At 32.8% G+C, this 125,563-nt stretch overlaps 1 protein-coding gene across 11 annotated transcripts; it reads left to right on the top strand.

Moving 5' to 3' along the window:
- Positions 1 to 35,785: 35,785 nt before the first annotated feature.
- On the top strand, positions 35,786 to 118,633 carry LOC143239697 (protein Gawky-like). 11 transcript variants are annotated; one of them, XR_013021317.1, is made up of 19 exons: positions 35,808 to 35,936; positions 36,107 to 36,264; positions 38,482 to 38,551; positions 53,138 to 54,390; positions 66,683 to 66,894; positions 69,832 to 70,171; positions 75,136 to 75,800; positions 76,561 to 76,716; positions 83,572 to 83,646; positions 85,824 to 85,881; positions 87,281 to 87,516; positions 88,083 to 88,238; positions 88,798 to 88,929; positions 92,117 to 92,341; positions 92,669 to 93,534; positions 105,828 to 106,024; positions 108,410 to 108,459; positions 110,075 to 111,306; positions 111,829 to 118,633. XR_013021317.1 is itself a non-coding variant. In XM_076481076.1 (19 exons), exons 4-18 carry the CDS (start codon positions 53,442 to 53,444, stop codon positions 110,576 to 110,578), a joined length of 4,821 nt encoding a protein of 1,606 aa, XP_076337191.1. In that variant the 5' UTR covers positions 35,808 to 35,936; positions 36,107 to 36,264; positions 38,482 to 38,551; positions 53,138 to 53,441; the 3' UTR covers positions 110,579 to 110,581; positions 111,044 to 118,633. The 11 variants fall into 11 exon arrangements, 9 of the variants coding, with proteins under 9 accessions (XP_076337187.1, XP_076337192.1, XP_076337194.1 ...); XR_013021318.1 differs by having other exon boundaries at positions 110,075 to 111,980; positions 113,008 to 118,633; XM_076481076.1 differs by having other exon boundaries at positions 110,075 to 110,581; positions 111,044 to 118,633.
- Positions 118,634 to 125,563: the final 6,930 nt, after the last annotated feature.

Here is a 125,563-nt window from a genome sequence, read left to right as displayed (position 1 = left end):
CTTTTTGACTGAATAATCGATGTGAAGTTTACGTTTACTAGGTTTATGCATTCTTTTATTGAAAATCTATGTGAAGTTTCTTCGATACTTTTGTATTGTTATATTCACTGACTGAATCAGAAATGTATTTAATTAGACTGGAAACTATTCCAATGCATTTCATTTACTAAAGTGTTGTTTTGTAGACTCTAGTTCTACCCTGTCGAAGACAAAAAAAAGTTATATTCATAACTGCATTTAACGTCTGTGATAATGGAATTAGAGAGATATTGTTGCAGGTGTAAAATAGAGTAAAATGTATAAAACCATATGTTAGTCCTATGGTGATGACTCCTTAATGCAAATACTGGACAACAAAGAAAGAAATACATTCAGTTCTAGTACTTGTAAGATATGAACAACATTACTTTTATTGTAGAAAGCTCTTCATTTCCATTAATCATAAATAAGTGAAATGTTTTCTATGAAGAGTGATGGCTATTTGAATGACACAATTGGTAGAATACAATTTGTTGTACATCTCCAACATCTGAAATACATTTTATATTGTATCTCAAGTAAGCTTGGTTAATTTTAGCTGAAGATTGCCATTACACCTCAGAATACCACAACCATGTCACAATTCGAGATTCTTTTTCCTCCCACAGGATAAACTTTGATGAAATCAAAAAATACTTTTGACCTTTCCGCTCCCATGTTTTAAAACATCAAGTACATTTGTTTCCTTTTCTCATTTTCAACAACCTGTGTAGGAATCACCTCACATGTCCTAAATATATTAAGCTCTTTAGCTTTATTTACGCTTTCTGCGAGTTGCATGTATGACATATTTTTCTGAAATACAGTTTCTATACAACAGGAAAAGAATATAATTAAGGCCATAAAATAAAACCAAATATTTAAGTTCTATAAAATTAAAAGCTTCCTACTCTTTTACGCCATCAATGACCAGTTGTATACAGAATTTGCTTTAATAGTACTTTAGAAGTTACTATTAAAATGTTTAATTAAGTCGTTTAATTATTAATAAAGAAGTAAAATATTGTGTTAGATTTGCGTTCAAAACTGGTTGGATGTTTTAATAGCGACTATTGTGAATGATTCCAGACGCTGTGCCCACAGTGAATATTCTTACAAGTCAGCAAATATTTAAAAAATAACATAGGTTTAGTCTAATTGTACATTATAGTCAAACTCAAAAAAATTATTTTGGTGCAGGCAATGTTTTCTAAACAATCTATTTTGAATCACGAAACACTTCACATACAGTGTCTTGCAAAAGTGTCCCTCCTACCAATAATGTCACATTTTGATGAAATATAAATAACATAAATGTTTTTAATGAACTTATTTTTATTCAAAACTCAAATGATCAGTCTTAACCGTTATTTGTGAAGGAGCTTGAATGCCAGCAAAACCTGCAAAGAAAATATATAAATTGAAATTTGCTGACTGCGTAAGTATTCAGCTCATTAACATTGTATTTGATAGAAATACCTTTGGCAGCAGTTACTGTTGCGAGTTTTAGGATGGGTCTTTACCAGTTTTGCACAATGAGATGGTGTAATTATTGCACATTTTTCTGGAATAATTGCCTTAATTCTGACAATTTTTCAAGATCGTTGATGGACTGCAATCTTCAAGTCTCACCATAAATGTTCTATTGGATTCAAGTCAGGACTTAGACTGGCCCACTCCAGACATTCACATAAGAGATTTAAGATGATTCTTTTTCAGTAATGGCTTCCTTCTTGCCACTCACCTTCTTGCTTTGTGTAAGAACTGGGATATTATTGATGTATAAATACTGATTTTTATTTAAAATATAAAATTGTTGCAAATATTTTAAAATCGCTATTGGCTTCACAATGACATCCCTAACCAGGTTTCTGTTTATCCAGCTGCTTAGTTTGACGACCTGACCTGGATAGTGAATGAATGGTTTGAAACACGTTCTACTTCTTAATGATATATTTCATCGCACTCAAAAGGATAATCGGTGACTCTGAAATTTTCTTGTAATCTTCTTCTGCTCTCTGCTTCTTTACTATTTTATCCTTGACTTATTTGGAAAGCTCCTTGGTTTTTCATAGGTGGTTTGTCGTATCACTATGTGAAATTGTGTCTTGAACAGATACGTTTATGTTGAAGTCAAGTTAAACCATTTTGATTACACACAGACAGAGGTCATTAGCTAGTTTTATGACCTTTCAAACTAATCTTTTGTACTTGAACTGATTTAGGATGGCCGTAGCAAAGAAAATTGAATATTTATGCAACTTAGAATATTCTATTTTTCTTTAAATATCTAACTTACACAATATCAGTGTATTTTTTCATTTTCTGTTTTGGCTTTCTCAGTTTGGAGTAGATTGGGTATATTCTTAAATAAAGTTTCATTTCAAAGTTTCATGATTACAATATCAATTGTCAATGAAACATGAAAACTTTGCACGGATGAATGCTTTTGCAAGCTACTTTATATTTATTTATGCATTTCTTTATAAGTGATTCACCTGCTCTCTTAAAAGTTGCGGGAACGTAACTATCGAGTTTATACCCACACACACTTGTACATATAAATATATCTTAAAGTTAAAATAATTTATTTTTGTATATGCTTCAATGTATTCAGTTCGTATGAGCATTGCATTTCTTTTTCTGTATGTATATTTTTGAAAATATTATATAATTTCTGTGATTTATTTAAAAATAAGTTCTGTGTAAAATTACACCCTGAATCACTAAATTGGTTGGATGTAAACCAGCTAATGTCTAATATCACCTCAGTATACAATATTGACCATTCAAAACTACCGTCCAACTATAGGCCAATTTTAATATTTACAAATCTTACTACAGATTTGGAGAAGATTATTGTAAAAAAAACTTAGTAGAATTATTGGAAGATACTTGAAAATTATTAAGTAATCAACTGCCCATTTCTATTTATCCGCCTCTTGCTTTAAATTCAAATCAATAAAATAATTTTACATTGTTTTTAATCGTTTTGGTTAATTAATTATACGAATTTGTTCCAGAAGTGTATTAAAAAGGCTCATACCTACAAAATGCCAACGTCTGAGCCATACTATTTTTCTTCTCCTAGGTAACTCACACAGACTCTTAAGTACTCTCGTGTGATCTAGAATGATCTAACCGCCTTACTGGGTGTCTCCCACAATTCAATCTAATCGAAGCACTTTTAAAAACACATTTTAATATTTAATATAGTCAGCTTTCTCAGCAGAGACCGAAACAGTTCTACTGAATTTTTCTAAGCATAACCCTTGTTAAATTTTTCTGCGGTATGGTTAACTGCATTTGTATAGAGTCAAGGCCGCTTCCTAAGCTATTTCATATTGGAAAATAGAATAAACTAATCCGTAGTATGACATCTGGTAAGGCATGGCCAGGCGTTCCACTCGTATTTCGAGGGTCGCGAGTTCGAATCCCGGTCGCACAAAACATGCCCGCCCTTTCAACCGTGGGTGCGTATAATGTGACGGCCAATCCCACTATTCGTTGGTAAAAAAGTAGCCCAAGAATTGGCGGTTGGTAATGATGACTAGCTGTCTTCCCTCTAGTCTTACACTGCTAAATTATGGACGGCTAGCGCAGATAACCCTCGTGTAACTTTGCGCGAAAATTAAAACAAACCAAACCAATCAATTCCTACGTTGTGAGGAATATTTTATCTTGTGTTGGGTGTAACTGCTGTTTGTATTTGAAATACTGTGAAAGAAATACAGTATCATGGCAAATATCAGTTAATTACTAACCACAAAATTTTATTTGCTACATTCATCTTGAAAATAAAATGTCCCTTCTTCTGTAAGCTTATTTTCTTAGAAATCTTTGCTACCTCTTTTTATAAAGGAGTGGGTGTGGCTTAGCAGTTAGCATGCCCGGACTGTATATCCAAAGATTCATGGCTTGAATCCAATAGTCACAAAAACTTGCTTTGTGCTTTGGGACTGTAAGTGCGTTATAAGTGTAATGGTGTAATCGCATTCTTTAATTAAGCAAATACAGTCCAAAAGTTGGCAGTGGGTGCTGCTGCTAAGTTTCCTTTCATCTAGTCTATTAGTTCAGATTTAGAGTCATCAAAGTGCAGATAACCCTTACGTTGTTCCGCGTGTAAATTTTAAATTAAATAAACAAATGTGTTGTTTTTTTTTCAAAAGGTTTTTACTTACAAGGCTGTGCCCATTAAATTATAATGAAAAGATGTAGATATATTTTATACAAGCTAAATTTCGCCCCGCATGATTACTGCAGCAGTACATAACCAATGTGATATCATAAACTGCAATATACTGGTACACTGTGTTTAATATTATAGAATTACTATGAGATAAAATAATACATATAAAATTTCTGTTTATTTTGAAGATTTCAAACATCATCTTCCTTAGTTTTTGTGTGTGTGTTTGTTTTTTATGTTTACAAGATTGTTCACCTTACCAACGTTGCATTGTGAATATGAACGGCTTCGCTCTCGTGTATGAAATATCTTTATTTTACTGGATAGAGCAGAAAAGACGATCATTATTCAATGTAGCGTGAAGGGTTCAGAGAAGTGTTACTAGAATGGTGCCTGGAATGGAGGGATTGTCACACAAGGAGAGGCTGAAATATCGCAGATTGTTTTGTTTTTTTCAAAAAGAAGAATTATGGGATCTGATTGAGGTGTTTAAGCTTATAAAGGGAATTGATAATGTTGTTGTTGTTTTTTAAAATATTTAACAGTGAAAATTGTAAAACTAGGAGATACAAATATAAACTTTGGCAGGGTAGGAGTAATCTTCAGGTAGGACAGTTTCATTTTTCTAACAAGGTGGTTGGCCTTTAGAATGAGTTGCCTTTCAGATGTTTTTGGAGCAGTACATTTAAGTGAGTTTAAAACAAAGCTTTATAAACATATGAATGATAAGATCTGTCTTTAAGATTTTTTAAAAAAATTATTGCAATTTATTTTACAAGATAAAACAGCTGAGATGGACCAGCACGTTCTATTTATTCCTAAAATGTTATGTTATGTTAAAACGCATTTCCGTTTCATATCAAACTTGCAAGTATGTTGCTGGTGAAAGATAGTTTAAACATGATCCGAAACAGAGGTTAGATGATACCTTCTTGTAACTCATCGCTTCTATGTTGTTATAAGTGTATATAAACTAGTGTTTTGCTGTTTGAGGCACTCTGAGAGAAATAAGGAAGGACGTAGAGGCTTGTTCATGCTTAGCTCTTATCTTGTTTGTTGCTCTAACAGTCTCAGACCTGTTTTACAGATTGAATCACAACTGACAATGTTATTGCAGAATGGTGGTAAAACAATTAAAAGATCTTAGGGTCGCAGGTTCGAACACCAACTATGCTCGCCCTTTCAGCCATGGAGATAGTTATGATGTGACGTTTGTGAAAGAGTAACTTAAGAGTTGGCGATGGGTAGTGACAACTAGCTGCCTTTACTCTAATCTTCCACTATTAAATTAGAAACGGCTAGTGCAGGTAGCTCTGGTGTAACTTTTCGCGAAATTCAAACCAAACCATTTGTTACCCATAAACAAATACAAAACACTGAATATTAAAAGTTAGGAAGATTACATCACGTTTTCATTTTGACAACTACGTATGACAAAGTATAGAGATTTTATCACATCTCTGAGACCCAAGTTCTCACCGTGATCCAGGTTTGTATGTAGTTGACATCGAAATTTCCTCGAGGACAATTTATTAGGATAATTATAGTCAATCAATTATCAAGCTGTTTCTTTCTTTTGGCTTGTTAGTCATTAATCAGATTTTTGAAATTGTTGGCTATAATTTCATTTTTGACTTTAGAATAATTTGTCTTTTATTTTTATCACTCATTTCTGGTAAGAAGAAGATATTAAATGACTTGATTTATTTTCCATTAGCTCAATTTTGGGGTTCAACCAACTTCATGAAATAAAACTAATCACCAAAATATTAAAAAAGCAAAGAATAAATGGCGTGAAATATTTTTTATGAAATAAGTAAACGGGCTAAAATATGAAGCTAAATAGATAAAACCAGCTGGAGTATAAACTTAAATAAGTAAATGTGAGTTTAAATAAGTATAAAACTCCTACAGACTCTGTTAGAACTTTGTAAGATTTTACTCTCACACCTGTATTGCTTTGCTAATGCATAATAATCACTGAAACACACCTTGAATTTTTATTTTACAAACTACAATTATGTGTTAATTACTTGTGGAATTAACTTTCAAAATTATATTATAGTTAAATTATTACAGTTGATAAAGTCAATTAAAGATATAAATATTTTGAGCTCTTCTGCCTTTCAGTAGCTTGTTTGTTCATGTGTATTAATTGGATCCAATAACATTTAAAACTCTTAAGGAAAGCTGTTAATGCTAATTTTATTCTCTAATAGTTTTCAATTAAAACGATTTTACCAAAACTCCGTCCACGTTTTTCTTATTTCTTACTACATTATTTCAGTAGCTTCAGAATTTGATAATGCTTTAAACTTTTGTTTTTTGAAGCAAATGATGAGAGTAATATCATAAAATTAAAACCAAGATTATAAATTATCAAATATAACAATTAATACTTAAATAAATACATATTTGTGCAGGTATGATCTTAACAGCATTTTAGCAATAATAAAAATCTCAGGGATCTTTCTATGGTATGTAAAGGACGAGAGGTTATCTCAGGTTAACAATTACACTTTGGAAATAATGCTTAGTGTTTTTTCAACGAAAAACATTGTTTACCTCAAACGTAGTTGTTAGGCTTAACAGCTGTCTCTCATTTAAATTAGAAAGAGCAATCAGAAGTGTATATCAAACAGGCAGTAGCACTGCCTCTGTTGAGATGGTTCGAATTGTTCATCGAAATGATGTTTTAAATATATCTTCAAGAAATTATCAGAGGCTTACGATGCCAAATAGTGTTTCCCTTTATAACAATACTTATGTAATCACTGAGTCACAAGTTCTGGGAATGTTTGTAAATATCATAGCAAAAAAATTGTACTTACTGTTATTGTTTCTTATTCTTATTTTCATTTTATGACAACTCAAAAACTGATTCAATGGTGTCAACCAGTTTTACTGATGTGACAATTTCATACGGAATGGCCATGTTTATAAGTATTATTAACTAGTTGTAATTTTTAAAAATAATAATATTGGTATAAAGAGTGTTATTATCACTCCTTAAAGTATGCTTTCTTACAAAAATTCGGTGTTCTTTTAAAAACCTTGAGTACAGGGTTAAACAGAAACTACCAACCAGTAATAGATAACAATAAATATTACAGTTAGAACGTCATTGTATTTAGAACTTGATTATCAGGTAGACGGTAGAACTACTTATGGATGGATGGTTCACACTGTTAAGTACAACCTTCTTATGTCTATTGAAAGACTGCATTATAAAAACAAGCAAATAAGTAAAAATAACTTCAAAAAGGTAAGTAAATGTAAGTGAAAATGGCTAATATCAACCCTTCAACAACAATGCAAACAATAATTAGCGTATAACAATATATATATAACTATCCAACCACAAATGAGTTTACTTTATCTTATTTTTATCTGTTAACATCTACTACATTGTATACCTGTGTTATTACGTAGGTATGATGCAATTACCATTCTTACTATCTTGTTTGTATTGTTTTTGAAAGATTGATATTAACCATTCATACATTTTCTTCCGTTTTTAAAAATATTTTTTCCTTAGTTATAATTCTTCAAAGTGATACACAAAAGTATTCTATTAGGAAACACAATTGTTTTCCTCACTTTTTCAAACATATAATAAAATTTATAGAGACAAAGCATCAAGACTTTAATTATTACTACCAACACTGGTTTCCTACGGTTGAACAATAAATATAAATTAACTCCCATCTTTCTTGTAGGAGGTAAAGTTTAATTGTATTCATTTTATGAAAACAACGTTAAGCCACATCTGGAAATATTTGCTGTTCACAACTTAGAAATGGGTGTTTACTTCAGTTTCGTTTCTTAGATTTTCTGTGGTAACCTTAAGGAAAGTTAACAATTGCCCTAAATGAATTTTGTGTATATTTAGCAAAATTAGAACAAAAGTTTATTTTGCTGTAGCTTATTGCTATTGGTTGTTTCTAAGGTAAATTGCAATATAAGTTAGTGCTATATATATATATATATTAGAAAATCTTTTTATTAAAACAAAATAAAAAAGACAGAGCTTTAAATTTCTTTAATTTGTGTATATCTGTATATTGCACACAGTACAACAGTTTATGATAAAACCAACAAATTTGTAAGCTTTTGTTATATATAACAATAAATTGTTTGTTTGTTTTAAATTTCGCACAAAGCTACTCGAGGGCTATCTGTGCTAGCCGTCCCTAATTTAGCAGTGTAAGACTAGAGGGAAGGTAGCTAGTCATCACCACCCACCGCCAACTCTTGGGATACTCTTTTACCAACAAATAACAATAAATACATATACATATATATATGAAACTATTCAACCACAACCGAGTTTACTTTATTCTATTTAAACATCTTTAGATTTCTTTAATCTGTATTTACATATTGAATACAATACAATAGTTTATGATAAAACCAACTAAGTTTATAAACGTTTAATATAGAAATTGAAATAAGCTATTTAATTCGAAACGAACATAAATCAGTAGCCTGATTCTAGTGTGTAAACATAAAATTTCGTTTTACTTCATTTCCCATAATTAATAACTATAAATTGTACAACTGTCACATCGCGTTTTGTAATTAACCTAGTTTTAGTAACTGTATTTCCCATTCATGCCCAATTGGCGTGGTAAAGCAATATCTCTTTCAGATCCGAAAATATTAATGTTTGGGGATGTTTTATTTTAATTATTACCAGTATATTTTTATTAACATGACTGTGACTAGATGCATGCAAGAACATTTAAACTGAAGAAGATAGTAATGGTACACGCTCAGAACAAAATAATAATGATCAAAACATAGTACTGTTTCGGAAATCAAGTTGCTGTAAGTAGAGGGGCTCAACTGGCTGACATTACCTGCTCGAGGCTACACTTGGATGGCTGCCATTAAATTAACGTTATCCAAACAATTTATATTTAGTTTGCACATTGTTCAGCCAGGAGTGAGATTCTTCATGCAGAAACCTAACATTTTCTTTGCAATAATTTCAGTCTAAGCCTTTCTATTTACTGCCGAATTATTTAGAACATAGTACGTGAAAACATTGCAATTTTATACAGTAATAGTATTTAAATAGGAAATATATCAGATTTTCCTTGGAGGGTTACAAAAGGGAGGAGTTTTGTATTCAGGCTCTTTCTGTTTTAGTGCAAAGATAAGTAGAAAATTATATTTCAGACTTTTAAACTTTCTAAGTGTAGAATGGTGATAATTACAAGTTTCCAGAAACAAACAAAAAAGTTACATTAAAACTACATTTAACATTAGAAATATGGCTAATTTTACTTTAATAAAAAATGTTTTATTTTAAAAGATGGAGCACTTATTGAAAATATGTTTAGAATCTGTAATTAAGACAAAGTCACCAAAGATATATGCTACCGTCCCTAATTCTGAGCCACTGATCAAATTGAAGACAAACTGTCAGCAACTTCATACCACTCACAATGAAAGATTAACTGCCATTCATCTAAAGCACTAAAGTTTTGAACTGAAGAAAATATTTGTGGTATCGTACGAATGAGAGCCAGATGTACCAGCTACGAAAGAACCAACCCACCTCTTTGACTCACGTTCAATGTATATTGCTAAAGTCTCGCCTGTTCTCTAAATTTATAGAAAATTCTCGAACGTAAGAATCAACAACTTACGACTGTGTGTATTTAAAATACCAGTATTTTGGGCTTAGCTGATATTTCTAGAAAATCTCCTCTAAAGTTTATAAATCGACGCGTCAAGAAACAGTTTTAGAATGTTGTTGTTTGCTACAGTCTGTATACTACAATCCTCGGAAGCTATAATTGTGATAAATGTTTATTAATAGAAAAACTACAGATATTTGACCACGAATGTTTATAGATTTCTTCCTCGGTAAAAGGTGAGTTCGTAAACCGAGTGAAGCCAACCACAATGAGAGCTAGCTAGCTTTTCGTTAAGTGAAGTGTACCTGTATATCAAGATAGCATTAATTTGCCTTCCGTAAATCGTTAATAAAAAATTCGGTTCCAGACCAAATGTAAGATTCGGTATTGTCTGTAAATTTGTAAGACTCCTGTATGTAAACCATTATTTATAAAAACCGTTATTGTAAATTGTATTGTTGTTTGTATATTAAAATATACCAGTTTTAAGAAATAAAATTGTGTTTATCAATCTTCTTAAAAAATATCATAAATTTGATACATACTGATATTCAGTTAACCTCCAAATTTAAATTTAAAATTACCAGCTATTGAAATCATAATACGTGGCATAATAAATCGCAAACTCGTTCGAGATAAATTATAACACGTAACAATTATAATTCACATTTTTTACTAAAGGCGTTTGAGGAAAGCAGTTAGCAATAATATTCATATCAACATGTCACAGTAGAAAACATGTAACTGTAAGAACATACATCTTTTCAAGGTAATTCAACTTACTGAATTAAACTGATGTTTTAGGAACGTAGAAAAATATGACAAAATACCATTGTATTTGGCATCTACATTTATCAAGCACAAATGTCATGACCATTGTCTGAGCTGTGGCAAAAAATTACCAAACACCACTGACAAAAAACAATTAGAACTTCTTTAGATACTATTCAAATATAAATCGGCGAACACCTCTGGATTCCTTATAAAATAATGCATATTCCTTTGGATTTTCTTGGGGAAAAACTTAAATTATGGATGTGATTTCTACAAAATAGCCTACCATTTCTTCTGCTGTTGCTTCAAAAATTAAAGTTAGATTTTAAAAACATTTTTAATTACGTGCTTACCTAATTTTTGCAAATGATCTTTATAAACAGATTTCACTTCAGAATACCTTAAGTTGTGGGGACATTAAATAACAGGGATTGTGCTTGTATTAAGGATTAAACCAGTGTAAATCGATAAGATGAAAAATTGTAATTCAGATTTATAAAAACGTCATACACAAATACATATAAAAACATTATTTTTTTGTGTTTTTCCACGTATGTGCTGCTTTTTTCTATCTATCTCAATACAAACATACATAATTTTGTTGGATCACAACAAGGAATATAATTTATTTTTCATATTTATATGAAATACTGTTTATAAACATATGAATGGTTTATGGTTAGAGATCGAAATTCGTTAAAGTGCTGAGAATAATATAACAACTAATATCATTTAGTTTAAATCCACAGACGAGTAAGTAGTTAAGTACAGTATGACTAAACTGTGAAATCTATTACTTAGTTATGTCGGATGAATTTTGTTGCACTGTTTTTCTGATGAGTTTTTTTTTTCTTATTTGAGTGGTATAAATAAATATAGATAAATAAACAAAAACAAGCCCAAACGAAAATAAAAAACACAATGCCAACTGAAAAGATTCCCAGGGTACAGGCTATAATGTGGGATATGCCCTTTTCAATTAGTTTATAACAAATTATCATTAATCAGAGATTTGAATTTGATGTTTTTAACGCAGTTCTTCCTTTTTTATTTTACTTGACTGTTCGGCCCAGCCTGGCCAGGTGGGTTAAGGCACTCGACTCGTAATTCGTGGGTCAAGGGTTCGAATCCCCGTCACACCAAACATGCTCGCCCTTTCAGCCGTGGGAGCATTATAATGTTACGGGCAATCCCACTCTTCGTTGGTAAAAGAGTAGCCCAAGAGTTGGCGGTGGGTGGTGATGACTAGCTGCCTTCCCTCTAGTCTTACACTGCTAAATTAGGGACGGCTAGCGCAGATAGCCCTCAAGTAGCTTTGCGCGAAATTCAAAACAAACTTAACTGTTTAGTATTAATATTCTATATATATATATGGTTTTAAAATTGTTTTATTACAATAAGAAATATAAATAGTGTTTAATTACATTTAGAATACTGTTATAGCTCAGACTTCTTATTCCATAATTGCTCACATATTATCTGATAAGTGGATAATTTCGGTTTTGGATATCACTGTAGTATTTCAAGGTTCGGAAAGAAAGGAGCAGGAAGTCACTTGTTGTTCCCGGTAACTCATTTATAAGTTCTCAATACCTTGAGGGTTCGGTAATCGTGGTGGGAACAGCACAAATAGCTTATTGTGTAGCTTTGCGCTTAGCGATAAAAAGAAAGTCACCTGCTTACCACAAGTAGAAGCGTGTAAACTTACCATGTGAAGGAATAAGTGTAGTGACTTCTTGCCCAAATGAATGACAGAGAAAAAATTCAATGTGAAGACATTATTAGTTAAAGCAGAACGGCACCAAAAAGACCTTAGGCACTTAAATTCGGTTTTTAATTTTGAGCAAAGCTACACGAGGGCTATCTGCGCTATCCGTCACTAATTTAGCAGTGTAAAACTGGACAGAATGCAGCTAGTCATCACCACCCACCACCAACTCTTGGGCTACTTCTTTTACCAACGAATAGTGGGATTGACCGTCATATTATAACGCCCCACGGCTGAAAGAGCGAGTATGTTTGGTGTGACGGAGATTCGAACCCGTGATCCTCGAATTACGAGTCGAGTGCCTTAATCACATAGCCATGCCTGGCCCAGGCACTTAGGAAGAACTGTGATGATTGAGGTTGAGTAAGTAAATTTTATTGATGATAAAACAAAATACTGTGCCTAATAAAAACAAGTTTTGCTTTAAACATTAAATAAGAACCTTTTTGAATTACTTTCAAGTCACGCGATTAGTTATAGAATAATGTAATGATAATGACAAAGAAGTAAAGCAAGGGATATATATTTTATAGCACTTCCTGTTTGTTTGATTTGTTTTGAGTTTCTCGAAAATCTACCCGAGTGCTATCTACGCTAACAAGCAGTTATAGACCAAAGAGAATGTAGTTAATCAAAATCACCCACCGCCAACTCTTGGGCTACTCTTTTACCAACGAATAGTGAGTGGATTGATATCACATTATTATGCCTTCGCGAGTGAAATGGTGAGCGCCTTCGGTGACATGTCCTGTTTCTTATAGAGCTAAACAAAATCGGTCAAAATCGCATACACGGTTTAGATTCCAGTTGTAGTTGACCGGGGTCTCATAACAGCGTCTTTAGAATTTGATAATATTTCCCCTCTTAAAATGCAGCTACCTAATGATATTGTGCAAACTGCCTTTGACTATATCTTGTCTTTGAGAGATCCCCGTCGCACCAAACATGCTTGCTCTTTCAGTCGTGGGGGCATTATAATGTTACGGTCAATCCCACTATTCGTTGGTAAAAGAGTAGTCCAAGAGTTGGCGGTGGGTGGTGATGACTAGCTGCCTTCTCTCTAGTCTTACACTCCTAAATTAGGGACGGCTAGCGCAGATAGCCCTCGAGTAGCTTTGTGCGAAATTCAAAAAACAAAAAAAACATGTCTTTGAGAGTGACATCTATCGGTCTAAGTTCACATTTGGCTTCTGACAGGATTCAGATTCTAAACTGGAATTCCATAAAATTTAAATTTCATACTTTTGCTAAGTATAAATAAAAATGTTCATATAATAGAACATAAGTTATTTGCATATTATTATTTATTTTCGTTTTTGTATAATACAATACCAACTTGAGAATTTTTCAATTTTCGTCTGTAGTTCTGATTCTCTGAGCCTTATGTATGAAAACTTACATGTTTGAATTGTTTTTACAAAATAAAAATTTCAATCACCAAGCTAACTTGCCAGATTGTAAATTGAAAGTTCGATATTTTTAGAACTACACTACTAATATCTATGCGTATAAATCAAAATTGATCTCTTTGCGATTTTCTGTTGTAACTTATATGACTAATAAAAATTATAAAAAAATGTTCACCCCAATTTTCAAGCGAAAACTACATGCACACATTATTAAACATTGTAAATTTTATCAAAGAAGCTTATGATAACTTTGTAGTACACCCACACTACCGAATTAACATCAGGTATTTAAATATAATAATAAGCAAAAATACTAGAATTAACCGTTCACGTCTTCGGATTTACAACGCTACAATCAGGGGTTCGATTCCCCTCGGTAGACTCAGCAGATAGCCCTGTGTGGCTTTGTCATGAGAAAACACACACGCTAACCTTTTCACACCCTGAAGTCGTTAATTTTTTTTGTATTTTTACTATCTGTCTTTCAGCTATGGCTTGGCATTATCTGGTGGTTACGGCACAATCTTAGGGTTACAGGCTCAAATTCCCGTCACCAAAATTGCTCGATCTTTCAGCCGTCGAAGCATTATAAAATTATGGCCAATCCCCCTATTCGTTGATAAAAGAGTCGCCCAAACCTTCGCCGTGGATGGCTTTGACTAGGTTGTCTTTTCTCAAAATTATAGACGATTAGCTCAAGCAGCTCTTTTGTAGTTTTATGTGAAATTCAAAACGAACCAAATAAACCAAAAACCACCAACTTTGAAGTAATGTAGAAGCATAAATAAAAGCCAAGTAACGAATAGATAAAAATATGAATTAAATAGCTTATGTTAAGGTTAAGATTATGGACTCGATTCTTGTGGCTAGTACGCCCGGTTAGTCTGTTGTACAGCTTTAAACTTAAAACAAACAATCTTTAACTGAATCAGGAATGTTAAGCGAATCACATTCTGCTCATTTTTGGTAAAATAAAATTCAAAGGTTTGCAAAATGTCTTATATTATATGCTCAGCGTACTTAACCGTACAGAAAATCAAAGTGTTATTACATACTTTATTTTTCGAGTCAAAATGAAACATTTTTTTGACTCACACGAACTGGATAGCCACTGTAATTGTACTGGATTATTGAAAAATTGTTTTATGTCACATGATGTAGGTAGCTGTATTACATATTACTTTGTTTTGAACTACTAACAAAAGGTATGGAGTCAGTTAGCAGCAACATTCTACCACTCAGCATCCGCTCTTATAATGCACGCATAGTTGTTTAAAGGGTGGGGATTATTTTGTAGTATCGGATGGATTTGAAAGTGGAGTTCGTCAGCTACGATTGTTTGTTTGTTTTTGAATTTCGCACAAAGCTACTCGAGGGCTATCTGTGCTAGCCGTCCCTAATTTAGCAGTGTAAGACTAGAGGGAAGGCAGCTAATCATCACCACCCACCGCCAACTCTTGGGCTACTCTTTTACCAACGAATAGTGGGATTAACCGTCACATTATAACGCCTTCACGGCTGAAAGGGCGAGCATGTTTGGCGCGATGGGGGTGCGAACCCGCGACCCTCAGATTACGAGTCGCACGCCTTAACACGCTTGGCCATGCCAGGCCCCGTCAGCTACGAATTCTAGAGCTTTAGCTACTATAGTGCCAACTCGCACCCCATGAAGTAAATACACTTTACGTAGTATTACAGACAAACCATATCACAGTTAGTTATATTTAGTGCGTTTCATTTTGTTATAAGGACATTTTTTTATGTTCTTGCATGATGTGCATAATATTTACTTTATATGCAGATTATCTCGTGTATATATGTGTGTGTGTATTTGTTCAGTCATTTAAACATTTACCACAGTTGTAATGAATTAAGTTTGCAGTCAAAACACGGAAAACATGATGAGTAAATATTCAACTCAAACAAGAAAGTTTCCTTGTTCCTTGTTTTAATTAACGGCTTTGTCGGTTAAGTCGATTCTAGGCTCGGTTGGTATACTTATGTTGGTGTTTGAAGGTGATACTTTTTTGACTTGCAACAAAAGCACTGTTATTTGACAGGACTGAGAACTCTCCAGGTAACTTTTTCTTGTTTTTATTAAGCACACAGCTACTCAGTAGACTACCTGTACTGTGCTCACCATGGATATTAAGAACAGTTGTTTTTTCAGCGTTAAGGGAATCGATTGAATCTATAAAATTCGACGACGCTCTGACTGGAAAGCCTACGCACTGCTGCTGAATTAATGTGTCTTTGTTTTACAAATATCTGAATTATAGAAGAAATAAAAAGACATTATTCTGAAACATTAATCTAAGGAAGATGTTTCCTTATTCTTAATTTGTAAAAGAATAAAAATAATACAAAATTGCTTTTTAATGACTCAACTATGACTCAATGACTAATTTTTAGTGACTCAACGATGAACAAGAACTTACAATACCAAAATACGAGGTTCGATTCCGTCGGGAAGCACAGAATAGATAGTCCATTAAGCAGTTTTTGGCATAATAAGTGTTCAATTGCTTTTCCCTTTTATAAAAACAGTTTTCAAATTTATTATTTGAATAGGTTAAAAGCATTTATGTTCAAAATGTTAATGTTGATCTTATAGCAGAGTTTACAATAGTACAGAAAAGTCTGTAATGTGGTTCTCAGCTGGTGTATTAAAAAAAAGCAACATGTTTTATTCAATTATACTATTGTTGTTTAGCGAACAATGAATTATTATTATGTGTCACGTTGTATTTGATTATACGTTAATGCTCAGGAAACAATACATTATTATGTATATATATATGTGTGTGTGTCAGACTTCACGTGCAACCGAAATAACTACTTCATTGTAACTGTAACGTTAAATATCTTGAAAATAAGTTTTCTTAGAACTACATAATAAAAGTTTTTAATAAGATAATTTCATAACTACGTCCCGTTTTACCAAATTATTTATGTTTTACTGTCATTCGCTCTCACAAAAATAATTGTTCTGCTTGAATCTGGCACAACTCTACACGAGGGCTATTCGCGCTAGCCATTCATAATTTAGCCCTGAAAGACTAGAGGGAAAGCAGCTAGTCATCACCACCCACCACAAACTCTTGAGCTACTCGTTTACCAATGAATAGAAGAATTGATAGTAATACTATAACGCCCCCACTGCTGAAAGGGCGAGCATGTTTTTTTGTGGGACGGAAATATTTAACTCGCGCTCCTCATATTACGAGTCAAGCGTCCTAACCACCAGGCCATACAATAAACACTAACATCCAATGAACTTTCGAAATTATGATTATATCAAGTTCAGGCAGCGTGTTACCAAACAGTATTACACTCAAGCACTGATAACATATCAGTATATGAATATAAGGTTATGCTGCTTGCATGGTTATTTCGAATATTTCTGTAAAATTTCACAAGGATTGGATATTTTCGCTAGTCATCCCTAATTTTGAATTCATGGAATAGATAGAGGGCAGCTAGCTAACCAAGATCACCAACCACCGACTATTATGCGACTCTAATTTAACAGTGGAATGCACCTCTCGCTATTATAACGCTCTAACGGCCAAGAGTGCAGAGCGCGATTATACGGCAATGAGACGCGAGCCATTGACATCCAGGTTCACAGTCCGGCACTTTAATCTCCACATAATATCCAACCCACGCTCACACATAATATCAACATAAACAAAAATATGCATTGTCTATAATATAAAAATATTGTTTATAAAAATATTATAGACAATGCATATTTTTGTTAAAAATATAAATTTTGTACAACGCTACTCAACGGTTACCTGCGCCAGTTGTCCCTAATATAAATTAGAATTTATAGATTAGAGAAAGGCTGCTAATAAACACTGCCCACCGCCAATTCTTGGGATACTCTTTTACCAACAAATAGTAAGATTCACCATTACATTATAACGCCTGCCCCATGGCTAAAAATTCGAACACTTAAGTGACGAGACTCGAGCTTAAAATTACAGCAATGCCAGGCCTACAACGCATATGAATTAACTAATTAACTATTTTCTGGAATTATTTCGTTTATGATAAGAAAAAGTAAAACGTTTTTAACTGAACAAATAAAAATACTTTTAGTATATTTTCAAAACTTTTGCTTTTTATTTCTTGTTATCATAAAACGTTTTGAAAACACATTTAAGTCACTCATTATAAGAGCTATGACTGCTGTTGGAAAACTAGTGCATGACTTCAAAAACTAAAAATATGTATATATAAATACGTTATCTAGTTCACACCCGAAATTAAGTGTATTTCATAACCAGCCTCTCAAAGTGACAAAGAATACTCTAGCTATGTGTGGTACCTCGTGTTAACTGGTAGATCTGTTCAGATCGCCCATTATACAATCTGTCACTCTTCCTCAGGCGCTGGCGCTGGCACAATGTGGTCGCTTCTACTCAATATTGTTAGTGAAACAAACGAATAAGATGTTAAAACACTTAATAAATTGCATTTTACAGTCATACTATGTGTTTCAAACACACACATTTTTAAACTCCACATTATTTATATAATATGCAAGGAAGATCTCTCTCTTTGGTATTCATGCTAGAAGGACAGAAAATGCGCAAAACATTACAAAATTCAAAGTTGTAGTAATTTACTATAGTTAGAATATAGTAAATTAATAAGATATGCTTTTTATAACTTGTTTTAATGTTAGTGCTTTTCATACAGTACCTAGTTTTGTTTTGGTTTGTTTTTTGCTTGTTTGTTTGTTTTTGGAATTTCGCACAAAGCTACTCGAGGGCTATCTGTGCAAGCCGTCCCTAATTTAGTAGTGTAAGACTAGAGGGAAGGCAGCTAGTCATCACCACCCACCGCCAACTCTTGGGCTACTCTTTTACCAATGAATAGTGGGATTGACCGTAACATTATAACGCCCCCACGGCTGAAAGGGCGAGCATGTTTGGCGCGATGGGGGTGCGAACCCGCGACCCTCAGATTACGAAGCGCACGCCTTAACGCGCTAGGCCATGCCAGGCCCTTGTTTTTTGCTAAGTCGAGTTTTCTCACAATAACATAAGCGTAGTAATGTAAGTAATTAAATAATTAGTGTTGTGTACAATTCATTATCTAAAACAAACTCACAAAACTTTAAATTATGTTTTCAATATTAGTTCTTTACCCTACTACCGTGTTTCTCCGAATATAAGACAGTGCTTATATTAATTTTCACTCCAAAATATGACACTAGGGCTTATTTTCGGGGGATGTCTTATTTTGATATATTAAAAAAATGAAGTTACAAAGTAAAACTATTAAACTAACCATTTAAAATAAACTATTATTAAACTATTAAACAAACTGATTAATACTTAAACAAACTAATTAACTAACTATTAAACTAATTAATAAATTTTTTTTTTTTATTTCTTTCCTCTTCCTGCCACTCTTAACTAGGGCTTATTTTAAGGGTAGGGCTTATATTAAAACTATCCCCAAAAATCACACTAGGTCTTATTTTATGGGTAGGTCTTATTATCGGAGAAACACGGTAGTAACGATACATGCTTAACAAATTTTAATACGGCTCGTGCACTGTAAAATTTAACAGTATACCACTGAGTCTTCGTACGTGATTCGCGACCTAATAATGTACAGTTATAAGTAGTTTTATCCTAAGCAGCACTCTGACGCTCGTATGACACCGTTTTATTTCTTAAAACACAGTTAATTAAAACGAGATAAACGTGTTGCATAAATGATCGAACTTCAGTAGCATGCTTATTGTATCCAAGTGCATTTCCTCAAATGAGAATCAGATTCAGAGTGAATGACCAAGACCTGAAAGCGTATTACACCGATTTTGGTGTAAGGACATTTCGTGTTTGAACCTTGTAAATGACTTTATTAAATTATTTCAATATTCAATACCCCAGTATAAAATCAGCTTTTCAAATGTCATGTATATATATATGTATAAATGAATAAAATCAATACAGGTTTATTAGAAAAATAAATAATTATCCTAAAATAGTCTGAAAATGAAATCTTAAAATTAATGGATGAAACAGATGCGAGTCATAATACAGTTTTATCACGTAGTAATGACTTGTTATTGTTTGAGATGTATCTGTATAAATAATGACGTCATAAAATAATAGTTTGGTTTTTTTCGCACAAAGTTACTCGAGGGCTATCTGTGCTAGCCGTCCCTAATTTAGCAGTGTAAGACTAGAGGGAAGGCAGCTAGTCATCACCACCCACCACCAACTCTTGGGCTACTCTTTTACCAACGAATAGTGGGATTGACCGTAACATTATAACGCCCCCACGGCTGGGAGGGCGAGCATGTTTGGCGCGACTCGGGCGCGAACCCGCGACCCTCAGATCATGAAGCGCACGCCTTAACGCGCTAGGCCATTCCAGGCCCTATATAAAATATTATAACGAAAAATTAAATTGTCGAATTAATCTTGAAATATTGTTTTCTAAATTAATTTTATTGTAAAATAGTTGTCGATAACCACTGATGAATTGTGAAGTCATATATCATTAAAAATATATTTGAGTTTATTTGAAAAATATTTGTAAGTTATCAACGGTATAGCAATTGCTCTTTATGTTTATTCGATGTCTTAACCGAAAACGCTCCTCGTTACACAGCGACATGCCTTTAGACTTAAAGCACTAGAAACTAGGCTTAATTTTGCTTTTTATCTCACATTTTTCATTCTTTTTTCTATATTTTCTTGAAGCATAGCTGAAAAAGGATGAATAAATGCACGAAACAGTTTTTGTAGCCGCCATATTTATGGTGTTCTCAATTCATTCCTGATGAGCGTGCAACCAGACTGTGCACAATATTACTGGTTATCATGCAACCCTTATAATAATTACTGTAAGAATAACCTGTATTTATACCTTAATAACTACTAGACTGAGAGACACAGTTCAGAAGTCTTTTGTGTAACTGTTCTTTCTTCATGCCTCGTACACATACATCGTAGCTACAATGATTACGAAAACAAACTTGAACTGGTTTTAATTTATTATAAGTAACTGACGACGTTATATTCTATTTAATATAAGTTATTTGTATGAAATTTGTGTTTCACAACATAATAATAGTGGTGTATCCAGATTTCCCACTCAGAGGGGCACAAAATTTTGAGGGGAAGACAATAAATTAAAAAGCTGAAATGGATATGCATTTTTAATAAAATGATCATTAAACCAAATCAAATCAAAGGTAAGCGTTTATAGAAATTTTATTTTCTTATTAAATGATACAAAATGAGTTTCCCCGTCGCACCAAACATGCTCGCCCTTTCAGCGGTGGTGGTGTTATTATGTGACGGTCAATCCCACTATTCGCTGGTAGAAGAGTAGTCCAAGAGTTGGTGGTGAGCGGTGATGACTAACTGCCTTCCCTCTAGTCTTACACTGCTAAATTAGGGACGGCTAGTGCAGATAGTCCTCGTGTAGGTTTGCATGAAATTAAAAAAAACAAACAAACAAACAAAACGAGTTTCTTATATATGGAAGCTGAAAAATAATATGTGATCAATGTGCCTAGTTTTTTTTAGAAGGTTGGGTTCCCTACTTTTCCTGGTTATGTCCCTGTATCATAATAATATTTGTTTCGATTCCTGTAGTAATAATATGAAGTGACGGGTGAATGGATGTTAGAGCCTCCAGACAAATCGAGTTTGGAGTGTATGTTTACCTGAAACTATAGTTTTAAGTGTCGGTTCTACAAACGAACTTTTTAAGACCAAATAATATCTTTAGTATACCATGTTTCTATTTATTACGTTTTCAAGCAAGCAAATATTATATATTTTAAATTGTCACGAGACCTTATATTAATTTCCAATGTGTTTGTCTTTAAAAGCAAAGTTACACAACAGGTTCTCTGTGCTCTGCCAACTGGAGATATCGAAACCCGATTTTAGTTGTAGACTATAAAACGCCCCCCTCCTTAGTGTCACAGCGGCATGTCTGCGAATCTACAACAAAGACCGCCTAATACCTGCGTATACGGGCTCGGTGATATTGGTAGGTATAATGCAGTTTATTTCTATGCGTATGATGTATGTATTGATTTAGTTTGTATATATCTGTGTTTGTATAATTAAATGTAATTTTCTAGAAAGAAAAAAACAACCATAAAACACACATCCAGGATCTGAGCAAAATTACCTTGTACCCTGTAATGTACCCTGTTTTTGTTTTTTAGGTACAGACAGAAGTGAGGCCTAAATTGTGTTGGAGGTACACGGTTTATCCGGTTTAACCTCAACTTCGCCAACCTCACATGCTTAGAAGACAGAAGAGAAAAAACAAAAAAATAGCCGTCAGTGTTCTAGCTCACAATAATCCAAGTCGTTACCACCTTTCTCCGTATGCAGCCAAATATGGGAAGGTGGTTGGTCACAAAAAAATAAATAAATAAAGCTAAAACAACTGCAAAAGAGCAATTATGAGAATAGAAGACATCAATTGGGGAACAGCAAAACTGTCCTTGAAGTTAGACAAAGAAAGATGGTAAACATGTGAGATGATGTGTGGGGTACAAAACCCTCATCTTCACTTTTCTCTCTCTTCTTATCATGTAAGTTCGGCGAAGTTGAAGTTAGATTGGATGGACGATGTACCCCAACGCAACTTGGGTTTTATTTCAGCCGGCACGCCAATAAACTCGGCCAGATTACATAATGACCCACCTAATGATTTGTGCCCCGCTGTTGGATGTTTGTTTAGTTGCTGCAGTTTTTGTTTGTTTGTTCCCTACAGAAAATTACATTTAATTATGCACGCATAATTACACACACACATACATAAACTATATTAACACATACATCATATGCACAGAAATAAACTACATTACATTCACACTCACCTATATGACCGAACCCGTATACACAGTTATTAGACGGTCCTCTCGGGCCTTCTACTTGCTTTCCTTGTGCACGCTCTTGAACAGAGAAAAATAAAAAAGTTGCCAAAAACCTAAACTGCAGACTAATTTAGTTTCTTTGCAACTTTGGTAATATTCAGTTTGAATCTACAAACGTTGATAAAAAATGAAAGTAGATAATTGTGCTGGTAATAGCAACTAATGACATGAAAGTGTAAAAAGAGGGAGTTCTTGAAAACATTACCAAATAATAGAATAAGGATATTGTTCTGTTTATTTATTCTTATATTTTCAAACGTATCGGGGCAACAAACATCAACTGATAACGAGCCTGTCTACACTAACGCTGTACTTCAATCCTATAACCCACAGCTACGTAGGGTTTACAAGGGTTAGCAGCTTTCATAATCACTCAGCAACAGTCAATATGCTACGAAAAAAATGTATTTACAATTTCAAAAAGGAATGGAAACTTAGCTTACCACGAATGGTAAGGATGCCTGAGAAATTTCAACGTGTATGCTCATACCCAGATCTGTGGGTATGAGTAAAGTACTGAAAAATATGAGATCACTGGAAACCCAAATGTTTAATATGAACCTACTCGACCAAAGTTAATCATATCTCCGTCAGCGTAAAGCTTGAAATTTTGAACTTTTAAGCAATCGTCCTGAATTTTAATGAGATTTCAGGACAGGAGGTTAACACACATGCACTGTGTGCAGTTTTCCATGAGTAGGCAGTAGCTTTTATGTCACTCTTCATGGATATAAGTAACAAGTATCTGCTCTCATTGTGCGTTAAACATTGAAATCTGGGGTGAAACTCATTAGAAAGAAATATCATGATGGCGAAGGATCGGCATGGCATGGCAAGGAGGATAAGGCGCTTGACTCGTAGTCTGAGGGTCGCGGGTTCGAATTCCAGTCACACCAAACATGCTCGCCCTTTCAGCCATGGGAGCTTTATAATGTTACGGCCAATCCTACCCACTGGTCAATCCCATCATTCGTTGGTAGAAAAGTAGCCCAGGAGTTAGCAATGGGTGGGATTGACCGTCACATTATAAAGCCCCCATGGCTGAACGGGTATGTTCGGTGTGAGGGGAAATCGAACCAGCGATCCTCAGATTATGAGTCGAGCGTCTTAACCACCTGGCCATGCTGGGCTGATTCTTCGCCATCATGATTTTTTTTTCTAATGACTAGCTACCTTCCATCTAGTGTTAAACTATTAACTTAGGGACAGATAGCGCAGATAGCCCTCATGTAGCTATGCGCAAATTTCTAAACAAACAAACGAATAAAATATCATGATGGCAAAGAATATTGTCTCTTTGTTCGTGACATTGGTTTAGTCTCATAATTAGTACACCGGATTGATAGCTGGAAGACCAGCGGTTTAAGATGCGCCATGTTGCTAAACATGCTTTGCAGTTTCAGTTCTGGTATATTATAACTGTGATAGCCAATCCCACTATTCATAATAGGCGGCAGGTGTCGGTGACTAGTTGCCTTCTCTCATGGACAGAGAATAACATATAAACTATTTATCATAAACGTGAATGCAAAGCACTGACTCTCATAGTGCTTTAAACCCATCGTACATAGTGAAGGTGAAATAAAAAAGAGATCACATGATAGATGAACCCCGCTTTTCTTTGTTCACGAGTGGATTTTTTGGTTACGCATCACAAAATTGAGATGTAATATGCTGCTGAACATGCTTTGAGCATTTACGTATAGAGGCATTATACTAATAATAGTTCATTAAAGAATAAAATAAACTGTCATTTAAAACTTAAAGTGAATTTGTAAATAGCATAAACAGAAATAGAGTGCAAGAGAGTAGTAAGTTAACCTCATGTAATTTGAATATCGACACACAAAACAATTAACAGTGAACCTCTTTTCTATTTAGCACTCTCTCTACAAATTGTAACAGATGTTAAATCACACGTTACCACATCTATGATGCTAATTACTCCCCTCACATTAGCACAAACTGATATAGTAGTAAACTACAAGAAACATAACACCACAACTAGCCCTGACCATTTCAGACGAATAGTAATCAACACAGTCAGATTTCATGTTGACAATCATTTAATAATCACTGTATACACTTTCAACTGATAATTTGTCAAGGGTATATTCACCGTTTAAAATGCCACTTATTTTTCGCCACATACCTAAACAGTAATTACTACCATATTTCGATTTCACGTATATTACTTGTTCATCTACTTCAGGAACATTCAACAATGCGCTACATCAGATGGTTCTCAATACGCCCCTCTACAATCTTATCGCTTTTGAACGTACAGATTATCTTGAAAATCTGATATTAAACGCCATTTGAAATGTGCCCTATTGTCGCGTGCCTGTTTAATCACACTTACGTATCCCTATTCCTTGCATTTTAAATACCACAAAAGAACTTAAATCGATAACTAACTGTAAAATTATGCAAGCCCTGGCATGACTAGCATTCGACTCATAATCTGAGGGTTGCGGGCTCGAATCCCCATCACACCAACCATGCTCGCCCTTTCAACCCCTGGAGGCGTTATAATATTACAATCAATCTCACTTTTCATTTGTAAAATAGTAGTCCAAGAGTTGGCGGTGGGTAACGATGACTAGCTGTTTATCTTCTAGTTTTACACCGCTAAATTAAGGACGGCAGCGCAGATAACCCTCGTGTAGCTTTGCGCGAAATTCAAAAACAAATAAACAAAATTTTACATCATTAAAACATTGATTATAAAACTATATTTAACCTAATTTCCATAAAATTTGCATTATTTTAACATCTTCTCACCATGAAAAACAAAAACAAGCAGCTAGTTAATATGCAACTTTCTTGACAGAGTTACGCACCTCGATCACTACCATATTTAAAAAACAAAACAAAAAACATTTTCTATTTATAGTTTTTGTTGACCCTCGTACCGAAATACCCTCACACTTTACAAATTGTTTCCACAACAGAGTTATTTATGTTTCAATTCAATAAAAAAGTTTTAGATACATTAAAAACTTTAAATCTTTACCAATCATGTAATATTTTAATACGGTTAACTATAACAAATTATTACCTCAAGACTTCCTATTTAACTATTCAGTTATGATATTATCTGACCATTTTATTGCCCTGTTTTTAAACATATAACCACAATCCAATTTGTCAACCTTTCACTATTATAACAAACAAATATACTAAAGGTTGATGGTCATTTTCCTAAAGAAATTCGCTCCAATAGAGTAATGTGAAAAAGTGTTAGGACAAAGACAAAAATTAGATATCAGGCTAATTTCAATGAACAACTGAAGATAATTCATAAGTTAAACATCAAGATTTTATTAACCTCTATATTTAGTACAACAGAAACTCAGTGGAAGTGCTTGAATTCAGAAAACAGTTAACATTTTGTGTGTCTCCCTTTTGTTTTAATAACTGCAAAGAGTCTTTCATGCATTGTTGCAACATACTTAATCAAAGTGTCGTTTGGGAGTTTACTCCAAATGCCTTTAATATATTCTCATAACGTTTTTTTGGACGTAACTTTTAATTTGTCAAGTTTCTAATCTATCAAATTCTAGATGTGCACAATTGGATCGAGATTGGGTCTCTGTGAGGGTCATGGCATCATTTGAATGACTCCAGCAGCTTCCTTCTTAGCTAAGTAATTTTTGTATAGGTTGGATGAGTGTTTGGGGTCATTATCTTCTTGGTAGTAGAATCTTTTATCAATAATATGTAAACCATACGGTATACCATGACGGATCGGTATGGTATTTGCACTAATCCATTATTCCATCTATTGTGCAAATATTTCGTATCACCTCAGCAGAAGAATAACTCTAAATCATCACACTGCTTCCCCAATGTGTCATGGTAGGTGCAATGCATTGAAATACATGTAGCTCATTACTAGCTTCTTTCGATATAGTTAGGCACTGCATGTAGTGTCACGATAGTTATTTAAGACCCTACATTTGATTAGTATGTTCATTCAAGCAGAACTATTATGACATACTCTTGGTACATGTATATGGGAATTCTAAACAATAAGTATCCTCAGCCTGGCTCACTCAACTGCCAATAGGGATCTGTGAAGCATTACCATAGTGTCGAAATTTATATTCTGTAATGGCATGGAAGAATTAACCCCTTAAAACGGAAAGAATGACAAAGTATACACTCGCCATAACACTTTTACACATTACTGTATGTGTAACACCAAAGCCATGCACTGTTTTTCGATCATTACATACATTTCTCTCAGCAATAAATTCTTGCTAGTACTTGCATTGGAAAGTCTTTCTCTTTATATTCTTACAGTCATTCTATTAATCCCAACTTCTGATGAATCTGTTTGTAAAATAAACTTCTTGAAGCCTGCCAATTTCAGTATGGAGACATGTTCCACATTTTACATGTATCTTTAGCACTTTAAAGATTATTAGTGTAATGTTTCGTGACGAAATCTTGAAACTAAAATTTACGTTTGTTAAAGTCCTGTTTTAGTTTCACTTCTGGCGTTGATATTGTAATATTACTGTTTTGTTGGGAGACTTCTTTTAAATTGATTGGTAAAAATTATGCAGTCAATTCACGTGACGATAAGAAATTATCATAGCTTGTCTCTTTCTTGTTGCTTCCCATTATATATATCACTTGTGCACAGTTGTACTTGCAGGCTTAAGATCATAGATAACATTTTCGCTTTGACCAAAGATTTACTCACTAATGGTACCACTATGGTTCAAATAAACTTACTTATACAGTTTCAGTATTAATCCTTAAAATAACTGTATATATGTGATAACTAACACCAATACTCCACTAAATGAATGGCAGTGAAAACTAACACTCGATCAACAATTCAGCATTCATACGATCAAAAAATCACTTTGACATTTCACTACTATTTTACTCTACTAACTCGTTTTTGTAACTAATGTCTCAGTTACTAGATTTTTATGACATCATTTAGTATATTCTAGGCCTACTTTAACGTCACACACCTTCTAGATAACATCTAAATTGAAACGTTAACGATTTAGCTACATTTTGTTCATAAAGATACTTTGTTTGGGGTACCTTTTCTTTTCTCGAACAGTACATGGGACACCAATGGTATAAAAATAATGTACCTATTTTTTATAGCATCCAGGTTAGTCGAACAATAGATGCTACCCTCAGTGATAAAATAACTTTTCATTTTGGTTTCTTCAATAGATGTTTGCCAATAACCCTATCGCATATTCAAATTACTCAAATATTTGTTCTGCACAGTGTAAGTTTGTATATATCTTCTCTGCAGTCATTATTGATTCAGCGTCAAAGGTTGTTATAGCATAAACCTACGAAAATATACGTACACTTTACCTAACACCATGTTTTTTCTTTAAAACTAACACCTTCGTGAATACATAGAGAATTACATTTTTTGAATAAGTGCCCATTTCTCTATTTATTGTATTTCCTTTTGGATAGCCTTTTTTAAGCTGTGAAATACTTCACATGGCTTACTTCTTACAGATGTTTCATTCTAATTTTTTACCTCGTGGATACATAAATCCATAGTATCTAATTTGTCAGATAATACCTCCTTAAATTCTACAAGAAAGTTTATAACGTTTAACTTTTGTACCTTTTTATATGCTTCTTCTTTAACTATCACATGACAAATCTAATATACTTTCACTATCCACTGTCTCTTCTTCTGTTTTAGGCCCAATTATACCCAGCTGCTACCACTTCCCATATCGTGCCACCCTTTTGCTCTTCTTCTGATCTACCAACTAATTTTTGGTTTCTTTCTTATATAATGTTTTTGCAATCTGATATGGCACATTTTATCACAGTGTCCTATTTTAAGCTTAGTGTTGTTAAAACCCATATTCGACACTTTCAGTGCCACAATTTTTTTTTTCTATTAGTAACAATACTAAAGCTTTATTCGCCTGCTCTCAATTCTCGCTTTCTTGTTTTTCTGCTACATCAACTTTTACTTTTTCTTAAATTTTATCAACTTCTTGATAACTTACAGTCTTTTCAAGCCTGCTTTTAAGGTCTTTGCATACTCATAATTCGTTTTATGTCGTCAACTGTCTTTTCCGATTACAACTCTCTCAATATTGTCACTGACTTACTATATAACAATTTCAAATATTGAAAAGCCAATTGCAATTTAGAGTGACTCCCTATGTTAGAAGAGAACAGTAAAACATTTCAAAGAAGATGATAACACGTTGCTAGTGGACTAGTTACTTAAGAAAAACCTACTTACATCAATCATCACTGCTGATATAAATTGTACCACGTGATTAGATAAAGTTTTCTTAATATCCCCACTCAACCATGAATATTGTTGTGATCAATTAAAATAACGTCTTGTTTTAACACATAGCCGAATTACATTATTATTTATTGAAAAATATTGTGCTGCAGTTATCTTTCTTATTATTTTGGAGAGAAAGCACTGATTGCGTTCGGTGTTAGTTGATAAAATACTTTGCTGTAAAATTTATATATTAGCGTTGTTGAAATCGTGTTATAATGTTTTCAGTTTTGGAATCAGTTTGATTAAGATTTTATATATATAGCACAATAAATGTTATTCTTAGGAGTTTCATTGTCTCTTCAATGAATCAACCAACGTCTATTATCAGAGAAACAACTTAATTGTGTTGCCCAAAAACTGCGTAATTAGAGCTGAATCCATTATCAGAGAAGTAACTGATGTAGCCTAAAAATGGCGTAGTCTGGTAATAAACCAGTTTCTCAAATCAATACAACCGTTGTTTTAAATGGATCAGCATAACAATATATGGCCACCAAACTTTCAGCTACCTACTCAGTGTCAACGCTAAACAAAGTTTTGGCCACTATAAAGGTGGTAACTAATAGTAAACCACCGCAGTAATATGAGTGAAGATGTATCTATTCTTTCCCGCATCGTGGATTTTATTGGGTCTGCTTAACCCACCTCATCTTACCAAATATGATATCAGTCAATGGCACTGACTGCAATAATACTATCGGCACTCGACCTTTAACACATTTACTCTGATATATATATATATATCATAAGACTGACAATATTTTGTCACTTCAGTGTGAATTCCTAGCCAAAAATTATAGTGTCATTATCAAGGATTTTCTTTCTCTCAAGGCATCCTCCAAGTAACACTTCCTTATCAACACTCATAACCTTATTATTATTCTCCTTTGATACCACCAACTGATTTTTTATTTTATTGTTCGATATTGTCATCACATTCGCCTCAAAAGCTTCCACTTGTATCATTTTTTTAATCCATAGAATTAATTCAGGTAGTGACTCCAGCCACTGTATTTTAAAAAGTTCTATATATAAATAATTGCTCCTTAAATATAATGTGTGTTTATATATATATTTCCAAAAACAGAATTAAATTAAGTTACATGGGAAATATAATTACTGTTTAATTGAGCGCATCATCATCAAATACAAAAAAAAAAAAACTTTTCTTTCTTGGCTTGTTTTTTTCATTAATCATCTTATAAAATAATTATGTAATCTACATGTGTTATACTATGTCTAAATTGTCCAGACGATCGATCGTTCGTTTGTGCCAGGTTGATGTTTTGCATATGTGGGCCCTTGAATCTCTCTATATACGCGCGACTTTCATCTAAAATCATAGATTAAAAAACATACTAGAGAAGTTGAACGTTGAGTGTAGTGGTAGGTATTTGACAATCAGCTGGTTCGTTGTGTTTGCGACATTTACAAGATGAAAAGCATATATATATATAACTGGCAGTACTCTGATATTGTCGTATTAATGTTGTTTTAAGTAAGTCGAAAGGCATACACACACAAAAGACTATTGTGGTTTGTAAGTAGACTTCTAATAAGTAGGAAAGAACGAAAGCAACTATTAGTTCAAACATTATAACTTACCTGAAGTAATATAACTAATTTATGTAATTCGTCTCTTATGATGTTGTTCCAGCAGGAAGTAAAATCTAAGTGACAGTATTTTTATATTAATTTTAAATACAATCGTGTATTAATCTAATGCAAAATAAGTGTGTACGTTTTAGATTGATAATTTAGGTTGCGTACGCCGATCGCATACCTGTTTAACGTAACCCTAAAACTAGTAAAAGTAGAGAACTGAGTACAGTTATTTTAAAATTAAAGTGGAGAGGAGGCGTAGTTCGTGTATAGTGACTTTCTGATCGCTTGAAATTTTCTGTTTGACCACGTGAATCAATTCTGGCTCCAGTTTTTTTTTTTTAGGACTGGGTGGGATGAGCCACTCTATGATCTAATGGGGACAAATCTTAAGTGAGATGGAAGTTATTGGATTGGGGATATGCTGTCCCTTCAGTAGCTCTAACCCTGGTTTGAAAATGCATGATAAGAATATTATATATTTTTTTATTGTTTCAGTTTGTTGTACTTTGGAGAATGTGTATTATGGTTTTTCACAGGGTTAGTAGATTTGCCACCATTTTACAGAGAAGGAAAACTTTCCTGAAGGGTGGGCTAAGTTTGTTAATTTTTCTAAGGACACCTGTGAAGACTCAAATTATCACTTGTTGTCGATAGGGTATGGTTCAGTTCCTCTTGGTGGATTCAAAAGATACCCCAATGTGGCTTTACTATTAAAAAAAACACATATAGCATAGGTTATATTATTATTTGTTAGTACAGAGAAAAAACAAATACCATTATTTTTGCTTGTTTTATAATACTTTTTGAAAATATGAATTTATGTGATTTCGTAGTTTGTGATAATATTCAAGAGTGTTTGGGCTCAGGGTCTAAAAAGTAGGGGAGAAGAGATGGTCAGTACCGTCTTCCATATCAGATTGTAATACTGATAAAAATAAGTGATGGTAGATTTGTTATTAAAGCAATAATGTTATTATTATGTGAACCTTCAGCAGTTGGTTAGGTTAATTTTTATTGATTGCATGAAGCTGAAGATTTTCAAGATGCTGTGAAGGATTTTTTCTTTTGAACTTTTCTGATGGGCTATGACTACTGATTTACAAAAAAAAAGTGAAACATTTAGCAAGTTGGTTGAGTGAAGATAGGTAGCCTTTAGTTATAATAAACTAAAATAATGCATGTGGTTTAAGTTTTAAGTATATTTTTGATGAAAATAACCTTGCATGTTTAATGGAAAAAAAAAATTATTGGTTTCGTTAACCAGTCTTTCAAGTCCCACTGCTGGGATGGCAGTAAGTCTACGGATTTACAACACTAAAATCGGGGGTTTGATTCTCCTTGGTGAGCACATCAAACAGCCCGATGTGTGGCTTTGCTATAAGTAAATGCAGTCCTTCAAGCCATCCAAACAGTGTTATTTCTAGTGGTTATGCAAATAGAATGTTAATTTATATATACATAAATATTGAATGTAATTGTTAAAGAGGTTTAATTTCTTCATATGTTATTTGTCAGAGTTCATTTGAATTATTTTGTTTAGTCTTGAGCTTTCCTTCCTTAAGGTAGGTGTATTGAATTATTGGAAATGGCTCGGAGGAGGGCTACAAGTACCTGGAATGGGAATGTTTTCACATGATGATTTAAGATCTGTGGATTTGTTTTCTCCTGAAAACAACTTGAAGGAGATCTGATTGAGGAATTTAAAATTGTTCTGGTTATTGATAGTGTTGATTTACTACATCTTTTTTTTTTTTTGTATTTAATAATGAGATTGGTAGGACCCCAGGGGACATGGATGTGCATTTTGGTAGAGTAGGAGATACTTAATCTAAGATAGTGTTATTTATTTAATAAGTAGGTTGACCTTTGGATTAGTTTACCTTCAGATGTAGTAAGTGTGAGGGACTTTAAGGGAATGCTTCATAAAATACTTAAATGATAAGAAGTGGCTTTTATTTTTGAAAGTTTTAATTTAGATTATATGGGAGAATTGGTAAATCAGCAGGCCATTTGACCTTAAATTATCAAATGTTATGTTTTTAATTCACAGCTTGAGAAAAATATGGTAAAATGTTTGATGTGGCAAGAGGTCTTAGACACTAGTGATTATAGCATTATCACCTTTGATATTTTTAACTGAAATAAATTAAGAGTTAGTAAGTCATGGTACAGATTTTAGAGAGGCTGGTAAGATGTACCTTGCTGGTCCTGTGGTAAGTCTACGGATTTACAACACTAAAATCAGGGGTTCGATTCCCCTTGGTGGTCTTGGCAGACAGCTTGATGTCTATTTTGCTATAAGAAAACACAAAGAAACAAACATTGCAAGAAATTTTGGAAGAAAGATATTGAATGGGAAGAATGTTAATGAAACCTAGGATATTTGACATTTTGATTCAGAAGGTTTCAAAAAGAATGTATTTCTTCCAAAGGGTTGTGTTCCAACTGAAGGTCTTCTCCTGGATGAGTGAATAAGAGAGTTGAACTTTAAATCTGTAAAAGTTTCAGGCTTGTCAAAAACATTAAATTCACTTCTAAAAATTTAGAACTCTGGGCTTACAGTTAAAAGAATTTAAGGAAAATATTATTAAGGCTAAAAGTAACAGTTTTTCTTTTAGCATGAAATGCCACTATATACTTCAATGCCAGTTTAAAAATGCTGAGCCTAATATTGGTTTAAGGAATTTTGAAGGAAACTTTAATATGGAAGAATAAAACAGCAAACTCCTGACCCTAATGATATTTATCTTAAAATCATAAATAAATTTACCAAGTTTATTTTAATGAAAGATTTTGACACTAAAAATAGTTTACCTGTTGATTAATCAAAGGTGAAAGAAGTTGTTTTTTTATTATCTTGGGTTAGACTCTGTAAATCCTTTAATATGATCAAATAATTTGCACTGTGAGTTTACTGAGCATTTAATGTTTCTGAATGAAACATGGTAGCTGTATTTTGAAATCCTTTTATATAGTAGTATTTTTATTCTAGTTAAAAAAAACAACTGAATTTTCAATACATTTTTGGGGAAAAAAGGTTAATTGTTCCATCAAATAAACTGACAAGAGGATTTGAAATCTAGGATATATTCACCCACAAACAATCAGGATGAAAAGAATGTATTGTTTTACTCTTTTTAGATGTAAATAAAGTGGCGACTGGACTTGGCCACCTCTAAAAAATCTAGGCATATTGATCGCATGTGTTTTTTTAAGTTTTATATATATATATAAACTCGTTTTGTATCATTTAATAAAAAAAACTTCCATAAACTATGAGATCTGTTCTGATTTGTTTTAATGACCATTTTATTACAAATTTAGATTTAGTTCTGATTTTTAATTTATTGCCCTCAAACCATTGGAAACCTGGTTGTGCTACTACGTAAAGTTAAGTTCGTAAGGCACTTTATGAACACGCTATTTTCACTTGAATAGTAAGTAAGAAGGTTCAACCTAACGTGAGGTGTTTTGGAGAATATTTAATATGCATTATTTTCTCATCACAAGTGCGTAAGTGAGTAATATAAAATAGTTTTGTTTTAAGGAAACTAGTGTAAAACAATTCTGTAGACGGAATAGAGCTTGAGCATTATATTTACCATGAAAATATATACTTGTAATTTGAACGAGACCGCTGGGATCGAGTGATACGTGTCAATTTTAACAAGATAAAAGTTCGGCTCTTAATATTACTTGTATATACCTTGAAGTGCATAACGTATGTGGAAAATTATTAAATATTCCATACACAGAATGGCCCGGCATGGCCTAGCGCGTAAGGCGTGCGACTCGTAATCCGAGGGTCGCGGGTTCGCGCCCCCGTCGCGCTAAACATGCTCGCCCTCCCAGCCGTGGGGGTGTATAATGTGACGGTCAATCCCACTATTCGTTGGTAAAAGAGTAGCCCAAGAGTTGGCGGTGGGTGGTAATGACTAGCTGCCTTCCCTCTAGTCTTACACTGCTAAATTAGGGACGGCTAGCACAGATAGCCCTCGAGTAGCTTTGTGCGAAATTCCAAAACAAACAAACAAACAATCCATACACAGATATAAACTTTACGATGGTTTTCCAATAACTACTGCTAACTTGTAATCAGTATGACCTGACTAAGCCCAGCATGGCCAGGTGGTTAGGGAAATCGACTCGCGGGTTAGAATCTCCTTCACACCGAACATGCTTATTCTTTCAGTCATGAGGCTCTTATCATGTAACGGTCAATCCCACTATTCTTTCGTGATGAAGAGTTGGCGATGGGTGGCGATGACTACCTGTCTTCCACACTGCTAAATGTGGGACGGCCAGCGCAGATCGCCCTCGTGTAGTTTTGCGCGAAATTCAAAACAAACCAAATAACCTGACGACTGCCATTGCCATAGACATCACTATGTACGTTTATGGGTACGACACAATTGGTGAATGATCACAAAAAATAAAATGAAAAAAGAACGCCTAGATTACTTGTTTATGGTGTATTTATTGTCAAGTGTTTTCTGGATATTCCAAACAATTTTTAAATTGATTTAAATAAGTTATCCGTAAGCCTGCGAGTTGGATAAAAAAAAATCTTATTGACTGTTGTGAAAAGTTCAAATAGAAAAAAAAAAAATGAAAAATATAAGACCTATAAGTATTGCATATTATGTTTTGGTTTTTTTTACGTTTTAGACACTGATGCATAACGGTAGTCTTCATCATTCAAACTTTGAAATAATGGCCCTTTTTTTACCAAATATCACAGTGCGATGAGATTGAAATTGTGATGTTTTAAAACTATGATATGCTGTGCATGTATGAGAGAAGGATATTCTGGCTAGTAGGTGTGCAAGTTGGTTAACCGAACCATGTTACGACCACCTAATGTATTGCATACAAGTTCGTCAGCTGTTTAGGACAAATGTAAAGATTTGATATAAAAATTATGAAATCTTTATATTAGTTATAAAGTTATTTTTAGTTTTTAAAATTAAAAGCCTATATTATAAAAATTTTGAATGTTTTTTCTTTAACTTTCGTAGCTTATTTGTTAACTGCAAATATTCAGATATGAAATTTCGATGCCGTGTTGAAAGTAAGGACAATTATTCACATATCTGGATGTGCAATTATGGTGGCGCTACTCTCCTGTGATTGTTGTTCATGTCGCCTGACGTAGTCGGCTGTGTCGTGCCTCAATGAACCAGGTTGCTGGGTGTTTTAAGAAAAGTTCCGTAGTGTGTAGACGTAAACGTCGGTTTATTTTAGAAGTTATTAATCGAGATTACTGGTATGGTATGTAGTGCAACAATATGTTTTGTATTATTCAATGTTGTTATATTTTCAAATTATTCCCTGAACTTAAATCGTGTCGCATGTATTTTAAAATATTTGTGTAAGTGTAATACTAATAATAGTAATAACAACCAACTTCTATCTTAATTGGTTGTTTTTGGTGCGGCTAGGTCCATGTTATTGATAGACAGGGGTGGTACTGATACTGTATCGTTGTAAAGGGGATGGATGGAACTTGCTACCACTTTCCTTAAGTACTGCGCCTTTACTTTAACATACAAGTATACGGAACTGACGTTAGTCGTCCATATTTGTTGCCGTGTCTTAGGTAGGAAATGTTATATCATCAGTATATCGAATTCCATGTTTTTTAATATTAAATTGTTTGGTATCGGAAACTACATTAACAGTACAGAATTGAAAGACTAACTCGTAAGTTAAATAGGTATTGGGTTAACGATAGTTTAATTTTGAAACTTGATTCTTCCATTACTTCAAGTTCGATAATAATGCTCATTATTACTAACGTTACTTTAAGTTATAAAGTAATAAATATAATTCTTGTAAATGTGCGTGTACGTAAATTAGTGCGTGTTTTTTCTTTCCTCTGCTTTGGTAAAGACCGAGTACAACTTGTAACATGCATCATCGTATTTTTTTTACTCACGCAGCCTGCTTCCCCCCCCCCCACCGTGGTTTGTCATTGTACATGTTAAGTTCTTTAAAATTTAAATAGGACACGTATTTTTATTTAGCAGATATGTGAATATGTTAAAAATTCATGTTTATCTGTTTTCAAAGTGACATTTGAATTTATTTGCACAATTCTATGTTATGTTTTGTGGTACTCTACTATATTTTTTTAGTTTAATGTTTGATAATTTTTCTGCTTGTAGACTAATAATGTATAATTTCTTTTCAGATGTAAAAATGAATTTGGAATGGAGGAATTAGCACACACAGATGTGATACATACAGTTCCAAATCTTTTTACTTTTTATATATATGTTATTACTGGTTCTTGTTACTGTGAAAAAGGAGTGGTCAAGCCTCTCCCAATTCTGTTTGGGACCCATTCACTAAAGCTGAGACTTGTACTTCCCAGTGTTCCCAACCCCTCACATTGCAGCTGGGACAAATGTTTCCCATTGTTAACACTGTTTACACCTTCCTCTGCTGGGTCCAGATTTATCATTGTAACTATCATCACTAGGTGGAGAGGTAAGAACCTCTTGTTTCATTACCTTTTCATCGCGCATTTAAACACCACTTGACTCGCTTTCACAACCTAACCTATTTGGTCAAGTATATGGAGCATATTTACATTGTAATTAAGGTTAATACTTGTTGCTTCAGCATTGTGGTACTGTTGGCATGCAGTTGTCATAAATTCTGGTTAGGCCTCTTGTTGGTTACTGAAGAACTGAATGGAAAACATTGAGGGTAACCACATCCAAACATTAGGTGAGATGTCAGTAAATACTTCATAACTCATTTTACTCACACATGTTATACATGGCAATTTTGAATAACGGTGGGGAACAACTGTCTCAGCTGCAGTGGGAGCACAAAGAAATATACTTTCCAGCTACAGTGAAAAGGTTAATTGTATTGGCATGGGTGTGGTAATTTTAAACAACCTTGCATAACAACAATGGAACCATGAAATTATCAATACTATAATTTTAATCTCTATAAAATTTGGTAATATTTTAGTAAACATAAAAATCTTGTGTACACTAAAAATTGTTTTTTTTTTTAATAAAGTATTTTTGATAAAGAGTTAATGGATAGATGGAGTAAAGTAAGTGTATTTTGGGCCTCATTCACAGCAAATATTATCCCCCCCCCAATCAAAATAAAAAATCCACAAATTTTGTTGACATTGTGACTTTTTCAACTTTCAAAAGTCCTCTTGTTAATGCCTTTATCATATGTAATATAGTGCAAAACTGTATAAGGATATCAACCACTGGAAAAAAAGACATGACTGGGCTGCTTTGCTTGACTACTGACCAGTCATAAGAATCACTTATTGTATCTGTCCCCACTAATTGTAAACAACAAATGGTAATCAATTTCAAGACTTATGTTGGTGAATTCTGTGAAAAGTGTGGGTCATAGCATTTGTTCCAAATGCAAGTTAACAGTCTGAATTTATTGTGCTAGGGTAGTATACAAGGATTATATTTAAACTTCAAAGCTCTTACATCACAATTATTTCTCAAACATGCGAGATGTTTTATGATGTAAATGGCAACTTCTCAGTAAACTGAGTTTTCAACAGACATCTATACTTAAAGCCATGAATGAAAAAATTTCTAATTTTCTAATTATCTCTGTACTTTATCTATATACTTAAGTTATTCAGTGAAGCATTAAGAGTGTTTAATTTTACAACAGGAAAGATGTGATGAATACAACCAAAGATGCTTATATCAGAAAGAATCATAGTAATGATGTAAAATATATGCTATGATTTTTTTGGTATAAAACTTGTTAAAACCTTTAGCTATTAATCTTCTGCTACTTTTGTTTTCATTAGTGATTATGTGAACTTCAGAAACATACCAGAAATGTTTGTGATGAAATTGCAGGGAGTAAAAGTACCAAATGTAAGTGTTAAATTTCATTCAAACTTTGTGGTACTGTTAATTGTAATATATGTGTCTGTGTATTTAATTGCTAAGCTATACTATTTTAACTCTTGAATTTAGACAAATGTGATTTCCTGTAATATGTAAATTTTTATTTTTATATTTATGTGCTTGTTTATAGAGAGACATCTGTTTTTTTCAGAAATGTACAAGTATGTACATTTTTCAGACATTCAGACATTTTTTTCAGAAATGTACAAGTATGAAAGTAAGTTACTTTCCACTTGGGGTGGTTACTCAAGGAATAGAGCACAAATGGTGGTTTGCAGTATGGCATGAGAATGGTATTAGGGCATAAAATGTAACTTGAACTAAAAGAATTAGGAAAGGGGAATACTACATGTATAGAACTGAACTTAAAAAGTCTTGAGTGAAAATTCTAATATAGAAAAAATCTATACTTCTATATGTTTAAGAACATTGGTTTATTTTTACTGGTAGAGTTTGCAATGCTTCATGCCACTAGTTTTGACACAAAGTTAAAACTATTATATCTTTTGTTTTTCAGAAAAATGTTTGAGCATTGAGAAAATGCACCATGATGTGTGAATTATAGACTCTTTATTTGTTTAATGCCTTTTTCAACATTTTAATAATTGGTAGTGCAAAGTACTGGTCATTAGTTAAAAACACTACTGTTTATGTGAAAATCTAAATGTTCAACCATGTTGTGCTGCAGTAATTACATGTAAACTGTAATATGGTTGTGATATCTAAACAGATTGACTTTCTCAAATAAATGTGATTTGTATATAATTACCAATCATGATTACTATGCAACATACTTTTCTTAATTTTACAATTTTCAATTATTTTTTCTTTATAACCTCTTGAATCTCCTAAATGAGTTTTTTTTTTCTTTTTTTAAGGTAAATGTTTTTTTCTCCACCATATCACTGATTGTAGGAATTATCAACATACAATGGATGAAATGTTTTAAAACCAAGGAAAGGAACAATGTGCATACCTTTTTAATGTTTTAGAAACTATTCCTAATATATCTTTTGGTGATATTTATAACTTCAGATCTTTTCCTTTTAATAGTACTTAATTTTTATTTTGTTTCCTTTTCTGTCCTTTATTGTTTATCATTCATCTCAATACAAGTCAGCAGTGTCCTTGGGGTGTATTACAGTATCTTCAGAAAATACGCACAAACCTTCAGTAAAATTATTTTATGCTTGCAAGATTGTAAGCCTTAAGAACTGAGATAAATTTTTAAATTGTTTAAACATCTTAAATATAAATTTTGAAATGCAAATAATGCATAATTAACTTAAATATGAAAGTGAAACCTAATTGCAATTTAACTGTCTCTCTGTAACTGATTTAATAAAGAAATGTCTGGAAGTTCTGTTGTGGATAAAGCAGCAACAGTACTACTGGCAGTTGGATCTACTCAATGGCAACAAACAAATGCAAATTTTAAAATGACTGTTAATGAATTAGTGTAAAGTGAACTCTTTCTAATGGTTTGTATACACATTTCAAGTGAAGTTAAATACACATGACTGGTAAAGTTAAAGGATATAATAGATGGACATGGCATCTGTAAGGGGTTGGAAAGTTTATTGTAACAACATAACTGAAGTTAAAATTGTTATGGTTTTCTTTTAAGTTTTCTTTGATAACATAACTGAGTTACAAAATGCATTATAATTAATTGAATTACATTGGCAATAAACCTGTTTAAATAAATTTTGAATGTGATTTGGTGACTTGGGTAGAGAGGTACCTTGTTGTAAAAGAGTTCATCCCCTTTCCAGATGGGTCATAGATCAAAGTAAATGCCATTGTGTTTGACTTATTCAAAATTCTATTGAACTACTATTTTATGAATTTATCTCCTCCTTAAGTTTGGTATCAAATTATAGATTATAATTCAAATTTTTATATTATACTTTATTAATTTTTTTTAAATTTAAAAGTAAATATTAAACACACCTAAACATCTATTTTTGTGTCATGTGGTATGTTGAATGCAGCACTAGTTTAAATGGCTGATTTTTCAGCTATTTTCAAATATAACTATCTTCTTTTTCATTTCAGATAAACCTTCAAACTGGTTAAGTTTGGTATTGTTTGGTATTTGTATTCAAATACAAATTTGTTAAATTAGTGGAATTCTATGATATCAGTGAATTAATTTATTTGTATCTCAGAATAAAGTTTTTGTTAACCTGAAGATGACCTTGGAAGGTTGAAATGTTCTTTGCTTATCAATAAAAGTGTTAATACCCATACCAGCCATTCTGAGACTCATTTTTATTTCAAGTGGGTTTCTCACCATCAAGAATAATTTGTGGTTTATTGGTTATTCATGTGTATGTGTGTATAAAAACCTAAAAAAATTGTTTCACATCCTTCATGTGCAAAATTTCTTAAGACATAATGAGCTGAGACAAACAGCAACAAGTACAAAGGTCTTAACTAGAAGAGATAATTGTATTTAAGAAAAACAAGTTTTTAAGAACCTGTTTTTAACTAGTAAAATCTATATATATATGTACAATTTATAATTGAAATGTGACTGATTTTATAAAATACTAGTTCACTAAAAAATAAGGGTCAGTTTTATATTATTGGAGAGGTTATTTGAGTGTACAAATGCCCTGTCATTGTAAATTCTGTATTCTTAGCTAGACACAGCAAAAAGGTAAACATATTAAAAGTAATACATATATAATGTTATGAGGCTTAAACTATTTAGTCTAGAATGTATTTTCCTTTTATAATCTGTAATCATTCTGGAATGAAAAATGCATAATTTATACTAGTTTACTAATTTTATATTGTGGTTATGAGATTGGTCAAATTGACTTAACTGCTATGGAAATTTGTTAGTGAAAATAAAATGTTTTTTGTGAAGAAACATTTTATGGGACTATATGAATAATGTAAGAATTTTGCATGTGAAATTTTAAAATGACTTGCATTGCATATCATATGATAGGAAACATGAAAATATAGTCATGAGAAAATTATTAAATAAATCTCATGACTTAATAAAAATAAAAAATTGGATATTTTGCTTATGAAAGCATTGTAATGTTTTTCTCATCTGCCATGTTTCATGAACATGTGCTTACTAATTTAAAAGTAATAGAATAAAAATTAAAACAAGCACAAAATGATTGAGTTTAATCCTTAGAACCAACTCTGTACTGAAAGAGTTAAATTGAATAGTGGTATACAGTCTTACAGTGGCTAATATTCCTAAGATTGACTCAGTACTTAGTGGCTACCTATGTAGATTATTTTTGTATGGTTTTGTGTATTCATCTTTGCCTTTTTTATGTACTTTTTTGACATTGCTATTCCTACATCACACCTAATTTTTGCAAAAAAGTTGTTTAAAAAACTTAAGATACAAATACTTGTATTGTGATTTTAGAAAGAAAAATATAAAAGGTTTAAATTATAGTTAAGTTAGAAGCTACTAAAGAGTTTAAAAACTTGAGGTAGGTTCTTAAAATGCTTAGTGTTAAATGAAACAGAAATCATAAACAACTTTTGCTAAGTTTTTGAAGGCCATTCATAACTTTTCTATTATAGGCCACTTAAAATTAACAGATATTTCTTTATCTTTCTGTCTGGAAGAGTAATGTTTGGCTAGTAAATTAGTCCAAAATGGATGTTTTTTATATTCTGTGACCATTCTTATGCATAATTTGATAAAATAAGAAAAAATATTCAACATTTAAAAATGAACAATAATTTATTGTATAATGTAATTTCCTTTTTGTCCTGGTCTCCTGAAGATGATGGAACATTTTCCACGACATCTTAGTTTTTAATTGTATGCATATAACTTGTAACTTCATATAATAAATGATTGTACATTTTTAAATGTTGAATACTTTTACTTATTAGCCTCCCAGTGGCATAGCAGTATGTCTGCAGACTTGCAATGCTAGAAACTGGGGTTTGATACATGTGGTGGCAGAACTGATAGCCCATGGTGTTCATTTGTGCTTAATTACAACCTAACCAAACTTAATTTTTTTTATGATGTGTTATCTTGTATAATAAAAGTGATTAGTGTTAGTTTCTTTAGTATTGAGTTTTATTGTAGTATAAGAATGCTTATTGAAAAGCTTGTTTCAGATGACTTGTTTTATCACTCGACATTTAACTCTCTTTAACAGTGAAAGATCTTTTAAGGCTGTTAAGCTTAAGAATAATTTATTGCATTAATCATTTTTAATGAATGATAATTGTTCAAAATCTTTTGTTTCTTGTCAGGCTTCTGTTTAGATATTTTCACTGCTTGATTAAAATGTGTAGTAAGGGAATTATCTGCACTGGCACAGTTCATGTCACTCTGTCTCCTTATAATTAATTACTGCAGATTATGTTTTTATTAGCAAATTACAATTCATGTTGATGAGAGGTTTTAGAAGTGTTATTGTGTTGATATTCATTACAGATATGAAGTAACAGTTTTATTAGTTCATTCCTAGCATTTCTTTAATGAACTATAGCTGTGCAATTAGTGAAATTTGCTGACTGAATTTATTAGCAGTCCTATTAATTAGTTACATTTCCTGTTCTTAATGTTTCTGATTATTCCAACTACCAAGTAACCTAAATATTGGTATTATGATTTGTGTTTATTTTTCTTTAATGCAAGATTGTTCCAGTTAATTTATTTGTCATGACTTACCAAAATAATGATCTAATTGGTATTGGTGTTTTATTTTTCATCATTCCAATTGTTCAGTTCATAGGTGAGTAAGCAGAAGGTTAATGGACTTAGTGCTAAAACCTGCAGTTTGGTGGATACAGCAGACATCCCAGTTTGGCTTTACTCTAAAACAAAAATCACTATTCAACTGTCCTATTCTCTTGAATAATTGATTAGTTAATTGTTGTAGATTAATCACCACAATGCCTTAATGATAAGTAAATTCAACTTACTGCCCAGTTTAAATGACAATTAGCAGTAATGAAAAAATTAAATAGAATAACATAAAACAAGTAAATTACAGTTCTCAAAAATTCTCCTAGTTTGATTGATTTTTGATAGATTAAAGTTTTTGGTTGTTTATCTTTCAAGATGAATGAAAGAGGAATTTATCATAATTTATGCAACAGATTTTCAAAGAAAATTATCAATAAAGTAAAAGACTTTGAAACTTGGTTGTTTCTTGTAACCTAATTTTGATCAATTATGCATATAAAGTGTAAAACAGAATTCTAAATTACATTAATAAATAGTCAATAAAGAGTCATTGTGTTTATCTATCAGGTAATAAAATGCTTTAGATTTATTTTAAATAATACATTAGAAAAATATAATATTTGGTCCTGCTGATTCACATGTAAAACTGCTGTTGCAAGAAAACTATTAGAAGATAACCACTGTTGCTTTGCCTTCACACACACTTTGTTTCGTAAATGACCTGCGTTTGTGTCCTTGTTCTGATGTTGTGACAAAGCATTCCAGATTAGTTTTGGGCAGTGATTACATTTATTTGTGTCACATAAACTGATCAATTAATCCTTTCATAAAGGGTCATGGGTTAAAGGCCATATCATTGCTTTTGTTGACTAGTATATAAAATTTTACTGAACTATTTTACAAATTTTGCCAGTAAGTTTGGAATCAAGTTGTATATTCTGCTTCAAATTTTAATGCGAGTTAATTTCTTAATTTAAAAGTAAATATTAAAAGAACCCACCTATGCTGAATGTAGCAGTGGTTAGAATTAGATGTTTCTGATATCAGAATACTAAGTCTATAGTTTTGTACAAATTATGAACTCAAGTGATCAATATTGAGAAAATAGAATATAAAATAAAACCTTATCTTTTAATTTTTCTGAGATGTCTTGTATACTGAATGAAACCTGGTGACCCCATTCACTTCTTTCCAATTCTGTAAGTGGACTGGAGTATATACTCTTACTACAGTGTATGACACGAATAACCAATTGCTAGCTCAAAACATTCCCTGGTGGTTTTCTCAACCAACTTAATCATTAAAGAAGGCTACCACAAGCTTTTGAACTGAGATTTCAAGGAGGTAGGCTATCTTTAGTCTGCTCAAAGTTTTGTACTTGTTTTAGACCCAATACAGTTTAGCTACTGAGCTTAATAAATTATAGTGGGATTCTGTGATATCAGTATAGTTATTTATAAAATGTTTATTCTGTTATATATAAAACCTACAAAAATCTGTTTATCTTCCATATGCAAAATTTTAAAAGCAACCTATGTTCGGTAGCAAGAGTTTAAAGGCTGTAGCTAGAAGAGAGAATTTTTTATGCTTTATTTATTTTATATTTTAAGAAAAGTTTCATAAGTTATTTCCAAATAGTCATAATTTATGTACATATATAATATGTAATAATATAAATGTTATCATATAGTAGAAAATACTAGTCTGCTAAAACAGACAAGACCTCATCAGTTTTATATTATTGGATACAGTAATATGTAGTCATTCTAGCAGGAAAAACTTTTTTTATTTTGTTAATATCACAAGGTCTGCAAGTTGACAGAACCCATTTAGGGTATAGAAAATAACAAAATATAAAGTTTTCATGAAAACATGTTTGAAATTTATTTAGCAGGTTGTAAAGGTTACACAACTAATAATAATAATAGTTTTTAAAACATAACATGAAATCACTTTGCACTTAGACTAGTAACCAAAGACTTTATTTTCATAAACAAATTTTTAGTAAGAATATTTCAGTAAATATCCAATTCTTTGTGTACAAAAAACCTGTAATCTTTTCTAAAAGTCTGCCAAATTTTGTGAATGTACATATACTGTATCAAAAGTTGGTGTAAATAATTTGTGTACAAATGTGCATATGAACTCGTGTGTATAACGCCAAACCAGCTGTGAAAGGGTTAACAGAAATTAATATTTCCAGTTGTTACTTTTTGTGATTATCCCATCAGTTGATTAATCAAAATTCTGGTTATATCAATTGTAATAAAAAAAACAACTAATTTCTGTTTTCACTTATTCCACCTGTCTGTGTGGATTCCTGTATGTGGTGAGGGAACCTCCCAGGGAAGGTTTCTGTTCTTTCAGTTTACCTTCTCTGGGATCTAAACATCCACCCATGTGTTTACGGTGCATAGTGACCTGTGAAGGGGAGGAGAGGATCCTGATGGTTGAGGGGTCCAACCCTAATGCCACCACCTTTGCCTTGAATTCCTGTAGACGGGTGGCCCTGGGTTTCTTTTGGGTCAGTCGGCTAGTCTACTCAAGCTAGGGTCACCCAAATATCAGTGTTGGATGTTCTCAACAGGTGTTGTGGACAGTTATATCTGATGCTGGTGTTAGGGTATAGTGCTCATGAAACCCTGGCATTGCCACTGTGTCCTTGTTTGACATTGTAGTGCATCTCCTTGTAGGGCTCCATGGTGGGTGGGGTCAGTGGGCACCAAAATTTCTCTCTTTGTTATAGATACTTTAGTTAAAAATCTTAATCAAATAGTGAAAAAACAGTCTATAGGTAAACGACCACATCTTGAAGATTGAGCAACAATTCTCACCATCTGAACCACCTGTTGTACCTCATTTTCTTTTATTGCATTCACTTGCATGCCCTGGTGGAAGCTGGATCAGGCAAACTGGCCCTCTTTTGCTGCTCTCGCAGAACTTGATCCCGCCATCATCTGTAAGCCATCAATAGACAACTGTGTGGCAGCAGTAATTGATTGTATTATACAAGCAGCTGCTCAATGTATTCCTAAAACCTCAACACGTTTTCTACTATATCCTTGTCCATGGTTGAATCCTGCCTGCCACATGGCACAGAAGGCTCAAAAAACGAGCCTGGGATACTTTCAGTAGATATCCCACACTCTCGAACCACATTGCTTTTTAGTGGGCCCATGCACATGCTCTATTGGCAAGATGTCAAAGCCAGAAGGAATCTTGGATTAAGTTCACAACCAGCATATCTTCTACCACCAGTTCCAAAGTCATATGGGACAAGATTTGAAAGGTCAGTGGGCAATATAATTCTGTCCCCCTCTTGATCTTGCTCTCTGATGGCCAGGAAGTAGCTGATACCCAGAGCATCACCAATACTCTAGGTGAAAGCTTTTGCTGGGTATCTAGCACTTCTGTTTCTTCTTCCACCTTCTTAGCCATCAAGACTTGGGCAGAACAATCACCTCTTTCTTTTTGAACTATTATCTGTGTGACTGTAATTGGCCCTTTACACTGGTGGAACTCAAACTGGCCCTTCATTGGTCTGGCAGTACATTAGTTGGACCTGATGATAAACACTATGAGATGCTGTGCCATGTATCTCCTGCTTCTCTTGCTATCTTTTTTGAATGTTTTTAACTGGATCTGACAGGAGAATGTTTTGCCTGGTGCCAGGCTATTGTCCTGCCTTTCTCTAAACCTGGGAAGGATCCCAAGATTCCTTCAAACTGTCCAGTTGGTTTGACAAGCTGTCTCTGTAAGACCTTAGAGAGGATGGTTCCTCAAACCGTACAACCTCCTCTCGCCCATCCAGTGTAGGTTCTGACAACAGCGCTCCACCATGGACCACCTGATTCGACTTCAAATGTGAATCAGAGAAGCCTTTCTCAAATGACATCTTGTATCAATATTCTTTGATATTGAGAAGGCTTGTGACACAACAACATGGAGGCACAGGTCAAATGTACAAGAGCATTGAACATCCTTTGTGTCTTCTCTTCCACCACTTGGGGAGCAGATCGACGTTCTATGTTAAAGATGTATTGTGTTCTTATTCGATTGAATCTTGACTATGGATCACTGATCTATGGCTCTGCCAGACCATTGGTCTTAAAGATGCTAGACCCTGTTCATTATCAAGGTCTTTGGCTCTGCACTGGGACTTTCTGCACTCCTGTTCAGGGCTTGTACGTAGTTTCATGGACCTTCTTTGTACCTCTGCCGTTTGCAACTATCTTTACAATATGCTATGTAACTTTGTTCCTTACTAAAGCATCTCACCTGGGGTTGTGTTTTCCTTCCTCGTAGGGTCATGCTTTTTCAGACCACATGGTCTGCCATTGCTTCTTTTGGTCTTCGTATCCAGGTGAAGTTGGATGACTTGGGTCTGTCCTTGTATAACATTGCTGTATCCACTGGTCAGCCCATTCCACCATGGCTCTTAGACACTCCTTTCCGAACCATCCTTCCACTTTGATTTATACAGATAGTTTAAAATCAGGTGACTGTGTGGGCTCTGCCATGGTTTGTTGTAGTTTGGTGGTTGCATGCAGAATCCCCTTTACAGCTTCTGTGATCACTGCTGAATTGTATGCCAAAATCTCTTGCACTGGATCACATAGATGCTAAACAGTACTCAAACTGCACTATTTATTTTGACTCTCTTAGTTCTCTACTGGCCCTGGAATTGCTTCATGTTGGCTTACACCCTATTCTCACTGATATTCAAAACCAACTGGCCCATTTCTCTTTAACATCTATTTCTATCCAGTTTTCTGGATACCAGGCTATGTTGGTATTTGCAGGAACAAGCTCACCGACACTGCAGCTAAATCTATTTGCTCTGGCACTATCACCGCTGTGTCTGTTGCATGCATGGACTATGGTCCTGTATTCAAAGCTTGACTCTGTGCCAGCTGACAGTCGACTTGGAGTGAGAAAAGTGAAAACAAGATTTTCCAAATAAAACCCTATATTGGACTTTGGCTGTCTTGCTTCCATAGGAACACTCGGGTCACAATAAGCCACATTTTAATTTGTTGTCGTTATGACTCTCAACAATGGCACCATTTTAAACATATTCTATCCCAAGGTTTGTCCTTAACGTTAGACAGTGTTATTGGTGATGGTGACACTGTAAATCTTGGTAATGTTTTTAGTTTTTTAAAGGCCATTAATCTTTTTAATGCCATTTTAAGTTTTTTAATTTATATATTACACCTTTTTAATGTGGCTCCCTTTTAAAAATCACAATTTATCTAGCTCAATTTGAAATTAGAAACTGGCCATAACATTAAATAACTTGAAACCAGGACTGGAAAGGCCCACTTCAGGTGACTAGCACTGCTGTTTGAACTGCCCATTAGTCATCCTGATGAGTTATTATTATAATTTTTTTACATGTCTTAAAAGTTTTATTACTTTCCTTTTTGAAAATGGCCATAACGTTAAATAACTTGGAACCAGGGCTGGAAAGGTCAACTTCAGGTGACTAATGGTGGTTTTTGTACTTACCTGTTAGTCTTCCTGGTGAGTTGTTATTACATTTATGCTACAGAAAGTTCTTTACAACTCGAATTACTATAGTTTTTCTCTTGACGTTGTAGACTAGATGTAAACATTGGTTTTATGCTATTATGTTTTTTTAAACTTTGTTTTTGTTTTACCTTTAATTTCCTTTCATGAATTTTACCAAATTTTAACTTTTTACTGGATGTTTGGTGCAGATAGCCTAGCTGCTTTGTGCCATAAAACACTAAATCAAGAACCAAGTACTTATTCCAAGTATCAAAATAATTGAAATATTGCTGTTATGTTTGTGTGTTTCAGAAGTCCTTAAGCTTTTTAGTAGCTGTTTGTGCTGTACCTAATTATAACTTTATAATTTGTCTTTGGTCTGATTTTCATTGCCATCACACATGCTTATCTGATTTTGTTATGACGACGGTATTAAGACTGCCACTGTTAAAAATTTTAAACTTTTAATTAAAGGTGAGGCAACTGGCAGATTTTGAAAATACTGATATTCAATTAAGTGAAGGTAAGATATTAGTGGAACTGTTGATTGATTAGTAAATACAGTTAGTCACCCATTTTTGTGTAATAATGTTATTTATAATTGAAATTTTTCATTCTTTTGTATCATTGAAATGAACTGTGGTTCATAGCTATGTGTGTACTTCAGATATTTCAGTAAAGTTTTAAAATAATGTTGGAATTTGGTGCCACTTATTGTTCAACAATGTATATAGATATTTTACTGTTTTGCTAGTTATTAATTATTTTAAACATACTTTGTATGTTTCATTTTTCAAGTATGGTTAACTAAGCTGCTCTTGGGAAACTAGCTATTCCCAGAAGAATTTATTACAACCTATAAATAATTAACATTTATGCACTATGGAAGGAAAAATTTTAACCATCACATTAATGGTGCTCTTCCTTGTATACAGTTGCTTAAAACTAATATTTCTTCTTGAAATTAAATTTCTCTCCCATAAAAATCAAAGTACTTTTAGACTATGGGAAGTGGAAGTTAAGACTGTATATAGTTGAAGTATTTTTCATTGTATTGTTTTTAATACATGCTATTAAAAAATAAAACATATTCTATCCCAAACATATTCTATTCTTAAATTATTTATTTAATTTTAGTATTCTGCAGTGGAATACATTTTGGCAATCCAATGCTCAACTAATTAATTACTATTGTAGCTTGTTTTGGTCTGGCACTGTAGCCAAGTTTAAGTTTTAACTGGAACCTTGGAATTCTATTTCTGGTGTTTGTAAATTAACTTCTAGAGAATAAAATCTTAAGTTTGTGATAATTTCCTGATAATCATATAAGCAACACCCAGGTATTGGCCAATTATTATCAGTGAAATAGTTATACAGATGTATTTCATGTAAAGGTGTTAAATTTCAACTTTTACATAAGAAGAGCATAAAGAAAAATGAAAGATGTTCAGTGTTCTTTAAACAAATGCCTTTTTAAAGTTAAATATTCTAAGTGATAGCTGCACTTACATTTTGAGGCTTAAAAAAGCCCCTTGAATTGAAGGATAACTTGTGCACAGCTGAATATTTTCATGGTGCTGTAACATGTATAATGGTAATTACATGAAAGGAATCTGTGTAGTGTTGAGTTTACTTGCATTTTTGTTGTGAAGATTGAGCTGGTGTTGTGTGAAAAGGTAGATATTGCACTGTACTTGAACTCTTAACCACTTGTATATTAAATACTACTTTCAACAGGATTAATAAGGGCTTAAAATCATGAACTAGATTACAGTTGCTAACCTTTGAAAAATTGATTGTCCAATTTACTTTATAAAATACAGCTTATATTTCATTTACCATTTTGCTACAGACTCAGTATAATGAGTTTGTATACATATCTGCACACATCAAGTATAATATAATTTGCAATGCATCTTCACAAAATTTGATAGACTGTTAGTAAAGGTGGTAAGTGTTCTGTACACAACAAATCTGATTTGTAATGTAGTATTTTTACTGAAATTTGTTTATGAAAATATTGAATCTGTTTCATTAATAGCCTGAGTGCAAAGTGATTTTCATGTTATGATTAAAAAATTTGTTCCAAAAATCTCAAATATTTGTGTAATCTCTCAAACCTCCTAAATTCATTTGAAATGTTTGTTTTCATGAAAATAAGACTATATTTTCTGTACCACAGTTATTGGGTATGTTAATGTAATCAACCTAAAAACAAATTAGGAATGAAAAAGTAAATTTTTTGGAAGTAAAGCAAACAATTCTCTTAGCTATGATCTGTGAATGCTGTTGCTGCTTGATGTAGGTTGCTTACTTTTAAAATTTCTTACATGGAAGATCTAACAACTAAAAATATTTTTTGGGGTTTTATATATACAGTTCAATTAAAAAAATTATTTTGTCAATACCACAGAATTTCACTTTAATTTATCAAACTTAACAGCTAAGCTGCATTTAGATCTAAAATGAAATTTTGAGCAAACTGAAGACACATCCTATCTCCTTGAAATCTCAGTTTTTAAAGAATGAGTCCTTCTAACAGATTACAATGGCTAAGGAAACCATTATGAGAGATTCTAAATATCAAATGGTTATTCACATCATATAATGAATTAATTGTATCTAAGGAACCATTTACAAAAATGGAAAGAGGTGAATGGAGCCACTGTTTGATTCAATACTTAAGTTCTGTCTCAGAAAAATGAAAAGATACAAGGTTTTTGTTATATTCCAACTTGCTGATATTAATTTGTAATATGTGTTCCTAATTTGTATGAAACTATAAACTTGGTATTTTGACATCACAATCATATAATTTGAACCAGTGTTGCATTCAACATACCATGTGGCTTGTAAATATAAATATTTGGGTGTTCTTTCACTTTCAAATTAAGAAATAAACTAATGTATACTACTAAAATTTGGATTATAGTCTACAATTTGATATCATACTCATTGACATATATACATAATTGTGAATCAAAGCCAGCAAAAGTGATGACATCACCTTTGACCTGTGGCCCATAAAGACAGGTCTAAACATGAAGCGGCAAAGATCAGGGCTCCAGTGTATAAACAGTAGTGAAACATGCATTTCAGAATATAATAATTGACTATTTACCTTTTTTATGTCAGGGTCTTGTTTCATAATTTGTCACTTCAAATTCAAATTCATCACAAATTCAAAACAAACACTAACATCATATATTCCGAAATGTTTGTGTGTCTAAAATTTTTAGCATTTTGGCCAATCTATCTTGAAAATTTGGGAAAAATTTAAATTGTTTAGTCTGAAACTGTGGATGTTATATAAAACCAAAGACAATCATATTTTCGAAATGTGTATTTTCTTTAAGGTATTGTTACGCATACAAATTGATGCTTTCATGCAACACATTCAGAATGGCACCAGAAAGTGAAGCAATCTTATTAATCACAATTATAGTAACCTTTTTGTACTCAGAATTGCAATACACCTAACTAAAATGCATATATCACTGGTGTATTAATAATACTTGATACTAAGAATCTGCAAATATTCCTTATAAAATGTGCAATGTGTACCAGAAATTATGGTGCTTTTTTTTTTTTTTTATTAGCTAGGCTGTGACAGTATCTAACAATATGATAGTTTACTAATGTTAATTTCAAGCTCTGAACTTTGGGATAGTTTAAAAACAACTTGCCATTATTGATGATTCTTTGTTTGAATTTGAATGATAATGAAATATTGTGTTCTGGAAACAACAAAGTTTTGGCTGGTTTTGTTAATATAAAACTAAAGGAAGTAAGCTTGTCATAGTGTATTGAGAGTTGAGACTACATAATTGTATTCATTGTTTTGTAGTAAACACATCTTACAGACTTTTAAAAAAAAACAACACCAAAAACTTTATGTCCACATAGTTTTATTAGTCAAGGAGGACAAAAAAAAGTTTCTTAAGAGTTCATTATAATAGTTCACTCAATTATTGTAGGCTACCTCTAGTATATTTTTTACTTTGGAGCATACCTTGTTTGTATATCTGTAACCCATATAATTACATAAAGTAACAAGATGTGTAGATGTGCATATGAACATCATTACATTTTTCAATAAAGAGGGCACAATTAGAAAGTTAGCATTTTTTCTTTTGAAAAAAGTTTTTTTAAAATTTCTTTTAGTTTGACAGTTCTGAGATTCTAAACTGTTCAGTTTTTTGTATCTGAAATTGAGACTGTTACCTGTGTGTATATTTCTGATATATGCAGATTATATGTGTGTAATTTATTTTCTTGCAATGTTAATGTTTTTTTTTTTATTTGTGTTTCTCTGAGGTACTGTAAAATAATTTTTCACACAATAGATGGTGAGTTCAACATGTGGGGAGACATTGGAAGTAAATGGAAGAAAATGGTGTTTAAGGATTATAGTTTAAACTCATGGTTCATTTCAGGAGTGGGGAAATGTGAACCTTTTCAGGAGGAAAAAGTAATCATTCCTCTGATTCTGAATCTGTGATATCAAGCTCAAGTTATTCTACTTTTTGGAGTATATCTTCAAACTCTACTTCTGGAAAGCAAAACTTTCTTAATTGCAATGCTCATCTTGGACTGAAACCTTTTACTAAGGCTGTTTTGCCAGCCAGTCATACTTCCAGCTCTTCCACGATGGCCGATGCAGGCATCTTTGGTAATGGCAACAGTAGTCAGAATGCACAGTTTGTCAAAGACAATGAAAGAGAACATAATGATACATCTCTAGTAGTTGGTGCAGCTAAAGATGATAGCATTGGACCTCATGAAAAGAATCCTAACCCCACAAGAGCCATATCCTCAGAGACTTTATCAAATTATTATACAGTAAGTTATCCTTGCCAATTAAAGAAAGAAACAACACAAAATAATATGCAACTAAGTCACAGAAAAGACAACACAGATGTTTCTTATCGCTCATTAAATTTTACCAAAAGTTTTCAGTCATCCAAACTTAGCTTAGATCTTCTGAGGAATCTTAGTCATTCTGCTGTTACAGCAGATGGTTCTGAAAAGATAGAACTAAATCAACTCAAATCCACTGATGGTGTTGCTGACAATATTGTTTCAACATCTAACCATTCTATAGAAACTTCAAGTTTTGCTGTGTGTCAGCAGGATGAGAAGAGTGTTTCTTGTTCAAGTAACAAATGGCACATTCCAGGTAATGCCAATAAAAAAAACTTAAATGACCCAACAACTTGGAGCAGTCATTTGCAAATGAATTATAGAAGAAAAGACAGCTTTTATGATTTTAAAAAGGTAAAGAAATCTTGCTCTTACCAGTTGAAAAATGACAATGAATTGTGTGACAAAAGTTTTGAAGTTCTTGTTGGTGCAGTTGGAGGATCTGACTTACTAGCAAATGAAACAACACCTGAGGGAAAAAGGTCTAAATGTGAATGTCTTCCTCCAAGACTTGGTTTGTTAGGTGGAGGAGAAAGCTCTTTGAACAATGGTACTTCAGCATGGGGAGCTCCACCTCCTTCTGGACCAGGCACATCTAGTTGGAGTAGCAATGGCAGTGGAAGTAATAGTGGGCAATGGACTTCTGGAACTAGGCAAAATGATGGGACAGGTCAAAGTAAGTGCAAAGAACTATTAGAATATTTGAGACTAGCAACAGGTTTGTAATGTTTTCAGTCTTATGTTTAACTATCTTCATGGGCTCAGTCAGTTCCAATGACCATGTGACCACTTTGTACTCAGTTTTGGGACTACTAGCTATTAATATAATTTGTGTAACTTTACAAAGTTTGGCAGACTTTCAGTAAATATTACAAGTTTCATACATAAAAAAACCTTTTTAGTGAAGTATTTTATAACAAAGATTTGTTCATGTGTGTAATATATGTGAATGTAGTTTGTTTTACTAGTCAAATACAAGGTTTTTTACATTTAAAGATTAAAACTACTTTTATCTCAAAAATCTCAAATTTCATTTCAATAATCTCTAAAACCTGATAAGTATGTTTCAAATGTTTTTTCAGTAAAACTGTATTATATTAATTTTCTCGTATCTAACTTTATACAAAGTTATTCAGTTTGAATGACATTATAACCACCTAAAAAAATCAAAACAAATTACCCTATTTTTACATACTGTAGCATCAGACTACATTTGTTTTCATAAGTAATATAAATGTAACAATATGCATCTATTTGTGCTTAAATTTCATTATCTTATTGTCTACTGTTTGCACCATTATAAGATGTGTAGGTCGTGTGGAAAGCATGCAGCTAGGGTTATACTATGGAATTACATTACCAACAAACTAGTCTGACCTACTAGTGTTCTTGCCTCATAAAAAAACGTTTTTATTATTATTTATTTCACTAGTATATTAATTAATAAAGAATACACATGAAAAACAAAATACCTGGGCCTTCTTTATGGGTGGTAGTTATGTATTAAATGTTTAAAATTAAGTCATGCACCAAAGAACATAGAGTAATAACATGCAAAAAGCAGAAAGTGTTCCATAATTATCACAACTTGTTTGGCTTTCTATATAACAAAAACTTAAATTAATCCAAGCTAGTTATTCTTTTCCATTGAAACAAAGCTTCTATTAACTGAGAAATTGACAGTTCTCTATTCAGAAAACAGTGTAATATATGTCATTTGATAGATAAAAACCTTGACTTTCTACTGGTTATAAGTAATGTATTAAATATAAGAGGACTACCAACAAATTGTGAAGGAAAGAATGTTATAGGTGGGTGTGGCAAGAGGGATCTGACTTTTTATCTATTTGATGGGTCTATAGCCCAACAAGATTGAAGACTATGAAAATTTTCCTTTGAGTGATGATGATATTGTAGTGAGTAATTTCCATTATGTTTCCTACTTTTTAGAGTGAAGGTGAATAAATTAGAGAAGAGGGGATGCCTAGAGAAACTCACATTTGTTACACTAGAGGAATTCAAAATGTTTTAAATATTGCCTTATAAAATGTAAAACTTAACTCTCATGAGATGTTCTTGATTCTCTATTTGAGTAGTTTTTCTTTCCTATTCCATCTGCTCTTCCCTTCTGATGGATTTTATGTTGTTGATCTTTGCATTTTGGCTTTTACCTTAATCTTTCCAATTTTTATTTACTTGGCTCTCTGACAAGGGTTTATCTGTTTCTAACATTACTCAGTATAGGGTGACATTATCCAATACTTTTCATTTTCCTCATTTCTACTATGTTTTCCACTCCCATTATTTCTCTTCTGTTTTATTATTTTTGCATGTCTTGTCCTCTTTAACTTGTTGCCCTATTAGATTTTGAACCTCATTTTTATCCTTCGTGCCTTTACCCTTTCTCTTTTTATGCTTTTTTGCTCTTTGTACCCTTTCTCTTAAAACTTATATTTTACTTCTCTTTGCTTGTGTACATTGTAGGTCAGATGTCTTTGCTGTTGATGTTTTCTGCATTCTTTATCATTGTATGAGTGAAACATTACAGAGAGCATTCAGTGATGCATGAAGGGGACTGTACATTTACACATTTACTTCCCTGCTACTTCTCATATGCATTCATGTTCTGATTCTGATTATTGTATTTGTTCTCTATGGGCTTTTTCTTGTGTTGCCTACATGGCTTCTTGTGGCTTCTATTCTTTTTATCATATGAGACTCCTCTACTGTATCTGTATTGTAATCCTTACTGGATGGCTTCATTAACTTATTCCTTATGTATTATTGCCAGAAAATTTTCATTGCATCTTTTAAATGTTTTCTCGTTGGATCCATCATCTCATTTTTTCCTTGGCTTTTTACTTACATTGTCCATTAAAGGAGATGGTGCAGGCTGTCATGTGGACTACACGTCACAATTTTGTGGTGCAATACTTGCATCATTTGGCCATCTTTTCCTTATGTGACTATCATGTGCCCCCTGTTGTCATTCGTCTTACCCCACGTTCTAATAGGATAAATTCTCACTTTTTTTTATCTCTTATCTCTACAGTGGCCCCTTTTCTATATCCCTGGATCTTGGTCTGTAACAAGTGGTGTCTGTCTAGGCATACTTTACATTAAATCTGAACCACATGGCTACACAAGCCTGTAATGCTCAGTGAAGAGGTGACTGCTCACCCATTGCACTGCTTTATGATACTCTCCACTCTTCCCTCCTGCTTCCAGTGGAGTAGGAAGTCTTTTTCACTCAGCAGTTTCTAGCTACTACGGTGATGAATTGTGGAGGCTTCATGCTGAATGTGAATAATTCAACTGAATTTGAGAGTAGAGAGCAGTAGTGGTGTTCTGTTGGTGATGATGAGTATTATTCTCCTGTCACAGACTGGAAGACAAACTCCTGATGCTGCCTGGTTTTGGACTGGAGCTAACCAATTATAATCTGTGATGACTAGAAAACCCACTTGTAGAGAAAAATATATATGCAAAAAATGGCTGGTATGGGTTGAGAAAATGTTTTATGTAGAGGAGCGAACAATGTTTCAACCTTCTTCGGTCATCATCAGGTTCATGAAAAAAGACAGATGGGGAGTTCTGAGATGGCTTTTACAAATGAGCTAGGAACATCTGGCAAGAATTTAGACTTGTTTCTTCTGGTTCCTTTTACTAAATCAACCTTAACAGAAGATCATTTTGATCATACACCTACAGTCTCTTTTCTTCAGTTGGTGGGAACTTTGGTTTGTGAGGTTTTGGGGGTCTCTCCTATTGCATATGACTATTTGTTCCTTGTTAGCGAAAAGGATTGCAAGTGGCTACTTGTTTTTTCCTCTTGCTATTGCTGCTCAGTTACACAACAGGATATCTATACTTTATTCCCCCCACTTATCAGATCAGCATACTTTGCCTTATCACTATCAGGAAGAGGCCTATTTAGATTCTCAACAAATGGACACCTTTTTGGACCAATTGGGGTCTAGACTGAAACCTGTGATCGCTTTAGATAGATCATGGTTTTCTCAGATTTGTCTTGCTCTCATTACTTTCCTGAGATATTTATCTTCAACACAACTTTTATTTGAAGCCTATGAACATTTCCCTCAATGGATTTTGCTGACATCTACCTTAGTCAGATTGTCTTCTTTGGTTTCCTCACTGGTTTGTTGTTAGGATTTGTTGGATAAAAACACTTTGTTAGAAGTTTTTGCCATCTCCTGTGCTTGGGGATTTACGAGAAGAGCTTTTTTCCTATCCCATATTATATGCTGGAGTTCTAAGGTCATTAGAATCCCAAATTGTTGTAGTTGCTTTACATTCTTCTTTATCATCACTGGCTTCTGGCCTTTCTGGTGCTAATTTTAAATTATCATCAGACTATAGTGTTACCTCCATCCACTTCTTTGATTCCCGGGTCTATTGGTTCCAATAATAGGGGTCCATCTGTATTTTCACAGATCTTTGGCTTGTTTGGACTGATAATAATAGTGACAGTGACTATCCCAGGGGTGATGGATCAGTAGAAGCACTTCCTGGACATTTGGAGTTCTTTTACCAGGGATCTATGGATACGTCATGTTCTGGCTTCAGGTTTGTCATTCAGTTTAAATCACCTCCTCCATTGTCTGCTAACCTGTCACCTTTTCACCTTCAACAGATCTAGGACAAGTGGAGTTTTTTCTAAAACCATAAGAGTCAAAAGAGCAGTAGAGAGAGTTTCCATTCCTCCTCGATTTTATTTCAGTTTATCTGTTGCACCCAAAAAGACAGGAGATTGGCATCTAATCATCAATTTTTCTTGATTCAACTAATTTTTATATCCTCCTTGCTTTACAATGGAATCTTTTCTTTACCTACGATAACACTTGGCACCAAGACTTTGGTGATGAAGTTTGATATTATTGATGATTATCTCCATATTCCAATAGCAGAATATTCCTGGAAAATTCTCCAGTTTATGCACAAGAGTCAAGTGCTGCAGTTAGTTCCAGGCTCTACCTTTTGGTTTTGTATCAGCATCTTGTGTCTTCTGCAGAGTTGTTTTGAGTTTTTACTTGTCACCTTCATTCCTTGGGCCTGTGCACGTATCATAACATGGGAAATTTGCTTCATCCTGTTAATTAGCAGAACAGTTCTCTCAGATTCTCCATTCAAAAGCCAGAAAAGTGGGCTTCCTTATCAGACTGGTGAAATATATTTTGTCACTGAAGCAATATCTCATCCATCTAGGTATGATTTTAATGTTAGGATTCAAGTCATGGAAGGAGCTATCAGGTTTCTACTTGTCTCCTTCTGCTGCAAAGATGGTTCTTTCTCTTTGGAATGCAGGCATCCCTTGAGCTTCTAATTCTTTTGAAGTAAGCACATATGAAGTCCCTGCACGACTAATGGATTATGCATTCCGATCCTTTGAATCGCCAGGAGCAACACTGTCGATTGGGAATGGTGGTGTATTGGAAGAACACAACTTTTGGGGTGCCCATTTTGCCAACTTGTCCTGAAATTCATCTGTTCACAGATACATCTCTTTAGAAATGGGGAGCTTATCTTCAAGGTCAGAAGTTCCAGGGTGTCTGAACAGAAGATAAATTGACCTCTCTGTATCAGTTTTTCCAAACTCCTTGCGGTACATTGGGCTATGGTTCATGGACTGTCTTTCTTCAAGAGAGTATTGGTGTGATACTTTCCAACAATTCCATGATGGCTTCTCAGATTTCTTGTCAAGGAAGCACACATTCTCAAGACTTTTGTTTTAATACCTCGAATCTTCTCTATTGGGCTCATTATCATTGGATTAGTCTATTAGCATGCCATGTTCCAAGAGTGATAATTTAATTGCATATCATTTGTCTTGACCCATCTGGATTTTTCTGATGGAATGGCCCCTTGGTGTGGATTCCTGTACGTGGTGAGGGGACCTCCTAGGGAAGGTTCTGTTCTGTCTGGTTACCTTCTCTGGGATATAAACATCCACCCATGTGTTTGCCGTACATGACGACCGTACATGAAGAGAAGGAGAGGATCCACCATGGCTTATTACAGCCCCCAAATGTGACCTTTCTTTCAGTCATCTGAAAAAGGCAGATACTCCAGATTGGAAGTACCGTCATTTATTTAATGAACATCTTTCAAACAATCATTCCGTTCCCATTTATTACAGGTAGTTCCAAATCAGGTAATTCAGTGGGCTCTGCTATAGTTTGCTGCGGTTCGGTGGTTGCACACAGAATCCCCTCTACAGCTTCTGTGTTCACTGCTGAACTGTATGCCATATCTCTTGCCCTGGATCATATTGAAGCTGAGCAGTACTCCAACTGCACTATTTATACTGACTTGCTTAGTTCTATACTGGCCCTGGAATCACTACACGTTGGCTCACACCCTGTTCTTGCTGATATTCAAAACCGACTGGCCCATTTCTCATTATCTGCTACTTCTATCCAGTTTTCCTGGATACCAGGCCCTGTTGGTATTCGCGGGAACGAGCTTGCAGACACGGCAGCTAAATCTATCTTCTCCGGCACTATCACCACTGTGCCTATTCCTTACATGGACTATGGTCTTATATTCAAGGCTCGGCTCCGTGCCAGCTGGCAGTCCACTTGGAGTGAGCAACGCGACAACAAGCTTTTTCAAATAAAACCCTATATTGGGCTTTGGCCATCTAGCTTCTGTAAGGTTCGGAAGGAGGAAGTTGTTCTAACTAGACTATGCATTGGTCACAGTTTTTAACTCATCATTTTCTCTTATCTGGAACTGATGCACGAGTGTGTAGTTTGTGTAACACTCAAATCACTATCAGCCACATTTTACTTTCTTGCCATCGTTACAATTCTCAATGACGGCACTATTTTAAACATGTTTTTTCCCAGAGTTTATCTGTAACATTGGACAGTGTTATTGGTGATGGTGACACTGTCCACCTTGATAAAGTTTTTAGTTTTTTAATGGCAATTAATCTTTTTAATCTCATTCAAGTGTTGGATATTTATTCATTACACCTTTTTAATTGTGGTTCCCTTTTCACAATTTCATTCTCTCTAGTTCAATTTGACATTGAAAAATGGCCAGAACATTAAATAACTCGACACCAGGACTGGAAAGGCCAACTTCAGGTGACTACCGCTGCTGTTTGAACTATCCGTTTGAACTACCTGTTAGTCATCCTGGCGAGTTGTTATTCCAGTTTTGCTGTGCGTCTTTTAAACTTTTATTACTTTACCCTTTGGTACTGGCCATAATGACACAACCTGGAACCAGGACTGGAAAGACCAACTTCAGGTAACTGGTGGTTCTGGTACTTGCCTGGTAGTCTTCCTGGCAGGTTATGATTATTACCATTCTGCTACAGAAGCTCTTTACAACTTTATAGATTGGATGTCAACATTGGTTTTATGCAATTTTCTGTTTTTAATTGCTGTTTTGTTTTAACCCCCATTTACTTTTACAAATTTTACTACATTTACTTTACTTTTACCTTTTTACTAGACATTTGGCTACTCATTATTACAATTTTGCTATATGTCTTTTAAAACTTCTATATTTTACATTTTGATAATGGCTGGAACCAGGACTGGAAAGGCCAACTTCAGGTGACTGACGGTGGTTCTTGAACTTATCTGTTAGTCTTCCTGGTGGGTTATGATCATTACCATTTTGCTAGAGTAAGTACTTTACAACTTCTTTTACTCTGCTTTCTCTCTTACCATTGTAAACTAGGTGTCAACAATGGTTTTATGCTTTTGGTTTTTCAGTGATGTTTTGTTTTACCTTCATTTCCGTTTCTGTATTTTACTACATTTAATTTATTTTTACCTTTTAACCGGACGTTTAGTGCAGATAGCCTAGCTGCTTTGTGCCATAAAACACTAAATCAGTCAGTCAATCAACTGATGGAATGGATGTTACATCATGAGATTTTTCACTGGATTTGCTCTCATTTTGGGTCTCTAGTGATTGATTCTTTTGCAACTCTTTAGAATTCTGAACTGCAGTTCTTTTGGTCTCTGATACCTCATCTTCAAGTGTTGGCAGTAGATGCATTCAGTCAGGTTTGAAAAGGTTTACAAATGTGTGCCTTTCCTTTGATTCATCTATTACCCTGGGCTCTAACTATGGTTTATTCTGCTCCCTGTCGTTCTCATGGTTGCACCATATTGGCCAGCTCTTGCATGGTTTCTTCTTAGTGTCTGCAGGAACGTCCATTTCTATCTTCTCAGTCAAAACAAAATATTCAGAAGTTGTCAGGAACTCAATCTTCATGCTTGGAAGTTATGTGGTCCTTTGCCTGACATAAGGGTATAGCTTCTAAGGTTTCTATGTATTTAAGTAAATATCTCCATAGGCCAAGTACAGTTGTTTATCAGTAGAAATGAAATATTTATTGTCAGTGATGTATTAAAATGAATGTAAATAAATCCCCTTCATCCAAACATTTCTACCTTATGCTGTTTTCTGACCTGGGTATTTGAGAATGGGCTTTCTTCCTCTGTGGTGACTTTATATAAGGTATCCTTATCTACTGTGTTTAGATATTCTAGATGTTGGAAGTTATTTGAATCCACAATTTTATCAGATCTACTAAAATCATTTCATATTATTCAGCCCAAATGACCTTTTCCAATAATGAAGTGGGATTTTACAGTTGTTTTATGTGCTTTGTCTCATTTTTCTTTTTGAGCCCTTAGCTTCATGTTCTTTGTTTCACCTTTCACCCTTTTCTTAAATTGTATTTTTGTTGTTGGCTTGTGGATGTCATCTGTTGCAGCTGTTTGCAATCCATATGCATAGGACTCTATCATTACACATTTTACTTTGTCCAAGTTGCCCCCAAAGAAAGGGAAAGATCTTTTTCACCAATTAATTTGCCAGCCATTCGTCCTGTCAAAGGCTCTTGTCATTATATGGCTCATACTACCTCATTTTGAGGTACAAGGAACCAATTGTTCATTTATTGGGATTCTTTTATTTCCTGCGACCTAGCTCCTATTACACTTACATGGTGGCTTCACTGATTGATTCAGATAGGAGAGGAATCTTGCATGTCATGTCTCACCAGTTTCCTCATATATATTTGTCATTAGTTTCCTGGTTGAATTGCCCTGTGGAAGACATTGTGTTAGCTTGTATGCTGACTACTCCTAGTACTTTCCTATCTTATTACTTACATAATCTGTCAGTTTCCTCTTCTAAGATTTTCAGCTACCCCTATATAACTGTTTTTATCACATTTGTTATATTCCCTTAATCATGTACTCTCATTTCCATGGTCTCTTTATTTTTCGCTTGATTTCCCCTCTGTGGTGAATGTTGCCAGGCAGTTATGCTTCCTCTTCTCAATTACACACTAGCAACCACTTTAACTTTAATTACTACAGGTTGCAGTAGGCTCTTTCAAAATGGGTTATTCAAGAAGAACATTGAGGTGCCTACCAGATGGTACTACTGTATTGTAAACCCTCACTCACAGTTTTCATTGTGTTCAATTAGATATGTGAAATAGACAACCAGACTTTTCTTGTCACAATTGCCTTTTGCATTTTTTTTTCAGAAATTGACAATAATTCTGTGTCTTTTCTATTGGTTATAAATAATACAGCAATAAAAGCTGAGGTTTTCGTGTACCAAATGTATTACATTACATTGTTTTATGAACAGAGAACTGTCAAATTGTTAGTTAGTATAAGTTTTGTTCCAGCAGGAAAGATAATGACTAGCTTGGATGAATTTGTAACAGTTCATCACATAGAAAGCCAGGAAAATTGTTATAACTATGGAACAGACTGCTTCTCATATGTTATTCCTCAATGTTCATTGGTGCAATATTTAATTGAATAAAAATTTAGAGCACTACTAGCATTATAAGTTATGAGTATGGCTAAATATCATTGTCAGCAAAAGAAAACCCAGTTAGGTACTTTGTTTTTCATGTGTTTTCTTTATTATAAATGTAACTAAAATGTAAAAATAGGAAATATTTTGTTAGTTAAGGTCAGATTTGATGGAATAAATAATAAGTGTTTCATAAGGTATGCTTATCTTAGTTGCTAGTTTCTCATCTTTTACTTCTTTTTCTACATGAGTCAGACTTGTTAAGTTTGTTGGTGATATCTGTCTTGTTGGGTGTCATGCTTTGACTTCCTATGGTTATGCTTTTCCATCCACACAAGTTATTCTACTTTTTATCCACAGACTTTCCATTTCTCACCTTTGAGCCTTCATTGTTTTTCTCTCTTCCTTCTGTTCTCTTCTATGTCCAGTGTTTTTTGGAAGCTGTTTGTTTTCACTTCTAACAGTTCTTTACTCCCTACTCAGTATCTTATTCACTAGAAGAAGGGATGTTTTTTAATGCATTCTTAATTGGAATCTGCTTGCAACCTATGGAACTTGTAGTTACTAAGTTTCACACCTATTTTACTCAATATTTGTGAGGTTTAATGTTTGATATGCATGGCTTCATAGGGTCTGTTTATTTATTCCTTTGGGTCACACACATGCATCTATTCAGTTGGTGCTTGTGTGACTGTAGGAAAGCCTTACATGATTTTTTGACCTCACTGATTCCTCCTGTACGTTTCTCTATTCTACTATTTGTATTGGTTGAATAGCAGAAACAATACAATATCACCATATGTGTTCCGTAATATCCACCTAAACTTTCCTACATCTATGCTATGTCTTCTTTATGGGAATTATCTAGAATATGTGCTCAGAATGAGTTTTCTCTCCATATCCACCTGCTCAAAATTCTGTTAGATTGTAGGGCATGATACCATCATCACCATTCCTAGCAAGTCATTTTATGTTCCATTCTGACAACTCTTTGGATTTTCATAAATTAACTATCTTGTAGGAATTTGATCCAAAACCCCTTGATTTCAAACCCTGAACCTTCCTTATTGGGCCATTTCTCCATGGGTTGGTTTCCTCACCTGCTGTATACTGGATACTAGGAACTAGTTTGCAGACTGTCTCTCTTGGCTGAACCATGTTGTGCCTGCAGATGGTGATTTTCTCCCCTAATATTTCATTGTGAGTGCTCTCTTGGAGACTTCATTCATTACTATATAGCCAATTCTCTCAGTTTACTGCATCCTTCTCTTATCTGTTTTCTATCATTTGGTTCTGGTTGTTGTTACCTGCCACCAGGTTTTGTCTTGTACTTTCACAATGCTCACCCACCTTCCCAGAATCTGGAGGAAAGCAATGTTAAGCTAGCCAGACAACACAACCCCCATTATCCCTGCCAGTTATGTATTAATACTTCAACATTTTAAGTTTGTTGCCCATTGAACCAGATTTTCCCATCCTTTCTCTTTTTGGGCATCATTCTACCTGGTCCATCTACCCATGTAGTGGGAGTAGTTTTTGATGTTGGTGAATTCATCACGACCTTACTCCTGATTGTCGTACCACTGAACTCCTTCCTTTTACCTGGTGGGTTGACTGGGTTCAGCATGCTTCTCTGATTTACACTTGTTAACCTTTCAAAATAAGTTTATACTGCAACCTGCTACAGTTTTTCTCCAGTGAAAGACCCTTTCTGGTTTGAAACAGGACCAATAATGGATCTGGGTATTTTCTTCATATCTCTACAATATGAATTCCTCTCCCTTTTTCTGAATGTGAAACATGGAGGACCCTCACTAATAGGAATCTAACCAGTGGAGCTACAACAAGTAGTACCACTCAGTGGCATTGGGATGATAATGACACTGTAAGAGTAGTACAGGTCACCCTTCAAATAATTATACCAACAACATTCCATAAATACAGTACTTTGCTCTTTTCCAGCAGTCTGTATCTGTTTAAAAGAGTTGGTGAACATATTGCAAGGCTATGCTGTCCTCCTGTAGCTTGTAGCTGTTCAGTAAAGTTGAGGTGAGCACATGTAAGATGTGCCATTCTCCTGTAGGCTGTTACTGTCTAGTAGTGTCAAGGGGTTAGCATGCACTACTATCCCATGTGGCCAGGTCTGTTCAGTAAAGTTGATGCGAGCACTTACTAACAAATTGTGCCTTCCTCCTGCAATAGATAGCTGTCTAATTACATTTATGTATGTACTTTCAATATTTTTTACATTGTCATGACTTTCGTGTTCTTCTCGTACAGCCGGTGTTAGTCCAAGAGTCGCATACTGTTGCCTGAGGTTTGTGGATTGCTATCACCTCTGACTTTTGTATTCATGCATTCTCACCTCTCAAAAATGTGCACTTTGCTTACCATTTCTATAGTATGGCTTGTTGTAGGTCTTCATTTCTTGATAGGTTAAAAGTCCCAAGTTAATCCAACCCCTTTTTATACCAGTGATTACAAGTGATACTCTCATCTTGAAAAACCTAAATCCATGATCTGAAGATGTCTTTTTGCAAAGGTTTTGCAGTAGAGATGGCTGTTATCTACCTTTCCAAAAAGTGATAAATTTAACATACTCAACCTCTGTTTAAGAGATATATGTTCAGAAAGTAAGACAACTAGGGTATAAAGTCTTGAGAGACTGTTTAAATTGTATTTATATATGGACGAGCTAGCTAAGATAGCATATCACCAGTAAAATGTTATTGTTAAAAGTAACTTGCAGGCAGTAATCCTTGAGGTAACATGCCTTAGAGAAGAAGCTACTTGAAATAACATACTACCAAACTGTTGACAAGTAAGGTTCCACCTACACTATGTTGAATAACAAGAACTTGTTTTGATTTTCTTTAGTTTGCACAAGTGCATGTTCACAACAATTAATGTAATTCCAGAAAGATTGAGTAGTTTTTTTATGTGATCTCATGTTTTGGGCTCTACTGGTTTGAGAGGTATTAAGTTACAATTCAGTAATTATAAGGTTAGAAAGAAATCTAATCAAGTTGTTAATGAGTTAAAAGATTTACAATAACAAAATGTTATATAACTTAGTTTTTAAAAATGTTTTTCAATTTCAATTCTAGTGTCCAATTTTTAAGTACTGTTTCATGTGGTAGGTATGTCTCCTCCAAAAGCACACAGCACTTGGGCTCAAGCTGCTGGCAAAGGTCTCAGCACCACTGGATCTACCTCGGCTCCTAGTAATACAATAATTGGAAACAATGATAAAGGATTACACAATGAAAATGGTGCTACAAAAATCAGAATAGAAGAACAGATGTCTGAACTTCGAATAGCTGCTGCTTACAGTGAAGGCTGGGGACAAACTGTAAGTTGTGCAGTTTGTTTGTTAGTTTTGAAAATACTGGTGGATTAAATACTTCTGTATTTAAATATTCAGCTAGTTATTCAAAATTAGTTTGGTAATTTTATATCATAATTATCAGTATACCTGTTATTTCTAGATATTACGGTAATTGGGTTGTATTGTTTCTAGCATTATTAGATACAAAGTTAAACCTGGAATTATTATTATTGAAAATTAAACTGATTATAGTTAACCAGAAACATAATACAGTTCCATTATTATAAAGAAGGACAAGTACGAGGAGAGCAACTCGTGTGAAATATTTATTTGTGGATTTTTTTAACTTTTATGTTAAAAGTCAATGCTTACATAACATTTATAGTTGATATATTTAGTTGATATCAGTTAATTCTCATACCATAATGGTAAATCATGTTTGAAAGTAAAGTTGAAGAAAATTATTTTTTTCATATAGTGGCTCTTTTGGTTTAGATTTTTCAGAAAAAATCTTGTGCTTTGTCTTGAGAAATGAAAGATCTAAAGTATTTAGTTATGATTTAATAGTTGATGCAACTTAAGGTCAGCTAACAAAGTTTTTTTTTTAATCGTTAGTACCATGTACTATCACTGAAGCCTAATTACTCACATTTTTTGTAACTATATGAGAATTGTTGATTAGTTTATAGCTACATTTCATCTGCTAATTTTCTACGAACTTTTAAGGAAGTACTGAAGAGGGTTTTTTGTAGTGATAGGGAGCTAGAATTCAATCCTAAGTCATTTTGTGAAAAAGATTGGTATAAAACGAAATAATTGTTTGTTTTTTATTATTTGGGCTGCAATTGCGTGTGTTATTGACTTGTGTAAAAGATGGTGATTTCAGTGTTGTTTTTTCTTGATTTACTACATAAACATAGTGGGAATTAGGAAGATAAATGCCTGTTGTAGAATTAACTGTCTGAAAATTGCCCTAAAAATTTTCTGATGTCAACTCACATTACTATTAACATACTAAGCAGAATCTTTCTTTTCTCTCTCTTTATTTCTTTGAGATTCATTTAGAAGACATTTAAGATTTTCTCTCACTCTCTTTAGAGAATAAATCAAGCATCAATTATTTCATTCATTATGTTTAGATGTAGAGTCCATATATCTTACTTTTATTTAAGACAGTTTATGCATAGGTTCAAGGGGTCCCTTATTTATACACGTGCCTGTGTATAATGCTGATTAGTTTTTCAGGTAGATTTATTCTTTTGTGTTGGGTGACACTGATGGCTGTCACACTATAATCTATTATCACATGATTATATTTGGTTCCAAGATAAAATACTTTTAATCAGTTTTATTATTTTGTTCATGGGATAAAGTGAAAGCACTTTCGTTGTTGTCATTGTTTTTATAATTTAAAAACAGAAAATTTGGTGGTATTCAGTGTGGCAGAGCTCAAATAAGAGTATTCTAGCCATAATTTATTATGCAGTATTTTTAAACACTATTGCATTTCTACTTGTATTATGTAGGGTAAGGTTATTAAGAGCAGTCGTAAGTAAATCTATAAATTTTTTAATGACAGAGATAGCAGATTAATAACAAATTGTATTTAGTATGCTGATAAGTAACTACATTTCTGTGGATATAAATTGTTTTGATTATCAAAAACCATTCAGTGTAGATGGGTTTATGTGCCATAAAGGGCTATGAGATGAGTTTGAGGCTGTTTCTGTGCAAATCAGCAGCTGATAAATTGAACCAATTATACATGAAAAATGAAATTCTGAATGTTTTTTAAAACTTGTAAACACTGTAGCTTGGTAGAGTACTGACTGCTTATGTTTGAAGTCCAAATCAGTTTAGATTTAACAAAAATAAATATCCTTTTATTTCAAAGTATTGTAAAGGAGGAAATGTGTTTGATGCACACACAAATATTTTGTGCTCTGTAGAGTTTTTATTATCACAGATGCAAACTTAAGTGTGAAATGTTTATATTTGTAAATGCGTCAGTTCTGTTTGTTTTATGTATTATGAATGTTATGATATTGTTTTGGTTATTGGTATGAACACAAAATGAGTATTTTTTTATTTTTTATAACAAAAGAAAATTAAGTAATATTTTCAAATAATGATTACCTTTTAGAGTTTGTGTAAAATGTGACGAGCATGACACATGCAGTAGATACGTATACCATTTTTAGTGTTTAAGTACTATGTAGAAGAGGTGGGTCTTTAATTCGTATCTGGTATTGCAGAGGTAAAATTGATTGTGCATCACCTGTTTTGTAATTTCTTAGTGGCATATTTTGGCACATTCTATCAAAAACATTTTTTCCATTTCCTCTGCAAGTTGTTAATTATTAATACTCTATTATAGTTATAGTTGCTGTTAGTCATAAATCACATGACATTTTCATGATTACCATTTTATTTGAGTGTAACTCAATTATAACCTTTTTTTTTTTTTTTTGCTACCTATTATGTAATATTTTTAAGGTGCACTTTGTATTTTAATAGTTAAGAGTGCAAAACCAAATGTTAGCATATTCCTGTAGGTTTTTTCTTAAACCTTGCATTATAATTTTTTAAGGTATAAATTGAGTAACAAATTTTGTTTGTTAAAAATGTTCACAAGTCAAAAGTTTTATTTTGCAGAGATCGTCTCCTCTGCATGCAGACAGATAGAGAGCAAGTTTTGATTTTTTTTTCCAGTAAAATCTTAAGTATTTTAATATATATCTTCATTTAAAGATCTATGCTGTAACCATTCATTCTCCCCCAACTTTCTAGTGTATCTCTATATTGATGTTTTTTTCTGTCTTATGAGGGAAAAATTTGCATGGCAGTTAATGCTTAATAAATATCATATTACTCTGAAAATAATAAAATTTGAATATAACTACTCTCATAAATTTTCTAGCATATGCAATTTTACAAAGTAGGTTTATTTATTGTAAACAGGCTGTGAATCAAGACAGTAATTGGGATTTTCCACTTTCTCCCCAACCAAGTCCTAAAGAAGGAAATAATTCTGTTTGGAGAGCCCCTGTTAACAATGGAACAGAAATCTGGGAAACCAACATTCGTAATCGTAACAAAGGAGCAGGAGTACAAAATGCCAACAGTGGTCCATCAGAACCATGGGGCCACACTCCATCAACACATATAGGTGGAACTTGGGGTGAGGAAGAAGATACAACTCATACGTGGACTAGTCCAAGTCCAACTAGAATTATGCATGCTAATTCTCCTGATAATAAACATTGGGGAGGAAGTGTTGGGAAGTCTTCTAGTTCCTGGGGTGAGTACAGAAGAGAAATAGAACTGAACAGTTTTAGTAAAAAGAAATATTAAACATTCATTATATGATAAATATTTATTTTTACTTTTGTAAAATTTTCTTCCCCCTTGTTTACTTTTGCATGGAAGTATACACATCTCAAATTTAAGATGCTCAACTTGAGCTGGTTTCTCAATTTTATACTGACAACAACATGCATGCAAAAAAATAAAAAATAGAGGTATGATTCTGCAAGGACTAATTAAAAGTATTACTTTACTCTGTTATGATTTGATTCATAAGCCCAATCTCTAATTCATAAGTCATCAGTGTACAAACATTTTGATGTTTAGCATTTAAATTAAGGAACTATGTGAGGAATTTTCTTAACTTTATTTGAAACAAAATTACAAGTATACCTTGTGTAGAAATGTAGGCCAATAATAACTAAGCATATGTAAAGTCAAAAATCTCATTACAAATTAACATTAATTTTTGATATTACTTCACTGAATTTTAGTTACTTCAAATATTCATTATAGAACATAGAATAATAACGTGTAAAGATAATAATCTCTTGTATCTTATGATTTAACCAGCTTTATATTTAAGTTGGTTTAAAAACTTGTTTAGACTACAGTAACAAAGGCTGAATTTGTTGGCTCAATAATTCAAAATCTGTTAGAATGAGCTAGTCATACAAGGTATAAGGTATACAAGCTTGACTTCTTTGTTTCTACCTTAGTAAACCAAAAGAGATTGGAAGCTGTAAATTTAGATTATCTAGACCAGTGGTTTTCACACATTTCATACTTGTGTGCTACTTTGTTTTAATTTTTTGAAATTACAAACCCAGATCTAATTTTTAAAAAAACAACAAAAGTAATGAACCTAGTAGCAAAAACTTGTATTTTTACCATTTACCCATTAATTGTTCTTTTTTCTGATAGCACTGATAGAATGTGGTACAATTTTTGTCACTTTTAAGAGTAGAAAATAGTGGATTATATGCAAGTAGAAGATGAGTCTAAGTAAGGAAAGTAGTATGTGTACATACACAGAAAACTCAGATTGGGCTTATTACAGATTTAATGATTTCTTTATGTTAATTGTGTTGTGTATCATCAACTTCAGCTTCTTGTATCACAAATAGTATGTGTGCCAGTTTGAGAATCACTGGTCCATAGAATATCTATACTGTAAGTTTGCATTAAAATTCAGTAGCTCAAACTGGGATGGAAAGAAATTGAATGAACAATTCAAGATGAAATGCTGTAATATTTTGCTTTGAAATTAAGAAGTTAAAACCTACAGAACACAATTTGAATTATAAACTACATTTTGGTGCCAAGCTTATTAGTATGCATTGATTATAAAGCTGTTTATAAAGAGTTTAAATGCAAGTCAGTGAAATGTTATGCCATGTACACTTTGACCCCATTCTATGCACAAGAGGTTGTCATGCCCTTTCTTAGAAAATTAGGATTGATAGATGTCTAATTTTGCAACACAGGATTGATCTATAACATACAAAGTAAATATTTTTGATAAAATATTGAGTATTTGCTTTGAAATATTAAAATTAAAAATACTTTTCCCTATCTGAAATTTCACTTCCTTTTTGTAATCCCTAATATCTAAATACATAGAAAGGTTGAAATGTTTTCTCCTTATCAATGAAAAATGTTAATATTCATACCAGCTGTTCTGAGATACAAATGTAAATTTCCATTTTTTTCTTTCTATAAAGACTTCATATTGTAATATGAAGCTATATTCATTTATCTTAATTAGCTCTAAGCTGGTGACAGTAAACATATTTATAATTAAATTTTATTGCCCTTTAAACTGTGATGAACTACTGTCTTCATGCTTAAGTTGTAAATCATTTGGAGAATGTGCAATTTGCATTAAGCTATTGAATTACATTACTTGTGAAATACTATTAACTAATGCAAACAGTTTGTGTGCCTCATAAAACATTTTATTATTATTTATTCTACTTAATCTAATCTTAACTAACCTAAAAATATCCTTATTTTTGTATTTTAGTTGCTTTTATAATTATACTTAAAGAATAAATATGAACAAAAATAAAATACTTTTTCTTGCTCATGATTGTTGAAGAGAGTTAACCCTATTGTTTTTAATCTAGTTATACTATTTAGATTATATTTTTTTAAAATTAAATAATGATGTAAACAATAGACTAATAACATGCAAAAAGTAGATAAATTCCCTCACCTCTCAAATTTTCTGGCTTTCTAACTTTTCGATAAGAGTAGTTATAAATTCGTCCAAGTTAGTGATTAACTTTCTCACAGAAACACTGTTCGTACTCTGAGTGAAACTGACATGTAAACATTCAGAGCATAACATTGTACAGCACATCATTTGATAGATGAAAACTGATTTTTTGTTGGCTATAGGTGATGTACAATTAAACACTGCTAATGAATTATGAAAGAGGATGTGGCAGGAGGGGTCAGATTTTATATTCAATAACTCTGTAACAAAACAGAGTTAAAGACTATAATAAATGTGATTTACTGACAATTTTTTACAGAGTAATTTACATTTAATTTTGTACTTTTTTGAAGGACTGTGGATAAAATAGGGATGATTATGTGCACATGTAAGCTGCTTGTACCAGTTGTAATAGCTTGACTAATGTTATTTGATAGTGTAATTTAAGCTGCACATTCCCCGATTGATTTACAACTTTATAAGAATGCAGACAGTAGTTACTCATGGTTCAAAGGGCAATAAAACAAAATTTAATTATAAATAAATGTATACTATTAGGGACTTAAGAGCTAATTAGGATAAATAAATGTGGTTTTATATTACAATATGAAATAATTAAAACAAGAAAAAGAATGGGTCGTGTTTTTGGGGTTTTTTTTTGTGGTTACAAGGTCGGTCAGATTTGGTGATCTTATTTTGAGTTAGGTTAGAGAAAATAATATAAATTATGAAGGCTTACTAAAAAACAAACATTTGAAGTGTATTTAGGTCTGACATTACACAAAGGAAGTTTTAGATTTTTCAGAAAAGAAAGTATTTTTAATTTTAACATAAATTATTTTTGCATACAGACTATTCAAAACTGGTACTGTGACAGTTATTTAGTCCCTAAATTTGATCAGTATGTTAATGCAAACAGAACTCTTACAGCACAACCTTAGTACAAACATATGGTGTGATGTGATAGAAATGTATTGATTGTATATTACAGTTTAGGGCAGTTAAAAAGATGAAATCAAAATTGTCTGGGTCTGGTGTTAAACAAAACCTTAAAAAAAAGAGGAAATTTTCATCTCAATTTTATTTTACTGATTAATGTTAATCTGAACTGTATAACTGTGATTAAAGGAACTGTTAACACAATAAGAACAGTTGCACATTAATGTTTAGAAATATGCTGAAATAATGTCTATCCTAAACATAAGGCTTGCACATTATGACTAGTAATGCTTTATTGTATAATTGTTTGAGGAACTTAATTTTTTGGCTATTATACTTTTTAACAATAGTAAAGTTTTTGACCCTGTATTTTTATTGTTAAAAATATTTTTAGTTTTTAAAATAAGTTTGCTATGTGATATCATCAGTTACTGTTCAGTGATAAAACCTACAAGAATCAGAAATGTCAAGTTTTAATTATCAAGCCTATGTATATGTAAATATCAGTTTAAACACTTAAAATTTGGTTTGTAGATAGTGAAGTTATCAGGAGTTTCAAAGAAATGTATTAAAAACCAAACTCTTTCAAAATATTTCTTAAAACATAATAAGCATGCAAATGTCTTTTGATATTTAAGACCTCTTGCAGCTCAAAGAAAGCAGAACTATTTCATTTAACATGGAAATGGATAAAGATAAGAAATTGAACTTTTTAAAAATATTTTTATTGGCAAAACATTACTCAGTATTTAGGAAAGTGTAATATAAACAACAATTTGTTTATGCTACAACAGTATGCATGATGTAAATAAGGGTGTTTTTCTTTTAAAATATTCTTTTACTGAAGGCAGTACAATAACTTTTTGGAGAATTTCATTTTCATAGTAGCTAAAAGTATCACAGATGAAATAGAGGAGAATAAAAGTTTTCTTCATTTGCAGTTATTTTTTAAGTGTTTAATCCTTGTGATACTTAAGTAATAAAAGTGAATCGTAAAGGCATAAAAATTGCACAATCTTCAATTCTTTCCCCAAGTGACATGCCAGGTAAAATTAATGTATAACAGTGTCTAAATGTAAACAGCTTATGTAAAATTCATATACATTTATCAGATATTTTTTACAAAGATGGAAACATGAATATTCTAATCAATAAGAGCATCAGGTTAGTTGCTTAAAGTTTACACTTTTAAATGAATTGATTATTAGCCACGTTGCTTAAAAGTAGAAAACTCAAGATTTGGTATTATAGTTTAATACCCTTCTTGCATTAAACTAAATTTTTTTACCCTGTTTTTATTTTTTTTTTAAAGGTCTGTATGTCTTCCTCAAGTATTTGCATCTTGTTTAAACACATTCTCTGCTGTGTGACCTGGATTAAAACCAGAATTCTCTTCTTGCATGAGAGTTTTTGGTACACAGACTGCTACTTGGCATCTATTTATTAATTAGTTTATACTTAATTTATTATATGGCAGTGAACATATTAATGATTAGAAATTGATTTTGAGTTTCCAACTCCAATTCTTGTAGATTTTGAAGAGTGACCAGTGAAACTAAGAAACCTGTTTTATTGCTCTGACATACAATAAATTTTATTTGGAAAAGAAACTTCTAGGAATTAAAGTTTTTACTGTATTATTTGAAGAGAAGTTTTAAACATGTATATGTGTATTATCTTGTAGGTCAGTATGAAGCAATGTGTATATGTAACTGATAACATTTTGATACACTGTACATTGTAAAAATTAAGCCTTTACTTTTGAGGCTTTATTAACACTCCTTTACTTGTATTTGTAGATGAAGGAAGTAGTAATACACCAGAAAATACAAATACTGCATGGGGACCATCAGCAAATAAGTCATCAGGACCCAGTATTAGTAACTGGACATCAAGTAATGCACCAAAGAAAGACATCCTTTCATCTGGATGGCAAGAACCATCCCCACCAACAAATCGTCGTCAAACAGGAATGACAAATTATGATGATGGTACCTCAGTGTGGGGAAAACCTCACAGACAAGGAAAAGTTTGCCACTGGAAAGACATGCCAAACATGAAAACGATGAATGGTGGAGGAGGTTCTGCAAATAATCTACCTTCCAACTGTAGTACCAGTTTAATTCCTCCAGGTCCTGGGATGATTCGTCTACCTTCACCAATTATTGGTGTAAATAAGCCGGATTTAAGTAATCCCATTTGGGGGAAACCACCACCACTTAGTCGTGGCACTAGTTGGACAGAAATTCCCCAGCATGAATCTTCAGGGCCATCTTTATGGGCGGATTCCAATACACCTTCTCAAGTGAAGAGTATGCCAACTACACCAGGCACACCTATTGGTGGAATGGGTAATGCTTGGGACCCAGGTAGCTATTGGGGTGCTAAACCCAAGGGTGCTTCTACATCCAGTTGGGCTGAAGGACAAATAGATACTAGTTCTTGGGGTGGCTCATCTAGACCAGTAAGTTTAGTTTCATATATTATGCCAAATTAAAATCGGGTAAAACATCCCAGTAAATGTTTCTTTGTTTTGTGTGAGTGTGCACCATATAACACTGTGTAATTGAAAAATGTTTTGGAGGTCAATACAGGAAATAAGTATTTAGAAAATATTTCTCACTGCCCTTCATAAATGTTTCAGTGTTCCAGAATGGAAAGTGATACCATACCATAATATTTGCAATTAATTTAGTTGGTTTATAATATTTTCATAAAACTGAATACTATCCAAATCTACATTGCCAACAAAGAAAAAAAAAATGAAAATGAGTTGAAAAAAAAGGTTTTGTGATCTTGCTTTATAAGTGATTACATTGATTAACAACTTTGTGGTGCATATATTATTTATTCATGATGCTCAAATCTTAACATGGTATTCTAATGTTTACAAGATTTCTACAAATTATCTCATTTCAGTATGAAGTTCTGATAGTTAATCCAGTTTGAGTTAGGTATAGTCATTGTTCTAAAATGCTTCAACTTTTATTAATGTTTTACATTACATGGTGTTTGGTTTCCATGAATAGTTTCATAGACTGAAAAATATTATCAATGTAGTGTGCATGTTCATGGAATTATCTATAACCCCCTGGATTTGTATGAATTTGGATACTACAGAAATGAAAAAAAATTAGTACAGTGTGTATCTCCTTGATATGTAATGAACCCTATTACCTGGTGTGGGAAACCCATGTGTTGTACTGCTTTAATCTTACCAAAAGGAAAGAAAAATGGAAGATAGGCAGTCATCACTGGAGGATTCAGGGGTGTACTCATATTTAATGCAGGAAATGAACAGTTGGTGGGATGCTGATACTATGGAAAACCATATTTATGCACCAGGAAGGTTTCTTATTGGGTCCAATAGAAGGTTAAAGGTATAGTAATGTATTCACCTCAAGAAAGGTTTTTTGTTAAGGGCTTCATTTGTCATATTATACTGTGACTAAAAATTATAGTATATATTACTTTTTGAAGCATATTGTTTGAGTACCCATTAAGATGGACTTTTATTCTATTTTCCTAAATTTGAAATGCAAGGTGATGTTCATGTGAAGGATAAAAAGTACTTTGGTCCATTGTGTATAGCTTATATATTGCATTTGCATAATCTTAGGAATGTCTAAAATGCATATCTACCAATTTATTCAATATCTCTGAAGAATGTATCCAATATTTACTCTCTTCTATCATACTCATTCACTAAATTTCTGATATAAAGTAAAATGAGTAGTTTATTGCTCTGGTATCATATGCATATGTTGAATGACATGTAAAAGGTTGTGACATGTGTACTTATTTTCACCTGTGCATATAAGGTTAATTAAATCTTTCACTGTATTTTAGCACTTTGAGAAAAAAAATTTTTTCTTTATGAGACAAAAAATGCTAAGATAAACAAGAGAATAATGTGCATGTTTGATCAATTTTTAAAAATGTTAAATTTTTCATTACATTTACTTATGGTAATTTTCTGGAAAAGATACACATCCCTCAGGAGCCGAGGGATGTCTTTACATTAGAAGTTTGTGAATATTAAATGTAAATTCAATCAGGAAACTCCCATAGAGGGTGGTTTTGGGCATATCTTTGATGTAGTTTCTTGTGTTGATTGATAAATATTTAAGTGAAATACAGCATCCTCAAGTCACCATACCAGCTAGTAATAAGGTCTTCTCACTGGCAGTAAATTCAATATATATCAATAAAACCTCATTGTTAACATCATTAATTAAGCAGTTGCCAACCTTTTATGCTTTTGCTATCACCTTTTTATATTTAGCTTTCAGTGAGATGTGAATGATTTCACTTGCAATTCAACAGAGAAAGTTTGGAGTATCATGATAGTTGGCAGTAGGATCAGCAAACGAAACACTTTGAAAGCAGCTATAGGCATAATACTGTATTCAGTATCTACTAAAGTAGTTCTAAATGGTTCCTGAATATCCCTGTGTGTAATTTGGAGACTTCTACACTTCTTGTGCTTGGCTATTAATCACTTTTGCAGGAAATTCCTTCTTTTTAGTTATTAAAAATATCTGAATAATTTCAGTTCATATTAAGGAAAACCAGATAGGGTAGGGATTTTGTTTTTATTATTATCATTATTATTATTATACCAATAATGTCCTCCACTGTCTTGTGAGGAGGCCTGTTAATATTATGAAAATACTTTTTGTGGTTATTTCCAAAAAGTACAGTAAGAGGTAATTAAACTTCCCCTTATGTAAATGGTGACTCTATTTCAAGATCCTTGTGTATGAAACAATCTTATCAAAACAACTGGCTTATTAAAACCCTATAGCAGCAGTTTCACTTTATTTTTTATTGGGTGTTTGAACATTTTGTAGATCATATTGATGGATGTAACATCTGATTATATTAGTATCCTTTGCAATATTTGTATGTTTTGAATCATAAAATGAAAAAAATTCAGATTAATTTTATTTTTTATTGTATACAAGGAAAAAATTTATCATAGCCATTAAGGAATTAATCCTTATTTTTAAACCATTCAACAAAGGCAGATGTTGTATCTTGACTCTGAAGTAGTGGTTAGTATATATTCTAAACAATCTTTACTTGTTGAAGGAGAAAAAATGAACATTCCATGGACTTGCAATAAAACCACTTGTGTGTTAGATACCAGATAAAATAGCCTGTTTGCAATCCTTATTTTCTTGCCAGCCTGCAACAAAAAGACTATTGCAACCAAACCTTTTGTAGAATATTAAATAAGGAAATGAGAAAGTCATAGGGATATTAAAAAGCAGTTTGTTTATTTTTACATTTTACGAGTTAAAATATATTTCTAGCATAAATGTCATCAATACCCCTTAAGGTTGGCACTTTTATGAATTTCTGGTGTTCTTTTTAAAAAGTTAGAGGGTGAAACAGGAATTACCAGCTAGTAACAGATGAATATTAGATGAGATGAGTGTAACACGTAGATACTAATTGCTTTGTACACTATATGACTGGTGTTTTTTGGGAGCCAACCCTCATTGTGTGACATGAAGACTTTTAAAAAAAAATTTGCATTGTATTAAATTTTATTACATTCACAGAGATGGCTGCTTTTTTGCTGGTAAATTTTTCACACTTAGTGGGAGTTGTTTTAATCTAGACGTATTTGTCTGTTACTGTGCATTATATATAGAATTTAGTTACACAGAAACTATAAATGCTCACTATATTCTCAAACAAAACTCCATGATAGTCTCCAGCTGTAGCTTAACATTTTACATCTGAAACTAATGTACTTAAATAATTGGTTGGTGCCATATCTAATCATGAATTGTATCAGTTAGCTACTAGCTGCATTTATTACAATGTGTAAAGCTGTCTACCGTATCAAGTAATCTTTTGTTCATATTTGAGCATAAAAAGTTGGGAAAACAAAATAAGTAAATCTAATTTTATCATAAATTAATTAACCTTTTGTGTTATTAAGTGATAAAAATATTTGAAATAATCTTATATTACTTGAGGTTGTCTAAATATTTGAAGAAATATCTTGAACAGTAATTTTATATTACAGAATGTAATATTATTAAGAAATGTATTTGTATTTACATATATAAATATTAGAGCATAAAGCATGCAGTAAAAACAAAATTCTATTATAAGTGTAATTAATTAGGAGAACAGTGTGGTATTTGTTTTGTTGTGAAGATCCTTGTCCACATAAAAACACTTAATACATGATGCAAGCTAAAAGGAAAGTGCTCTTTACCAAAGAAAAATAATAAAACAAAAAACTAGCATTAGGATTTTGTACTGATTTAACTATTTTTTGGGAAATCTTAAAATTATAAACAGCTTCATAACTTAAATCTCGAATGTTAGCTTTATCACATTATACCCATACTATACTCAGTTTCCCTGAAAAGTTTAAAACAAAGTTTGTTTGATATTAGCAAAATACAGTGAAATAGTCCTAAGTTTTGTTTTAAAAAAATTGTTATTCCTTGGGCTTCAAATGACATAACACTGAACATTTCTGTATGCACTCTATGTAGGTAGCACTAGAAATATATCAAACTATTGTAAATTTCAAGTAATAAACATTTATATTCCTTAAAATAATCATGTTCACACTGACTTGGTATGACAGCATGTATTCTGGTTTTAAATTGTATTTTGATTAAAGCATGATTAATAGAAGTAAAAATAGTGAAAGTAAAGAAAAACGTTATGGTTAAGGTCAATATTTGAACTGAAAGTTCTGTTTGTAACAACAGAAATAGATAAGAATAATTTGTTTTACCAGTTGGATTTTAAAGTAATTGAACCAGACTGTGTGGAATTTTGATGTGACTGTGGTAACCCACATAAGTGAATTTATCACCTATTCTTTTGTGATAAAAGCCTAGAGAAATAATTTGTCTTGTCACTTGGTTTCTCAAATAACTGAACCAGAATGTAGGGACTTTTGACGAAGAGAATTATTTAAAGCTCTTGATTCGACTGTGATAACTTGTAGTGTAATACGTTTTTTTAAAAATATATGTTTAACTTCTTTGGAATATATTATTTTAAAACAAGTGAATTGAATGCTGTCTATCTATTGTTGAAATTTATTGCCAAAAAGTCAGACCCTGTAAAAAACTGTGGCCTTTTATATATATATATATAACCAAAACCTTATATTTGAGTTGGCCAGTTTTATAGAGTTCTAAATAGCAGTGAAAGAAGTCATGAATGACAGAATAAGTACACAACAACTATAGTGGTGATGCAAATAATGTAAGGATAAGATTTACTAATAACCAGGTTGACTGACTTTGATAAGTGGATTGAAAAAGACAAATGTCTTTGACTCAAAGATGGTGAACTACAAGAGTTTGTTAAACAAGTGCAAGAGAGAGAAGTATGGCAAAAGAAAAGAGACCAAGAAGAGATGAAGAAAGACTAAAAGAAAAGGTATAGGATAGAGACTGAAGCCTCACCCAATAGAAAGAGGGTAGAGCCAAGAATGATTAAGGGGTCATGGCCAACCAGTCCATGCTGCCTGAACTTAATGAATAGAAAGATGACATGGATGCTTTTATGAAGAGATGATCTAAAGTCAGGTCAATGACAAAGGTGACTGTGCAGTTTGTCTCAACCCTCTTTTAGCATGGACTATTACAGGTTAAAAGTGGACTTGCATGCTAAGAAATAATCAAAGAAAGTTCTCTTTAAATTCAAAGGACTCAAATCTGACACTGAAGAAAACATTTCAGTTTGTGGCATGACTTTCAGATCTAATGTGAACAGTTCATGATCATGTGCTCATTTTGCATGTTGCTGTTCTTAAAGGAGAGAGATGCTATATTTGTTATAAAATAGCTTAAAGCATTTTTTATACACATTTAACATGTTGTGACTATATTATTTTAATCCAAGTTGATTGAGTGCTGTACATTTATTGTTGAACTTTATCAACAATGAGTCACATCTAGCTACTTAAAGAATCTTGGCTTTTCTCAATTTTTTTCAAAACCTGACACTCTAGAAAGTTAAGTTTATTCTACACATCATTGCTTAAGAACTTCCAGTTATCAAAAGATACAAATAGGTTATTCATGACTACAGATGATTAAAAAATTAGAAACAAGTATTTTAGATAACTGCAAGCTAGGAAATAAACTTATAACCTACCACCACTTTGATTTGCTGAGAAATCGGTGTATCTAGCAAATTGGCTGGTGGTGTCTCCTCCTGCAACATTCTTTCCAAACTTTTTGTTTAGTTCCACTAAGTTTTAAGGATATTTTTGTAACCAGTAGAAAGGACAAGTTGTAACTGACATGATTCCAACAGTTGTTGATAAAGAGCTTGTAAGACAGTAACAATAACTTAAGACTGTTGAATAGGGATGAGTAAGTTGTTGCTCAGAACAGATATTTTTGAAACATACACATTTTATTTATAAACCTAAGCACGTTACAGTTTTGAGTGTACTAGTAGAGTAACTTTGTTTTTGTAAATGTATATTTGAAGCCAACAGAAATTATATTCCTTTCCTATCCAGTATTTAAAAAAAAAGAAAAAAAAAGAGGCTTAGCGGTAAAGCCACACAATGGCAAAATACATTCTGATCTCTCTAGCTTTGTGCAAATACTAGAGATCATTCTTTTTATGTAATTTTATTTTTCTAGGTTTTAAGAAAAATAACCAAAATATAATCATTTATGAGTAAATATATACATATATATATGAATGGTAGCTGAAATATCAGTGTAGTTTGCAAAATACAGGTATTACAGTTAGATTTGTACTTTGTAGGACTATGTAGTTAAGTCTACTGAGCTTGTGTGTTTCTAATTGTCTAAATTGACGTAAAATAAAAGTATCCGATATATCATTAGAAACTTTACAACTTATTTATTCATAGCACTTAGAAATGTACAGTAAACAAACAGTGAAAAGCTGTACAATTTCATGGAAATGAATATGTGCAAATATTTATAGAGTAGTTCACGTTCTTGAATGGATTTGTGCACAACTGTTTAAGAATATGAACAAATTTCGGGAAACATAAAGTGTAAATGAATACCAGTCTAATTAAGAATGTTTTCCAAATTAAAACTAAACTTATGTTTGCAAAACTAAACAAATGTGATAGGTAATACAGAAAATTGAGTTTTTAGCATATATAATCCAATACATTAGACATCCTGTTCTTGGAAAGGGGGTCAATTTTATTATCATTTTGCCTATTCTTTATTGCTTTCAAAAGGTTTGGTGTTATGGTAGTATCATGTATACAGTCAACTGAAACAAGTAGCTGTTTATTTTCAATGGTGTGTTCTACTTTAGTTTTTGACAGTCAAATAAATGTGAAAATTAGCAGTTCAAACTTATAAGAGAAGTACTTTGAAATTTTGTGACCAGTAGACCAGTAATAACAAAAGTGGCACACTTGTTTTATTTTTAATTTTATGACTTGTCATTTCATTATACTTTTGGGGGTTATATACAGGCTGAAAACAAGAGTATATCATAAAATAACTGATAAGATATAGTTTTACTGAAAACAAATGTTTGAAATGCATTTAGGAGGTTTTAAAGAAATTTAAATAGTATTTTTAATCATAACGTGAAAATGTTTCCACTCAAACTGGTAATGAAACAGGCTCAATACATTCACAAACAAATCTTAGCAAAACTACATCTTTTAAGAACTTGATGTTTTGTGTATTAATAAGGGAATGCAATGGTTGCTTTTCATTTTGTTTAACTTTAGTAACTGGTAAACATTTCCTCTCAAGTCAGCCAGAATACTCCTAATAATCACTAATTTATGGAACAGTGAAGGTATTTCCCATTTTTACTTCAATCTAGCATTAATGAATTAATGAATCTCGTGTGTGTGTGTGTGAAGTGACAAACTGTGATAGGTTTCCATAGCAAGAACATGCAGCACTATTCACGATTCACTGTACAGAAAAGGGTTGAATCATCATCTAAAAAAGCTTCTAATGTCATAACTTTAAGATATGTGTAATATACACATTTTAAACAATAATGTGTATTTTATTTGTATTTTAAATTTAGGGCTATTAACATTCATTAAGAATAAGTACAGATACATAATCATTTCTTTTTAAATTTTGAAAAGCTTTTTTTAACACATTTTGTAATTCTTAATTCTCTGAGATACAGTTACTTTGCTCATTTATGAAAATTAGCAGATGGTAAATTTAGCTGTGAAATGTTTTGATAGTGATTATTTCTCTTTAAAGGGTGGTAAGCCAATAACCAAAGACATGATTTGGGCAAGTAAACCATTCCGTTTGTTAACAGAGATGGGATTTAAGGTAATTTGAATATGTTTATTCTTAAATTTTGTTGTTGTTTTTTGTGTGGAAAAATGACCAAGGTAATATTAATATCTTATGAAAATTCTGAATATAAATACTTTTTCTTTATAAATTATTTTAAATTGACTGTGGATCAAATGTACATAGAAACTTATGGTTGAGTGTTTATTAAATATGGAGTGGTTTTATGCATACCAGACAAGTACATAATTAGTGTTGTATACATTAGCAAATTATAACTGTAAATCTCACTATAAATATGTTTAAATAGAATATTTAGGTTTCATTATAACAAAGAATTAATGTTTAGTGAGCAAACTATTGAACTGAATAATGAATTCAAATATACAGTAGGAAGTTTTATTTTTAATAACTACAGTATTTCTACCTATTGTATCAGTTCATTATCATGGCTAGATACAATGGGTTGAATGTTGTAATCATTCCAATCAGAATTTCCTAATTCTTAAAGTTGCTGTTATCATATTTTTGAGTTGAAGTAAAAACTTCCTCAGATGACCAACTTAAAGCCCTGTGTTGTCCAATGGATAACTAGTACCCTTGAATGGATTGTTACTCAAAACATGTCAGTCTACTGTACACATACCCAAGCCCACAATTCATGTGTAATGTTGACTCTGGACTTGAAATGTTTAATCATGTTTTTTTGGTTTGTTTTTTTTCTTCTCTGTACAAGAAAAATGTTGGTATGATCCACTGAAAGAGGCTGGAAATGTAAAGGAAAACTAGCTCTTGTGATTGGCTAATAATGCTGTTCTAGTTATTAAACTTCCAATCATGAACAAGCTACACCTGTTTTGCTTTATGTCCATAAATTTTGTATGGAGATTAACTGAGTGTGAATGGTTTTGTGTGACAACACAGTAGGGTGTGCATACAATTCAATTGCATTACCATTTGTTTAATACAAGTTACAGCTTTTATGATAAGCAAGATTTATTTCTAAAATAGGCACAATGTTTTGATCACTGGTGTGATTGTTCTCACATGCACAAGTTTTAATGATAAAGAATATTTGGTATTTAACATTTGAATGATGTAGAAAAAGAAAAAAGGAATATAGGCATACACAGTCATGTATACTATTATTAAACATTGTATTACACAATGTTGTGTGTATCTTTATGAGCGGGTGGTCATTTGCAATGAAAATTAATGCTAGTAACACCAATATATTTAGTTCTTTCAAATTCTAGTGAAGTTACAACAATAAAACTAGTATAACTCTTAACTTATTACTGATAAAGCTTTGATAGGAAATAAAATAACCAAATGTATAAAATTTAAAATTTCCATCATTATTTATCGCAATTGAAACATGGACCCCATTTCAATTGCACGTGTACAAGCCTATGGCTAACATTAGATAGACAGCAGTTGAGCCTAGGAAATGCAGGAGGACTAGCTATCATGAGAAAAATGGAAAAATCCACAAATTAAACAGAACACGGTAGTTATAACTTCAAATAAAATTTTTGAAAGTTTTGATTATTATGAAACAAAATAACAAAAAAAAATAGAATAAGGCTAGCTTTGCCTCTCTTCAGGTCAATATAAGATACAAGTATGAATGACAATACTGTGTGTCCTTGTGCAGTGTTCAGATATTTTGTACGTATTATAGTAAACAGTATGTATAAAGAGTTCCAGTGCAAGTCTAGTCTTACTACAGGCTGTATTCTACTGTACTTTGATGGTCATGCCAAGCTGGTTAGAATGAAAACATTGAATTAATTGGCCAAAATTGCTGTTCTGTTCTGAAGTTTTACATGTCATTGACTGTTTATTTCTTTTAAAGTATTATGTAACATTATCATGGTTTGGTTGTTTTTTTTTCCAATGTAATGAAAAGTTCCAGAAAGTAAGGCCTCAAAAGTAGTTGAATAGTGACGTAAAATTGTCAACTAAACGTTAATTGTACTTGGAAATTAGTATGATATAAAAACATCAAAATTGTAATTGTCTTTTTTTAGGGTCTGTGTACATCAATAATGTTTTAATTGCATCTTTTCTGAGAGTCTTTTTTTTTCTTTCCTGGACAACCCTGGATACAAGTTAGGTTATCTGAAGAAAAATCTGGATATTCCTTAAAAATTGAGCTCTGAAGTAGTAGTTCTTATTTTTAAATATTAAACTTTTTATTTTCATTCTAGAAAGACGATGTAGATCACGCCTTAAGACAAAACAATATGAACTTAGAGGATGCTTTAAGTAAGTCTATGATCTTGACTTGCAACATTAATTTAGTGCAAATTTTATTTCCAATAATTCCAAATAAAATGGATTAAAATATTATGATTTTCTGTTCATTTTTCACAAGAAATTTGCCTAATTAAACTTCTACCAGCCAAATAGAAGAATTCATTTAAGATGAACAGGAAAATGTATTTTAATAGTCGGTATTACAGAAACCGATGAGTTTCATGCAGAAAACATGAGTTTTGTTTATTTATTTTATGGCAATTGTTAAGATAAACTACAAATTCAAATGATCATTTGCAATAAACATTGATTTGAAAGATACCCTTCCTAAGCCTCATCTATAAGTTGAATTAAATGAACCATTTCATTAACTAGTCAAATATAATTGGCATAACCTGAAATTATTATTTAAAAGCTATATTTTGCATCTTGTAACAAATGAATTGTTCAATTGCACAATAATGCAAATGTTATGAAACATTGTGTTTGTGTAACTGTTATATGTAATAATTTATGACCACGTTTACCCATCTTGCAATAATGCTTTATGGAACTATTTAGAGTAGAGCTATCTTTGGTGGAAGTTTTTTTTTGTTGTTTTGTTTTCTCTCTCTTCAACCAAAATCCCAGAATAATTTATATTAAATTATAATGACCACAATATTATAATAAAATAAGTTTATCTTTTGCCTTAATAAATTTAGTTAAAACAGAACATATTTTAGGACATTACTCTTTTTTATCCTTAGCATAAAAGTTAATTTTGTTTTACCTGTTTTCATGGAAGTTTTGTTTAGAGATCATAAATAAATGATATTGAACATATACCACTTAGATTTATAAGAAAAGACAGTTTTGAATAAGTTAAAAATAGAAATACATCCATGTGACGTGAGAACTAATTAGTGCCTACAGTGAACTTGAAATATCTACATGTGTTTTGGATTAGGATAATTTGCAGTGTAAAATCACTATTGGCAAGTGATGAATAGGTTATTTATGATGATTAATGTAACAGTCAATCAGTAATTAATAACTCCATATTTGAGTTCATATTTGGGTTTTGCTTACTGGTAAATTATGGGGATTTTTTGGGGGGAAGGACTATTAAAACATTTTTTAAATGAAGATTTTTTTTATCACAATAGTTTTTTTTTAACTGAACAAACTTGGTGATAAACCTGAAAACTTTATTTTTCAGCCAAAACCATGATATATTTTTAATATATATGTTTATATATGGAAGTTGTACCACTTCCATGTACCAATTATATATTTCTTATATATATAAGAAACTTGACATATAAATAACAAGAAAAACAGCTTTTAGATGTCTTTATTGGTATATATGTACTTGCCTGCTTACATATCCTGTTTAGATCCCTAATAAATTGATTTATCATAATAGGTGAATTGCATGTTGGTTCAAACCGAGACGTATATAACATGGCAGAAATGGACAATTATAATAGTGTGGGGCGAGTCAAGTTGAGACATGGAGGTGTGTCAGATGAACTTGGCATGATTGATAACTCTGTTGAACATTCTTTTGGTCCAGTTAACTTCCATGCCTCTACCAACTTCCAAGGGCCACAAATTTGTGGATTTAATGGTGGTAGTCAAGGATTCAAACCACCTATTAAGGTAAGATGGTCAGTTTTGATATACTTCTAGTCAGTCTGATATTAATTGTATTAGAGTATTTTAAGAAAACTTCTCCATTGTATATTGCATCATTATATATTTCTTATCTGTTTATTATTCCACCATGAAACTATTTGTTAATCTTCTGAATTTCTTAAAGTACTTTGTATTGTGTCTTGTGTATAAAACTGTTGCACTGTATATGAAAATAATCAAATTATTTGTCTTTGCAGATTTATATTTACAGAATTAGTTTAGCATAACTATTTGGGGAGGGGGACACAGTAAGTTTATGTAACTTGAAGTGCATATTCGCACATCATTATTTTCATCTTCTTCAATAATTTTGAGATAAAGAATGTGTAAAAAATAATGTTAAATCATAAGTTGGTAACTCCAGTTTCTGTAATGATTGAACTTGTTATAATTTTCTACCCACCCTACCCAATATAAAACTTGTGAACTTCATGCTTATAAGCATTTTTAATTTGTATTTTGAAGTGTTTATTGCTACGTGCAAGATTTACATAATGCTAAATTGTTTATTTGCTTACCCATCATTGTAGAACCCAAGCATCAATAGCAATACTTCTAGTCTACTTAACCCAGCAATAGGTAGCCAAGCATCTAGTCTCAATATGGGTAACAATATCAGTGGTTTGAATCCTGCTATGGTTCAAAAAATATTGCAACAGCAGCAGCCTACCCTGTCACTTGGTTCTGTAAGTTTCTCTGTTTGTTTGTTATAATATTATACATATCTCGTGAAAAACGTATTTTTGTAGGTTTGTTTTTTTGTCTAACCGAAACCATTATTAAGGAAAAGTGAAAGAAACACTTCTCTGGTGTGAGTGTGTGTAAAATTGAAGTTGCTATAGAAATGAATATTCACTTGTGCTTTATTTCTTACGATAATCCAATAGAGGATTAAGAAGTTCTGTACATTTATTGTACTTATTTTGCTTGGTGGAAACTTTATTCTGAAACTACAAAACTCTGCTTCTGTTTTTCACATAGGTCATTTGGTATTGAAGTTGTTAATTTGTTATCTTTAAATGTACTGTACATGTTACAAACCAATACAAAAGTTTTTGTTTTTGCTTATTTGATAAGATGCATTCTAACATGTACATCATTAAAATTTGTGAGTAATATTGCAAAGTTTTTTAAAAAAAAAAAGGAAATATCAGAACAAGAAAGCATGTGAATAGAATAATATATATTTTAATGTTTTGATACTTCTGTAATGGAGTAACTTTTCCTATTTTATGTTTTACACAGGCTACTTTTCAGAATGGTCTTGGTAGTCAAACTGGCAGAATAAACCAACAAAACCTGCCATCAACAGCCCAACTGAAGCATTTGGTCCAGCAGATTCAAATGGCTGTTCAAGCAGGCCACTTAAATCCACAGGTAGCTCTAATATTTTTAAAAAAATCATTTAATTTGACTACCTTATTTTCACATAGGTGCTTCCTTTTTAATGTTTTGTTCTGACTGTGTGAGAAAACACAGTATGGAGGTCTGAGGAAGAGGTTAATTTTATTACCAAATTTGAACACCTTTTTTTTTCTTCTGTAGTATAGGATATATGCTGCAAAATAGCCATTCTGCAAGGAATAATTTGTGAAGTTAGTCAGTAAGTTTAGATATAGAGGGGTGGGGTGGGAGGAAGGAAATGAACATTTTACATACTATCATTATTAACTTCCACAATAGGAGGACATTCTAAGTGCCCATTGTTAAAGTATGCATACAGTACAGTAAAGTAATATCACCTCTGGAAAGTGTAATAAAGAAAAAAAATTTTGAGCAAAGTAAAATTTATGACTGCTGTGATACTTGTAATTTTCTATGAAGATTTGTTCACTCCATGTGTGTTAGACTAATATTTTCTTATCACTTAGCATAATAATACTTAGTATGTAAGCATGTGCCAGGAAAAATTGGCTGATGCATATTTTATATTGCTCATCATAATCTCTGATCTCACCACTTCCTTTTATCTGGTACTGCTGCACCAATGTGTGGTCTATGTGGCACTCAGATCACAATCATCCACATTTTATTATCATGCCGTCGTTACAACCTAGAACAATGAAACCATTTTAAAGATATTTGTAAGGCAGGTTAGCCCTTGACTTTGGCCCATGTTATAGGTGATACTGCCCATCTCACTCATGTTTTTACAATTTTAAGAGCCATTGGTCTTTTACACTTAATTTAAGGTTTTTTATTAGACTATATAGTGTTTTAGCATGAATTCATTTACACATTTTAAAGTTTTAACATGATTTCTTTTGCACATTTCAATTTTTATTTTGACTTGAACCTAGAACTGGAAAGGTCAACTTCGGGTGAATGACTGCAAATTCGATCTTGATGCTTCAGTCTTCCTGGCAAGTCTTAATTTTACACATTTTAGTTTTTATATTTCTTTTAAACTGAACCCAGGGCTGGAAAGGCCAACTTCAGGTGACTGACAGCAAGGGTGTACTTCTTGCTTCAGTCTTCCTGGCAGTTCCTAATTTTACATATTTTACTCTTTACCTTAATTGCCCTATACCTATACTGTACTACATCTTGTCTGGCACAGATAGTCTTGTAGCATTGTGCCAATAAACATTGAATACCTACCTACCTATCTCTGATTTTTCATGTAATAGTGCAATACTTTTAATGTACCAATGAGTATAGCATAAAATAATAGCTAATAATCCATATTTTAATAGTGTAAATTTTGAGTTCTTAACTTCATAAGGCAATATTTTAAATTCTGAACTTCCCCTAGTGTGAGAAATGTAACAGATTTTCTCCTCGCATCCTCTCTTCTCTATTTTATTTGCCACCTCCACCATGGAATATGTATATAACTTGAAGTAAATTAAGCACTATGAAACTGGCATTGCTCAGACAAACCTTAATTTTATAGCCTTGAATTTTGTTTGGTTACAGAGCCATCAAATAGAAAAGTCTCCTAGTGGCACAGCAGTATGTCTGCAGACTTATACTGCTAGAAACATGGTTTTTACACCCATGTTGAGCAGACCACAGATAGACTTGTGTAGCTTTGTGCTTAAGCACTATCTACATGGGTCGAAGGCCATACCATCTTGTTTGTTGGCTTGTATTCAAAATTTTATTGAACTACTATTTATGTCAGTAAGTTTGGTATCAAATTGTAGATTATATTTTAAATTTTATTATTTGTTAATTAATTTCTTAATTTGAAAGTTAATATTAAAGAAACACACCTAAATATTGTTTTTGTTTTTTTATGCGACATATGTTGAATGCAGTGTTGTTTCAAATTATATGTTTATGATGATCCAAGTTTGTAGTGTCATGAATTAGGAACTCAAATTATTGATATTGACAAGCTAGAATATAAAATAAGAACCTTGTATCTTTTATGTTTACTGAGATGTGGCTTATGTAGTGAATCAAACACAGTGGTCCCACTCTCCTCTATCCATTTTTGGAAATGGTTTCATATATACACTTATACATCAATATTCACAGTATGAATAATTATTTGAAGGTTCAGAATTTCCCCTTGTAGCTTTATCAGCCATTTTAAATTGTTAGGAAGCCACCTTCTTTCAGATCCAGATTTCAAACAGGTAGGTTGTTTGGTCTACTTGCATATTTTTCTAGAAACAGTTAATTACTCAGTGGGATAAATTATAGTGGAATTTATGATGTCAGTGTAGTTATTTATAATTTTGTGGTTATTTAAAATGTAAATATAAAACCTAAAAAAATGTTTTGAATCCTCCATGTGTGAATTTTGGAAAGACTTGGCAACCTATGGTATGCAGCAAACAATTACAAAAGTCATAACTAGAAGATATAATTGTTTGCTATACTTTTATTTATTGTTCTTTACTTTAATAAAGATAGGTTTAAAAATTTATTTCAAAATAGTAATAATCTATATATGTGCATAATTGAAATGACTATTTTACAAAATACCAGTTCACTAAAGCACAGTCAAGATAGGTCACTCTGTAGAAATTAAGGGTTAGTTTTATGTAATTGGATATGGTACCATGAGTCCACGTGAGCCACATCAATACAACACTTTTGTAATATTAGCCAGGCTCAACTTGAAGGTCGATGTAATACTTTTAACAAATTTGATTTTTTGTGTACAAAAGATTTGTAATGTTTACTTAATTTTGTGAAGGTACATATACTGCATTAAAAGTTATAGTATAAATATTTTACTTTTGCAAATATGTATGTGAACTCGTATTTTATACCAAAGTTGTCATAAAAGGGTTAATTGGTACAGTAGTTTAAATTACTGGTGTCAAGGGTCTATTAATGCAATCATAAGTTACTAGTGGATTAGTAGTACATCTGTGGACTTGCAGGATTAAAATATGGGGCTCAGTTTCTTGTGAAGTGGAATTGAAAAGAAGAAAAAAAGCCAAAAACCAGCCATTCATTCAATTGACAAAGTTCTACAAGTAGAGTTTTGAAATGGAGTAACTGGTAATTTCAGCAGGCTGGTTGACTCTTAGTTGATTTGTTCTAGATGGTCTTTAAAAAAGTTTTTATCTTCAAAATAATTTGTTTACTTTTTCTTCTCCAGATTTTGAACCAGCCATTAGCTCCTCAGACTTTGCAACTGTTATATCAGTTGCTGCAGCAGATCAAAGTACTGCATCAGTTTCAACAGCAGCTTATTCAGCCTCAATCATTAGGAAAGGGAAATCCTTCCTTGCAACTGAATGTTCATATCGCACAAACTAAACAAAGGATTCTTAACCTTCAGAACCAGATAACTGCGAAGCAGGCTCTTTTCCTCAAGCAGCAGGTGAGGACTGACATTCATCAAAAAGTACAGTAAAATAAATCAAAAAGTTTTTTTGAAATAGTAATATTTTCTAAAGAGTCAGTGAGGAATGATGGGATTGAATGAATATAATAAATTAGGTTAATATGAAAGTATTGTGCCTTTTTTTTTCTTAATGTGATAACATTGAATCTTTCTATTTGCCATATATAAAAAAGGCATACAAGTTTTTACTTTTGTTAACTAGTTGCAATTTTGTGTTAACATGAGCAGACTGTATCTTTTGTTATATGGATATAAATAATTGTGGTTGGTCTGGTATTATAAGTTTCGTCATTTTTAAAACAGCAGTTCCTTCACCAGCCAGTCATATCAAGCTCTCAGCCGTCCTCTAGTGATCTCTTTAAGCCCAGTCTGGATCCCATGTCCACTATTAATCCTGACTTGCGTGACCTCTCACTGAAAGACACTCCACTTGGCCAGTCTCAATCCCATCTTCCTCACTGGAAAAATTTTGTTGAAAAAGATGATATAGGAAATAATCCAGGTGCTAATTGTGGGGGAAGTTCCAATGGTTTTGGAGACTTTAGTCGGGCACCAGGATCCATGGCCAAGCCCACATCATCATCATCTGCACTGTCATCATCATCTTTACCTTCACCTCATTCCAGTCCAAATTTGCACCCTCTTCTGACTCAGGGTGATAGCACATGGTCTAGTCTATCTGGCACTCGCAGTGATTGGCCACAGACCTCGCCAGCTGTAACTGCCAACACCACTACAGCCAGCACTGCTGGAAGTAATCCCAGTACTCCCACTAGTAATTCTACCAGAGGAATTACTTCTAATGGCAGTAGTAGTTCTTCCTCAGGAGAAACAAAAGAATCATTACCTACCACTTCTCCAGCAAGTAGTTCAAAAGCTCAGTCAGCATACAACCTGACTGACCTAGTAACCGAGTTTGAGCCTGGAAAGCCTTGGAAGGGTACTTCACAGATGAAAAATATTGAAGATGACCCACATGTCACACCAGGGAGTGTAGCACGATCTCCTCTATCTTTGAACACAATCAAAGATTCAGACCTTTTTAGCTGGCCAACAAAGTCTAGCCCTAGCAGTACTAATGGCAGTGATATCTTGGTGTCTTCATTAACCTCTTCTTTGCCTGGTACTAATAACTGCTGGACTTTTAACCCACCTACCTCTCAAAGCAGGTAAAGCTATAAGATTGTTAATTTTTACAGAGTATCAAATTTTATTTATGATTAAATGCTTGTTGTTAGAAAGTTCTCAAAGTATTATGCATATGTAGTGTTTGCATGCGTATGTGTGTATTATACTTTTATTGAGTCATATATGGTTGTTTATTTTTAACCATAAGTTAGGTGATGTAAAAGTGAGCTGAAAAACTCAGTCCACAGTCAGAGCAATATTAAGGATCCATAATTCTCAAAAACAAAAAGTTAAAGATTTGTCTTTCGTATTATTTTGCTATAACAGCAATCTCAGAGGCATATGGTCTTAAATACTATAATTATGTTTATTGATTATTTTTTGCTGTGTGTGAGAGAAGTAGAATGTAAAATCACATTGAATTGGTAACTTTTTGTAATTGTAACCTGCACTGACATATAATTGTATGTATTTAAGGTTAATTTAACATTCTGTAGTAGCTAGAACTGTCTGGGAAAGTTTGAAATTGCTAGCTTTATGCAATTTTTCTGCTGCTATGTTACTATACTTTTACAATGCTAAACAGTTAAATCAAAGTGATGACGAGAAACCCACTTGTTGAGAAATTTATATGCAAAAACGGCTCGTTTGGGCTGAAAACACTTTACATTTAACAACGTTTGACCTTCTTCGGTCATCGTCAGGTTCACAAAGAAAGAGGTAACTGACCGGAAGCTGACCACATGTTTAAAAGGGGTTGTGTAACTGTGTGTCGAAATGTAGAGGCCGGTATTAGATGTTTGAATATATAATTTATTATATTAATATAGGTATAAAGGCGTTCCTTTATATTGGTTTATTTTGGGTTTAAGTTGTTGTATAAGTAAGGCTTCTTTAATTTTACGTTTGTTTATGTTTGTTTCTTTATTTAATATCTGAGTGTTTTCTATGGTTATGTTGTGTTTATTTGACTTGCAGTGTTCAAAACGTGTGAAGGTGACTTTTATGTTCTTTGAATCTGGTTTCCATTTTTCTACTTGTTTCTCCAATATAGAAGTCGTGGCAGTTATCACATTGTATTTTATATAAATATTGTATTTTAAATAAAACAATACTTCACCAACATCAATAAGTTTCCTCCACAAACCGTAGAAAACATTATACGCACACACCTAGACAGAAAGCAAAATCAACCAACTAAAGTAAATACAGCTCACTTAATCAAAAAACCATTAAACCATATACTGCTGTATACCATATATTCCCGACATCAGCAAACAAATAACCAACATTTGGCAAAATTAGTAACAAAATATGACATTCCAATTAATACCAAATTTATTCAAAACCCGCACAAAACTGAGGTCTATACTATGTAAAACTACACTGACAAACACCACACCAACATTATTTATAAAATACAATGTGATAACTGCCACGACTTCTATATTGAGAAACAAGTAGAAAAATGGAAACCAGATTCAAAGAACATAAAAGTCACCTTCACACGCTTTTCAACACTGCAAGTCAAATAAACACAACATAACCATAGAAAACACTCAGATATTAAATAAAGAAACAAACATAAACAAACGTAAAATTAAAGAAGCCTTACTTATACAACAACTTAAACCCAAAATAAACCAATATAAAGGAACGCTTTATACCTATATTAATATAATAAATTATATATTCAAACATCTAATACCGCCTCTACATTTCGACACACAGTTACACAACCCCTTTCAAACATGTGGTCAGCTTCCGGTCAGTTACCTCTTTCTTTGTGAACCTGACGATGACCGAAGAAGGTCGAACGTTGTTCGCTCTTCTATGTAAAGTGTTTTCAGCCCAAACGAGCCGCTTTTGCATATAAATTTCTCAACAAGTGGGTTTCTCGTCATCACTGATTATTATTTCATCACGGCGACTGTAATGAGAAGTGTAAGTTTTTGTGTTTTTTCAGTGTATTTGTACTTACCTGTTACCTGTTACCATTATGTCTGAACTAGCATACCGTACACCACTATTAACAGTACACGCCACACCGATCGTTAAGAAACTAAGAAATTTAAACCAACGAATTATTAATAGAAGAAATGACATTTATTTTATTCAACAATGTAGAAAAGAACAACTAACCCCTAATTTTGTAAAGGTAAAACTTTCAAAAAATTTTAATACATACACAAACATTATCCAAAATTTACAGAAAAAACTACTGAAAGCCATGTTGAACACAAAATACAAAGAACTACATGACTTACAAAAAAACAAAAAATGAATCTAGACCATCAACTGGCATGCTGCATTAAACCAGAGATTTACGGGACTTATACAACGAAACATAAACCAAATCAATACTAAAAAACGACAGAGACAAAAAAGATCTGCCACAACAAAAAACTAGAAAAACTAAGATGCAAACAACAGAAAAGACACCAAAACGACAAACCGTTGACTAACCTCATAATTAACAGATCCGACCGTCAATTAAACACAGACGAGATACATCTACTTAACAAAGGACTCAACTCGCTATAGCACCTAGGTACATTCCAACCATAGAAATCAAAACATGTTTAGAAGACCTAGCCAGGAGACTTGTGATACTTTCTACAGAGAACAAAACAAGGAAACAACCAAAAAACAACCAACAGAAAGAAGACAACTTAGATAATTTTATTGACATCCAACAGCCAACCTTCCCAGGTAAAATTACAAATTTATATTTTCCAGAAACACCTAAAAACAACATCTTAAACGATTTTTTCAAAGAATTTTCTCACAAAACCATCAACATAATTTCACAAAACAGAAAACTGAAAAACAACCTTACAAAAGAGACATTAATTGCATAAAAAACCTAAAACAAGACAAAACATAAAAAATTCTAAAAAGCAGATAAAGGTAACGCTATAGTCATAATGAACACGAATGAATACATCCAAAAAATGAATAACATCCTATCAGACACGAACAAATTTAAACCAATACACACAAATCCAACAAAGACACACGAGACGCAACTGAACAAATTACTACTACAAATGAAAAAAGCCAACACCATTTCACAAACACTTTATTCCTACCTACGTAAAACCGACTCACGCACACCGCAAATATACGGCATCCCCAAACCTCATAAACCAGATTGTCCATTACGACCAATAATGTCCACATATGAATCGTTTAATTACAACCTTGGTAAATACATAGCATGGGCATTCTCCAAATATGTAACATCAGCCAGCTCATTTATCAAAGACTCTTTTAATTTCAAGTCTAATCTAAATCAACTTAATCATAAAGCCTTAATGGCCAGTTTCGATGTTATATCCCTCTTTACAGAAGTTCCAACCACTGAAGCCTGCAAGATAGCCTTAGAACTCTATATCCCAGACCCTAACCCAACTATAGAAATTCCCAGTAACCAGTTAGCAACCCTCATAGAATTCACCACGATAAAGACAAACTTCATGTTCAACAACCAAAACTATATACAAACAAACGGCCTAAGCATGGGCAACCCAGTATCACCAGTTCTAGCCAATATTTTATGACACAAGTTGAAACACAAGCAATTAACACAGCATTACATCCACCACTATACTGGTATAGATATGTAGATGACACGTTTAGGGATTCAAATCTACAGAACACATACTTAATTTTTTCAATCACATTAACTCTATACATCCCAACATCAACTTCACATGTGAACAGGAAGAAAACAATCAAATATCATTTCTTAACCTCAAAATTACAAGAACTGATACACAATTTCAAACAGAAATCCACCAAAAAATCACCCATACTGGACTATACATTCCTTGGGACTCAGCACATGAAACAACACAAAACTCAACATACTAAGAAACCAAATAAACACAACCATAAAACTATGCTCACCAGATAAAATTAACGATGAATTAGACAAAATAAAACAATACTTCACCAACATCAATAAGTTTCCTCCACAAACCGTAGAAAACATTATACGCACACACCTAGACAGAAAGCAAAATCAACCAACTAAAGTAAATACAGCTCACGAATCAAAAAACCACGAAACCATATACTGCTGTATACCATATATTCCCGACATCAGCAAACAAATAACCAACATTTGGCAAAAATTAGTAACAAAATATGACATTCCAATTAATACCAAATTTATTCAAAACCCGCACAAAACTGAGGTCTATACTATGTAAAAACTACACTGACAAACACCACACCAACATTATTTATAAAATACAATGTGATAACTGCCACGACTTCTATATTGGAGAAACAAGTAGAAAAATGGAAACCAGATTCAAAGAACATAAAAAGTCACCTTCACACGTTTTCGAACACTGCAAGTCAAATAAACACAACATAACCATAGAAAACACTCAGATATTAAATAAAGAAACAAACATAAACAAACGTAAAATTAAGGAAGCCTTACTTATACAACAACTTAAACCCAAAATAAACCAATATAAAGGAACGCCTTTATACCTATATTAATATAATAAATTATATATTCAAACATCTAATACCGCCCTCTACATTTCGACACACAGTTACACAACCCCTTTCAAACATGTGGTCAGCTTCCGGTCAGTTACCTCTTTCTTTGTGAACCTGACGATGACCGAAGAAGGTCGAAACGTTGTTCGCTCTTCTATGTAAAGTGTTTTCTCAGCCCAAACGAGCCGTTTTTGCATATAAAGTTAAATCAAAGGTGACACATCTGATATCTTACCAAACTGATGATAAATTTTATAAAAATAACATTGAATTTATCAAAACATTAATAATGATAGAAAAGTTCTCAAAAATAAAGCAAATGATCATACTCTCAAATAGTTGAGACTGTCAGTGATCTTATTTGTAGTGAGATAAGTATAAGTATTTGGTTCTGTCTGCCTGTTTGAAGGTCTTAACCCTTGACATCAGCCTCCCCCCCCCATTCCCTCCACAGGTGTTGATTATTTTATTCCTTAAGATCTGTTGTGATTGGCCTCGGGGATTTTCTGGATGTGTAGTAACCTTAATTACAGATCCAGGAGCACCATGTCCTTGAGTCAGGATAAATCATTTAGTTAACACCTTCACCATTATTAACCAACCAACCTGTAAGGTTTCTGTGCTCACAGAGATTCTAAAGTTGGAACTTATTCTGGGGCTATTGGTATGTGTTTGGTCTAAGGGAAGTGTGAGAGTTGCTCCAGTTTCAACATGGTTTTATTCTTGTCATTTGTTGGGCCTAAGAAAACACAAGGTTGATGTCCAATTATCAGTCATTCTCATCTGTATCAATGCCTAGATTCTCCTAGGTTTACAAGTTACTTATTCCTCATTCTAAATTGATATTTTTAGTGGAATTGTGGATGTCTAAATTCAGTATAGTCAGCTACTATTTACACATTATCATGGTGGCAGCATCCCATCACTATTGGCAATTTTTGTGCACACAGGTCAGGTGCCTGCAGTTCAATGATTTTACCTACAGACTAAAATCGGTTTCATGTGTGTTTTGCTGAATCATACAAGTTTTTTCTAGTCACCTCTATTCTGTAGTAGTGTGCACACATCATTCCATAGACAAATGGTTACTGCTAACACCATCTTGTCATCACATTCTGATTCTACTTTCAGAACAATCAATATAGGCTTTATGCTCAGAGTTGAAACATCTATTCTTACTACAATACAGCATATAATCATTCATGGGTATTTTATTTTCATCATGTCATAAGCACAGCTGACTTGCATCTGGCTTCAGACTATGGAACAGGAAGCAAAACTCTTACCTCTTCTTCTTCCACTACACAGATAGCTCTTTCTCTTTGAATGTGGATATTGCTTACATCCCTTGTCCTTTGAACAAGAGCACAAGATATCTTTTTAATACTTTTTATGTGACCAAAGGATCATAAACATTTTATTCACAGGATTTGGCAGTTTCCTTAGTCAGGATCATACTTCAATCTAAAGGGAAATGTTGAGGTGGGATAATGCTAAGATATGGGTTCCCATGCTGTTACCTCATCCATTTCCATATCTTCACAAATGCTTTGCTTGATGGATGGGATGTGTATATCACCCGTCAGGAATTCCAGGGTTTACATGCAGACAACGATGCTTCCCTACACAATGCTTTAGTCCTTTGCTCTTTAAAACGCAATGACTCTAGGTCTGGGCTTATTAAATTCCTTGTTACGTTTTGTTTCTAATCAAGAAGGCTCTTGGTCTAAGGCTCCTTGTTATAGAATCTTGAATCACCTATTTCAGGTCTGATCCTATCACAGCACCTTACTAGCTTGCCATGTTCCAAGGATAATGACTGGTAGCAGATCAATTCTCTCAACCTACACAGATTTTCACAAGAGAATAGATGCTACATTATAAGGTTCTGTTTAATTGATCCTCATTTTGAACTCTGATTAGTATGTTGGCCTCTTATTCGAACGCCCAACTACTGGCAATTTAGTCTCCAGTGCTTCACTTTCTGGCTTTGGCAATAAATACATTTCATCTGGATTGGATGGGATTGCAACTCTTGGCATCCCCTCCAGTTCTTATATTACACAAGGTACTGATTGTGCTTTATTTCCACCCATTATTTGGTGCTTATTGGTCGTGCTGGATCAGCAGCTATACCTTGGTTTCTGCTTCTGTAGTACCCTCAGGAGCGATCACCTCTTCCACTTCTTTTTATGCCATCTCTGTGGGGGTATCCATCATCTGACATGGTATGCCCGGCTATCCAGAAGCTGAAGCATAACTCATAAGGAATTAATTTGTAAGGTTGCCATGTATCTATCTTAGTCTTTCCTTAATCCTGCAATGGACATTTATCAGTGAAATGACACACACATAAGTAATGATGTAGTTGAGAGTAGGTTGAAGTCAATTCTGTCAAAATTGCCAACTATAACTTGTTTTATAACCTGGCTCTTTGGCAGGGTTTTTTGCATCTTCCACAATTGCCTTATTAACTACAGTTTGTGATACATGCAACAAAATATTCTTTGAGTCTCCATAACTTTCCTGGTTCTTCAAATTCTTTTAGTTCCTTTTTTTTTCCCAAAAAAAAATATTCATTACATAACTAGTATATTAAGGGTAAATACCCTTTCTCAACACTTATGTGACCTAATTCTCATGTCTTATATCACCTGTACCTGAAGGTTTATTTTTAGTTGCTACTGACCTACAGACACTGCTAAACATGGTGGTTTGTGCTCTTTCTTCAGACTTCTCTGTCATTTTTACCTACATTCTCAAACCAGTTCTTTTTACTGAAGAAACTGTAGGACAAGAAAGGGGATAAATCCTATTCACTGATTCATCTAATCAAATATTTCACAAATCAGGGGTTGAATTCTCCTTGGTGGATGCAGCAGATAGTTCGATGGGTTTTTGCTACGAGGAAACACAAAAATTTCACACTTCTGTGGCTGATTATATTTTAATTGTACTTTTGTTCAGTGAGGGTCTTGAAGGTTTTCTTGCTTGCTTGCGTTGATATCTTTAGAGATACTACACAACTTTTCATTCTTGGCTCTTTGTTTGAAGGTGACTACTCTTCTGTGAATCATGTCTAATCTGAGTTGTCACATATCTGTGTCCTTAGCAGTCTGCTGGACTTGCCTGTTACAGGACAGTATGAACTGGTATTTGGACATTTACCCCAATTTTTTGTCTCATTATTTGCATGATTTGGCTGCATCTTCAAGGGTGAATTTTTTCCTATCCCCATTTAGGTATCTTAAACACTTTTATTACATTATACAGAGCAGTAAGTACTTACATTCCCACCTTTCTGGGTTCCCTTTCCTTACTTTCACTAGATTCCACTCACTTGTGTTTTTTATTCTACCAATTCTGAACTAGCAACCACTAATTCAGTATACTTTATCTTGGTTGAAACAGGCTCTGTAGAAATGAGGTTTTCCATAAAACTACCTATAGGCTGACCAGGTGGGGTATTACAGTACTTTCCTGAACTGACATTAATGAAATATGAGTAAAGCATAAAGTGTACCTTTCAATCATTGGATTGAATAAATTGTGGTTGGTTTGCTTTTGTAATTTTAGAGAACTAGGTTTGTCTATTGTACTGTTCCTCAGGAGTTCTCAACATGCATGAGTCTTTTCTCCTGATTCTACTAGTAGAGCTAGGGAGTCCTTCCTACACCCAGTTTACAGTCACTTTGGTGGTGGACAGTCTTTTTCCCCCAGACTGTCTGAGTGTATTTCTTCACACTAGGAGAAAAGGGCAAAGATGAGAGCTCTACCTGGGTCCCTAAATATTTTTCTCCATATATCTGTAGGGGAAGCACCAGCCTACATTGAGAGTCTACTCATAATACCAGCTTAGATTTGATGTTTGCCTGTCGGTTTGGCCCCCCTTTCTTTTCTTTTTTTTTTACCAGTATTGGTTCAATATATTGTTTATTGAAGATGGTCCATCATCTCGTACTTCCAAGTGTAGAGTGGTCCCATCCTGGGCTCTTGGCTGAGCACAGTTTGTTCCACATACTCCTCATAATTACAAGGGCAAATGTAATTTGTATTGCTTACTCAGTTGGAGAGTGAAGATAGGTGCTCATAATTTCAGACCAAATGAGTTATCTTTACTCAGGTTAAGTATGACTACATTTTCTTATCATTTTGATCCTGGAGTGTTGCCTTTTGGACTTCTTGATGTTGAGGAGAAGGTTTGTTCACTTTGGTGTTACTTACCTTCTTGTGATTCTAGTGGCTCAGAATGCATCACTCTTTGGCTACAGGTTGGAGTCTATGCATGAGTGTTTGTGTGTGCATAGACAGTGAAAGGCACTAGAAAATGTTAACTTTTCTCATTTTTGTATCAATCATGAACTACATTAGTGGTTCATAGTAGGGATTGCATGGAATTGTCTAAAACCCTAATAGAACATTAAGACAAAAAGCACTTTAAACAGTAACAATTAATTTCAAAAAACACTTAAACCTTTATTATGAATTGCTAAGGCTGTATATAATGAAGTGCACAAATAAAAGCATTTCTGACATACTTACCAGGAAAAACAAATTGCTTAAAGTGGACTATTTTTAATTATTGTTCTCTTGCCAGATTACAACAAAAAGGTGTAGTGTATTGTGCTCAAACATTTTGCAGATTACTAAATAAAATGCAGCAGTTGTCATAGGGGTGTTGAATTCAATTTGTTTCTTCTGTATGTTACACAGATTAATATGATGCTTCTAGTATAAACAATATTATTGTTACCCTTAGACATTAGTTTTTTTTACAAATGTCTGGTGTTCCTTTGAAAAGCTAAAGTAGAGAGTGAAACAGGAACTACCAGCCAATAATACTATGTAGCACAAATTTTGTTTCTGGATAGTATGTGTTATTTCTTAATTTCTTATATTGTAAAAGTACAGAAAATGGCCATTATTCCCTTCAAACTTTGCTCTTGTGACCTAGATAATGAAATTTAGAAATTAACCTATTTTATATGCAAAAATGGGTACATTTGAACACTTTCATTTACATAAGGCCTGAATAAAACAACATGAATCAAGATTTACATGTATTTATACTAAAGTTATATACAAATGTTTAGAAGCGAGTAGTTTTTCAAGATTTGCAACTGTAATGTAAATCACTTTCAAGTATCAGTCCCTAAATAGTCTCCCATCATGTTTTCGTTATACGCTCCTTGGTAGCAGCGTTCAAAGTCCAGAATATCTTGGTGGAAGTACTTGCCTTGCTCCTCTGAGTATGCTCCCGTGTTCTTGAATTTATCAAGGTGAGCGTCAAGGATATGGACTTTCAGGGACATCCTGCAACCCATTTTGCTGCAGTTCTTCACCAGAGCCTTAACCAATTCCACATAATTTTAGGCCTTGTTATTGCCCAAGAAGCCTCGAATCACTGCGACAGAGCTGCCCCAAGCTTTTTTTCTTTTCTACTGAGCTGCTTTGGGAATTCTGTACACTCCAGGATCTTTTATTTGTGGTCCAAAGACACCAGCTTTGATCTTTGAGACTTCTTCCCTAAGCTGCCTGAGGCAAAGGTACTTGAAGGCTGCAGACTCCTTATCAAGAGCTGTGACAAGTTGTTTCATAAGACCCAATTTAATGTACAGTGGTGGGAATAACACCTTCTGGAGGTCCACGAGTGGCTTACACTTGACATTGTGCCTCCCCACAAAGAACTTGTCAATTGTGGCCAGTGCTTCCTATTGTAGTGTGCTGCAGTGTCCCTGCTGGCCCAAAGACAAAGATAACAAGGAAACTTGGTAAAGTCTCCTTGGAGGCTCATCAGGAATGCCACCATTTTGAAGCCTTCAATAATCTCTCAGCCACATTCATTTTACTTAGACTTCTGGCAGGGTCTTGAAGCTGTTGTATTCCTCTTTGAGGTTTACTGAATTTTAAAAGGTCTAAAATTTGTATAATATAAAATCTTACTATTCAAGCAAACAAAAATTGTCCATCTTACCTTAGAGTTTTTTTGCAGTGCTTGCAGGTAAAATGAGGTGCTCAGGGTTTGCCTTGGTCCCTGACAGGCATGCCTGAAATATGCCTTGTAGGCTTCACACATTTTAGTAGGTGCTGTCACTGAGTACGTTTTCAATCTTGTCTTGGTAAATTGGCTACATACATAGCAGAATGCTTGCAGCTTCTTGATGCCATCTCTTATAAACTGAGATAGGTCTGTGTGTTCACTTAGATAGTTAACTAAATTGGCATGGTGAACCCCTATATATATATATATATATATATATATATATATATATATATATATTACTATGGAAAGTTCCAGAAAATTCTAAAAGGTTCTTGAAAATTCTCAAGTTCTACAACATTCTAGAAAATTTTTGTAAGTTCAAGAACATTCTCTGTCAGCTTCTCAGCACTGAATCTACCTGGAATGTTCTAGAAAATGGGTAAATTTGAAAATTTCATTACCCAGGTCACAAAAGCAAAGTTTGAAGAGAAAAATAGGTCTTTTCCATTTACTTTAGGGATAAAATTTTTACTTGTTCCTGGGCAGAAAGTGTTGTTTCCCAATTGTTTATGTAGTGTAGTAGATGAATATTAGATGTCTGTTACATGTGCTCTGAACACTATAATTGTGTTTTTATGGAGCAAACCCTTAGGTATGAAGTGAAAGAGTAAAAAACAAAAATCAGGAAGTATATTATTAAATTTCATTACAAACATTCAAACTCTGACAGTTATCTACTTTTTTTGGCAGATAACACAAGTTCTAATTGTCCAAAATTATTTTCTACCTACTGCAGAGTCATTAATGTAAGCCCTGATAACATAAGAATTGTCATTAAGGTTTCTGATTTAATATCGGTTTTGAAGGTCATTTTCTTTTTTTAGGAAAAGGTAGTTTTTTTTGGATAGTGTCATTCAGATATACATAAGATAATTAAAATAATTAACTTACAGGGTGATCAATAATTTCTTTCGGAATTTAAAATTTAATGATTAACTAACTGACGAAATAACCATATCATTTTCAACATCTTCTAACCCAAATTAGTGTTTATTGACATGTTAGTAGACTTCAGTATGTGTACACTATTAAAGGGCTCTCAGCAAGTCTAACCAGTATGTGGCTTCAGTCCATGTTTGCTGCAACATATTCACAGTTACAGTGGCTGTTAAATGTGTTACCTTGGTCTTTAAGTTTTGTGGAACTTGCTGTCCTTAACATACCTGTACTATGCTAATTTTCTGGCATCTATAATTATTGCTGCAACAGTTATTGATTTGGTCTCTACAACCCATGCAGTACATTGAGTCTTTTCTTGCATGAGGTAACACTATTCGCAGCTCAAGATGTTAAAAGCTACATCATTGTATTTTCTTAATTATTTAATTATAAAATTTTAAAATAGAAAAAATAGGTTTTGACTACCTTGTGTTTGTGAGAATTATGTATATTTCTACTGAATATATTTATTTTAATTGAATTGTTATAGTAGTTTACTACGAACTATAATTTAGATATGTAAAGTAAGTTTGCTCAGCAGAATTCATTGTCAAAATAATGCTAAGGAGGAGCCCCTAATTCTCAAAAAATTTAAAAGCTTGACATTTTTAATCTTGTTTTTAACAAAAGTCTTAACCCATTAACTGCTAATTTGCCATACACCTCTGGAAATTGAATGTGAGTATGATGTATAATTCACAAAAAATTTATGTGCACTTAAAGCAACGTCACTCAAACAATTAATATTAAACACATGGTCCTTTTTATTATACCAGCTATATTTGATTGCAGTTTGCCAAATACAAGAAATACATCATTATATCTTAACAGTTCCAGCTCCAACAAGCAAGCTAACTTGAAGTCTGGTTGGGGTGCTTTGGGTTCAGGGTCTGATGTTTGGGGAGCACCAACTTTTAAGACTCGGGGTCCACCTCCTGGCCTTAGTTCTCATGGCAAATGCTTGGGAAGTTCATTTAACTCTACACATGGTGGAAGTCGTCAGAGCTGGGGTCCAAGTTCTTCCTCAGGTGATTGTATTATTAATTTCCTGTAATAACAACAAAAATATGTGATTATGAATGTAGGTGACTAGTATGATTGTTTTCATTTGTGTAATTATTAGGAATAAAATTTGGCAGTACTGTTTAATAATGCCAGTGAACTTGTAAAGCTCAGAATTATTTTAATACCACTTATGTTGCTAAATTCTGTTTGTTTTAAACAATGACATACCCAGGGGTCATTCCTGATTGCTTGGAAAGTCCCCATAAGATTAAGGTAAGATTATCTAGTGATAAACTCATGGACAAAGGTGCAATTATGTAAGTACCTCCAATGTTCTGATTACTTCACCCCTAGTTTTAACTAAAACTTAGAGGTGGTACATCATCTTGTGAATTTAAAAGTTTTCAGAATTGAAAGTGAAGTATGATTTACCATTAAATTATTGTGTACTATGTGAACATCTGTTTAGGACTGAAAGCATTTTTCACAAATATTATGTTCATAAATTAAGAAGTAAACAGTAACTTTGAGTGTATGTTAAAACATTAGTTTATCTGGTAAGACATGTATTAACCCTATTGTCCTAGTTATCCTTTCCTGTACATGACAAAGTTTGTGTTACATTCAGAATTCTATTAAACTACTTTTTGTTTGTTATACCAGTTAGTATAGCATGAAATATTCAGTAATAATCCATATTTTAAAAGTGTACAAGTTTTAAGTTCTTAATTCTACAAGAAAATATTTTCAAAAATTATGAATCTCCCTTAGTGTAACACACTTTCTCTAGGCATCTTGTCTCTCTTACTTTATCCATCATCACTTGAAAAAGTGTGAAATTAAACAAATTTAAAATTGTCATTGCTCAGACAAACTATAATTTTTATAGCTTTCGATTTTGTTTGGTTACTGAGTTGTCAAATAAAAGATCAGACCCATCCTGGCAACACCTATCATTACATCCTCTCAGGATTTGTTAATAGTTCTCTCTTACATTTAATTATATATTATTTATTACTTGTAGAGTGGTAAGGTTTTCATCTGACAAATGGTGCATTGTGTATTACATTATGTTCTGAATATCAAAGCTTCATTTTCACTTATAATACAACCATTTCTTGTGAATCACTGCAGCTAGCTTGGATGAATTTGTAATGAATCTTGTTACATAGATAAAAAGCCAGAAAAAGTGTGGTTGTTAGAGGAAATTGTCTGCTTTTTGTAAGTTAATAGTCTGTTCTTTGATGCATTACTTAATTAAATAAAATACTACCATTAATATTAAAAAAAAATTCACGAACAATCAATAGCAAGAAAAAAGTTTGGGTAAGTGCTTTATTTCTTGTTTTTCCTGTTTATTCTTTATATATTATTATAAAAGAGTAACTAAAATGTAAAAGTAGGGATCTTTTTAGGTGTAATTAGTTTAGGTAAAATAATTAATGATGCTCTAAATGATTTACAGCTTGTAATGTCTCAGTATATAAGCACAATTCAAAGGGCAGTAAAATAATAAAATTTAATTATAAATAGATGTTTACTGTTACGAGCTTAAACCTGCTTAGGATAAACAAATATAGTCTTATGTTATGATTTGAAATAATTTTAGAAAGGAAAAAGTTTATGGTGGGTGGAGAAAATAAGTTAGATTATCAAGTTTTACTGAAAACAAAAAATCATTTGAAATGTATCTAAAAGGTTTAAGATATTATACAAAGGAAGTTTGAGATTTTTGAGATGAGGAAGAGTATTTTTAATCTGAACATACAAATTACTTTGCACACAGACTTATTTAATAGAAATATTCAGTATAGTCGTTGAAAAATCTTTATTTCAATTTATTGAAAATACTTCACTAAAAAAGGTATGATTTTTTGTATTTGGAAGGTTTGCGTTAACTTAGACTACAAAATTTTGTAAAGACATGGACGCACATGCACTGTATAGGAAGTTTGATGTATTAAACAACTTTAAGTTTATAAACAACTACATAGAAGCTGCATGGAGCTTGTGTTGAGAGAGTTAATGTTAGAAAATGTATTGGTAATGTGGTGAGAGTTTAGTAACTTGTGAAGATTAATATTTTTCCTGAAACATTTTGAGAGTCATTAGGGAAATGTGCTGATCCTACTGTATTTTTAATTTTCATTTGTTTTGTATTATCTTGAAGGTTGTAAGTTTTGTAGAGGTGAAACAGGTACAAAATATCTTTTGTTTTGTATAATAAGTTAAATTATTAAAATGTAGAATATGTTTTATGTTTAAGTTGAAGGTTTTGGAAATTACTACAACCAGTAAGAATGTTGATGTGTGTGTGTGTGTGTGTGTGTGTAATATGTATAAAACATTTTAAAGAAATAAGACAGGATTGTGTGTTTCAATAGTAATTGAAGTATTTTGTTTGATAGGATGGGACAAACAAAATTCCTCACTCATTCTGAAAAACCTAACACCCCAGGTAATAATTTTTTGTATTTTGATAAGGCTTTGTTTTTATTCATCTTTCTGTATTGATGTCCTTTTCTGCACATGTCATGAGGTTTTACTGAGTTACATTCAAAATTTAATTAAAGTACTTATTTATCAGGATGTACAAATAAGCTTGGCTTCAAAATCTAGTTAATAATTTAAGTTTTAATATTATATTACTATTAAAGTATAAATCTAAGAAGTGTTAAACTTAATGTAATTTATGATAATATCACCACTCATGCAAAGCATAATTTGTATTGTCTTCAATTTTAATTGCATACAAAGCCATAAACTAGAAAATTGAAATCCTCTTATCATACTCGTCACAGTTTCTCAGAAATTGCCAATGTTTCTCTCTGGTGTTTAATATTCTGTTTTTACAACCAGTATGAAGCTAGAGTTTTAATCTGCTAAATGACGTATTATATTACTTTGTTTTTTGTACAGGGAATTGTCTATTTTGTGTCCAATTCAAACTTCATTTCCATATTAAACACATTAAAGAGCTTAGCTACATTCTTAATCGCTTTTGTCACACAGTTAGAAATCCAGAAAAATTGTGATAGTTGTTGGACTTTGTCTACTTTTTGCATGTTCTTGTTCTGTATTTTTGGTGCATTATTTAATTAAATAAATTATGTATTGGTGCTATCAGTATAAAAAAGTAATTGTCAGCAATCAACAGGAAAAAAAAGGAATGTCCGTGAAATACTATATTGTTTGTTTTTGTTTGTATTCTTTTTTTATTGTTTGTAAAAGTAACTAAAATGTAAAGATTACAAATTTTTTAGGTTCGATAGTTGTATTAAGTAAAATGAACATTTAAATTTCATGTGGTATGCATTGTGCATTATGTATTTTCATAGAGCAACTTGTAACTCAGAACAATAAAATTTAAGTATAAACAGGTGTGTATAATGCTGTGACTTTAAAGCTTTTTAAGATTAACAAATGTGGTTTCATGTTAGTTTGGAATCATTCTGGAAAGAAAAAGTAATTTAGATTTATTTTATGTTTCTTTACAATGGTTAATAACATAAAATATAAAATGTTACTGATAAAAAAAAAAAAAAACCTTTGAAATTTACTTAGAACGTTTTGGAGATAACTCAAAGTTTGAGACATTTGTGATGAAGAAAAGTATTTTTTATCTTAACATGAAAATTACTTTGCACTTGGAGCAGTCAGCATTTTCACTTCAAACATTCACCAAAAAATATTTAATTAAAAATACTGAATTTTTTTATATTCAAAAGACAATGTTTTAAAAGCTTGAAATATTTCATTAAGGTACATAAAACATACCAAAAGATATAATATTGAAACTGATGGTCACTGGAGTCACAAGATCATAATAATCCACTAAGAGAATAATGAACTTTCCAAGTGAAGTAATTCATGTCGATGTGAACTGCTTTAGAAATAGTTCATGAATTAAAAATTTATATTGAGTAAACTAATTTGCTGTTCTGGTAATAGTGGTGAGTATTTCTAGTGCCAGATATAGTTTTTTTCAGTTGTGCTATTATGTTCAGTTATTCTTTTTCCAATGTATGTAATCATAAATGTCAATGCATAAATTAAGTTTGCTTTCTTGATAGATTGATGGTTCAACTTTGAGGACATTGTGTATGCAACATGGCCCCCTTCAACTCTTTCATCTGCTTCTGAACCATGGTATAGCTCTGGTACGCTATTCTACTCGAGAAGAAGCAGCAAAGGCTCAGTCAGCTCTAAACAACTGTGTTCTGGGCAACACCACCATACTGGCTGACATCCCAAGTGAGGCTGAAGTGCAGCAGTACTTGCAACTTGCCAGTTCAAGTGGGATGGTATGGGCAAGTAGTCAGCCTTCAGGTACTGTTAGCACCTCAACTCCTGGCTTTCGTAGCAGCAATAGTTCTTATCCTTTCAGTGGAGGTGGAGGTAGTAGCAGGCTAGAGTCTAATGCATGGAATAGCCCAGCCTCTTCCCATCTGTGGGCATTTCCTGGCAGTGGTGGCAGCCTATGGAGCACTCCTTTTGTGAGTGAGAGAGATCAAAATGCACGTTCCTTGTTGAACTCATTCTTACCTGGAGATTTGCTGGGTAGCGAGTCCATGTAACTTGTAAGTCTAATCTGGTTTCAGGACCATGAAACGTCCAGTCACAAATTGTTATGGGTGATCTTCCAGTGTAGATGATATATCTTTATCTGTATAAATATATTAACAAAAATGTTGACATGCATTCATTGTAGAGTAGAAGTGGTAATGCCAACTATATCTTGGTTTGTCTTTTGTGATGCAGATTATTGTGCAAATGTCTAAAATGAATGTGTGTACCTAAAGGTTATTAACACTCATATAGTTATAAGTAATTAAGATATTTTCAGGCTTCCCAGAAGTCATATGTTTGTGTGATAACTGAACTGTCAATTATTGGCTGAATAAAATTATATATAAAAGCTTTTTCCATTGCATTATCTGATCTAGTGATGTGTTGGAACACAAAGTTCATACAAGTGTGTGATATTTTTACAATATTATTTTGACTTGTGTATGTGCTTTTTTTTTTTTCTTTCTACTTAGCTTCCACTTCCTCAACTCCTAAATTATGCTCAGCTGTGTTACTAATGATCTGTACAATGTACGTGTTTGTATAGTATTGAAGCTCAGTCTCCAGTATTTGAAGTGCCAGATATATATATACAGAAAGCCTTAACTGAATATTATCTGCCATATCACTGGATTATGAAATTTGTTATACTGATACTAAACTTTACAATCAGTGCATACATCTCAGCAATGTACGGTTAGCCAAAATAACCCAAATGTTGCAGCTCTCACTGGAGGTTGGTGAATTTAAGTTTTGTTGCATTTAGTGATTTTCTTGTGTGTCAGTTTTAATGAACTGGGTTTTGTAAAGTCATATAATAACAGAATATATTTTAAAATGTATACTGTGAGGGTTTCCAGTTAGTATCTTGCAGATTATTCATTGATTAAAAGATTGCTGTAACCAGCTAGTTAATGATGTTGAGTTCTAAGCATTGGTTGTCAAAAGAGGATCTAAAGATTATGAAAGTTTGTCCATATGCACATGAGTAAGATACATTATGGTAAAAAATTAAAATATTTTAATTTTTCTCTACTACAAGATTAAAAACATTTAATTGTTGTAGACAGTCATCAGATCACACTCTTGGTCAGTTAAATGTTCTGTTATGTATCTCTGCAGTCATCTCTTGACTGATGGTAATAATAATAGTAATGAAATTGACTTTTGTGTGGACTATTGTATTAAGTGATTGTAGTTAATCATATTTCATAATGTTGCTTGTACCTAATAAATGATTAATATTTTGGGTGGGAAGAGGGAAGAGGAAATGAGTGGAAGTTTAGAACACTGAAGAATGAAGACGTGACAAACCTGTGGTAACATAGAGAAGCAACATTTCACTATGCATTACTGTGTGATACAGTCATGAATAATTTGGAGTTTCAGATGTTAGTGTCCTTATGATAGGTGAGGATTAGTGGTGTTAGATTTTATTGCCTATAATTGCTAACCCTGTTGTTTTTTGTTTTGTTTTTTCTAGCACTGTTGCTTGACACGCTAAGATCAAACTCATCATACTTTAGCAACATTTTATAAAAATGGAAGAAAAAGTGTTACTGTGCAGTTTAATAGTGCTATAAAAGTATTTTATATAGGCTATAAGTAAGTGTATTTTCAAAGTTCCTTTTATTTTTTAACCATAACATTTTTGAGGCAGCTTTGTTCCCACGGGATTCTGATACAAGGCCTTAACCTGTGACACAACACAAAACACAGTATTTCCTTTGGTACAAATTATATTTGCCTAATGAGATTGCATAGGTTGTTATGGTTTTTTATTGTTCATCCATTTATGTAAACTATTACTTTTGCATTCCACAACTGTACTATAGACAGAATGGTTAATTTGATGTTGCAATGTGTTATTACAAGGCTCAGAATCATTACTTATTTAAAGAACATAGATTACACAAATAATTTTGTTCCTTTAATTACAAAATATATTTAAGTATACTATGTAGTGTCTTTGTTTTTGTTTTTCTGAGAATTGTGGTAGGTTTTCTGGTATTTATTTTTGTGTATTAAACTCTGTACAGATAGTATGTGTGTATGGCTGTCATTTTCTGTTGACCATATATTACAGTAATCTATGCACGTCAGTGGACCACCTAGGCAGGAGGCATATGGTTAATGTATTGTTTTCAGAAAATACTAAATTAGAAACAAACACTGATTTCTGCTTAATGTACTTAGAATTATAATATTGTTTGTTCATTGTTACATATGAAAAATAATTACATGGATATTCATATTTAGTGGCTGTTATGTAGTTGTTTTCAAATAGTGTTTACAGGCAAAAACTGAGTTTTTGAGCTTTCTTCTAACACTTGTGTTTTCCAAAAATGTGCTAGTAATATATTGATAATTGATAGGTTAAAAAAAATAAATCAGATTTACTTAAAATATTACAACCTGGGATTAAATATTATTGAAGTTCCAGACTATGTGGAGAAGGAACTTTATCTGATCTCAACCTGGTGCATTTTAATGCTGGAAGCTCAGAACACTTACTTCCATGCCTTATTGCTATAACCTATCTACCATAAGACAGTAGCAGGGTGTCACTTTGTAGTTTGAAGTTTGAGCCTGACCGTCCAGTCTTCTTTCATATCTAGAAGGTTCTTATGTCTTCACTCAATCAGTCAGAAAATAGGACAAAAGGTAACCTTCTAAATACCATGCAGTCGGGTTCTCTTGTAAGAATACATGGTGCTAGTTCATCTGTTACGATTGTGTAGAGGAAACTGGCTCCTCTTAATGTTCCTGTATAATACTAAATTCTGTTTCTCTGAAATAACTTGTCAATAAGGTTGTTACTCAGTACTGCCATTAGTGACAGTTTGTGCTTAAATATATTGAATGTCATGCTTTATCTGTTTCTGTGGTATGTAAATAAATAGCTTACCACAAATATATATATATATATACATAAATAATTGTATATTGTACATATGTAGTAAAAATGTTTGTGCAAATGATAAATGTTATGTTGTACAACTTCTCTTGATCAGTAGGAAACACAAACTAAACAGTTAAATTAGTTTCTCTAATCTTCTGTTGATACAGATGGGCTCCATAATAAGTTGAGGGTTTAATTCTGTTTTTTGTTTAAATTAGTGATCTATGTATTAGATCCTGAGATTGTATAACTGGACAGATTTTGGTGTTGATTATCTTGACAGTGACAACTGCTGTTTAGGTTTGTGTTCAGTGTAGAACCTATTTTACTGGTTGTAATGCTTACAAGCTCTGTGCCAAGAGTGGGGTTGTCTTCACTCAATTTCTAGTAAGTTCCACATGATTGAGGTATAGAACAATGAATTAATCTTGTCTCTTATACTCAATATTCATAACAAGTTATTCTTAGATTAAAAATACAGTGTTATATTTTAGGTGTAGACTTTTCATATTTGGTGGTGGTTTTTGAATATTTTCATTGTCTAAAGTTAAGGTTAGTGTTTCTTAGAAGGGTTTTAGAATTAGATACACACACACGTATATACTCTTAATGTTTGTTTGTGAAAAAAAAAATCCTTGAATTCTGAAAAAAATTGAGTGGCTTCAAATCTTCTAGCTATCCAGCCAGTAGTTGTTAAAAAAAACTGGTGGACCAAAGTTATGAAACAGTTAAGGTGTAAAAAAGTAATTATAAAATTAATTTACCAGAAGTCCAATATGCTTTGCAAAAATAATCTGTTTTGTTAAAATATCCAAGTTTAATTCTAAATTAATATGCATAACCAATTAACTAAATTTAAACAAGTTGCTATTAACAAGCTTCTTTTTTTATTTTATTATATGAAAATCATGCATTTTAGTTGTACAAAAACATTTATTTTACTTAAAATAGTTTAAAAGTACATATGTTGTATACATGGAAGCACATAAAAAGCCTGTAACGTTTCCTGTAGGATTGTATGTGGATAAAGGTAATCAAAATTAGCTAATTCTCTTTGATCTTGAATTGATACTGTCTTCCCAGTCCATCTTAAGTAGATGATTTATAGATATTTATGAAAGTTATAAGTTATAGCATATATGATATTTTTGTAGGATGCTTATGTTATATTTGGATAAATTCGTTTCTAGAAAATTGTTCTGTTTCAATTAACTTTTTTTTTTGTAAATTAATGGTGTTACACTAGTTTTGTCACTTTTGGTTTTAATGAAAAAATTATTCTTGGTTATTTTCAGAGTGTTATTTTATTTTTAGCATCTTGTTATTTTCGTAATAAAATTATCACAGTATAAGTGCTTCAAAGTAAAATATTTACTTAATGTTTTCTTTTATTAATTGTATATACTTTAAAGTGAAATACTTTCCTTTAGTGTATTTTTGGTTGGTTGTTTTTTCAAATGCAAAAATGTATTTAATAAGAGTTTAATATTTTTTAAAGGTTGGAATTAAGACCAGATCACCTGTTCTAAAAAAAGGTTCTGTATTGTTTGCTATTCTTTTACAGTTTGTAATGTTATTGTTACCGAAATGGAATTACCAAGAAGTTGCCTTTCGTAGTTGTTTTAGGTTGGCCTATAAAGGTATTAAAGACTGTTAGAGTGTCAGGTTAAAAGTAATAAACGAGTTTCATGGACAAGCAAACGTTGAGCTCTAAACAGAAAGGAAGACATCAGAATTAGGTAAGATGGAAATATCTGGAAAGGTGACTTGTACAGATTAAGCCTAAAAAATAATCTGTTATCAACGATTCTTTAAATTGGAAAGATTTTAACATAAAAAATATTAGGTTGCTGTAAAGATAACTTAACCAGACAAGAATTCTCGACAATTTTTGTTCTTGTGTAAAGAAACGATATAAAACCTCATGATAGTAAATAACACAAGGGGGGTCTCTTTTACACAAATTACATGAAATGTGTAAATGTAAAATGGTATAAGAATAGCCAATAGTTTATCATTTCCTTACCAATAAGTCAAGGCATTAAAATGATTTCATAATCATTTTATAAATTTTGGGTATCAATTGTGTACTTACAATAGTGTAAGGTTTTATTTGTTAGGAAAAGTGGTCATTATAACCTTCTTTGCATGTGTGGCATTGTTTAAAACAGTTGTGTTGTAAATGTATGATTATATATCTTCAGCCTTAAAGAAGGCGGTTACTGTATTTGAATAAAATGAACTAAATATCAATGAATTTTGCACTGCTTTTACTTAAGGTTGCGTGTGTTTCATTTTTAGAAAAATGGTTGTATAATATTGCAGTATCTCTAACTTCTGTGTATTTCATATCTTTTGATTTTTAAATTATTGATAAATCTTTATCAACAAACTGTTCCTTTCATTGTTATGCTGATTGGTTTTCTGTTTGTAACTGTTCTTTCCGTCGTTGTGTTGATGGGTTTTGTTGTCACGCTACCCGCAAGAATGTCGCCCAACGTTTGGTTAGAGTCGGATATTTCCACGGTTTCTATGTGATGTATGTTTGTTTTATAAATTGTAAGATTCTTTGAAAAAGGCATTAAAATGTATTTGTATGGAAATATTGTGATAGTCTTTTTCTGCATCGATTTAAATGACAATTTGTTATATAAAACGAGAGCTTTAATTTCAGTTATCGGTTATATTTGATTTGTAACAAAACTAACTTGTTACTTCAATAACGAAGCATGTTGTGTTTAACAAAATGTTTCACTTTTATTTAGTCAGAAAATAAGTTAAACTTTTAAATAACGCTTGGGTCACTTCTTCAGGAATAAATCTGAACCAATGCTTGATTAGTATTAGTCTGAATAGATCACACATTTTGTTAGTTTTGTTTTTACCTGTAATTATACTAAACTAGGAATGTCTTTCCTTAAACAAGTATTAATATACGTGTAATATTACTGAATGAAAATTAAACGTTTACTGTTATTTTAACCTGTTGTACTGTTTATAGCGTTTGTTTTGTCATAAAGATATTCAATTTTTCTAAAGCTAATGTACCATGTTCTTTCTTGTTGAAATATATCTTTTATTTACGTTAGAAGTTACATTAAGTTTTCAGTCAAAAATTTTATATAAACCAATTATGAAGTGTTATGGAATTAGTAAGTTGAGCGTTTTAAGAACAGTAAGGTAGTGTGTGTGGGTGAAACAGAGAGATTGAGATATGTATAACCTGACAATCATGTTTTCTGGCGAAACGAAAAGTATTCTGTGGTCTTAAACTATCAACAGTCATTTAAATATGTGCATAACTTCTGGCAGTGAAAACATGATAAATTTTCGGCTATATATTACTGTCAAATTTATTACAGTAACTGTAATAAAAAGTGTTTTCGTTTTTTAACCTGCGCTTATGTAGTTTGGGTGTATGAAATCGGACAGGTTAGTGTATTTGAAATGATTGCTAGTTACATTTACAAGTGATTTATGAAAGCAGTAGAAAAGACACGGTCTTTTATGGGTGGTTGCACCTAGTGAAAAATGTGCCAAAATGGCTAAGTCGTAGTATGCGATACGTCATATTTAACGCTCTGTATTCTCTATACCCATGGTCTCTGGTTCTGTATACGTCATACTTAACGTTTTGTATTCTCTATACTTATGGTCTCTGTTTGGTTCTATATGAAGATTCGTATTCTTTCAACATTATAGCATTTTTTGCAGAAAAACTTGTATAAATGTAACAGTTAATAGTCTAGTATATCAGAATATACTACTTCCACGCTATATATTTCTGAAATTGTTTCATCGGTGAATTTACTGACAAGTATTTTAAAGATTTTCCATCTGTCTGAATAAATAGGGACCGGTACAAAAACTGTCAAGATTCTTTTGTTAGCTATGAAAACAGGCTGAAATCTTATTGTCGTGCCTTTTTCAAAACTATTCTTTTTCAGAAGCGGTCATTAATTGTTTCTGAAATTTTTTTTTTAAAAGCCTATTTTCTTTCGGCAACGATCATGATTTGGTCTGAAGTAGAAATTGTTTAATAAATTTGTTAAGTTCTATGTACCTGGTTGAAATAGCTTTAACTTAAATATGTCTAGACGCACTATGATTCCATTGCATTTCACGTGTAAATTTGTATTTGACCTTACAAATTACCATACAGTATTTGAAAGTTTGATAAATGACTGCTTCATGTTGAACTATTCCTGCTGAGCCAAATAGTGTATGAAATCGACGTGATCTTTTACCTTTGCTCAGTATGTTATTTTTAAGAACATTTAATTAGTTTAAAAAGTGTGGGACATTTGTAAGTATTTGATGCGCGCCTGTGTGTGAGTGTACGTAATATATATATTAACACATTTGTATGCATATGTGTCTATGGAGAGAAACGACATTTAAAAAAGATATTTGGCAGACAATCTGTTTGCGTACTTAATATCTTTAGTACGGGAGAAGTCCGAGTATGTAAGTTCAGAGAAGGTGTAGGTTTGTGCAGAGAAAGGTATTTTGATTAAGTAAGATGTATATTGGTCCAATATGTTGGAGGTTTGGTAATTATTTTATGACTTGCTATACTTTACTATTTTAGAGGTACAGTGAATAAAAATATTTCATGCGAGTCATTGTCAGTGTAATAGGAAGGTGATATTTTCCAAATTGAATATATTTTATGATTTAATCATAGACAGTTATGTCACTACATGTAAGATGACATCGGTACTTGTATTATAATCGTTGTTCATGTTTTTTTCTGTGTGTGTGTTCAACTTGTATACATTAATGATAATATTTAAAAGATAAAAAGAGCTAACTCAAATTAGTAAATATATTAGCCCAGGAAATGTGAAGAAAAGTGTATTTATGTCATGAATAGTACGGGTAGCGGTTATGTCAAAAGCCTTATTTACATTTTAATTTAACCATTTGAAATAACGGCAATAAGGTTCCTTGTTAGTTACAGCTGAAATGTATGAAACTTCCAGGACAAACTGAAATTGCAGTATGTGTATTCTGATATTGTTGTGAAGGAGCCTTCTGAAGAAGTCTCAGATTTTTACTGCTGCATGTACTTTGCATAGGAACAGTTGTATATGAAAAAGGTTGATTTTGTATAATGCTCTAGCAGTTTGGCATTCAATAAAGTTTGTGTTTATCGTAATTTGCCACTAGGTGTGTAGTTTTTTAGTCTTTATTTCAATTCGAAAAACATGCTTAAATATCATGGATGTTTTTCACATTTGGTTTAAATACAATACTATTCCACCTGAAATGTTTTCTCTACAGATAAATATTTTGTGGATAAAGGAGGTAAGGTAGACAGTGCCCCACTACCAAGTTCTATACATGAAATAATTACACCACCAATTTTTTTTTGCATATTTCTTCTTTGATACTCAACCCCGGCTTAAGGCATGGACTTACCGGACTGAATCCTAGGGCTTCACGCTAATTAGGGGGCCTCAAACTATGACTATAAATGTATTGCACGTAGAGGTTCTATCACTAGGGGGTCTTAAGTTAAAAAAACCTGTGGTTAGTAAAACCATTAATCCGGCCTTGGAGATACGTCCAGGGGAATTTGAATTAACTGTAAACTTATACTGATCGATGTATTTAACTGGAGAGCTGATACAGTGTTAAATGAAATAAACCGAACATAAAAGAAACAATTTTAAGTTGAACACAGTGTGCGTGATTCCGTGCGTATTAAGGGCCCCAAAGAAGAGTTTCTATACGTTTTCCTTAACACTTTTTAGGAATGATGCTATATGTAAGACGTTATAGTAATAGTTAGTATTTGCTGAAACGTTCCATGCTGATTTCATACATTCATTACACGTTTTTTATTAGTATCACTGGCAATGGACATACGAGAGACATTCCTGGCCTCTTTGTCCAAGTGTCGATGATTTAACTTGCTGGATTATCCCTCCTGGTGATTTTTTTTCCTTTTTTTTAACAATCACTAAAATGTATTTTTCTGACATTCACACAATGCGTCATATTAAATGATTTTTCTGCGTACGTGGGAAGAGGTATTATCTACTTTAGAATACAACAAAGGTAACTTCATACAAGATACTTTTCTCAATCATGTTTTACGTTTAACGTATATATTGATAACAAATAATTTAGAATAATATAATACTATAAAAATGTAGAAACCCATGGTGTATTCAAATACCCCATAGCAAACTCAGCATGTTTTAAGGATAGCGAATGTTATTTATTTTTGAGCAACAATAGTGAGTTTAGCTATACCTTGCTAAGTTTAGGTTTATAGCTGTGGCGCTAAGTGCATTCTACCTACTACATATTTATCTACCAAAGTAACCATGAGATTGGTCCAACTATAACTTGATGTGTGCACATCTTCACGAAATGTCGGAACTTATCGGTAAACATTACAAGACTCTTATACAAAACGTTTCGTAATCAAGGTTGTTTGTTTTTTTAAAGAATGGCTTGTCAGTTTTTTTTTTTTGGAATGTTATTTATCAGTATGCTAAGTAACTTTAATTTTAAAATATTTTTTTCATTGAAAATTATGAAATTCCATTTGTATAATCCCTATAACCTAAATTATCAAACGTGTTTCTAGAAAACTATATTTTGTTATTTTCTCTACCTTAACCTCTATATAAGGTTGGTTAGTCTGACTGACCTCGTAACCACCATTAACCTGTTGACTGCCAAGTGTTTCAGCTGCTACGGCAGCTCCTATATTGGTTTTTTTCAGCAAAATTGAGTAATTTTTAAAACAAAGGAAATAAGCAACAAATACAATTTTTTCTCTAAGCCAAATTTGTAGTACACAAAATGAAATATGTACAAAACATGAAACAATAATGCACAAAATACCATTTTTGGGTATTGAAATACATGACACATTTAGTAATTCACTTTCGTGTAAAATGTTTTGAAGCAGTGGTCAACATAAAGAGCCACTTTGCAATCAGTGCATTCATATCTGCTTTACATTCTCGTGGATTTGTCAGAGCACACTTTTAGTGGGGTACTTTTTCTTACCTGTATGGGGAATAAGTGTTTGGAAGTGACGTTCTGTGAAGCGAAGGGGTTTTTCCAAGGAAGGCTGCCCTCCGGTGGATTTTGGGTGTAGTGATATTCAATCAGGGTACGGATGACACCGAGTCTAAACTCCAGGAGAGACAGGTTGTTTCCCAGTGATTTTTAAACTACCGAAGCATTGTACACTGCTGTATTCATCATGGGAAAAAAAACTTTTGTACCACTTGACAGCCTTGTGCATACTCGAATAAGCATACAACACACTGTCGTCAACCCCTCACGTATAACGATTGTAATCAATGACACATTTTCGTTTTGCAATAGCTGCACCAGTAGCACGGCTGATCTTTCCAGTGTTTTGCATGTTATTGTCATACATTGTACTCAACATGAAAATGTCTCTCTTATCATTTCAGTGGAAAACACCAATGCTGTTTTTTTGTGCCACTTCCATTTCTCCCCTTTGGATATTTGTGAAACATTTCGGCATCCCAATTCGATTTTTCATTACTGTCCCACACAAATAGGTGCTTACGAACAAGCAACGACTTCGCTAAAGTGGGACTTGTAATAAAAACAATCAAAATAGAGCTTATAATTTTGTCCAAACAATGGTTCCATCAATGTGCGTACAACGTTCGCCCTGCCCGTTCTCTTTAGTGCTGTACTGTGTAGATGAAAAAGTCTCATACATAGCCTGTTACACTTTCACATAGCTCATAACTTCTGACTCCAAACCTAGCCCTTTTAGATGGGATGTACTGTCGAAATCCTAGTCGACCCTTCCATAGTATCAAAGATTCGTCAATACAAACATGTTCGTTCGGTACATATGATATTCTAAATTTTTCCTGTAAATGGTCAATAATGGGTTCTATCTTGTGCTGTCGTTGGTCAACAATATTTTCCTTGGTATTGTCAGCAAAGTGTAGCATCGATAGCAGCAAAAGAAACCGGTTTTTTGGCATGCACTGACCAAAAAATGGGTGTGGCAAGTAAAGGGTCAGTACTGAAGTTCATGGAAATAGTTGGTTTTCTTTTTATGCCTATTAGCATTATCAGACCCATAAATTCAAAAATTTCCTTCTCATTAGTTGGCTTCCATGATTTTATTCTAGAATGTTCCTTCAAATCAGTGCGGGCCATCATAGTTTCTGCATATTTATTGGTCTCTGTTACAATATGGTTGACAATTGTGGGAGGGAAGAACTTTTGAAAACAATGAAATGGCTTTCAGTCTTGGCTCAAATCGTCATACTGGACACCATGATTTCCTGAGAAGGGGTTTATAACGAGCAGTAAAGGATTCAGCATTCCAATCATTGTCATTAGGGCACTTTTTCTTGGAACTGTTCTTACCACGACTTGCAATTTTACGTTTACTCCCTGGTGTTATCGCCCGTTTACCAGTGCTGGTTGATGGCCAGTTATCATCATCTTCACTAACATCTGAGCCTTGTATGTTTCAAAGGATCTTCAAAATCCAAATCATCTGAATCGCCACTGCTATCTTCAAACTCCGAACCAAGATCAAAATACAACTCTAATGCTTCTTCATTTTGTAACTTTTTCGTGACGCCATTTTGGATCGAAAGTGAAACAATTTGTAAGTAGGTCAAATGCATGTGTGGTGCTGACATCTAGCGTTGAAGTTAGGTATTATTGAGAACGAATTAACTCGTCCGTGGCACTGTGTTACCGATCGGCTTGGATGAGTTATCTCGTCTACGGCACTGAACAGGTTAAAAAAAGGGAGGTAAATCTAAAAAACTATGTTTTCTGTAATGACTGCAAATTGTAGCTGGGACCCACAAATGTTTATTCTAAATAGTTTAAATCTCGTGACAGTTTATGTGTGTGTATTAATTTTGTTTTATTGACCTTTGAACGGTGTCTAACTAAAATCCCGTCACAAATTTTAATTCACACGGCACACCTGCAGTTCACATCGTATAGAATTGCATAAAATTGGCCTTTAAGTGGTACGTGTTTCTTTGTACTAGTGTACCACTATCAATATTTTGTAAAATACAGTAACACTTCGGTTACCATTATAACTAATTTACTTTAATACATACGTTTGTTTCAATTTTCATGTGACTTGTATTGTTTGATGTGTTTAACAAAAGCCACTGTTCTCTAAATTTGTGGAAGATTTTCAAGAGCAAGAATCAACAATGTACGATTTACGAAAACACTACCATGTCTTCCAACCTCGTTGAACATTCGAGAATATCGTCTTGAAGTATGTAAACCGACGTGCCGAGAGACAGAACAGAATAATTTTTGGTCACTATTCTATAAGCCTCGAAAGTTATAATTGCGACGAACGCATATGTACATGTATTATTACTATTTACAAACGAATAGTTAATTTCAGTAATTTTTCTTAAAACACAGAATAGTAAATAAAAACTTATACAGAAAACAATCTCTACTTTTTTAATGTTACGAAGTTTAATTTTTATATTTGTGTGTCTAATTGCTAAATCTCGTCGAATTTCATATGTAGAGGATGTCAAAACATTTTTTTCAGGTTTTATATATGATTTTGAAGTAAAAATAATAAATTATTATACTGACACTATAAATTTCCACTGAAGTTTATCAGGCTTCCAGAATTAGCTATATCTGGGTCTAAAGAATCTCTTTTCTGATCAGCATATCACCTTTGTCACTACTCTTCAAACTGATTTAACTCCATAAATACAAAATTCCGTCCATGTTTTGGACAAGAAAGGATGACGGTTCAGTTTAGACCTCTTTCCTTCTCTCGACAATTATTTTGTTTGCATTTTTATTGAATTCTTGGTAATAACCGTTGTTACGTTGTTGTTGCTTCATATTTTGTCCATTGTTGCAGTTTCTATTTACATTACTCTTTCCGTGCCATATCCAGTTTGTGGGGTGATGTTAATTCGTATTTTTCACTTGCCTCACTTATGTGTGATCATGATTATACTGTTAATCCATGTTTACAATACATTTTCGCTTAGCAGCCATATATACACACACACACACACACACACTACTTTTAAATATAAAACTCGTTTAAAATAGAGCTACGTTTGTGTCTAGAAATCAGTTCGCCTAACAATATTTGACCTATAAGTTATCCAGGAGTCTGTCTTAATACCACTGACATGTTTTAATAGTTGTGTAGAAATTCTGAGTTTGCTGACGGTGGGACTCTGTGCTTTCGTTAAAATACAGTTTTGTATTTGCTGTAGTTTGTTAATGTGTGTTTTCGATACATTTATCTATGTTATACAGGCGTGTTCAACGACTGGTCTTATGTATATTATGTATATTTCTAATATTTCCTGACGAAGCTTCTTGTTTTTTCCCATTCATGCTTTTACGTTAACCCGCTCTTTCTCACATTCTGATTCTTATGCTATTAATGTGTGGTATCCAGTTTAATTTTGAGTCAAATATAATCCTTAAAATTGTTGTTGATGTTACTATCACTACCTGTAAGAGAATTCTGTCGAGATATGACTATGGTATGAAGTTGCTTGTTTTTTACGATTGTATAAAGAATATTACTTGTGCTTTGTGCGCTTTAATTTTAATTATCTGCTTATTGCAGTTCAACTCCATTTCGTTTAGTAGTGGATATATATTGTATGAGGCTATTGTTGAGTTTGGGACACTTTTCCGGATTGCAACGTCTGATGCTCGTATCGTCTAGGAAGTTAAAAATCCAGGGAATAATTTCTATGGGAAGCCCCAGGAAGACTAACATCGTTAAACAGTTCGAAATGAGTACTTTCGATTGACGATAAGCATGTGTGATAGTTAAGAGAATTAGGCGTAGATAAAAAATTATTTTCAAAAGAGGAAGAGGTTGACAGAGTCACTGTTGTGCGTTCGCCAAATATAATATCTCAATAAATATAACAATTATGAGATTGCTATTCTGTATCAACATAGCTTTTCAATATTGATAATTTGAGTTTATAAATTGTTATAAATTTTATAACGCCCTCTGAATCCTGAACAGCAAAGGTATTAAACTGATGAAACAATGCATTCTAATAATTATAACTAATATACTTTGAACATTATATTTATTTAGCTATGCACCATTACTAGATATAAGTTTTTAGTTCTAATCTATATAAATAATTTACTTTCATTGACCTATGCAGTAAAACAAGAAGGTACCTCCAGCTTAATATCTTCAGTAATGGCGATGAGAAAATGCTTCAGTTTTTACATTGAAATGTTTGACAGGAAGTGAATTTTTACAAAAGGGAGTAATGGATTGAGTTAAGATAGGCTAGCAAGAAAAAATATTTTGACCTGTTTAGTTAGCTGCAGTAAACAGATATACTTAAACAGAATAGAATTGCAATATTCATGATAAGGTGAAATTATTTGTATAAAGTGGAATTACAAACAATATTTAGACTTGCAATCTAATGATCACGGGTTCAAATCCCATCCCACCAAACAAGGTTGCTCTTTCAATCATGGAAGTGTTCCCCTTATAAAGTGAAGGTCAATCCCACTATTCGATTTTAAAATATTATCCCAAGAGTTAGCAGTGGGTGGTGATGACTAACTCCCTTCCCTCTAGTCTTACACTACTAAATTAGGGACATTTAGCACGGATAGCCCTTGCGTAGTTTTGCGTGAAATTCAACTTTACGACAAACCAAACCAAACTATTAAAACAGTAGAAGATGCCATTAAAATGCATAAACATGAAGGCTATAGACAATAACTATAGCCAAGAAATAACATTTGCACAGTATTGCTTTGTATTTGTCTTTAGCTATGACAATTTATATCTGAAAGAAGTCCGAAAGGAAGTGAATTATAGGTGTTAATGGATATTTGTGGTCAGAAAGCCGAGGTTGGCACTATTTTGATTACTGATCTAGTTTCAGTTACTCATGAAAGTGTCATAGTTTGCAGTCTCGTAACTGGTATAACAACTAGACAGAAATTGAAGGAATGTAATTTAGATTCAGGCAGTGATAACATTGAAATGACAGCTGAATGGTGGTCAATTTCTTAGAGAGGCAAATGATATCAGCTCATTGAGTGA

This window comes from Tachypleus tridentatus, chromosome 13 (assembly GCF_004210375.1).
Source record: "Tachypleus tridentatus isolate NWPU-2018 chromosome 13, ASM421037v1, whole genome shotgun sequence".
NCBI lineage: Eukaryota > Metazoa > Arthropoda > Merostomata > Xiphosura > Limulidae > Tachypleus > Tachypleus tridentatus.
The sequence above is the reverse complement of the archived record's forward strand: the minus strand, read 5'-3'. Positions and strand labels throughout refer to the sequence as shown.

Excerpts from the sequence above, each read along its gene's own strand:
- LOC143239697 (XM_076481072.1), top strand. The coding sequence starts at position 53,442 with ATGGCCGATGCAGGCATCTTTGGTAATGGCAACAGTAGTCAGAATGCA. Across the intron at positions 54,391-66,682 it reads AAATGATGGGACAGGTCAAA|GTATGTCTCCTCCAAAAGCA; the intron begins GTAAGTGCAAAG and ends TTCATGTGGTAG. Across the intron at positions 106,025-108,409 it reads GGGTCCAAGTTCTTCCTCAG|GATGGGACAAACAAAATTCC; the intron begins GTGATTGTATTA and ends TTTGTTTGATAG.